This window comes from Anabrus simplex, chromosome 2 (assembly GCF_040414725.1).
Source record: "Anabrus simplex isolate iqAnaSimp1 chromosome 2, ASM4041472v1, whole genome shotgun sequence".
NCBI classification, from domain to species: domain Eukaryota; kingdom Metazoa; phylum Arthropoda; class Insecta; order Orthoptera; family Tettigoniidae; genus Anabrus; species Anabrus simplex.
The window spans coordinates 994,008,830-994,153,008 of record NC_090266.1 but is presented as its reverse complement, the minus strand read 5'-3'; positions in this window follow the sequence as shown (position 1 = coordinate 994,153,008).

The following is a 144,179-nucleotide window of genomic DNA, read 5'->3' as shown; positions in this document are numbered from 1 at the left end:
TTGTACCTTCCTCTACATTGCGTTCCATCTGAACATTCCTATTTTGCTGGTGTGACTGATTACCTACAGGTTGTTGTCTCGGTTGAAACTGAGCACGGTGATTGTGTTCTTGTCTTCGGGGTGTAGTTTGATAGTTTGTGTGCTCTCGTGTACTATTACTATTTCCTAACGCATCGAAACTTGCTAGCAATCTTTCCATTCCCTGAATAGACTCTATCTGTTGCATACAGATAGCTTCGCGGATTTTGTTGGGAAAATGTCTGAGTAATAACTTCACAATATCTCTCTCCGCTGACATCCCATCTACGTTTTTACAAATCATAACGTGGGCCAGAAAATACTCTGTCATAGAAACTCCTTCGTGTGGCCTAAATTTCCCAAAGACAATGCGTTCTCTTTCCCTGCTTTTTATAGCTTCACTCCAAAATTTTTCCGTGAAATATTTCTGGAATTCCACCATACTGGTCATGCCGCTTTCATACACCGCATACCATGATTTCGTTTCCCCAATAAAAGCTTTACCAATTATTTCTAACGCTTCTTCCCATTCAATGATTCCTTATTCGATTCGCTTTTCAAACCGTTTCTTAACAGTGTTTAAAAAATCTAAAGGGTTTGTCTGCCTCCCATCAAATTTAGGTAGTTCAGTTTCATATATGAAATTTGTACCATGGCACTGACTTCCTATATTACCTTGCTTTTCCCTGATTTCTTTACGTATTTGTGCCTCCGACCTATCCATACGTTCATTTATCCTTTTTACTTTAGTTTCTACGTCACTTACCAACCTTTCATTACATATTTTAGCATTAGTCTCTACTTTACCACACAGATCATCGTATTGTTGTTGTACTTGTTTTCTAACTTTAGTAACTTCTCCTACTTGTTCCTGAATTTTACGGTTAATTCCTGTGATCTGCTGGTATAGATAGATAGATAGATAGATAAAGCCTTTATTTTCTGTGGCGAAGTTAGGGCTCTTGGCCCTTTCTTACACTTAACCACACACATATTATTATTATTATTATTCCATACAATGACATTAACTTAAAATACTAAGAACTACAAATAACACTAATATTTAAGACAAAAATATGAATACCTATATACATGCAAAGAAGAATGAAAGAAAAAGTAACTGCCTACTTAATACAGGTTTGAGGAAAAAAGTCAATACACAACAAAAGAAATAAGAATGTAAAAATACTAGTAAGCTTAATAAAAATACTAAATGAAAATTTAACTATTTGTATCCTTGCAAGACTAGATCTAAGTTAAATACTGTACTTACTACTAAGCTATTTTTAGACTACTTCTACTTCGTAAATACAATGTGGATGTTTGCAATAATTGTGCAATAATCTCATATCATTTTCACACACAATCACTCGTTCCACTCATACAGGTACTGTACCTTGCTGGAAGCACTTAACGAGGAACTGCTGGTAGGAGGTTTTAAATATACTTTTTGATGCAGCATCCTTGATGTCTTTGGGAAGAGCATTCCACCATCCCGAAGCGGTGATAGTAAATGATCGATGGTATGTGGTTGTTCGGTGGACAGGTATTTCTAGGAGGGACACTGAGCGAGTATCATGGAGATGTAAAGAACCAAGGTGACGAAAATTGCTGGAGAGATAAGCAGGGATGTCTTCCGAAAGTACCTGGTACATAAGAGTATTTGCATGTAGTTTACGCCTGTCATCTAGTCGTAACCAAGATAATTGTTTATAGTAGGGAGAAACTCGAGCGTCATACCGTAAATCCATAGCATATCTAAGACAAGCATTTTGAGTGCGTTGTAGTTTCAAGCTTAATTCTTTTGTTATATCCGTAAGAATTACATCACAGTAGTCAAAAATGGGAAATAATAATGACCGAACAAGTTGAATTTTTAGTGATCGAGGGAATACATTTCTGAAACGTTTTAAGGGGTGCAAGCCACAATAAACCTTATTGCAGATATTCTTAACTTGCGCTGACCAGTTTAGAGTTTCCGTTATAATAACACCAAGGTTAGAAACTGATTCACAATAAGGTATAACAGTATTATTTAAAGTTACGGGAGGAATGCAATTTTGTTTTAAAATGTGAAGATTCTTTGATGTACCGATGATAATGGCTTGCGTTTTATGGGGATTTAATTTAAGGTTGTTTTTAATTGCATAGCTATTAATTTGCTCAAGGTCAGCGTTTACATTACATATTGCTTGTTGTATATTATTAGTTCTAGTGTGGTAATAAATTTGCAGATCATCAGCATAAAGATGGTACTTGCAGTGCTTAATTGATCTGGTGATATCATTTATATATAATGTGAATAGGAGAGGGCCTAGTACTGACCCTTGTGGAACACCAATATTTTTTGTTCGCCACGTTGATTTATTATTATTTGCAACCACACACTGCCGGCGGTTTGTGAGGTAAGAATAGAAAAATTCCAGCACTTTCTGGCTAAAGTTTAAGGACTGTAATTTGGAAAGAAGCAACCTAGGATCGACAGTATCAAATGCGCTACTGAAATCTAAAAGAGTAAGTATTGTCACTTGTTTGTTGTCCATTGCATGTCTAATGTCATCTGTCACTTTCAGCAGAGCTGTCATGGTACTATGTTTTTTCTTAAAGCCTGATTGGTAAGAGTCGAGTAAAGCATATTTATGTAAGTACGTAAGGATTTGCTCATGTACCAGGCGTTCCAGCACTTTGGACAGGGGTGGTAGGATAGAAACTGGTCGGTAATCTGAAGGAATACTGGGTCCATCCTTTTTTGGGATTGGGATGATGAGGGCATCCTTCCACGCCGTAGGGAAAATTCCTTGGGTTAAACAGTAGTTAATAATGTGTGTTACGATCGGCAGGATGGCACCAATGATATATTTGTAGAAGGACAGAGGTATGCCATCGTGTCCAGCAGCATCTGATCTGAGAGAATACATAACTCGTTTTACGTCATTTATACCAACCTCTTTAAACACAAATGTATCTTGAATTGGCATAAAATGAATATTATTATTATTATTATTATTACTGTTATAAAAATTATTATTATTACTTGTACAGTTATGAAAATTATTATTATTATTATTATTATTATTATTATTATTAGTATTACTATTATTATTATTATTATTATTATTATTATTATTATTATTATTATTTGCTCTTACAGTGGATTCGGCCGACGTGAAGTGTAAATTTAAGTCATCAAGGGATACATTCGGCGCCTGCTTTGATAACGTTCGACCTATACCCATCGTTCGTAATTGTTTCCATATTTCTGTCCAGTTCTTGCATTTCGATACTTGACATATGTGTTTATATTTACTGTTTCTGATTAACTGTTTAACCCTGTTGCGGAGAACGCGGTAATTTTCAAAGTCATTAGCATTACCCGTTCGTTTAAACCTTCTGTACCATGAGTCACGCTTTGCCATTTCTGATTTAATCTCACTAGTCAGCCACGGAGAAGGTGGTCGCTATTAACTTTACAATTTTCTTTCTCTACCAACTCCATGACTTCGCTTCTATGTTCAGTTAACTTTCTTTCTATCACTTTCTCATGTTGGCTACGTCTCATCTCCTGTTCCGCTAACTGATTCTCAAAACGTTTCTGCTGCTCTAGTGATTCATCTAATCTATGATTTATAGCACCCATCCTAGCATTAACTTATCTGATAAATTCGGTTTTCGTCTGTTCTACCTCCTTTCTCTTTTCTTTAATCTCTGCCTGCGTTTTCTCTACTTCCTTCCTGATTTCATCTGTTTCCTTTCTAATTTCATTCGTCTCCTTCCTAATTTCATCTATCCCTATCGATTCCTTCCTAATTTCATCCGTTTCTTTCCTAATTTCATTCGTTTGTTCTAATATCGCTTGCATCATCACAAACAGTTGTTCAATATTCATATCACTATTCGTGTTAACTTCTTTCTCGCCCTCCATCCTACCTACCTCAGATTCTCTGCTATTTTCCATGTTCCCACCACTCTCTACTGTTTTATCTACTCCAATACTTTCATCTACAACATTCCTAGAATTCAGCGTCTCACCTCCCTTTACTAAGTTTCCGCTACGTAATTTCATGTCCTTTTCACCTTGTACAGCCATGATTCCCCCAAAATCACACATTCAAATTATATGGACACTCACTTAACCCCCACAAACACAGATTCTAATTTTACTGCTTTCCTTCCACAAATACTTAATGGTTTTCGAGCTCCACGTTGGTGCGACAAATGTAACTGTTCTCTCCCTTCATCAAGACACTTGGGGAGATGAAAGTTATTACCTTGGGACATATGAATATCAAATAAACTATTTGTGGCTTGCCCGCAAATTGACACGCAAAAAGAAACACTTAACATTTCATGGTTTCCCATTTCTCTATGTGATGTTTGGGCGCCAGGGTTACAGTTTTAAACAAAACTGTAAACCAACATTTATATTTACTAGCATAGAGACTTATACTTAAATCACAGGGGTAGGATTTTAAATAATTAACCATTAAGTATCGCTTAAGAAAGAAAATTAACGCAATATAAAATACAAATAAATTTATTGTACAAAAAAAATGAGATGAATCGGAAAAGTTCCTTAAAGCGTGGAGGAATTTAGAATTTACGTTACTGAAATTACTATTGCTTGCTTTATCTAATTGAAGCTCACCAATTGCAGCTTTCGTTGAAATCATCGGGTTTCCGTGGTTACTCGTTCCCTTCTTCTCGATGTAGAATTGGCTCCATGGACATCCGTCCTTCCTTCTCTGATGTGGTACGGGCTATCTGGACTAGCACTCCGTAATTGCCTAGTCTTTAAATTAGACATTGGCCCTATACTTGTAAAAACTGATCAGCGTTGATCGTATGAGGAGAAAATTCAGAGATATGAAATTTTCCATATTAGTAGAAATCTCAATCCAACTGAGCTATACTATTTATACGGTACAGACTTGCACCAAATTCCGTAGACTTGAACTAAACATAGTTCTTCGTCCAGAAGAGTTACTGAATATAACACAAGCCGTAAGCTTGTTTCGTCTCACGTAGATCCGATAACATAACCGCAGCTAAGTACTGTATCGAAGCGATAACACACTGTACAAAAATAACTATGTCCCGGAGAGACCACACACTGTTTCAAAAATCAATAACGTCGTTCACAGTAAATGTTCACAGTAGAAGTTCTAATAGTAGTTAGGATCACAGCAGAAGTTGTAGTTAGGTTGACAGCGGAAGTTGTAGTTAGGATCCGTTCTCGGGGTGAGAAGTTCTATATATCCGGGGTCACCCCCACTCTTGGTAACAGTTCAATCTCAAAACTCATATACAAGGAAGTATCTGATTCGCAGATCGAATTATCAACTCCTTTTCTCTTCTTTCTTGACAAGTCCAGTAGGCGTGGCGATGATGTAGCTGACCAGCTTGCAAGCCTCGCGCGCGGGTCGCTGTTTACTAGCCTTGGCTCATGAGTTAAACCCAGTGAGTCATGTAATTCTCCACGCTCAAGAATAATCTTTTCCGTATACACAAATATGAGATGAAATGACAACAACTATATTGCAACATATTAACCAAATCCAATACATAATAAATTCCTACCTGTCATAATATAATAATAAATAGTAAATAATGTTATAATATATATAATATGATTGCAAAAACCTTATTTACAAATGCTTGACGTAGAATACATATGTTATTACGAATAATTGCTGATGGCGTATATCAAATGATATCGAGTAAAATGTTATTATATCAAATTAGTAGGGCTGGAGAAGCTTGGACGGTTACAAGCTTCATCTTCACCATCCTGTCTGACCTGTCACCACCACAGAACGCAACAATTTGTGGAAGCTTCATAGCGAAGCATCAGTGCTAATGGATACCATATCCCCCCTCCTGAATACTGACTGCCTTGTGAAGAATACATGGGGTGTGTTCGCTGCACTAAATCGATCGATCGATAAAAAACAGTAGGAGTGACGAAAGCAGAAAAGGGTTTCGTGGAAGAACAGGTCTGGCGGTGGAATTATGGAGTACAGCGCGCAGTGAAATCCAAGAAAATCACAAACAAGAACTGACGCCGATCTGGTCTGCTGTAGAAAATTCAAGTTGTCACCAAACGAACAAAAGCAACCACCAAGGATAAGTAATTTCGTGACCTCTATGAACAATTCGCTCAAACCGGATAATCCAGTATTACCTATAGGATCACCATATCTGGTGGTCACGCCGCTGAAGATACTCGTTATGTCATTTACATCATGGATGAATAGAGGGAACTCCTTCTAAACCCATACTTAGACAATGGAGTGAACACTTCTAACACACTTGTAATGAGGAATGTTGAATACAGTTCCATACAACATGCCTGCCAAGGTTGTAGCTGCCATTCGCGTATTGAAAAGCAGCAAAGTAAATCGATCTGAGACATTGAACTTTGAAATGAGATTGTGCAACGTGGAATTGAATTTCTAACAAAATTCTTCAATAAGTTGATTGAAGACAATGACATACCATCCACCTGGAAGACCAGTATAACAGTGCCAATCTGGAAACGCAAATGTGACGTTACAATCTGTGCCCATATAGCCAACTCCCACTAAATTCGCCTTCTCTGCTACACCATGAAAATCCTTGAGCGGGTGATTGACGCACGCCTAGAAGTATCATTACTGTCTCATCAAACCAAAGTGGCTTCAATAAGGGCTGAAGAAGAGGATACACTTTCCATGCAGTCCCGCTGTTGGCAGAAAGGCATAGAGAGAAGGGAGAAAGGTCCACACGACCCTTCTAGTTTAGGAAAAAGCATTCGACCTGGTTCCACATGAACTTCTCAGGTATTCCCTCGGTACGTATGGTGTCACAGGGAAATATGTCCATTGGGTTCAGGTCCTTTATTCGAACTCTATAAGCTCGGTCCGCTATCGAGCTGGCATCACATCAACATTTGACATTTGAGTGGGAGTTCATCAAGGATCCGCTCTTTCACTACTCCTTTTCATCCTGGGCATTTACAGAACGCAGTATCCGCGGACCTGAAAATACCACACCCATGGACCCTGCTCTATCCTGATGACGTTATGCTATGTAGGGACTCACAAAAACAGGCTTAATGTATTGGATGTCCAGAGGAGAATACGGCTAGAATAATATGGATTGTGTATAAACCTCGCAAAAACAGACTACCTGGAGTCCGGCACCCAGATAAATGGGACAATATTGGTACATGACATTCCACTACCAAAGACATCTACGTCCCGTTACCTTGGCTCCCGCTTGACAGCTGACGGTGAAACACTTGTAGACTGTAGAGCACGAGTTAACGTCACCTTAAAAGTGGCGTCAGGTAATGGGTTGCGTCCTTTGTAACTACAAGGTCCCGCTGTGCTTCAAATGAAAAATCTACCGCACAGTCGTTCACTTAGTGATACTTTATTTGATGCAGTGTTTGCCGGTGGCAAAGAGGCACGAGCAGATCCTGCACCTAACAGAGGTGCACATGCTTAGATGGGCGCTTTTAGTCACATGACTAGGCTACACTGTGAACAAAGATGTGAGAAAGACTGAAGGAGCTTTCCCTATTTCCGACGAAGTGAGCGAGCACGTATATTCATCCCAGACGGACAATGGCCTCGAGGCCGATCTGAAAATAAGTGGATGGTCTGTCTGAGGGAGAACATAAAACCTGCGGGTGTTTATCCTGCTGACGCTGAAGGTCGAGAAAACTGGAGGGCGAAAGGCAAGAAGATAGAAGCCACATAAGACGGGAAGAATACCAGGAAGAAAAAGATGAAAAAGTGAAATAGACTACCTCTGCCGGTTTTGAACTCGCGATCGTAGGATCCAGTTGCGTATACACTCTACCACACATGTAGTGAAGTACCGGTTTGATTGAGAAAGTTTCAACTAATATTGAGGAAGAGGAACGTCCCAGATGGGAAGACTTATCATACACCTCCGAGAATACACTAGAATGTGAGGGCCATAGGGAATCCGGTGATCTCGATGAAAGCCTGTCCGACCTCTGCTTCATCCAGCACAAATTTTACATGCAGTCGCCACGTTTTAATGCAGAAATAGCGTAAGATGCTGATGTCTGACCGTTTTAGACATGAAGGGGCCACCCCTATGTAATGAAAATAAATAGTGAAATTTGAGAAATTAAGTCACACCTCATAATTAAATTAACACCTTACTTAGGCGATACATACTGTAGAAGGCTTGCTTTGATCTTCTCCTGCACTATTAAGCGGAATCGTTACTGTTAGTGAGTCTTACAATTTAAACCTATAAAACAATAGCAATATATTCGAAAGTTAATAAGGAATGTCCTTGCAATATGAAAATCCACCAAAGACCGAGCAAGTGTCTTTGCGGTTTGGGTCACACAGTTATCAGATTACATTCGGGAGATAGTGGGTTCTAACCCCAATGTCGGCAGCTCGGAATGTAGCTTTCCGTGGTTTCCCATTTTCGTACCAGACAAGCGCTGAAGCTATAGCTTATTGAAAGCCACGGTCACTTCCTTTAAACTCCTAGCCCTTTCCTATCCCATCGTCGCCATAAGATCTATCTGTGTCGGTGCAACGTAAAGCATAGTAAGAAACTACCAAAATGATCCAGATTCTTTCAAAGTGTTTAAATAGTTTTGACAGCACGCTTAAAACTTTTTATTCACGAAATTGATTTTTAAGCTGTATTGTACACTAAACCTTGAGCCATATTATCCATTCAGTGCCTCGAGCATAAGAAAAAAGTTATAATGAAAAGAAATAATAGGCTAAAAGCAAGAGAGCTCGTAGTTTTACATGAATCTAAATCATGTGATCGTAAGTAACGGGAACAATATTTGTATGTGCAATCCGAACCAAAGAGACGCATTTTCTCGTTTCGAAAACCTCGCATGTTCCTGCTTTCGGGAGAAGGTGGATTCGAGGTTCTGAGTCGACACCCTCTAAAATGGTTTTCTGTGGTTTCCCATTTTCACTCCATGTACATTCATTAAGCCACAGGTTCTAACTTCCTAGTACTGGCCCTCTCTTTTCGCATCGTCGATGAAAACTGCAACTGTTAGTGTGAAGTTAAACCGGCAGCCAAAATATTCTCGTATGCACTACAATCACTATCACTTTGGTAAGAAATCAGCACGCTATGCATAAGCTATCCCTCCCTAGAAACAAGAAATACCATAAGGCCGTCACAAGAGGAGGGCGAGAAAATGGATGCTACCAGCTAGGGGGCGTCGAGCTCCTAGAATTATTTGCGGCAGCGGCCATTTTGAGCCTAATGCGCTCGACTTTCCGTCGTGTGCAAGTTTTATTGGATTTTTGTACCACTATATATTGTAAAAGTCACTCCTCTAAAGGGACTAGATTATTTATATTCCCGAAAGATAAGAATATAAGGGCAAAATGGTTGCAGAATTGTCTACATCTTCAGTGGCAGCTAACAGAAAAGTCACAGCTGTGCGAGGTTGGTATAACTTAGCTAGATAAAAATGAAGTAAAAAATCACCAGTGTTTATTATATTTGCTTCTGTAATAAACTTGTCTATCAAGCTATTTTTTACTGATCATACGTTAATTATAATATTTTCCTGTAGCATCACTTTGAGGAACCTCAATTGGAACTAAAGGGAGCAAAAGGAAGATGCTAAAATGGAATGCCACTACTACAAATTTAAAACTTGTCATACTATTGTGTTAGTCCTTAACCTGTACGTAATTATTCAATGTTAACAGTATAAACTCCTTTGTACATTACATTACTTTGGTCAAGTTTATATAACCAAGAATAGGCCTAGCCGCTAAAAAACTTTACTATGAATATTTTGTTGTATAGCGTGTTTGTAATTCCATTGCAGCACTTCACAATACATGATATACAAGTTCTTAAAGATGACAAAATGCAAGTCCTATCATTATTTCGCAATTCTCAGGTTATAGGAAAACTCACCTGGAAGTATACGACGAGAATCATATAACCCGATGTAAATAAAACTAATTTTGACAGCTTTTGCGTACCTAAATCCATCTTCAAAATCTGAAAATACACTGTACAAGTAGAAATGCTGTAAGGAACACCATCGAGTGTCAAGATGGCGGCTCCACAAGTAACATTCGTGTCCTGACCTGTATATATTGTATAGACCTTGGCTCTTACGTTGGCTATTATTTTACGAGATGGGGTGTGTTCTGAAAATCTGTTTAGTGATTAAGAGGGCCTCACAACAGATATTTTCAAAACAAATGCGTATTCGTGACCACAAAATTTAACCTGACACTGGTTTATGTACTAACTAGCAAGATACCTGTGCTTCGCTACGGTATTATAATGAAATGTATAATTGAATACTTAACGTTTTATATATAATCCTCCGAAATTCGCGATCTAAATCGTTTTCTGAGAGAATCCGCCAAAATTCGTGATCTGACTCGTTTTCTGAGAGATTACGACAAAGTTCCTCCCATTTCTCAATCTTTCTTTCCAGCAATCGATTTCGTACTTCCCTGGCTAGGTCCAAGTATTCCACCCGGCCAGTTGGGTCCCTAAATCTTTGCCATCTTTTCCTATAAGCATTTTAATACGGATCAAATCCTCGAGGAGACGCAACGTGGTGTCGTCTTGGGTGCCCTGGCGGTACTGAACCCGAGACCGGACTGCAATCATAGTCATTACCCGGCCAGGACCCGTTTCCAGCGCGATCCTCACATTTTGATGACGGTCCAGAACATTATTATTATTATTATTATTATTATTATTATTATTATTATTATTATTATTATTATTATTATTATTATTATTATTATTGTTATTATTATTGATGGTCTGGAACCCATAGAAAGATGCAAGACCGCTACATGGCGGTAAATTATATCCTCTGCCATTGTCGTTGCTGACAATGTGACCAGCACCATCGTCGCGCGTAGGGAAGTGCGCGAGATTTCTGGCGACGCGAATGATATACTTTCGTGAATTATTGATCTTATTATAGAGGAGAACAATATCATTCATATCGGTTCTTTCAAATGTGTTTAAATTTTTATTTATATGCCGGGAGAATCTACTGTAATCTACCTTTATGTACTCCAAAGGAAAAGATGGTTCTTGAAAACGAACCCAGGAAAGATTAAAAATGATCAATTTATGATCAGAATAAGTACATTATGAACAGTAAAATCAATTGGTATCAACTCCGTTATCACCCTACTGTCGTTAATTTGATTTACCCCCTACCCCCAAAAAAAGAAGGCAAGTTTCCTTATGTTTAAAGGAGATTCCAAATACCAATATTCAGGTCTGTTACCTTCAGTTCTGAGATATAAGTATCCCCATAAAAAGAATTCTCTTTTTTCACTTCCTTTCACACTCCCCCCGCCTTAATTGAATTACCCGTTACAAATACTTGTCTCTTGAATAGTAAAAGATCTTCTAAATACCAATTATCACGCCTCTAACATCTTCAGTTATTGAGATATGTGTCCACATAACAGGAATTCAACTCCTTTTCACCCCCGCCCCTTAAAATGATTTCGTCCAAAAACGCTTTTTTATTTGTTTTTAAAGGGGATCCAAATATCAATTTGTATGTCTGTAACAATTTTAGTTTTTATTAGATGTAAGTATCCTCGTACAATTGATTCAATTAATTTTCCAAATTTTCACCCCCTCCCTTTCATTGGATTTTCCGAAAATACATGTTTGTTTAATATTAAAGCAGATTCCAAGTACCAATATTCACGTCTGCTAAATCTTTCGTTTCTGAGATAATAGTATCCTCATACAAATCATTCAATTAAATTTTCAATTTCTCTCCTCCCTTTAGGTGGATTTCCGAAAACAAAAAATACGTATTCCTTTATTTTTAACGGAAATTCCAAATACCAAATTTCACGTCTGTAACATCTTCAGCTTTTGAGATATAAGTACCCTAATTAAAAGAATTCAACCCCATTTTCAGTCACTTTTATCCTTCACCCAAGTGGTTTTTCAGAAAACAAAAAATACGTGTTTCTTTATTTTCAATAGAGATAAAAAATACTATTTTTCACTTCGGTAACATGTTAAAGTTTTGAGAAATACAGTACTGTAGAAATGTTCATTTTAAAATTTCACCCCCTTTTTAGTTCCCCTTAAATGGAGTTTCCAAAAACAAATTACCTATGTGTCTTTACATTTTCAGGAGATTCCAAACACCAGTCTTTACGTCTGTAACATTTTACGTTTCTGAGATATACTGTAGATATAGTCTTACTAAAAATTCACCCCAATTTGCCACTCCTCTTTAATCCCCATTAATTAGACTTTCCAAAAACAAAAAAATGTGTTTCTTTATTTTTAAAGGAGATGCCAATACCAATTTTCAGGTCCGTAATATCTTCAGTTTCTGAGATATAAGTATCGTAATTAAAGGCATTCAACCCATTTTTCACCCTTTTCCACCTTTCCTATTGGGATTTTCCGAAAACAAAAAGTACGTGTTTCTTTATTTTTAAAGGAGATTCAAAATATCAATTTTTACACCTATAAACTTTAAAAGTTTTGAAATACGGATACACTAATTTTAAAAGTTCACCCTCTTTTCACCCCCCCATTAATGGGATTTTCCTAAAACCAAAAATACAGCTTTCTTTAAAGGAGATCCCAAACACCAATTTTCAAGTCTGTAATATCTTCAGTTTCTAAGATAGAAGTATCCTCATTAAAGACATTCAGCCGCTTCTTCATCCATTTTCACCCCTCCTATTGGGATTCTCCGAAAACAAAATAAAATACTTGTTTATTTTTAATGAAGGTTCTAAATACCAATTTTTACATTTGTAAACTTTCAAAGTTTTGAGATATAGATACACTCATTTTTAAAATTCGCCCCGCTTTCCACCCTCGTATTAATTGGATTTTCCAAAAACAAAAAAGTACATTTTCTTTATTTTCAAAGAGATTAAAAAGTACCAATTTTCAAGTCTGTAATATGTTCAATTTCTGAGATAAAAGTACCGGTATCCTGATTAAAGGCATTCAACCCCATTTTCACCCTTTTTCATCCCTCCTATTGGGATTTTCTGAAAACAATAAATACGTGTTTCCTTATTTTTAAAGAAGATTCCAAATACCAATTTTTACATCCGTAAACCTTTAAAGTTTTGAGATATAGATACACTCATTTTAAAATTTCACCCCCTTTTCACCCCTTAGCGACGGAATATCCAAAAATCCTCTCTTAGCGAGCACCTACACCTTAATATGAATGTATCCCCAAAATTTCATTTCTTTACGTCCAGTAGTTTCGGATTGGCGATGATGAATCAGTCTGTCAGTCAGGAGAAGTTCTTTTATATATATAGACTAGCAAAATACCCGTGCTTCGCTACGGTATTATAATGAAATTTATAATTGAATGCTTAACGTTTTATATATAATCCGCCGAAATTCGCGATGTGACTCGTTTTTTTAAAGAATCCGCCAAAATTCGCGATCTGACTCGTTTTCTGAGAGATTACGGCAAAGTTCCTCACATTTTTCAATCTTTATTTCCAGCAATCGATTTCGTACTTCCCGGGCTAGGTCCAGGTACTCCACGCGGTCAGTTGGGTCCCTAAATCTTTGCCATTTTTACCTTTAAGCATTTTTAGTACGGATCAAATCCTGAAGGAGATCCGGCGTGGTGTCGTCTTCGGTGCCTTGGAGGTACTGAACCCACGGCCGGACTCTATTCGTAGTCATTACCAGGCGGTCCGCACAATTTGACTACGGTGCAGAACATTATCATTATTATTATTATTATTATTATTATTATTATTATTATTATTATTATTATTATTATTATTATTATTATTTATTATTATACCGAGCTCCATAGCTGCAGTCGCTTAAGTGCGGCCAGGATCCAGTAATCGGGAGAGAGTGGGTTCGAGCCCCACTGTCGGCAGGCCTGAAGATGGATTTCCGTTGTTTCCCATTTTCACACAGGGCAAATGCCGGGGCTGTACCTTAATTTAGGCCACGGCCGTTTCCTTCCACTTCCTAGGCCTTTCCTATCCCATCGTCGCCATAAGACGTATCTGTGTCGGTGCGACGTAAAACAAATAGCAAAAGAAAATATTATTATTATTATTATTATTATTATTATTATTATTATTATTATTATTATTATTATTATTATTATTATTATTATTATTATTATTATTATTATTATTATTATTATTAATATTATTACTATTATTATTAGATGATCTGGACCCCACAGCAAGATGCAAGACCGCTACTTGGCGGTAAATTACATCTGCTGCCATTGTCATTGTTGACAATGTGACCAGCACCATTGTCGTGCGTAGGCAAGTGTGCGAGATTTCTGGCGATACGAATGACATACTTCCGTGTATTATTGACCTTATTATAGAGGTGAACAATTTGACGGTCAATCACATTCTTATCGTTTATTTCAAATGTGTTTAAATTTTTATTTATATGCCAGGAGAGTCTACTGTAATCTAAGAACGTTCTCCGAAGGAAAAGACGGCTGTTGAAATCGAACCCAGGAAAGATTAAAAATGATCGTTTTATGATCAGAATAAGTAAATCGAAAATCTACAGCCTGTTTCCTGTCATTCGACAGGGTCAGGAATGGAATGAATACAGCCCCATCTAGCGGCGACAATAGGAATTTTGCCGGCTGCCGAAGCACACGTCTGGGGCAATGATCGATGAATGATAAATGAAATGAAATATTGGACAGTGTTTCTGGAATAAATTATGGCAGGGAAATCCGGAGTATCCGGAGAAACCTGTCCCGTCTCCGTTTTGTTCAGCACGAATGTCACATGGTGTGGCCGGGATTTGAACCACGGAACCCAGCTGCGAGATGCCGGCGCGCTGCCGCCTGAGCAACGGAGGCTCCTTATAAGTACGTTGTGAACAGTAAAATCATTTTGTCCCACTTCATTTTACACCCCACCGCCGTTAAGTTTATTTACCCTCCCCCCCCCCCCACAAAAAAGAAATTAAAAGAAGGCGTGTTTCTTTATGTCTAAAGGAGATTCCAAACACGTCTATTACGTTCAGTTTTGAGATATAAGTATCCTCATAAAAATAATTCAACTTTTTCACTTCCATTTACACTCCTCCCCCCCCCCCACCTAAGTGAATTTCCCGGCAAAAAAATTACCTGTTTCTTTAATAGTAACATGTTAATTTCACCTCTTTTTATTTCCCCTTAAGGGGAGTTTCCAAAAACAAATCACCTATGTTTCTTTACATTTACGGGAAATTCCAAATCCCCACTTTTCACGTCTGTAACATTTTACGTTTCTCAGATATTCTGTAGATATAGTCCTTCGAAAAATTCACCCCAATTTGTCCCTCGTGTTTAACCGCCATTTATTGGATTTTCCAAAAACAAGAAATACGTGTTTCTTTATTTTTAAAGGAGATCCCACATACAAATTTGCAGCTCTGTAATCTCTTCAGTTTCTGAGATATATATATCCTCATTAGAGGCATTCAACCCTTTTACACCCCTCCTATTGGGATTTACAGAAAACCGAAAATACATGTTCATTTATTTTTAAAGGAGATTCTAAGTAGCAAATTTTACATCTGTAAACTTTTAAAGTTTTAAGATGTAGACACACTCATTTTCAAAATTCACCCCCCCCCCCCCTTTTCATCGCCATTATTTATATTTTACAAAAACGAAAAAATATCTGCTTCTTTATTTTTTAAGTAGATCCCAAATACCAATTTTTAAGTCTGGAATATCTTCAGGTTCTGAAATATAAGTTAGCCTCATGAAAGGCACTCAACCCATTTTTCACCCTTTCCCACCCTTCCCATTGGGACTTTCCGAAAACAAAAAAGTACGTGTTTCTTTATTTCTAAAGGAGATTCTAAATACCAATTTTTACATCTATGTACTTTATAAGTTTTGAGATACAGACACACTCATTTGAAAAATTCTACCCTTTTCACCCCCCATTAATTGAATTTTCCAAAAACAAAAAATACATGTTTCTTTATTTTTAAAGGAGATCCCAAACACCAATTTTCAGGTCTGTAATATCTTCAGGTTCTGAAATATAAGTAGCCTGATTAAAGGCATTCAACCCAATTTTCACCCTTTTCCACCCCTTCCTATTGGAATTTTCTGAAAACAAGAAAATACGGGTTTCTATATTTTTAAAGGATATTCTAAATACCAATTTTTACATCTATAAATTTTCAAAGGTTTGAGATATAGATACACTCATTTTAAAAATTCACCCTCTTTTCACCCGCCTCCCATTAATTGGATTTTCCAAAAACATAAATTAGGCGTTTCTTTATTTTTAAAGGAGATCCCAAACACCAATTTTTAGGTCTGTAATATCTTCAGTTTTTTAGATATAAGTATCCTCATGAAAGGCATTCAACCCGTTTTTTACCCTTTCCCACCCTTCCCATTGGGATTTTTCGAAAACCAAAAAGTACGTGTTTCTTTATTTCTAAAGGAGAATCTAAATACCAATTTTTACATCTATATACTTTAAAGGTATTGAGATACAGATATACTCATTTTAAAAATTCACCCCCTTTTCACCCCCCATTAATTCGATTTTCTAAAAACAAAATAATACATGTTTCTTTATTTGTAAAGGAGATCCCAAACACCAATTCTCAGGTCTGTAATATATTCAGTTTCTGAGATATAAGTATCCGCATTAAAGTCATTCAACCCATTTTCAACCCCTTTTCACTCCTCCTATTGGGATTTTCCAAAAACCAAAAAATACGTGTTTCTTTATTTTTAATGGAGATTCTAAATACCAATTTTTACATCTGTAAACTTTAAAATTTTTTAGATATAGATGCACTCATTTTAAAAATTCACCCCCCTTTTCACCCTCCCATTAATTTGACTTTCCAAAAACAAAGAAATACGCGTTTCTTTATATTTAATAGAGATCAAGGATACCAATTTTCACATCTGTAATATCTTCAGTTTCTGAGATATAAGTATCCTCATTAAAGACATTCAACCCCTTTTTCACCGTTTTTAACCACTCCAATTGGGATTTTCTGAAAACAAAAAATACGTTTTTCTTTATTTTTAATGAAGATTGTAAATACCAATTTTTACATCTGTAAACTTTAAAATTTTTAGATATAGATGCACTCATTTTAAAAATTCACCCCCTTTTCACCCTCCCATTAATTGGATTTTCCAGAAACAAAAAGAATACGTGTTACTTTATTTTTAAAGGAGATCATAAGTACCAATTTTCAGGTCTGTAATATCTTCAGTTCTGAGATATAAGTGGCGTATCCGGATTAAAGGCATTCAACCCCTTTTTCACCCTTTTTCACCCCTCCTATTGGGATTGTCTGAAAACAAAAAAATACGTGTTTCCTTATTTTTAAAGAAGATTCTAAATACCAATTTTCACATCTGTAAACTTTTAAAGTTTTGAGATATAGACACACTCATTTTAAAATTTCACCCCGCTTTTCACCCCCTTAGCGACGGAATATCCAAAAATCCTCTCTTAGCGAGCACCTACATCTTAATATGAATCTATGCCCAAAATTTCATTTCTTTATGTCCAGTAGTTTTGGCTCGGCGATGATGAATCAGTCAGTCAGTCAGTCAGTCAGGACAAGCTACTTTATATATATAGATTGACCGCCTTCTGGTGAAGTTTTTCTCGATAGAGGCTTGATGCCCCATCAGTCATAGGGCTTTCTTTGCTTCAAAACAATTTAGAAGCCTCGGCATAAAAATAATCCATTGTTGGCCATGTGTTGCAATCACCTCCAATAGATAGGTTATTCAAAAATAAGATTTTTTTCAAGTAACCTTTTAATTTATATGGTCACCTCAGTACCACAATTAGTTAACTCAACAATAGCATTATTGTAGAAAACAAGTTTCAAAATTTCCTCGAACCCTAATGCTCCGCCGCGGAAAAGTGTATGACAGAAAATCAGAAGAAATGATATGAACTTGTTTAAATAATGGTGCATTTCGCAGTATAATCAGAATATTGTCAACAATTTATTTTTTAAATTTAGTGGCCTAGCTGTTGTACTAGTCCGAAATTTGCAAAATATTAAGTTATCCACTTATGATTTTTTAAATGCAACAAACACAGTATTAAACATATATTTATGTTCCACAAAATAACAACCTGTCTTATTACTTGTAAAAATAATGCAACAATATTTCACACTTAATTCTCTAGGTCCTTTTCATTAATTGTTTTTCAAAACTGAGAAAGGAATTCACGGATTCGAATCCCACCGCCGGCAATCCTGAAAATTGTCTTCCGTGGTGTCCTATTTTCACACTAGACAAATGCTTGGGCTGTATCTTTTCGATTCTTGCATCGCCGAGAACCTTCGATGTGGTAATGCCACGTTCAACCACTAGCATTAAAGAAATCGTGAAAAAGACACTTTATTTACTCAATGCCGGGTGAGGCTTGATCCCTTTTACCTCGTCTCTTTAGCACTTGCTTAGGGGGATGTTTCCGTAAAACAACGGGTACTCTGGAGCTAGTACTGAAGTAACTGACTTCATCAGAGAAACCAGAGCACCATAATTTTCGTTTCATATAGGGTGGGCAGACGTGTACAAAGTTTTGAATTTTGCCATTGAGGGCCTGCTGATGTTTCTTTTGAAGTCTAGATCAAGACAGCCAATGGTAAGAGATGCGGAAGGTAATATGAGTCTGGGGTATTTACTCACTTAGAACACGTAAGGACCCGATGGAATCTGTGCAAATTAAAAGCGTTCTGCCTACACTTCGGGAGCTGTTCACATGTTATTTTTAAAAGTAGGAAATAAGAAATCCCACATATTTCTGCAAAACAGGTAACAGTAATTTGCGAAATGCTGTTTCAGAACACTTGTTAACGATTGTGAGCACTTGTTGAAATGCAGATTTGGCTCCGAAGGTATATTTCGTGAGATATCCTGTTGTAGTATCAGACAGAATCCTTCAAGCAGCTACGCACAGACTGCATTACTCAAAACTTGAAAAAATGGAGTTACCTAGTTGTAGTTTTAAGTTGACGAATATGTTTAAGCTTATGCTAAACCCAGGAGAAATATAAAAGATCTAATAAAGACTAGAAATCAACATTGGCTTAATATTAGTATAGACAATAATTTACACTTTATGCTTACCATTTCGTGACCAGCAATCCATCCAATCAATGACCTCGAGTGCTGACACAGCACAAAAAAATGCTGACGCAGTGATCTAGAACATATATTGCCCTACTACATTCCCCCATTTTCCACACTGTGGATCCGCCCCAGCTTCAGAATCAGTTTCATTTTTGCTAGATTTAGCTTGTGCAGTTTCAGCAGTTTGTCTTCAACATCTTAATCTCATCATAACTTTGCCCACCAGAATCATTTCTCTCCAACAGTTGTCGGAGGACGGTGTAAGAGAAATCAGTTTTATCGTATCCCTCTAGAAACGCCTGGTATATGATATTTTTAGGGTCTGTACTACGACAGCGGGATAAAAGAGCGGTTTAAATATGACTGGGAGCTCGGTTGAAAACGCCTTCTGCTAGTTTAGTTTATGTGCTATCTTGGAGATTACTATCTAGTTTAGCTATGCCGAAGATGGAGAGGCATTTAACGCTCTTATGTGGAACTTCCTTCCTATCGGGGACGCTGTTGCATGAATCAAGATGGTTGTACATCGTGAAGAATCTGAATCTGAATGCGATAAATAAGTTGTTATAATGTAACATATTTTATATATTTATGAAGCATATCACGCTTCCTATCCAGCTATAACTGTTTTTTTAAAGACTTCTCTAGCTAGCAAGTTGTTGCCACTAACTGTATGAGTTGTACGCAAGCAGTGTTTCTTGGTAGCCATAGTTGTTACAGAGTCATCGCCATGATATTATTTGTCGGTTCGAGTCCCATTAGTTGAATTTTAGTTGATTAACTGTTTACCTTCTAAATTTTAGTCGGCAATATATTAGAGGTGGTAATAAATTTTTCAAAAATATGATTGTGGGCATGGTGTTTTATCTCTCTCAGCACATCTGCACTGGTGTTAAACCATCTCACTCGGTTTATTCAAACATGGTTGTTGGCTTTTCTCTTTTTTCCTTTTCCTCTTTGTTTTTCAGGAACATGTAAACCAAGCCAGGTAGTTTAACGCACGTGTGGATGTGCCTGCTGATGCAAATGGATGAAATGGATGCAACAATGCTTCTAAACATTAAATTACCTGGATTTTTTGTCTGAGCAGCGGTGTAAGTTAGTATACCAACAATAATGTATTCCCAACTCGACCTCTGCCTGTTTTGACGTACATCGATCTTGCATGTTGGCTTTGAGGAGGACCAAAGAGCACAACAATAATATTGCCCATTAAATTTTCATCCATTCTCTCCAATAACCATATAGTTCATTGGAATCTGAACTTGTTGATTTCATCTCATGTACTATATACTCATGAGAAGGACAATAAATCACTTAAATTATTTATTACAAGTCTTTTTCTGATTCAACGGTAAATGAAACATCGATCTTAACTCCGAAATGCTGTAGGACTACATTATACTGTTCTTTTCCCCGGAACCCCTGGAGTTAATGGTGAGGTATGTGTGTTTATCAAATAGGCGTGAGTCAAGCACGAGTATTACGTGCCCGACATCAAGTCGAGCAGCACATATTTGGGTGAGATTACTATAGTCCCATTAAAAACAGAGTTGCTATCGGTTTCTCAGTAATTACTATACGTACGTGATCGAGAGGAATAGGAGAGTATTTTATGAGAACCTTAATACAATTTAGGAATTTGAAAACAGAATGTCTCTATCTTGAACGGGCAAAATGTACTGTATTTGAGGTGGACAACTTAGCTGAATCACCCTACATAATAGACTTTATGCGGACAGATTGTTGTACATACGAACGCATGCTGATTAGTGAAGCTAAAATGCCTAAATATCTAGGTTCAATGAGTGTTTGTGAAACAGGCATATGGTCATTGCATGAGGAAGAGTTCTACTGGATATAGGTATATTGAGGAGGGGCACGTTCAGCTTATCCACAAAATCAATAACTTTCAGGAGGGTTATGAGGTCATTTAAGGCAGGGTTCGCCACAAAATTTTCCCTCATCGAATCTCCCATTCACTGAGCACAATTGAAATCCCAGGCGAAGATTGTTTTTTCTTTCACATTATGTAGGCGTGGAAGTATACCTTGCTGAAAGAATGCCTTATATCTAACACGGTTTTATTACCTGATAGTGTATACATATTTTAATTGGGTAGTACCGTTAACGAGGCCAGATATTATTCCTTATTAGCGACGCTGCACACCCTCAAGTTTCAGATCATGTCGTGTTAAGAACCCTGTTCTCCAACAAGAACTGCCGAAATTTATGTACTGGTTTTGATGTGAGGATGTGGGTAATGCTATAGGGCAACTTCTTTTATAAAGATGATGTCAACATCGCTATTACTGAAAAATAATTCTAATAAGTGAATCTTGTATAGCATTAATGTTCACACTGGCTACATTTAGCAGCTGCGCCATTAAGAATGCAAGTAATTCCATTTTAAACAATAAAGTGATCTATACTGCACTCCATCTTAAATTGTAACTCAGTAATGGGGTGGGGTGACGTTAGGCGGGGCCTTCTTCTTGCTGCTGTTTATTATCGGCACGCGCTGCAGTCCGCGTGTCACGGTGGGTCATCGATTTTGTAACCCCATGTGTTCAAGGCACTGAATCAGAAGCCTTACTAGGAACTGCAGCTGAAGGTGTGCTTGTTTTAATTTTCTTATGGGCTATTACTAGCCGTGAGTCTTCCTCTCGCTATCATCATTCATTTCTCTGCTATATGCAGTCTGTGTTTCTGAAGCCATTTATTAGTGGCGTGAAGAAGCTTATGGCTCCTTTCACACTGGCCGGTAACGGCACAGAGCATGCTCGGGGCCGGTTTGCAGCCGGCCATTGCCCATATTATACCGCAACATCGAGACTTTTCACAAAGACTTACTTTTCCCAGTGGTGTACATTAGTTCTCTTCTTGTCACCTCGGAATAAATACTCATTTGTGATAGATCATGAAAATTAATTGCCGCAATGTGGTTGTACTATCGCCGCGAAATAAATAAAGAAGACGCGATCGTCTTCATTGGATTTATGCTAACAATGAAAGTAGTGAGCAAGTTGCATTGTTCTACATTTGGCTTCACGGTCTGAGAAATTATGAAAATAAATGTTTCTACTATTTCCGCATGTCCATTCCTTCATTTGATGACTACACAGAAGACTTAAAGATGTTCCTCAATGTCAAGATGCGAAGATGAGAAACTGCATCCAGCGTGTTGAAATTTCAGCTGTGGCATTAAGGTCAGTAAAAAAAATATATTAAATTTTAATACATGTTTCGTGAATACATTTTTATTTCTAAAATAGAAAATCTTTATGACATGTTATCATTATGCACACCTAATGGAATAACAGCTAAATAGGTTGTACACAGACATAACCTGCAATTGAAATGGCAACAATTAGAGAAAAAGTGAACTAAGTCGGACTTAAATTCTTTACTTGCGACACAAACGCTGAGCAGTAATTGTATGTTATTATAAATTATCGAAGTCCATGTTGTCATAAGTGGACGATTGTGGAGATTCTAAATAGTAGAGTTTGAATAACTATCACTTACTGGAGAATTGTCTGACTCTTTGGGTGTTGGTGGATTTTAGGTATATCAAGAGTTTTATCCCGTAATACAGGTCTGGCCGTCACTGAAAAAATGAAAATGTCTCTGTCAATCCCTTCTACTATTTTACAACCAAAGTACAAAACACGACGCACAAACACGAACAAGGAACTTAACTGGAGCGAGTGCGCTGAGGTACTGGACGGCCGACAAAAATCGGCCTGTGTGAAAGCGGTCCTTGGAACGGCCAGACATCAGAGCATCTGCAAGTGGCAATGGCCGGCAACAAACCGGCCTCAAGCATGCTCTGTGCCGTTACCGGCCATCGTGAAAGGAGCCGTACGCTTCTTCACACCAGTAAAGGAGTGTGGACGGCCGACTTTTTACCCGGCCATCCAAAACCGGCGTGTGTTCAAGCGCTTAAGGAGGTTCATTCATACTTTGTTTTTTTGTCAGGTTTGTTTACATCTTGCGTATTAGGTTGCAGAATTGCTTCCATACGTTCGATTCAGTCTGGTGAGGTATCCTCAGCTGAAGGATGGGTGTAGTGAACTAACTACACAAGTATTCATTCCGTATACTGAAGAGGTATGGCGGGTTTCCTAGAGGGTAACACCCTCTCTCAGGTATGGGGGGATTTGTAGCGGCTATTTGATGTGCGGAGAAGGTGAGAGGGGTGGCGGCCGTGTCCAAGCATTCGCCTTAGCGCAAGAGAATGGAAAAGCCGGGCAAAGCTAGTCTCAGCACAACCGGTGGTGGGGACCAGCCCCTGCATCTCCTGAATGTAGAGCTGCAAGGCTAGCCGTTGTTAAACAGCAGTCTACTCTACTTGGTGTAAGAGGTAAGTGTGTCACGTTCGTGGCTCACCCCAGTGTGAATACGCCACACTACTAGATGCAAGTGGAACCATTCATTTAGAAGAGTTGTTACGTAGATGGGTCACTTTATTAAGTTTGAGGCATGTGTGCATCTGCCCATTGCATAAGATATTTCCAGGGTGGCCACCGAAATTTTGTTCTCAGGGAGTCGGTTTCTTAGAAGCCATAGATACTGCACGAATGCCATCATAAACAGGGAATACATAGGAAGATGACCACTGTTCCTTTCGCACTTCATTAACGGTGCCATATTTCGTAAACACTGATCTGAATATTTCAGACTGAAATTCTTATGGAACATTATAAGCACGAGCTGTGGTCATATTCACAGTAGCTTGAGTGAGATTGACGTAACACATTTCCGCACATACATAGTAAAATTGTACAAGATCCCGAACATTTTGTAAACTTTTCTGATAAATGGAAGCACTTGTTATCAGGCTTTGGATAATTATGCATCCCTCATATTTGGAGTAGTTTTATCTTAACAGTGCATATTTTGTGCCTTCCTCTTGTTAGGGCATATTTTGAAAGTATTCTCCATCTTCAGGGTAGACATCAACTTCTGCAGGACAATATTGGAAATAATATTGGAATAATATTGAAAAAAAACCTAGGTTCTGGAAACCCGTCCATGACTCCATGCCATATTCAAGCAGTTGAGCTATGCTGGTTATCACGAGGTAGCCTGTTTGACAGGTGCGTAGCGCGTTTAAAATTAGCAATACCAGCTCTACATAATTTCGGCCATGTACTTGTCTATTTGCGACCCAATTACGCAAGTAGGCTACTGATTTCTGGAATTTGACTTACGACAGGGCTGTCTTTAGCCCACTCCGTAAATAGTTAAATACAGTGTGCTTTCCTCAACAATTAGTTCTTATCAGTCCTGCTTCGGTTGTCTTGAAATAGGTTGTGATTGATATACTGTGTTTTTGTTACTTAATTTATAACGCCTAAAGGGGCCGATGACCTTCGATGTCAGGCCCCTTAAAACAACAAGAATCATCATCATATAACGCCTAAGGAGAAGAGAAATGTTAGTGGTGTACCGGAAACATATGTACACGAGTTTGAAGACTTCAACTGACGGTAGTATTTTATTTTGTAAATATTGTTCCACAACCACAACGCAAACTAAAAAGTATCAAGTTCGAACACATCTTGAAGCGACGAAACACAATAAACTAAAATGACCGAGTGAGTTCACTTATTTATTCATTTATTTATTTATTTATTTCATCATCATCATCATCATCATCATCTGTTTACCCTCCAGGTTCGGTTTCTCCCTCGGACTCAGGGAGGGATCCCACCTCTACCGCCTCAAGGGCAGTGTCCTGGAGCTTCAGACTCTTGGTCGTGGGATACAACTGGGGAGAATGACCAGTACCTCGCCCAGGCGGCCTCACCCGCTATGCTGAACAGGGGCCTTGTGGAGGGATGGGAATATCGGACGGGATAGGCAAGGAAGAGGGAAGGAAGCGGCCGTGGCCTTAAGTGAGGTACCATTCCGGCATTCGCCTGGAGGAGAAGTGGGAAACCACGGAAAACCACTTCGAGGATGGCTGAGGTGGGAATCGAACCTACCTCTACTCAGTTGACCTCCCGAGGCTGAGTGGACCCCGTTCCAGCTCTCGTACCACTTTTCAAATTTCGTGGCAGAGCCGGGAATCGAACCCGGACCTCCGGGGGTGGAAGCTAATCACGCTAACCACTACACTACAAAGGCGGACTATTTATTTATTTATTTGTTTATTTATTTATTTATTTATTTATTTATTTATTTATTAAGTGACGAAGTTAAGGCTCTTGGCCCTCTCTTACACTGAAACCACATACATTTATTTTATTTTTCATCATCATGATCTGTTTACCCTCCAGGGTCGGCTTTTCCCTCGGACACAGAGAGGGATCCCACCTCTACCGCCTCAAGGGCAGTATCCTGGAGCCTCAGACCCTTGGTCGAGGATACAACTGGGGAGAATGACCAGTATCTCGCCCAGGCGGCCTCACCTGGTAAGCTGAACAGGGGCCTTGTGGAGGGATGGGAAAAGTGGAAGGGATAGGCAAGGAAGAGGGAAGGAAGCGGCCGTGGCCTTATGTTAGGTACCATCCCGGCATTCACCTGGAGGAGAAGTGGGAAACCACGGAAAACCACTTCCAGGATGGCTGAGGCGGGAATCGAACCCACCACTACTCAGTTGACCTCCCGAGGCTGAGTGGACCCCGTTCCAGTCCTCATACCACTTTTCAAATTTCGTGGCAGAGCCGGGAATCGAACCCGGGCCTCCGGGGGTGGCAGGTAATCACGCGAACCACTACACCACAGAGGCGGACTATTTTATTTTTACAGTATTAATTTAAAATATCATTGTAATCAATTACAGTTATTGAGATAAGTATGTCAGGTAAGGAATATCAACAGTAGTATAATTGGATGGTTCTGCCGCCTCCTCCTCCTGGCGGGAAATTTGAATTTTGGCGGGAGATTTGAATTTGTAAACAAAGCCACGTGCTTTTTGACAGCTGTCATCGACAACAAGGCATCGCTAACCTCACTGCTGCCATCTTGACGGGCCTAAACCTCACTAGTGCCAACTTAACCTAACTAGCGTGAGGTAAACAAAGCCACGTGTTTTTTGACAGCCACGTGCTTTTTGACAGACAACAACGCATCGCTAACCTCAGTACTGCCATCTTGACGGACCTAAACCTCAGTAGTACCAACTTAACCTAACTAGCGCGAGGTAAACAAAGCCACGTGTTTTTTGACAGCCACGTGCTTTTTGATAGACAACAACGCATCGCTAACCTCAGTACTGCCATCTTGACGGGCCTAAACCTTAGTGGTACCAACTTAACCTAACTAGCGTGTGGTAAACAAAGCCACGTGCAGCTGTCATCCGCCATATTTAAACCACAGAGCACTGTGCTGCCCTCTTTATCGTATTAGATGTAAATTCATCACCTGTCACCCGCAGTGCTGCCATCTTGACGGGTCTAAACCTTAGTGCTACCAACTTCACCTCACTAGCGCGAGGTAAACAAAGCCACGTGCAGCTGTCATCCGCCATCTTTAATCACCGTGCTGCCCTCTTTAGCTACTTACCTTTGAAATGTAGTACGTCACAGCTGTCATCCGCCATCTTTAATCCAGAGAGAACAGTGCTGCAATCTTTAGTTGAAATGTGGTGGCGGCAAATTCCACGTGCTCTTGTTTGGAAACAAATTCACGTGCTATTTTCTGACAGCTGTCATCCGCCATCTTGCATCACAAACCTCAGTGCTACACTCTTTAGTTGAAATGTGGTGGCGGCATTTCTACATGCTCTTGTTTGGAAACCAACCTATGCGCTTTTTTGACAGCTATCATCCGCCATCTTTAATCCAGAGAGCACCGTGCTGCCATCTTTAGCTAGATACCTTTGAAATGTGGTGGCGGCAAATTCCACGTGCTTTACAAACCCATGTGCTTTTCTGACAGCTGTCATCCACCATCTTTAATCCAGAGAGAACAGTGCTGCACTCTTTAGTTGAAATGTGGTGGTGGCAAATTCCACGTGCTCTTGTTTGGAAACAAACCCATGTGCTTTTCTGTCATCCACCATCTTTAATCCAGAGAGAACAGTGCCGCACTCTTTAGTTGAAATGTGGTGGCGATAAATTCCACGTGCTGTTGTTTGGAAACAAACCCATGTGCTTTTCTGACAGCTGTCACCCACCATCTTTAATCCAGAGAGAACAGTACCGCACTCTTTAGTTGAAATGTGGTGGCGGTAAATTCCACGTGCTCTTGTTTGGAAACAAACCCATGTGCTTTTCTGACACCTGTCATCCACCATCTTTAATCCAGAGAGAACAGTGCTGCACTCTTTAGTTGAAATGTGGTGGTGGCAAATTCCACGTGCTCTTGTTTGGAAACAAACCTATGCGCTTTTCTGTCATCCACCATCTTTAATCCAGAGAGAACAGTGCCGCACTCTATGTGGTGGTGGTGGTAAATTCTACGTGTTCTTGTTTGGAAACAAATTCTACGCGCTCTTCAGCTGTCATCCACCATCTTTAATCAAGAGAGCACCGTGCTGCCCTCTTTGTGGTGGCGGATAATTTGAAAAATTATTTTCGACAAGCAGCCATCTTTAATCCAGAGAGAACAGTGCTGCCCTCTTTAGCTACTTACCTTTGAGGCGGTTAATTTGAAAAATTCTTTTCGACAAGCAGCCATCTTTAATCCAGAGAGAACAGTGGTGCCCTCTTTAGCTAGTTACCTTTGAGGCGGCTAATTTGAAAAATTCTTTTCGACAAGCAGCCATCTTTAATCCAGAGAGAACAGTGCTGCCCTCTTTAGCTACTTACCTTCGAGGCGGTTAATTTGAAAAATTCTATTTAACAAGCTGCCATCTTTAATGAAAAGAGCATCGTGGTGCTATCTTGCGAGTAATATTTTACGTCACAGCTGTCATCCACCATCTTGCAATGCTAACCTTAGTGCTGCCCTCTTTAGCTACTTACCTTTGAAAAAAAATCTATTTGACAAGCTGTCACCCGCCATCTTGCATCGCAAACCTCAGTGCTGCACTCTATGTAGTGGCGGATAATTTGAAAAAATCTTTTTGACAGGCAGCCATCTTTAATCCAGAGAGAACAGTGCTGCCATCTTTAGCTACTGCCATCTTACATCGCTTACCTCGCTGCTGCACTCTTTAGTTGAAATGTGGTGGCGGTTAATTCGAACAAGTTTGATCACGCATCGGGCAAGCTAGAGTAAGGACGTGCTGCAGTGATGACGTCATTGTGCATGTTTAAACCCGTTCGTTGACTAAAAGCTTTAGTCTTCGAGAAACAGTGATAGAGTGTGGAGTGCAAACATGACGAATACATTAATAGTTGATGTGCAAGGCTTTAAAGTAAACGGAAACAAATTTGTGTTTAAAGAGGTGGCTGTGTTAGATTGCAGTGTGTTGTGGGCTCCAAAACTTGTTAGTTTAGTATTTAGTCCACCGTTCCCTTACTGTTTGCAAACAGATGAAGATAAAAAGCAGACTCAGTGGATTGAAAACAATTTAGGTTTGAAGTGGGAAGAAAAAGGAATACCTTATCGTTTTCTACCTTTAATGATGAATGCACATTTGTCAAGAGCAGATCTTGTTCTTTTAAAGGGTTGTGAAAAGAAAGAATGGTTGCGTGATTTTCTAACATCATCGTGTGAAGTTATCGACATGCATGAATTGGAGTCCCCATCATTTAAAACTCTTCCGAAAGAGCATAGTAGAGAAACAAGTAAACAGTCTTTACAACATGTAGGTATGCTCTTTGATTGGTTGTGTCGCAGTGCATGCCGGGAAGTGAACAACATATGTAAACTGCAGTGTCGAAATAACCTGAGTGTAAAAGAAACATTTGTAGAGTAAAGACATCATGTCATTTCTAACAGATACTAAGTGTAACGCAGTTGAAAAGGCGATCGTAAAGTTTTATGCATGCAAAAAGAAACTAAACACATTTACAGAAGAAGAGTTAAATGCATTACCAAAGGCATTTTTGGTTAATGTAGCTGCGAATGCTGTAAAGAAGATTTGGGAAAAGGTGCCTCGTGAGTGGACTCAAGATCCTGTTTTGTCAGAGCTTCAAACGTGTAGTTTACATCATGAACACGTGAGTTTAGGTAGACGAACTTCTGTGAGACAGTGCCGTACATGTCAACTAATTAAACTGTATCACGGACCTAAAACTAATGAGTTGTCTTCGCTTATAAACACTTATCATGGCTGTGGAGAGAGTAAACAAGGAAAGGGTGAAGAAACGTGCTGGGAGAGAGATGAGGAAGCATGTTGGGCGTGGACTCATCAATAGAGTGATTGATCTTCTTTTCTTCGTGCTTCATCTCCCCTGCGGCCCTAGAACACGTTCGCCTGACACGTAGTTACATGCTGCCTGCATAGAGTATGTCGTGTAGCTGTTAAAGTCTGCTTCGAAGAGTTATGCTGTGTGTGTGTGTGTTATTACCTGGTGCTTTAGCTGCTCAGAAGAATATAGCAGCACTTGTCGTTGTTGGTGTAATAAAACGAAAACTGAGTGACAAAGACCGTAAAATAAACAAAGGATAAAAATGTATATATTCTAAAATAAATATGAATTGTCAAAACATATTACAGGTGTTGTTTAATCTTACAGCATGTCCTAGTGACTTAGAAGAAAGGAAACGTAGAGGATTAAAAGAAAACACACATAAGATTTAAAGTACATCCTCTTTATTAATCCATGAATTAAAGCTGTTATTAAAACCAAGCCATTTAACATACAGTTTATTACCACGACGTCGAATAACACGTTCAACTAAATAGTGATCAGGATATTTTGTTTTCTTCAGTTCTTCGATGTAGAATCCTCCTTCAATAGGCTGTCCTCTGAGATCGCGAAGTAAATACGTAACTGGATTAGTAAGCTTAACACTTCTGATTTGAAAAATTTCAGTGCTCCAGTTAGGTGTGTATCCTTTTGCAAAGATAGACTTGTGTTTGCTGATGCGAAAAAAATCACCTTCTTTAAAGCGATAGCGACGTGGATCAGCTGTTTTAATTACAAGATGAATAGCATTTATACGAGGTGTATTCTTTGTAACAAGACGTGGCTTTGTTCCGATAGTGCGATGAGGTGTATCGTTGTAGGTAGATAAAAGTCTAGGTACCAGATCAATCCAACGATATGAACCTTGCGCTGTAAATTCTCGCCACATCATTGTTTTGCGTGTACGATTAAAGCGTTCTACAACACTTGCCTTGAGATTGCTGAACGTAGAGTAGTGTTGAATGCCAAGTAACATGAGGTAAGAAGAAAAATCCTTGTTGTAAAACTCTTTACCTTGATCAGTTTGAAGAAGCCTTGGGCAGCGTTTCGATTCTTCAACAATATGTTTAAATGCTTCTTTAACTTGAGCTGCTGTTTTAGAACGCACGGGTTGTGCAAAAGCAAACTTTGAGTACACATCGATAACAGTAAGTAGATACTTATAGCCCTTATTACTAGAAGCATATGGAATCATTTCTACTAAGTCTGCTTGCCAGAGATCATCTTTTCCTCGTGTAATAACGCGTCTGCGACAGTAGGTGCGACGTGCTGGTTTATGTAACTCATGTGCGATGTTTACCTTTACAGGTGAGATCTTCTCTTGACGAGCCATTACAAAATAATACCGGCATAACGTAGTTCTCTTTCTATTTCTAGAATTTCTGATCCGTGACCAGTGTGACCAGCCTCTTGCGATGCTCTTAAAAGTTGTAATCGTTCAACGAGTAAGTTTGGGTCATTCCAGTATCTTACATCCACATACGGCAACAAAGGCTTGTAGATAACGTCTAGACTGCGTGCAGTGGGAAACAGCTTAGAAATAAACTCACGATACTTGTAACTCTTATTCGCATTTACAGCTTCTGTTCTCTTGTAATTACGTCGTGTTGCATCAGTAGCAAAAAGTATTGCTTTATACTTTTTAAGATCATCTTGTAAAATTATATCCTTGTCAGGTATTCGTGAGAAAAGAAGTTCTAAGAGTCCTTTCGTAGGTTTATAGGTAACACCTTTTACAATGAGTTTGTTGCTATTAATCTTAACATTTGAATTTCCTATCCGGAAACAGTCATCTTCGTAGCGAATACCGTAGGTAGTGTCAGTTTGTCCTGTAAAAAGTTTTTCTATATAAGGTGCAAAGAGAGATCCATAGGTATCTTGAATAAAAGTTCTAAACTGATTGCGATACTCTGGTGTAATCATAACCTCAGACAAAGATGGTAGATTTTGCGTCGATGTAGTAGGTGTTTCAGCAATAACATCTGTAGTTAAAAACTCAACACGCTTAGATGGTGATGTATCATTAAGTTCTTCTTCTTCTTCTTCTTCTTCTTCTTCTACTTCTTCTTCTTCTTCTTCTTCCTTATCTTCCTCTTCTTGATCTACATCCTGCTTCTTCTCTTCCGTATCTTCTTCATGCTTTTCTTCATCATGCTTCTCTTTATGATATGATGTTTGCATAGAAGCAAAACTTGAAGTAGACTGCGGGAATGAAGTAGAATTAAAAATTTCTTTGAGTGGTGTACTTAGTTGTGTTTTTAAAAATAAATCCGTGTCTGCTTGAATACGTTTAAGCTCTTTAAATTTCCGTCGAATATTGTTTCGAGCTTGGATGATATGTTTTGTGATCTCCTTGCTAGATGTTAACATGATGGTGGTTTTTAATCAAGTAGTTACTGTAATTCTGTGTTAATGCATATAAAATGATCGAAACCCATGCGATATCGTCCATGCTGTACATCACTTTCTTTGTCAATAACTAAAAAGCTGTAACGGTGTAATGACCAACATTTAGCACACATACGTTTAAAGTCATCGAATGTCATATCGGTGTTAACATGATCGTTATACACATGTCGCATGTTGGGCTCATCTTGCCGAAAAAGCACAATCGTTGTCGCGTATCAACTGCTTAGGCACACGAGAATAGGTTTTGCATAAATAGATGCAATCAACATATTTATGCTGACCCATACTAAAGAATGCACGAATAACGTTTTGCTGTTCTGTTGCGACATCATCAAAGATCATAAGAGAATTAGGAAGCACATCGTCTGGTGATGGTACTTGCTTATGTGAATTAAATTTAAAATATCTTATTCCATCTTTAACTAGATCGTGCATTACAGTTTGTAGAAAAGTGTATAGCGGCTGATAGAGTGACTTTGCGAAAACGTAAATATTCTCGAAGCGTACACCATTTACGGAAGTAATAACTGTGAGTAAAAGATTTGTTTTACCGCATCCCGACGGACCTGATATAATACATCGAACAGTAAAAGGAAACAACGTTCCATGACGTTTTCTTGTAGTTGTACTAGAACTAGGTAAGAGATGTGGTACAATGTCGGTAACAGGTAGCGTGTCTTGCTGCTTTATAATCTTCATGATAACTGAATCATAAAGTACGTAATAGTAATATATATATTAAACGAAACAAGAGGCAACGGTTAGTTTATGATTTGCTCTTGACCAGTAAAGTCGTGTACAGCATGGTTAGACAACGATATCCAAACGACATGAAGATGAATAAATCAAAAACTGTTGGATGGAAAGATGTTATAAAGGCTGCGCAAAAAGCTATTCGAGGGGAATACAATCCTCGTGTAGCTATTACTAAGGCGTTACGCGCAGCAAGAGCGAGAATTTCTCCAAAGTGCAGAGCAATATTTAGTAAACGTGCGCGAATTATTCCTGTACCAAAACGAGGAGGATTTCTCCCTGCGCTGTTTGCTGGCTTAGCAGCTTTAGGGTCATTGCTAGGTGGTGCTAGTGCTGTAGCGAGAACTGTTAAAGCTGTAGAAGAAGCGAAACAACAGTTGAAAGAGAGTGAACGTTATAACAAGACGATGGAGGCAATTGCGTTACGAGGCAAAGGTGTGAACATGAAGCTAGCGCCATACAAGAAAGGGCTTGGTATCTACATTTCTCCAAAAAACGTCTACTGAATGCACTGCCATATCGAGCTCTAACGCATGATGAAGTTTTTACGTTTGCTAAAAAAACTAGGAATTCATTATTTTCGAGGAGTGTATATGCGCGATCAACTACCAGTACGCCCACGTGAACGTGAAAGTGCCGTAATTAACTTGGACGACAGTCGTGGACCAGGAACTCATTACGTTGCTTATGTAAAAAGTAAATCTAAAGTATGGTATTTTGATAGCTATGGAGATTTACCTCCTCCTTTTGAGCTCATACGTTATTTCGGAAGCAGTGCAGACATTGTTTACAATAAAAACCGTGTGCAAAACTTTAATACACGCATGTGCGGACGCTTATGTCTTATGTTCTTATATCAAACCCAGACAGTAGAGAAAGTGCATTAGTGTCTACGTGATGACGAACAGTGAAAGAACGTTTGCTGTACGTGGAGAAGGACCTGAAACAACCGTCTATTTTAATCCACCAATCGAACTTGGTTATCAACCGCATAGTCTTGGACTAGTATCGTTTGAAAGCTACAGTAAAATCTATAATGTGCGTGATGGTTTAAACAAGTTCTATTACGATGAGTATGTGCTAACACTACCCTCAGGTAGTTATACAGTAGATGATATTCACGACTATATTGAAAGTACGTTAATTGATCAGTTTGGGGAAGATAGTTTTAGTAATCATAATTACAAGTTCTCAATCACTATAAGCAACATTACACATAAATGTGTTATTGAATCATCATTTAAGATTGTTTTCAAATCACAACCTGATTCGATTGGACCACTGCTTGGATTTTCATCGAGGGAGCTCCTACCGAACGTACGTTACGAGTCTGATCAACCTATAAAACTCTTCGATGATTATAATGTGAACATTACTTGTAATATTATTACAGACTTGAATAGTAATCTACAACCTTCGCACGTCCTGCACGACTTTATTGTTACAGAGGAACGTGGATATACTATTTGTGAGAAACCAGCAGTAGTTCTTTATCATCCTGTGTCTGTAAAACACACTAGCAACATTACTCTTAGACTTGTAAATAAACATAATCAGCTTATTCACTTAGATCAGCGCGCGTACGTAGCTTACAAACTACATCTTAAACCAGTATGAAAACCATGTATAAAACACGGTGTACATTCGGAAGACATACTACATGTGTGCAGAGACTCATCGAGTTAACAGATACCCATAAGCAGATACTCCAAGATTTAGGATATACACTACTACAACAGAATGGAAGAAATGCTAGACATTACGAATACAGTAGAAAATCGTGAAGGTGTAGTACGAAGTGAGCTTCATTCCTATCAACCTTTTACGCTTGGATTAAATAACAATGATGAAATTCATTTTATTATTAATCAACAAGATGTTTACACCTTACCACACGAAAGCTACCTCTATATTGAAGGACGATTAGAAAAGTCTGATGGAAGTGGACCAAGCACTTCGCAACTAAACAACCATGCTCTAGCTTTTCTCTTTTCTGAAGCGCGATATGAAGTAAATAATGTTGAAATAGATCGAACGAAGAATGTTGGTATTACAAGTGCAATGAAACTCTACCCTTCTTTCTGTGATGAAGAAAGTAATCTTTTGCGGATGGCTGGATGGTGTCCAAAAGCTACTAACAACTGGATGATTAATGAGGATGGTACTTTTACGGGTATGTTATCACTGAAACATATTTTTGGATTCGCAGAAGACTTTACACGTATTATAATCAACGCAAAACAAGAGCTTATTCTAATCCGTGATCGAAGTGATTACAATTCTCTTAAAGCAGTAGAAACACCTGTAGAATCGAAAATAACACTGCATCGTATACTGTGGCGGATTACACATGTAACCTTATCTGATCGTGAAAAACTTCGATTGCTCAAGATTGTAGAAAATGATACACCATTACATATACGTTTTAGAAGTTGGGAGCTGCATGAATATCCTGTGTTACCACCTACAAACAAGCATAGCTGGGCTGTTAAAACATCACGTTTTACTGAGAAGCCCTTGTACATTATTTTTGGATTTCAAACTAAACGTAAATTCAATCACGAAAAAGATAGCTCACTGTTTGATCACTGCAAATTAAGACACGTTAGACTATATCTCAACGGAATTACGTATCCCTACGAAAACATCGACATTAACTTTGAGAAAAATAAGTTTGGGATGCTCTATGACATCTTTTGTAAATTTCAATCATCGTATTATCAGAAAGAAGATCGTCCGCTATTTACACCTCAAGAATTTAAAAATAAAGCACCGATTGTAGTTATAGACTGCTCTTATCATGAAGAATCTATAAAAGAATCTCCAGTTGATATTCGTTTAGAATTTGAAACATCTGAAAACATTCCTGCTAACACAGCAGCCTATTGTCTTATTATTCATATAAGTGATGTTACTTACCATCCGCTAACGAATATTGTTACGAGACTATAAATAAGAATAGATCTTTATCATTTTCATTAGTATGTGCTTCGACATCGTACGCTATGGAACAAAACTGTAAATGTGCATGCTGTTTGCATGCTCATACGCAACATCTTATTTATGTTTCACGAGTGAGTGAGGCTATTAAGGTGTTCTATAAACGTAGATCGTCGATGCCGAAACATCTTATTCAATACTTACCACCAGGATTTTTATATACGTACGCTGCCTCTTACGTACATAATTTTTGGGACATCCTTCCTCTACACAGTAAGATGTCAATCGAAGTAGCTTTATGCAGAACTTGTGAACGACATTACAAGCATCGAGGAGAAAATGGTGATGATGATTGGGATGGACCAAATCCGAGGATTGAACACTGTACACAGTGTATGAATGAACTTTCTCTAGTACCTCATGATGATGATGATGATGATTCCGAAAAGGAATAACAGCAAGGTAAGAAGTATATGATCTTCTCTGTAAAGCATAACATACTTAGTATAATATATTTCTAAATGCTTTGTTTAATTTGAATTTTGCAGGAGGCATTTCAGAAGCATACGTTGTTATGAAGCACACCAACCTTGTCAGCAGCAAAAAAAAACGAACACTGTTGTAGTACATTTGTAAATAAATATTTGATCGCATTCAAAAATGTTGTACTTATTGCATTGCTTTACTCCGACTTACTCTTAAGAAAAACGATCAGGTCTAAACATGCACAATGACGTCATCACAACAGCACGTGCTTACTCTAGCTTTCCCGATGCATGTTTAAACTTGTTCGAATTTACCACTACCACATTCCTTTACATCGACTTACTCTTAAGAAAACGGACAAGTCTAAACATGCATGATGACGTCATCACTGCAGCACGTCCTTACTCTAGCTTGCCCGATGCGTGATTAAACTTGTTCGAATTAACCGCCACCACATTTCAACTAAAGAGTGCAGCAGCGAGGTAAGCGATGTAAGATGGCAATAGCTAAAGATGGCAGCACTGTTCTCTCTGGATTAAAGATGGCTGCCTGTCAAAAAGATTTTTTCAAATTATCCGCCACTACATAGAGTGCAGCACTGAGGTTTGCGATGCAAGATGGCGGGTGACAGCTTGTCAAATAGATTTTTTTTCAAAGGTAAGTAGCTAAAGAGGGCAGCACTAAGGTTAGCATTGCAAGATGGTGGATGACAGCTGTGACGTAAAATATTACTCGCAAGATAGCACCACGATGCTCTTTTCATTAAAGATGGCAGCTTGTTAAATAGAATTTTTCAAATTAACCGCCTCGAAGGTAAGTAGCTAAAGAGGGCAGCACTGTTCTCTCTGGATTAAAGATGGCTGCTTGTCGAAAAGAATTTTTCAAATTAGCCGCCTCAAAGGTAACTAGCTAAAGAGGGCACCACTGTTCTCTCTGGATTAAAGATGGCTGCTTGTCGAAAAGAATTTTTCAAATTAACCGCCTCAAAGGTAAGTAGCTAAAGAGGGCAGCACTGTTCTCTCTGGATTAAAGATGGCTGCTTGTCGAAAATAATTTTTCAAATTATCCGCCACCACAAAGAGGGCAGCACGGTGCTCTCTTGATTAAAGATGGTGGATGACAGCTGAAGAGCGCGTAGAATTTGTTTCCAAACAAGAGCACGTAGAATTTACCACCACCACCACATAGAGTGCGGCACTGTTCTCTCTGGATTAAAGATGGTGGATGACAGAAAAGCGCATAGGTTTGTTTCCAAACAAGAGCACGTGGAATTTGCCACCACCACATTTCAACTAAAGAGTGCAGCACTGTTCTCTCTGGATTAAAGATGGTGGATGACAGGTGTCAGAAAAGCACATGGGTTTGTTTCCAAACAAGAGCACGTGGAATTTACCGCCACCACATTTCAACTAAAGAGTGCGGCACTGTTCTCTCTGGATTAAAGATGGTGGATGACAGCTGTCAGAAAAGCACATGGGTTTGCTTCCAAACAACAGCACGTGGAATTTACCGCCACCACATTTCAACTAAAGAGTGCGGCACTGTTCTCTCTGGATTAAAGATGGTGGATGACAGAAAAGCACATGGGTTTGTTTCCAAACAAGAGCACGTGGAATTTGCCACCACCACATTTCAACTAAAGAGTGCAGCACTGTTCTCTCTGGATTATAGATGGTGGATGACAGCTGTCAGAAAAGCACATGGGTTTGTAAAGCACGTGGAATTTGCCGCCACCACATTTCAAAGGTATCTAGATAAAGATGGCAGCACGGTGCTCTCTGGATTAAAGATGGCGGATGATAGCTGTCAAAAAAGCGCATAGGTTGGTTTCCAAACAAGAGCATGTAGAAATGCCGCCACCACATTTCAACTAAAGAGTGTAGCACTGAGGTTTGTGATGCAAGATGGCGGATGACAGCTGTCAGAAAATAGCACGTGAATTTGTTTCCAAACAAGAGCACGTGGAATTTGCCGCCACCACATTTCAACTAAAGATTGCAGCACTGTTCTCTCTGGATTAAAGATGGCGGATGACAGCTGTGACGTACTACATTTCAAAGGTAAGTAGCTAAAGAGGGCAGCACGGTGATTAAAGATGGCGGATGACAGCTGCACGTGGCTTTGTTTACCTCGCGCTAGTGAGGTGAAGTTGGTAGCACTAAGGTTTAGACCCGTCAAGATGGCAGCACTGCGGGTGACAGGTGATGAATTTACATCTAATACGATAAAGAGGGCGGCACAGTGCTCTGTGGTTTAAATATGGCGGATGACAGCTGCACGTGGCTTTGTTTACCACACGCTAGTTAGGTTAAGTTGGTACCACTAAGGTTTAGGCCCGTCAAGATGGCAGTACTGAGGTTAGCGATGCGTTGTTGTCTATCAAAAAGCACGTGGCTGTCAAAAAACACGTGGCTTTGTATACCTCGCGCTAGTTAGGTTAAGTTGGTACTACTGAGGTTTAGGTCCGTCAAGATGGCAGTACTGAGGTTAGCGATGCGTTGTTGTCTGTCAAAAAGCACGTGGCTGTCAAAAAACACGTGGCTTTGTTTACCTCACGCTAGTTAGGTTAAGTTGGCACTAGTGAGGTTTAGGCCCGTCAAGATGGCAGCAGTGAGGTTAGCGATGCCTTGTTGTCGATGACAGCTGTCAAAAAGCACGTGGCTTTGTTTACAAATTCAAATCTCCCGCCAAAATTCAAATCTCCCGCCAAAATTCAAATTTCCCGCCAGAATTCAAATTTCCTGTGCCGCGCGAGGAGGAGGAGGCGGCAGAACCATCCAATTATACTACTAACAACAATGCAATTAATTAAGATTACTATTGATGAAAAATTATAGGATAAATAGAGAGTGGATAATAACAAAATTATATCAACTTAATATCTAAAGTATATTTCTACTAACTAGCTTAAAGGAAAAAACCAAACCCCCAAACCCCATGGCACTTCAGCCCTTGAAGGGCCTTGGCCTGCCAAGCGACCGCTGCTCAGACTGAAGGCCAGCAGATTACGAGGTGTCGTGTGATCAGCACAACGAATCCTCTCGGCCGTTATTCTTGGCATTCTAGACCGGGGCTGCTATCTCACCGTCAGATAGCTCCTCAATTCTAATCACGTAGGCTGAGTGGACCTCGAACCAACCCTCATGTCCAGGTAAAAATCCCTGACCTGGCCGGGAATCGAAAATGGGGCCTCCTGGTAAGAGGCAGGCACGTTACACCTACACCACGGGGCCGGTAGGTTAAAGGAAAAGTATTCAAATATAAGGCTAAATTAACTGAATATTTGTATCTTACAATCTGAGTGTCCTAAAATCCATTTCTAGGAACAGTCTATAACTTTAGATGAGAGGAGTAAGAACGTAATAGGAATAGCCTAAGGTACTTAAATCTAGTACATAATTTTTTGTTTTCATTCACACGTCATTCACTCTTACATTCATTCGAGTCAAATGTATGTACTCTGCAGGAATTTACGGTAAGTTGTTTTAAATGTCCTGTCCTAGACGAGCAAGACTTTTTAATATCTAATATCTTTCGTGGAATGAAGAAAGAAGCCTAAAATTGGACGATATATAGGTGGGGCTGCGGTGCGGCTAGGGTCGTGCAGCTGTAAGCTTGAATTCGGAGGATAATTGGTTAGAACCTCACTGTTGGCAGCCCTGAAGATGGTTTTTTGTGGTTTCCCATATTCACACCAGACAAATGCTAGGTCTGTACCTTAATTAAGGCCACGGTCGCTTCTACTCCACTTCTAGGCCTTTTGTATCCCACCATCGTCGTAAGACCTATCCGTGTCGGTGCGACGTAAAGCAAATTAAAAAAAAAACATTTCATTTCATCTGTCAGTCATTATTCATTGTTCCAGAAGTGTGTGACAAGCTTCGGGAGCCGATGCAATTCCTATCCTCGCCGCTAGATGGGGGCTTTATTCCGTTCCTGACACAGTCGAACTACTGGATTTTCATTTTCAAGTGTAATAGTCTCTCACATGTTGAAACGTGTAATAACCCTGGCCGTGGTGTTAATTAAGCTACAACCCCTGAATTTGCCTGGTGTGAAAATGGAAAACAACGGAACCACGTTCAGGGTTGCCGACAGTGTGTTTCTTGCTTGTTTTTTAAAGGGGCCTAACGTCGAAGGTCATCGGCCCTCACTGTGTGTTTCGAACCCACTATCTCCCGGATGCAAGCTCATAGCTGCGTGCCCCTAACCGCACGGATGAAATGATACTGGAGGGGTTTGTTGTAATGAAAGATGACAGAGATAACCGGAGTGCCCGGAAGAAAACCTGTCCTGCCTCCGCTTTGTCCAGCACAAATCTTACATGGTGTGACCAGGATTTGTACCACGGGTCCCAGCGGTGAGAGGCCGGAGCCAGCATTACACTTGACGTAAGCTTTCGTATTCTGTAGACTGTATTGTGTGAATCGCAAGCTGACACCGAGCTTGAAGCAGACCTACGCCATTGGTTCTTTTCTCCATTTAAAAGTTCCAAATAATATACCCTATCATTCATGCCAGCACCCTGAGAGAAGTCTACTCTTCCCATTAATGTGTAAAGGTGAATTAGAGAATTGGAAAATATTCCTATAACTTAAAATCACAACTTTCGTTTTCATATGCGGTCTAATACAGATTCCATAAAATGTAACAACACTGGGGAATAGCAGTCATGTCCCATTACCTACGAATCGACACGTTATTCCATTTACTCAAAACATTACAAGCACTATGGATGTTCCTCAGTTTTTCTTTTAATCGATACAAAGTCCAAATCCTTAAGGGCGTGGTCAGCATTCTGGCCATTGCATCTAAGGGTTCGTTTTTCAGCCATGATGTGAGATTTTAATCTCGAACGGTTAATTTCTTTTAGTAGGGGACTGTGTGTTGGTGCTGTCCCGAGAGTTCCTGAAACTTCAACACCACACACAACATTACCCTCTCCTCCACCAACACCTATACACGTGCCGGCGGATCTACATTACAAGGACAAGTACAGCAATACGACATTATTTATGGATGCAATCTGACACTGATATTATCTTACATGTGTTAAGATTTATTCAGCTGTGATATTTTCTCAAATATACGATAACGCAATAAATGAACTTCACGAGCTTTAAAACGTAAACAACGCGACATTAAACGGATATATGTTTTCCTATCCAGAGTAAATCATTTTTATTTCATTACTAAAGGAAGGGTTTCTTTGTTCTCAGGAGACAACTTATGTTCTGTTGCGGTTTTAAAATCACTTCAATTGGTAGGTAAAATGCTGAAGGGCACGATTTTTTCTTGAACCAAAGGAAGTGTCCTGTATCGATCCAGATTCCGAACGGCTCAACGTTTCTTGTCTACCACGCACATTTCCGTCCCCTCGCTACCTTCCACTCCACTGTCACACAGCTGAACAAAACGTCAGGCTCGTTTCCAGCTAGCAGAGTTGGTCCACTGTTAAACAAAGGAAGGATGCACTACAACCTCAAAATAATTATGTCGGTAATTCAAAGAGCTGCAATTGCTGCTAAGCTGATTTCTCCAAACAGCGAGTCACCTATGTAATTATTGGTTTCTCAATTCAGATTCTGCCATCGCGAATTAGAATCAACAAGAGAGCAAGTTTGTCATCACGATGCACAGTACAAATTACAATTTCGAAAATTTTAATTGGTGAAATATTTTAATTCATGCATTCACTTTGCGTTCAACTTCATTCCATTCAAGTTAAAACTTTCACATTGTTATTTGAATATACACATCAGCGTCACATCAGTGATGTACGTTGTTCGCAGCGTAGAGGTACCGGTAGAATAATTAGCTCCGTGGGATTCAGCGTGAACCATTTGTTTGTTGCCACATAATTAATACATCTATTACATACTGCATACTTTTACATTTCACAAACTATCTAAATCGACTGATGGTGACGTGATTTCGGTGAAGGCCTAGCCACGAGAAAACTGCTGCCGAGTAGGTCACCCTTGGTGACCCGACAATGCGGCGATGACTCTCGTCTACATCCACGTTACAATGCTCCTTGGTATAAAATAAAAGAATGCTTTTTCGACATAATTGTTCCAGAAATGGACAGACCAGCCTAGATTACTGAAACGATCTGGTCTGATTACAAATAACATTCGAATAACTCCAGGTGATCTGTCTGGACAGCAGTCATCTTGGAAGGCCAAAACCGTCAATGAGCTGTGGAACCACCCGTATATTTATTTTGATGAGATCTTGAGATGTACTATAATAATATCGATAACGCACACTGTCTGTAACTAGGATGAATGGTACTCTATATACCATTTGCCATAAAATACAGGCGTGCGAATAATGAGGATGTTTGAAGGACTGTTATATATGTCTACCCCGTGGTTCACTATCCTGACACGGGGTCGGGGATGAGGAGATAATGAAGATGAAAGAAATGACGGTGTGGGAAAGGATGAAATCGATTGTTTGCCCATGAAGAGAAACTGTACCGCCATTTGACTAGAAGTGAAAATTGGAAGCCAAAGAAGCCCATTCCCAGGACAGGCGATGATGGGGCTCAAAATCACTCGTCTACCGAATGCATAGATTGGCTCAATCCCCTTTGCAAGTTGACAGACGCGGCCTCTCCGCTCTGTAATATTAGGGTTGTTATACGTTCACAAACTACCTGTTAATACTATACCCATTGATCAACTGTTGAATTAAGGATGCTATCTTCTCACACCGCATTTATTACACTGCTAATAGAATATCGATTCTGATCAGGCAAAATATTCGAGGCTCAAGAGGCAGAACGGCTCTGAAATCTGAATATTTGTGAGCTAATTCAGTCGTCTTATAGCACCAATGGCTGGCTGCACTCAACACCACTACACTTGTGTGGTAAATCAATGCCTCACACATGTGAATAGCTGATCAGATGAACCGAGTTCTCCTGTTACCGTTACCCGCAGGATCGTCTGTAAAGGCCATGTATATGGCGGTGGTAGTGTGCTGCCTGCATCAAACAGTACATGAAAGGAATATTATACCCATGCAATAAAGAACTCAATTTGCCTGTTAATAGTACACTGTCATATATAATGTATAACTATAGTACTGTGTACGTAGGTGAGACCAAATAGGACATATTTTTCTTTTGCATTTCATTTTGCCATTAAAGTGTGTATTGACTTGACGCTTCAATTGCGAGTTCATTATTAACTGTTTTGTGTCAGAAGTTTTTGCAATGGTCCTAAATATAAATGTACATCAGTACTTATTTCAAACTTGAACAGGAAGATCTGTAGAATCAACAACGATGAGTGTGAGCTCTTTATTGACTACGTTAGGATCATGTTACTTACACCATTATCTTTCCTTTAGCAATATATTTTCTCAGATTACCTGGCAATTTGAAATAGTACGATTAAACAACAGAAGAATAACCACCATCATTGATATATCTTGTCACAAAAGAATATTCCTCGGTTTGTTAATGTGTTGAATATCCTGTGGAATTCACTTTCTTACACTACAGGGAGTTATGTCACAAGGAAACGAAACATATATGAGGAATAAGAAAGGACAAGCACATACGCACAGAAATAAAACCAATAATGATGCTTAAATCACTGACCATTTCACTTCTCTAACATTTCTTTCCGTTTCCACTCGGATTTCTATGAATACCTCCTTAGAGAATGAAAAAATGAATTAGCCACTTGTAACACTTTACAAAATTGATTGATTGAAGTGAATACTTTCACTGCCTTCCACATTTCATAACGGGTAACTTAATAAACATTTGCGGCCTCTCTGCTCGGTAATATTAAGGTTGTTATGCGTCCAATAATACAGTTCACAAACTACCTGTTAATACTATGCCCATTGATCAATGAAAATTAAGGATGATTTCCTCTCACGCCCCATTTATTACACCGTTAATGGAATATTGATTCTGATCAGGCAAAATGTATGAAGTTAATTTTTCCTGATAAGTTCTCCTTCAGTTAAAATCTCATAGTGTTCAAAAGGCTTATTCATTTATAATGTGTAGTTTCTTTCATGTTAGGTAAGAAAGTTATTCCAAGAATTTTGTAGTTGTCCAGCTCATGTGGATTTTCTGTGTCTGGTGGTTCAGAGAAGGGCATAACACATGATTTGGAGAAGTTGTCTCTTGCACTTGAAGCCTGTGAAAATATGTCCAATGTTTGTTTGTCTTCTGCAAAGTCTTCTTTGCCGATGGTTAATACTGTTACATCATGTGCGTGTGCATGGATCGTTATCTTTACACCATTAATGCTAAGACCTCTAAGATTTGTATTAAGATCACGAATTAAGGGTTCAATGGCCAAAAGGAATAGAACCACACACAAGGGACATCCTTTTCGGATGTATTTTCGTATGGGTATCTTATGTGATAAAAAAACACTTATCAAAACTCTGGAGAAGGCAGTTTTGTACAGTCATTGAATACACTGAATCAGGGTGTTGGTAAACAGAAAGTGCTACATAACTCTCCTCAGGTACTCATGTGCGACTCCGTCAAAGGCTTTATTGAAATCTACATTTAAGAGTGCAGCCCCTGTGTTCTTTTCTTTAAGTATAAGGTCTCTTATAACAGAAACGTCGTGGATGATGTTTTTATCCGGCCCTGCACATGTTTGTCCTGGGACTATAATAATTGGAAGTATGCTTTTTAATCCTGTTTGCTAGTACTTTGGAAAGCAATTTCTATTCCGTGTTAAGGAGAGTGATTGGTCGATAGTCGGTGATACCAGTAGCAACAGTTTTCTTAGGGATAAAAATGAGTATGCCTTCAGTAAATTTAGGTGTTGCTTCATTTTCAAATACGTAATTCAAAACTAGGGTTATGTCATCTACTACTACATCCCAGAAGTGTTTGTACCACTCACAGGTAATGGCATCTGCTCCCGGGGTCTTGTTGACAGCCGTCGCTCGTAAGTTAAATTCGATTTCCTTTTCTGTTATAGCAGATTGGATATACTGTAGAGTATCAACGTCCAAGAAGCGTTCTATTGCTTGAAACTTCTCGTTCAGTGCTGACGTGAGTATGATATTTATTCGCCTGGTAGTAACTCACCGAAGTATTTTTCTTCCTCCCAAAGAAGCTGCTCAGTCCTATTTAGTGTTTAACCACTTAAAAATATGGCGTATGACTTTTAGTACCGGGAGTGTCCCAGGACAAGTTCGGCTCGCCAGATGCAGGTCTTTTGACTTGACACCTGGAGATGACCTGCGCGTCGCGATGAGGATGAAATGATGATAAAGGTGATACATTCACTCAGCCCCGTACCAGTAAAATTAACCAATTATGATTAACATTCCAGACCCTGCCGGGAATCTAACCCGGGACCCCTCTGACAAAGGCCAGCTCGCTAACCATTCACGGCTGCTACCTGTACACTGAAGGATGAATTGGTGATTCGTGACACGTCATAATTTGGCGAAGTGATACAGCAATAGAAGTTCTTGTTCAACCACAGAAGTTCTCTTGACGTACTCTTTTAGATTTTTCAAACCATTTCTTTTTCTTTAACTCGCAGAAAATTTGTTATATGTTTCTCATATTGATGGAAACATTTTTACCGCCCTGTTCACGATTGTGGAGGTCCTGTAACACAGTGTCATAAAAATCCACTTTCTTATTTAGGTTTTGATTCACACCAAAGGAGATTGTTTTGCAGTCGACAGTATGAGAGGCTTAACATTGTCGACCCACCATTTAGCTATATTATCATATCGATTCTTATATTGCTGACACTGGTTGTAAACAGTAACAAATCGCTCAGTGTATTTTTCACTGTGAAAATATCTGGTATTTATTTTCCATGTCCTTCGACCAGTGGGATATTGGTCAATATTACTAGATATTAATGTAAATAAGAAGTCATGATGGTCACTGAAGGGCAGGGGGATAATCCTTCAAATGTTTAAAGGTGTTTAATTTTGTGTAAAATGTATGCCCTATCAATTCTCGACTTTGATGTTCCTCTGCAGAAAGTATATTATACTTTATGTGGATACAACGTGCTTCATATATCCATTAAAAGGGTAGACGGTGTCAATGATTGAAGTCCTGGACAGAAATTAATAATCCCAACTTCATCCTGTGGATTTAGTGTGCAGTAGAAGTCCCCAGCTAGGAGTATTGGAAGAGATGTCGTAATATGTTGTAAGACATCGTGTCTAAAGAGGTGATTTCTTTCATTTTTATTTTTAGAACCCGAAAGCCTGTACACATTTACTATCCCGATGTCATTCGTGGTAGCATATAAATTCTCCGTGAATGATGCATAAATACGTCGGATATAGACACGCCTTTTCTATATTGCAGTGGCACTACTATCTGGTCCTAAATTGATGACGTAATCGTGATTCACGAGGGAGGATATAGTGACCTCGACTGGGCAAGTTGGCCGAGCGGTTAGGGGCGCGCAGCTGTGAGCTTGCACCCGAGAGAGAGTGGGTTCGAATTCCGCTGTCGGTAGCCCTGAAGATGGTTTTCAGTGGTTTTTCATTTGCAAAGCAGGCAAATGCTGGAGCTGTACCTCAATTAAGGCCACGGCCGCTACCTTCCAATTCCTAGGCATTTCCTATCCCATCGTCGCCATAATACCCATCTGTGTCGGTGTAAAGTAAACAACTTGTAAAAAATATGGTAATCAGCTGGTGAGAGACACTTCACCCTCTGAATATGGTCAGGATGCATTTGCTCTTTATGCAGTGTCCTGTGCACGGTCCAAGTTGGTACACCAACGGCACGTGTCATACTACGTCATCGTCTACTATTATCAGGATGTCATCTTTCTCGTCTAGGATTGCACGTAGCCGTTCAGGGCCTGGCTTTTTATAGCGTTATTTAACACAAGCAGTATCGCGAATACGTCCTGTGGAAAGTATCGTTTTCATACACTGGTATTATTAAAATACTACTGCTACCACTACGTAAATCACGTACGACAGCTGTTTTTCAGGTGGAGGTCAGGCAGGCAGCTCATAACTCTAATCCGGTTTAAATTGGGGGGGGGACACATCTTACCACATCCAGGTCGCTACGAACAGCAGAGCACGGAACTGGCACGTGACACGTCTAGTGCTGTTGCCGAACTGCTTACGTCGAGTGGTCTCCCACAGTGTGATTTCATTGTCATGGATTTTTGATAGAATTACTCGCCGCATGCAGAAACAGCCCGGAACTTAAATCTTCATTTTGTTATAATGGGAAACATAGCGCAAACACGAAGGCTATAGGACGTCCGGTTATTCTGCTAGATATCTCTGAATACCATAAGGAAAACGTTTTTCCCGATAAACCACGCAAATTTTATTATGCGATTAGCGCGTATTTCAGCTCTTAATGACTGAGGCATAGTGTGTTCGCAGCTGCCTAGTCATACCCCACCCACCCTGCATGTGGTCATCAGCCCCATGCTCTACTGAGTGTACAAATGATCTGACAATCAGTGACGTTGCGGAGTCTGTACGATTGTGTGTTATTATAATTATTCGAGCGTAAGGTTGAGATATGCGCTCTGGGACGTGAAATATGGTACGATCCCGGTTTTGCGTTGCGTTAAGTTTGCAGGAACAAGGAAAAATCGTGTGACGTGTACGTAAACAAATATTTTTATCTCAACGGAGAATGCTTGGGATGGGATGACCAAATGAGTAGTATCGGATTGAATTGTTGAAGCACATCGTACGTTTTGCTTCATACCAATCATTGGCATGTTATAAAGGTATGTAAATTAAACGTACCTTCATTTCGTGCTTCCAAACGGAAAGAAAATGTGTAATGGTGAAATAAAGCATAAAATTTTACTGCTGTTTTTGCAGTGCATTCACTGGTTTCATGCATTTTTCACTCTCGATCCTGGCTAAGTCTGGTGGTATTTGAAGGTGCTGAAATACGCCCGCTTCTGATCTGTATATATACAGGCACGTTAAAGAATACCTGCGGGAAGAATTCCGATAACCATGGGCGCCCGCAGGATCTTTTCCAGGGGGGGCACATTAACAATTTTCTTGAATATAAAAACCAATATAACGTCAGCAACATTAAATTGTTTACAGAAACTTCCAGTTATAACATATGCTAGATGACTGTCAGTAATTTCAGTTTATGAAATAATCTGGTATGATATTAAACAATTGAACATCAACATCTTTAGAATTCCAGGGGGGGGGGAAGTGCCCCCCCTTGCCCCCCCTTGCGGGCGCCCATGCCGATAACTCGCGTCTCCATTGGGACGTAAATATTATTGTAATACTACTACTACTATAATTATAATTACTACTACTATTATGAAAATAAAATTTAACCACCACACTCAAACTTCGTAGCTCCTAATCCGTCAGAAACACTATAGATAATAGTGAACTATCAACAAGCCCGAATTATTGATTTTATAATTACTGGAGTATGTACTTACAAATTTCTTTACGTCGCACTGATACAGACAGATTTGATGACGACGACGAGATAGGAAAGGGCTAGGAGTGGGAAGGAAGCGGCCGCGGTCTTTAAGTTAGGTGCAATCCCGGCATTATTTGGAGAAGAAGTAGGAAACCACGGAAGACCACTCCGAGAATTGCTGAAATGGGAATCGAATCCCCTCACCTCAGGTGACCTACCGAGGTTGAGTGGACCCCTTTCTAGCCCTCGTACCGCTTTTAAACTTTCGTGGCGGAGCCGGGAATAGAACCTGGGCTTCCGGAGGTGGATAATCACTACACTAATCACTACACTAATCACTCCACCAAAGACGCGGGAGAACATGTATTTGAACGTCCTAAGTTATTGTTCTATTCCTCCATAGGAAATGCTCGAAATGCCTTCCGTTAGCTCGACGACAAGCTTCCGGCGGTGACATCAAAAAGCTCTCACCCGCCTCCACACCTCCACATCAGCTCTCACAGTTGAGACGGCATTCCAGATTCGTTGTCGTAGAATTCCTTCATCGGCAATTTCCACTTGGCATAACACGTTTTTAGAGGTGCCCTCAGGAATAAAAGTCAAGAGAAATTAAATCGTGGAACCTCGATGGCCAGCTGAAGGGACCATACCTACCAACCCACCGATTCGGTAAACGGCTAGAAATTGACGAACGTCCATACTGACATAAGGAATATCCCCGTCGTGCATGAACTAAGTCCGCTGACGTACATGTAGTGGTATGTCGTCCAGAAGCTCTGGCAGATAAGACTGCAGAAAATGGATGGAACTGGAGCCAGTTAGTTGTGCAGGCAGCGCCAATGGTCCAAGAAGCTGACCTCCCAAAATACCGACTCAAATATTTATAGAAATCTTGTGGTGGAAATAACCTTGGTGAATGGCATTAGGGGTTTCTTCTGTACATGTATGAGCATTGTGAAAATTAAAGGTATAAGCCACGTAAAGGGTACCTCATCTGTAACCAACACGTCATGCGGAAAATCTGCATTTCGTTCACATTCTTGAAACAACCTTGTGCAGAAATCAGCTCGTGGTAGGTATTACGATTCTAGGAGATGTTAACTCTCTAGTATTAGTATGGGTACAATAGCTGTTCACACGCAATACACGGTGAACAGTCCAGTTAGATATACCTACCTGCCTTGGCAAGATCCTTGGTCTCTCTTCGGAAAGCCACACAATTTCTTCTTCCCGCCGAAGCCCCGCAGGATCATGATGCCGTCCACGACCCTTGATCCGAGGAAGAGGCGAGGCTGTGTACCGAAGCCTTTGGTGCACAGCGACGAATGGGAATACGAGGATTTTGAAATCGTTTTCTGTACAGCTCCCTCACTGTATGTGTACATTATCCAGCTGCTCCGTAAACGAGGTGAATATCAACTAATTCGGCACAAGTGAATGTTTCCAATATGTAATCAACTGGCTACAGTGATGTTATCTATACAACTGTCCCTCGGCTGAGCGCCAGTGGAGCATAAAGGCTGTAACGCATTCACTTGTTCACGCTGAGTGCAAGGTCACTTTGATTGTCGGTGTAACAGCTGCGTCATTTCGTTTCCCATCAGATTGGTATACGTAGAGTTATCATCGTGTTGAGGTTAAAAAAGTACATTTAAAGTAAACAACCAGAATATATTTTGGAATAATCACTGGAGCGAAGTATAATAATGAAAATTAAAATCCACAGCCTATTCCCAGCTATTCGACCGGGTCAGGAATGGAATGATTGAAGTCTCCATCTAGCGGCGAAAATAGGAATTGTGACGGCTGTCTAAACCTGTCGCACTCTTCTGGGGCGAGAATTAATGACTGACGGATCAAATGAAATGATACTGGAGGGTGTTGCAGGAATGAAAAATGACAGAGAACACATGAGTACCAGGATAAAACTTGTCCCGCCTCCGCTTTATCCAGCATAAAACTCACATGGAGTGACCGAGATTTGAACCACGTTACCCAGCGGTGAAAGATTGACGCGCTGCCGCCTGTGCCACTGAGGCTCATAGTAGTATTCTTGTTATTGATTACTCACCAATAATTTCTGCCCAGAAAGCACTTCTCATCGTTTATAACCATGGACTCAACAGTTGTATAATGTCCCAAATATGATGACATTTTAAAATTTGCTTTACTTCCCACCGTCACAGATAGATCATATGGCGGCGATGGGACAGAAAAGGGATAGGAGTGGAAAGGAAACGGCTGTGGTCTTAATAAAGGTACAGACCCAGCATTTTCCTGTTGTTAAATTGGTAAACAACGGAAAACCATTTTCAGGGCTGCCGACAGTGGAGTTCGAACCCACTATCTCCCGAATGCAAGCTCACAACTGTGCGCCCCAAAGAGCACAACCAATTTACCCTTTGCTCTTACGCCGACCTGAATAGCTCGGATGAAAGAGCGCTGACCATTTGATCCCAACTTGGCAGGTTCGATGGCGGCTCAGTTCGGAGGTATTTGAAGGTGCTTAATTACGCCAGTCTCATGTCTGTAGATTTACATGCATGTAGAAAGCCTCCTTTGGTACAAATGCCTGGCACCTCGGGGTCTCCGAAAACCGTAAAAATTAGTTAGTGGAACGTAAAAACATTACTATGATTATTATTAATAGTAGTAACATTTTTATTATCTGCGCTTTTATTAGACGGGCCAATTACTGTCATCATTTTTACCTATCGGCACTTACTGTCCAATAATACGCTTTCCATTACAAATACCCCGCGGCAATTCCATAGTAGGGGAGACCGGGGCTAGTTGTTACAGGGGCAGGTTGTTACAAACATCTTTTTGAAAAAACCAATAGGAGTAGCGCACCCCTCTCCATATAATGTGTTGACCTTGCCGTCCCTCACAATCCAAGGGAGTCTCAGGCTGCGTGTGGATCTGTGAAATTTTTAAAATGGAAAAGTTTATTTTCGCTGTGTGTTTAGGCAGCGTCTTGCACCTTCCCGATCTTTAACCACGTGATCAAATATACAGGTAAACAGATTTTTTCTGTTTGTGATTTAAACCCTCAGACATAAGCCTTATTTTTCTAATGTAAGATAATTCTATCTTTCCTCTGTGATTAACTGTAACACAAAATATAAGATGGCGGCTACTGGGGCTAGTTGTTACTTACCACGCGGGGCACGTTGATACATGTAACGATTCTTCGTGGAACAAGCCTGGCCCAAGTATATCCACAGTTACCATTAGCACAGATAGTCTCAAATTACCAGAAACATTAGAAGATGGAAATTCAGCATTACGGCATGTTTGAGACATAAATAATTTTAGAGGGTCATTTTTTCATATTTTTTGTCTTCACTGTAGTCTACGTGAATAAACTTCAGCTCAGACCATTATAAACTAGTAGAGTATTGGTTTAAAATGATGTTAATTAGGTCATAGAGGCAGGTGATAACCTATGATATTAATTGTGTATGTACGGTCAGTCATAAGCCATAAGCCTGGTTGGATCCTCAACAACTCCGCCATCAGCTGTCATGGATGGCCTAGGCATCACTGAAGACGCGTACAAGGGAAATGAGGAGTGAGGTAGTTTACCTTTGCTTTCCTCACCGAGCCAGGAGTCACAAACATATCAGTCTGCCAAGCCCACTGAAATGCATGCACCAACAGACCTGATGAGCAACATTTTCACACCATTCATAGCAGAGACTGGCTGCATAAGGAATGACATTACTAGCATCGCTCATACCTCAGTCACTTTCATATTGTCAAAGCCAAGGATAAGACTGAACAGATAATTATATAATATTTAATGAATGGGCTAAACATATTTTGAATATAAAATGAAAATTATAAATATTTATCATTTTTTCAGTGACATTTTACTATATGTAACAAAGTGCCCCTCGCATGTAACAACCTGCCCCGCTGTGGGGCATGTTGTTACAGAATACCTAATCTGAAAATAATGTATCTTATTGACAAATGTGTGCATGTTCTAGAATTTTTCAACTGCTATTCATATGATAAAAGTTTGTTCCTTCTATCAGCAAAATTTAAATTTCATTTACTATTCACCTTAAAATTAAAAAAAATGAAAACCAAAAATTGTAACAACATGCCCCGGTCTCCCCTAGCTCTTTATCCTTCGAGCAATGTTCACGCATAGATGCAACTACGGTTATTGATATTTTTATCATTAATAACGATTTCACTGAATACTTATAGTCTTTTCTTTTCAGTGTCCACCTTGCTTTCATTGACCTGAAAATATTATGAACATAGCATAGACAACTCACGTTGTCTATTGTAAAAAAATTCAACGTAGACTATCGCAGTAACAGCACAGAAATGTTGCACCAACTTTTCGTTAACTCATTTACTATTTCACTTCATACTTGTCAGCCTGGATCACTGAGCAATGTCATTGATATCTTATAAATCATACGTAACTGTACAACACTTGATTCGCATGCATGTGCTGGTACGGATATTCGAAGTCACGTACTGCACGTAAACGAGTACAAAATCACACCCGTGTGGCAACATGAGAAGGTACGAGAATGTATACGTCGGTTAGAATTATGTGTACTTTTCACACAGAGTACCATAGATCGGTTTTCGATTAAAGCAAGTGGTCTGACACGTGAGTCAGCCTGCCGTACCTGCGAAACGGTTAGGGGAAGAGCAACGAAAACATGAGTTCGCCTGCGATAAAAGCAGGTTCAATAACACCAGTACTCTGCCACTGTACCTCTACTACACGAGGACAGAATGCCATAAATGGCGTATCCTACAACGGCCATTCAAAACACATTAGGTCATGAAATATTTGGCTGAGTTATGGGAAACTATTAAGACAAGGTAAGAAGTACATAGAATATATTCTGAGATGTACTTTTCTTTTCCGACTAACAAAATATCTGCACGTATATCACTAACACCCTGTATAAGTCGTCCGACTCGTTGGCTGAATGGTCAACGTGCTGGCCTTCGGTTCAGAGGGTCCCGGATTCGATTCCCAGTCGGGTCGGGGATTTTAACTACCATTAGTTAATTCCAGTGGTCCGGGAGCTGGGTGTCTGTGCTGTCCCCAGCATCCCTGCAAATCACACACCACACATAACACTATCCTCCACCACAATAACACGCAGTTACCTACATATGGCAGATGCCGCCCACCCTCATCGGAGGGTCTGCCGTACAAGGGCTGCACTCGGCTAGAATTAGCCACACGAAATTAAAAATTAAACCCTGTATAAGTTGAAGTTTCGGGGTTATCTATTATATCTTTTCTTGCGTCAGCTCCAAGAAAGTCAGTATCCAGTTATGAATTTCCCACGCTGTCGGCCTGTTTCCTTTCTCAAAAAGAAATTTCAAGGTGTTTTGCGTATAATTTTTGTCGCCATAATTCACAGATTTTTTACGTGACTTGTCACACTTAAGTGAAAAACACTATGGCAAAGTGAAGAATAAGTCTACACACAACAGCACTTGACCAGATAGCCTATGTTTAGTAAACTCCTGAAGCTCAGGAGTTTACTAAAACTTGGAGTGGAATTTGCCTTATTTTGCCGGCTAGAAACGTTTCAATGATACATACGTATATCCCGTAACGTCCATTCACAACGCACAGGTAAGTTCAGCTATTCTGCTACTTTCATGCTCATTCGCTTTTCAGTAGGCTGCTTCTCTGAGGTATTCTCCGCCAGGAATTCAAGATATTTATGACCGAGACTCTCTCTTCTGGTGAGGCATAATGTCTTGGGTCTGATAAGGCTAAGTGCCAGGTTTATTTCCGGATATAAAGAAGCCGGGCATGGAGAAAACGATTCTACTCACAAGGAAACATCGGCAATGGTTAAATCGCTGACCGCGATGAAACTTGGAAAACACATTGAGGTACACGTAAAAACGATGTCGGCATCAATTTTGGGTGCCAACATTCATTAGGGCGTTAACTACGGGGCCTAAAAGTTCCGATATTGCAAATTCCGGGCGATCAGCGATGAATAACTGCTGGCCAATGCTAAGCCTGCACACTGCGTGCTTGCAGACACGCCTCTGCACCCCCTCCCCCCACGCTCCAATTGGTTCGCCACTGCACGTTTCCCTTCCCCCTCGCCAGCCCGTTTTCTTAGCTGTCGAAGAGAACCGGTGCTACAGTTTGGGTACTCTATCAGCCTTCCTCATATCTCTCCTTTGTAATTTCCACATTGTATTAGTCAGTTTACGTTTTCTGAAATGTTTATGAAAACGTTTGCACCTGGCGAGTTGGCCGTGCGGTTAGACGCGCACGACTGTGAGATTGCATCCGGGAGATTGTGGGTTCGAATCCCACTGTCGGCAGCCCTGAAGATGGTTTTGCGTGGTTTTCCATTTTCACACCAGGCAAATGCTGGGGTTGTACCTTAATTAAGGCCACGGCCGCTTCCTTCCGACTCCTAGGCCATTCCTATCCCATCGCCGCCATAAAACCTATCTGTGTCAGTGCGACGTAAAGCAATTAACAAAAAGAAATGGCGCCTGTTGTTAATTATGTTTTGTTTCGGTTTTCTTTTCACTATTTTTTAATGTTTCGAATAGACCAAAGATTGTTTTTGTTTACTATCAGTTACTGGCGGGGAGTTTGCCCGATGTAATGTAGGCCTATACGGAGTAATTTATTGTGTTGCCTTGTAATTGTTTGTTGTTGTACCACTTCGTACAATAGCCATTTAACTTTTTACGTATGTAACTGCCATTATACCCAGAAGACTGCAGTGTGATACTTTAATATCGGTACTTGTTGAATACATAGACCTTCGTCAGCTATAACGCAAAAGTACCTGTACAGTAAGACTACAGGCCTGCCTGTGATTACTGTATATCTACTGCATATATAAATGCACATCTTTGTTTATTTTTCAAGGCTTTTCTTATTACGTCAAACTTTACTACATTCCATGTCATACTCATATCGAAGTTTCCTATGCATTAAATGTATTTATATTCGACAACCATTGCTCCAATTGAAATGTGTTGTGCCTGTCACTGCAAAACATAAATTAATCGTTCAGTACAAGCACAAATAAAAACATTCTACCTATAGGCCTATTCCTTATACGCGAGTACGCAATACGGAAAATACCAGTAGTTTCAAACTCGGAGATTATAATTGTTGTTGTTGTGGTCCACGATGTCGTTTCGTTATGACACAAGTGATAGCGTACACAAAAAAGGGATGGGGGTGGGAGGGAGGGGGGAAGGGGACATAAAATGAAGATCTGGACCTATAACCAGGTTTTGATATCCCGAGGTACCTAATCTCATTACATTCAATGAGATCCTCTACCCGGGCACGTAATTTCTTTACATAGAAAGGTATTTAACGTTGTTTAAAGACGGAATTAGCAGGAATGAAAATATGACATTTGAATAAAATACGGGTATATTAGTGTAGGTTATTTATTATCATTGTGTGTGAAGTGTAACGTTATTTAAAGGATTTCAATAATTATAGTCCGAAAAGAAGCAAAGTATAGAGCCGGTCCCGTTGAACAGCTAAGCAGCCGTCAAGCGCGGGGAAAAGGGAAACGTGCGGTGGCGAACCAATCGGAGCGTGGAGGGGAGGAGGTGCAGAGGCGTGTCTCCAAGCACGCAGTGTGCAGGCTTAGCATTGGCCAGCAGGTATTCATCGCTGATCGCGCGGAATTCGAAATATCGCAACTTTTAGGCCCCGTAGTTAACGCCCTAATGAATGTTGGCACCCAAAATTGATGCCGACATCGTTTTTACGTGTACCTCAATGTGTTTTCCAAGTTTCTTTGCGATCGGCGACTTGACCATTGTCGATGTTCCCTTGTCAGTGTTCAAGCTCCAACGTTCCTGCAAAATTTGTACTGAGATATTTGGTAGTCATAAGCATGAACACAAATGAGCCTCCGTGGCTCAGACGGCAGCGCGCCGCCCTCTCATCGCTGTGTTCCGTGGTTCAAATCCCGGTCCCTCAATGTGAGATTTGTGCTGGACAACGCGGAGGTGAGACGGGTTTTTCTCCGGGTACTCCAGTTTTCCCTGTCATCTTTCATTCCAGCAACACTCTCCAATATAATTTCATTAATCACTGCCCCAGAGAGGAGTGCGACAGGCTTCGGCAGCCGGAAAAGTTCCCATCCTTGCCGCTAGAAGGGGGCTTCATTCATTACATTCCTGACCCGGTCAAATGACTCTAAACAGGCTGCGAATGTTTTCAAGCACGAACACAAATGTGTAGAAATTCTTCCTAAACTCTGTTATTATGAGTGTTTCATGGAGCGTGTTGAAGTGATTATTGAATTTGGAGTTAAGGCGAGAGGCTCAGGACTTGATAGGAAAGGGCGTATGGCTTTTAGTGCCGGGAGTGTCCGAGGACATGTTCGGCTCACCACGTGCAGGTATTTTCATTTGACACCCGTAGGCGACCTGCGCGTCATGATGATGATGATGATGATGATGATGATGATGATGATGATGATGATGATGGAATGATGATGAAGACGACACATACGCTCAGCCCTCGTGCCGGTGAAATTAACCAATGATGGTTAAAGTTCCCGACCTGCCAGGAATCGAACCCGGGACCCCTATGACCAAAGGCCAGCACACTAACCATTTAACCATGGAGCCGGATGCTCAAGACTTAATGTATATTTCTAAAACAGTATTTTAATAAACAAAGAGAAAGAAAATGTGGCTTCAAATCGTCATTTCCTTCTTCATAATCACTTGCATGCAGATCAGAATATGAATCGTTAACAAGTTCCGTAATAATATATTCACTTATCTGCGGGCTGTATGGACGGGTAGGGTTTTCTTTTCTTGTGCTAGGTCCGGAGTCCATATGTAAATTAGTGTCAACTGACTAGTTGAAAGACGGTTGCAGACTGTTGGCCCACTACAGATTCATTCAAAATCTGTGAAGTCATATTACCTGTTATAAGAACACACCCACATAAATTTGAGCTTATCTGATCGGAGTGCGCGAAGAGTAGCCTACATTCGAGGGCTCTTGTTGTTAATGTGTGGATTTGAATTGAAGAGTGTAGATTCCATTGCTCTAAAGCATGTTTTAGAAATGTGATCAGTGTTCGTGGATTAAAATCGAGGCTACCCGTGGCAAAAATGCATCAGAATGCTATAGAGGATTACGCGAAGCCTGTGGCGAGAATGTACTACCGCAAAGGACGGTTGCACTATGGGTCAAGTTGTTTCGTGCGGGTTTGAAAGAGACCGCGGGTTTGCACAGCACAGGTCAGCCGTCCGTTCCTCAAGATCAGATTGATGTCGTGATTGGTCTCTTTCCCGTAGATCATCGATGGACTGTCCGGGAATTATCTGTAGAGATTGGTCTCAGTCATCAAACGGTGTGACACATCCTGAAGAAATATCTTAACATAAGGGAAATTTCTTCACGTTGGGTTCCCCGTCATCTCACGGACGTACAGAAATGGCACCGGTATGGACCTGTTAGCATCCACCTGGACAAATAGCGCTCGCCGTAACTAAGGGGACGCATTTCTGCAGCGTATTGTCGCCATTGATGAGACGTGGGCACGAGCGTGAATTTAAGTGTCAGTCGAATGAATGGCGTCACCAACGTCCCTCACGTCCACATAAATTTCGACAGGACGGCAGTCAGGTGAAGGTTATGTTGATTGTGGCATACAACCACGGGGCCGCTATTCTTACGCATGCTTTGCATAAGGAACAAACTGGCAACATCGACTACTGTTGGTGATTTCTGGAGCGACATCCGCATCCTGCTATGCGGCGCACACGTCCACGTTTACTGCTAAACGATCGCCCTATCGGCTGCATGAAAACGCACATTGTCATGTCTCAAATAAAGTGAAGTTCTTGACATTCGGAGGTATCGAAACGCCCCCTTGTACTCACCAGACATGAGTCCTTGTGACTTCGACCTGTTTCCCAAGTTACAGGAACCCCTGCGAGGCCGCCGATTTCCTGATATGGCATTTGTACTCGGCACAGTAGAGCGCTTCGTCACTGTCATCAGCAGAAAACGCTTTTCCAATGGTCCCCTACGTTTTCCTAATATTGGACAAAAGGTAACAGATTTTCTGGGTAAGCGTTTTCTGCTGATGACAGTGACGGAGCGCTCTACTGCGCCGTCATGGATGACATTCGGCTGCAGTACTGTGATTCGAGTCACTCATACCTTTGTGTTAGTCGCTGAGCAACTTGAATGCGGTATATAAATCCACAAGCTTTATAAACATCTATCGAAGATACCTTTCGCTCAAACGAAATTCCAGCGATCTATCTGCTGTATGGCTTTTAGGGCCGGGAGTGTCCGAGGACATGTTCGGCTCTTCTGGTGCAGGTCTTTCTATTTGACGCTCATGGGCGTCCTGTGCGTCTCGATGTGGGATGATGACGACGATGATAATGAGGTAGGGAGAGGGTGAAACCCGAGGTCGGCACGTAGCCTACTCATGTCGAATTAACCAAGGGGCCTGCTCAAAGCTACGGATGAACACTACGGAGATGTTTGGAATTGAAGCCAGGCTTTAGGCACGCAATCTAGTGATTAGAAATTGTGTACCAGCGCCTCTCCTACCGTGTCGCCCGTCATTCTTATTGTGAAACTTTTTCGATCAACGGGACTCGAACCGGCTAACCACCGTGTCATTACTCGTTAATGGTCATTCATAATAAACTATTTTTGTCTAATATACCGAAACCCTACGTATGTTATGTGCGGCTTGATTATAGCTCGACAGGGCGAGTTGGCCGTGCTGTTAGGGGGAACGTAGCCGTGAGTTTGCATCCGGGAGATAGTAGGTTCGAATCCCACTGTCAGCAGCCCTGAAAATGGTTTTACGTGGTTTCCTATTTTCACACCAGGCTGTAACTTAATTAACTCCACAGCCGCTTCCTTTCAACTCCTAGGCATTTCCTGTCCCATCGTCGCCATAAGACCTATCTGTGTCGGTGCGACGTAAAGAAAAATAGGAAATATATGTAGAGCTCGAGCGATACATGCGGGAACTCCAACTCGCGATGTGTCATGCCGTCCGCGTCTTGTTCGGTGGTGAAATGTTAGTGTAAAAGATTCAAATTTCATTGCAAACTGTCCATATTCACTAAAATGACAAGGAAAATATAGGACAGCCTATCTGACGTCACATTAGCGCGCACGCCCAGAGGTGTGCGTGTTTCTCTTGTTGAAAATACCGAGCTTTCTTGGGGCGGAGAGGTGGTTAGTCAGTCTTTTCCTCGTGCTTGAGTAACTCTTACTCGTAGATATTAAATCTGCATTTCTTGCTTTTACATCGCAAGCCTTGATTAGTTCGCAACGTCTGCTTTGTACCTGCCGGGTCAGCTATTTTAACTCAGTGTGATCTGGAACTTTGAGAAATATTATAAGAGTGCAGTCACAAGTTGTGGTGAGTGAACTTGTGTTGATGGTGTTTAGCTAACACAAATATCCAGTAACCGGTAAGATTCTGAGACAGTATTTTTCACGAATGGTGAAACTGTGAGCTTTACCATGTGCGCCAGCGGTTACCTCCCGTTTTCGTGCTGTTTCATGTGAGGCAGTACCGCGTCCGACCATCGCCGTGAGTAATCCGTCCGGGACAATATTAAGTAAAATATGAGAACATTCAGCCTACGCAGTGACCCGTAAAAATATTCATCCGAATCGGTTAACGTCAGTTTTTTCGCGGGGGCGTGCCTCATATTACTTGAACGGAGAGGTGCAATTTGTATTCTACCATCTGCGTTAATTGAAAAGGTTAGCCTATACAAGTGTCTTATGAAGAAACTGTGTACATCAGATATTAAAATGTGCAGCATTAGACATGTGTTAGTGGTAAAATTAAGAGTTTCTGAACCATGTATACTTATGGAGGTCCAAGAGGCAGGATATAATGGCATTAGTAAATGTGAAATTTTGCATTCCCTTAATGTGCGACGTTAAAAACGTATCAGTGCCGAGATTAAGGGCATTTACACGTATGTATCCGTGTGGTATAACTGCAACTAATAAAATTGCGCAAACGGAGTATAAAGGTTCGAACCATAGTGGAGTAGTGAATAATCGAAAATTAAGTGATGCCAACTACTAGGATATCGAAGAACTTCTAGATGTTCGCAGAACTTCAATGTTCGAAGAGGGAGATAATTGGAACGTGGTGAACATGAAATGAATGATTGTCTCCAACGGTAGGATGGAGATCAGCAGCGGTACATTGGGCGTCACTATGGAGAGATAAAATGGAGTGGTAATCCGAGGCAAAAGCCAGGCTGAGTGGCTTAGACGGTTGAGGCGCTGGCCTTCTGACCCCAACTTGGCAGGTTCGATCCTGGCTCAGTCTGGTAGTACTTGAATTAGAAGATTTAAGACATTTCTTCATTTCGAAAATGTAAATACAATGCAAACCATGAAATGTCACTGTTGGTTCGAGTTCACTCAGCATATGTGACTACAGCTATGGAGCTATCTGACGGTGAGATGGCGAACCGTGTGGAGAAAAATATGCCCCACCTCGTAACCTGCAGGTCTTCGGCTGAGCTGCGGCACTTGGTAAGCCAAGGCTCATCAGAGCTGTAGCACCGTGGGTTTGGGTGCAGTAGTTTCAGAGGTGCAGGAGCATAAATTCGGTAATGTTAACAGTGACCACAGCGGTCATTCCAGCTTCTCTCAAACTGGGCCTTAAATTGCAGAAGTGCTGTATAGATGAAACTCTGTATACAACTAGGCAAGGGACCTCCGTGATAATGTTCTCCTTCCTTCCGGCCGTGCCGAACAATTTTAGTGTCAGGAAGTTTAGTATATTCTGAAGAATTTGGTCGGGCGTTAAAGTTAGAGCGATCAAATGACGCTAATAATCACACTGTTTTGCAGTTTAGGAAAGAACTCACCACAGAATGATTTCCTTTATGGATGTCCTTCTTCGAAAACTAGAATTTCCGTTAGAACTGTGCTACAGATGCTTGTTTGTTCGTATTACAAATTCCATTATTATGTAGTTAATGCGAAAATAGGGAAACACGGAATTTTACGTATCCGTTAATATCGTAATCCTGAGCCTCAGGACTTGGTTTCTACGTGGGATGCCTTTTGAGGGATTCGAACCGTGGCCACCTTGGAAATTATTAAACAAGCATATCACTAAGATATCACTTTACAGTTATTAAAATGAACAGTAGGCCTACGTATTCGTTAAAACATGTGAGCAAGTCCAATATTTTAAATATTGAATTCACAAGTTACAAGGCGCCCGCTTGGACGTGAGATATGAACTTATATTCTCAACCACTAGGTTAAGTTTTATGACAGTATGAGACATTTAGTAGCTCAGCTGTCCTTAAGTATACCAGTGAGTAGCACTATAGTTGGGTTACAGGCGTTCATTTGGTCCACTTAAGGTGTCATACCACATTTAAATTGTCGCTAGGTAATCAATATGCGTATGTGGGCACTGGATAAGTTTATACTGAAGGTGACATTTTCAACGCTAGTATTAATAGTCAGCCAGCTGAGTCAGTTAGTCATCTGAGAAGTGTGGAATTGGGAAGATGGGAAAAGGTAAGAAAGGGAAATGTAGAGTAGATGATAGGCAAAGACAGATGCAACAGGATCATGGGAGGGAGAAAAGGGAGGAGGATGTACCGTCTTCAGCTCTCAGGAAAGAGAGGGCTGACCAGGAGGGTAGGGGATCAAATGGTGGATTCCATTCCTAGACGTGGGGAAAGTGTGTGGAGGAAAGGGAACCAGGGTACAGTGCTATCCAGGAATTAGGTTGAGCCACATGTTAAGGAAAGTAGAAGTTAACGAGGAGGGTAAGGAGAAGGTGGTAGTGTTTCACGTTGGTACCAACAACGTAAGGCAAGCAGGTATATGTACCAACATAGTTGAGGATTTGTAGGATATGGTAAATGCAGCACTGGTGTAGTTTAAGGGAGCGGAGATTGTTAAAAGTGGAATACTTTGTCGGAGCGATACTGACTGGAGGGTGATTGGGGATTGAATGAAATTATGGAATGGGTATGTGGGAAACTGGGAGTGAAATTTCTAGATCCTAATGGGTGGGTAGGAGATACAAGATAATCAGCTATGTAGAAAACGACATGGAAAGGAATGTGATTGTAGAGGGAGATCTGAATTTACGAGATGTCAATTGGGAAGGAAATGCGAACGACAGGAAGCATGACCAACAAATGGCAAATAAGTTAATATGGGAAGGACAGCTGATTCACAAAGTGACGGAACCAACTGGAGGGAAGAATATCCGTGACGTGCTGCTTGTAAAACCATATGAGTTCTATAGGGAAACCGAAGTAATAGATGGTATTAGTGATCATGAAGCAGTTTTCGTGGCAATAAAAAATGTGATAGAAAGGAAGACCGTAAGGGTAGGACTATTAGGCAGTAACATATGGCTGATAGGCACGCATGAGGGAGTTTCTAAAAAGTAACTCTAATCGGTAGAAAACGGTAAAAAAAATATAAACAGACAGTGTAAAGCGAATGTTCAGGAATGTGAAAACATGTTTGTTCCTCTAAAGGAGTGGTAAATACCCAAGTTATTATAATAGAGAAATGAAGAGACCAAGAATGGGGTGCAGATTGGAAAGAAATATTTTTAGAAATGGCTGTGGAAGTAAGGAAAAATTGAAGGAACTTACAAGGAAATTGAATCTAGAAATTAAGTTAGCTACGGATAACATGATGGCAAGCATAATTGGCAATCATACAAGTTTTGGTGAAAAATGGAAAGGTATGGATAGGTACATCAAGGCAGAAACAGATTCCAAGAAGGACATTCCAGGAATTATTAATGAGCAAGGGGAGTGTGTATGTGAGGATCTTCAAAAGACAAAAGGAGAATTGTTATAGTAGCCCCTGTGTAAAGAGGGAAGGGTGATAGATAAAGCTAAAAATTAAAGGCCAGGAAGGTTGACATGCATTTCATGTAAGCTTTGGGAAGGCATTCTTTCTGATTATATTAGACATGATTGCGAAATTAATAACTGGTTTGGTAGAAGACAGTTCGGGATTGGGAAATGTTATTCCGCTTGAGCTCATCTTGTAGGATTCCAGAAAGTTATAGCAGATATCTTGGATTCAGGAGGTCAAATGGATTGTATAGCGACTGACCTGTCTAAAGCATTTGATAGGGTGGATCGTGGGAGACTACGAGCAAAAATGAGTGCAATTTTACTAGACAAAATAGTACTAAATGGGTCGCCATATTTCTAGACAACAGATCTCAGAGAATTAGAGTGGCCGATGCTTTTTCTGACCCTGTAATAATTAAAAGGTGTATTCCTCAAGGCAGTATTTTTGGATATTTAATTATTATTATATGTATAAATGATATGTTTGAAGAAGTGGAATCAGAGATAAGGCTTTACACAGCTAATGTTATTCTGTACTGCATAATAAATACGTTACAAATTTGAGAGCAACTGTAAATGACCTCGATAATGTTGTGAGATAGATAGCAGGCATGGTATGATGATGAAAGTGGTTTAACATCAGTTTGTGAGTTCACGATTAGGAAAAGTCCTCTCAGTTTTAATTAAGCGTTGATGGGGTGAAGGTTCCTTATGGGGATCACTGTAAGTACCTAGGTGTTATTATAAGGAAAGATCTTCATTGAGATAATCATATAAATGGGATTGTAAATGAAGGGTACAGATCTCTGCACATAGTTATGAGGGTGTTTGGGGGTTGTAGTAAGGTTGTAAACAGAGGGCATATAAGTCTCTGGTAAGACCCCAACTAGAGTATGGTTCTAGTGTATGGGACCCTCATCAAGATTACTTGATTCAAGAACTGGAAAAAAATCCAAAGAAAAGCAGCTCTATTTGTTCTGGGTGATTTCCGACAAAAGAGCAGTGTTAAAAATGTTGCAAAGTTTGGGCTGGAAAGACTTGGGAGAAAGAAGACGAGCTGCCCGACTAAGTGGTATATTCCGAGCTGTCAGTGGAGAGGTGGCGTGGAATGACATTAATAGATGAATAAGTTTGAGTGGTGTCTTTAATAGTATGAAAGATCACAATATGAAGATAAAGTTGTAATTCAAGAGTACAAATTGGGGAAATATTCGTTTTATAGGGAGTGGAGTTAGGGACGGGAATAAATTACCAAGGGAGATGTTCGATAAACTTCCAAATTCTTTAATATCATTTAACGAAAGGCTAGGAAATCAGCAGATAGGGAACCTGCCACCTGCGTGAATGCCCTAAATGCAGATCAGTATTGATTGATTGATTGCCAGTAATTATGGTAGGTGTCCTCTACTCGGCGACCTCGAGTGTTTCTGATAATATTTTATTGAATAAATCACTTAGTATGTGCTTTCCGAACTTAGAATCGGTATGTTTTGTAGCATTAATGCTAAATCGTTTAATTTAATAGGATTGAGATATTCACCTCGATGTGTCTCCCATCCCTGTAAGGTTGCGTGACCTATCTAAAATTAATATGGTTTTCATACAAAAACGTTGTTCCTTTGCGTGTCCATGGCGCACGCGATGCAAAATAGTTTGCCTCTCTAATTTTTCTGAACGAATTTTAACCACAGAAAGTTATCTTTCTGAATCTCTTTGATTAAATATGTAGATACACGATCTTGTTAATGTTGTTGCTACATGCCACATGCTGTATGTAAATAAGCTATGATAGAAAGTTGTTGATTTTTTCTATTGAAGATGTTATTCCTTACATGATTGTTAATAGAAATGTTCAAAATGTTATTCATGACTGAGGTCACAATAGCCAAGTCTTTCCAAATATTTCGGAGCATGTGGATCACTTTTCTAACGAAGCGTAATCCTTCACTTTTTGTAAGTATATTGGATTACTCTTCATGAAAATAGGTCGAGAATTCGAACAGAATCCATAATTATACCGCCAGTGACTGCCAACAATATGGCCAGAATATTATATAGTGAATAGTAAATTGACAGCACATTCTTGACAACATGAGTGTTTATTCAAACAACGTTCTGTTCTACTCATAAGTATGATTTCTATTTGTATATATTTTTTAATTTGTTTTACGTCACACCGACACAGGTTGGTTTTATTCTGACAATGGGAGAGTAAAATGGGGAAAAAGCGGCCGTGGCTTAATGAAGGTACAGCATTTGCCTGATGTTGAAATGGGGAGCCACGGTTACAGATTTCTACTAAAGTTGATGTGTTGTTATTTTTTTGAAACCCCGAAGTATAACACCATGTTTCCACCCACGAGATACTCACCTGGCTACGATGCTCCAATTATGTTCACCTGAACATGAGCGTCTTTCATCGGTAAACAGATCTTCCTTTCCTGCTTTAAGTCATGTCACAGTAGCCTTCCATTCTTGGTATAATGTCCCATCTGCGGCGTTTTAAGAGGGTGACAGACTGGTATATTACTACAATAACAATAAATGAGGCACTTGGGGCTAGATAATGGTAGCCAAGCACTCAGCAATACTGAGATTTGTAGGTTTTTCTTATCTGCTAGTGGGTGGCAGGTCACTGGCGGAGTGATGTTTCGAGAATCCAAGAGATTGCACCACACTTTCTATTGCTATCTATTGCTCCAAGCCACAACACATCATTTTGTGCTTTCGTACGGTAGATCACAGGACAGATGGCGTCTTGCAGAAAAAAACTAACGCTAGTTGTTCAAATGAAATAATGCAATGTGGAGTCGATACGAAGGCCAATTATTTTGAGGGTGAAGCATCGTGCGATTACATGGTTACGGATGTGCATTATCAGCCAAATCCATGCGATCTCTCATCATCATAGGTAACCATCAACAAAATATTATTATGATGCATGTCATTATTATACCATGTGACAATGTGACTTAACATGACAATGCAGTACATATAGTTTTCTTGAATAATACAAATATTTTATGAAACGATAGTCTATGTGCCGGCCCCGTGGTGTAGGAGTAGCGTGCCTGCCTCTCGCCCGGAGGCTCCGGGTTCGATTCCCGGCCAGGTCAGGGATTTTTCTCTCGACCTGAGGGCAGCTTCGAGGTCCACTAAGCCTACGTGATTAGAATTGAGGAGCTATCAGACGGTGAGATGGCGACCCCGGTCTCGAAAGCCCAGAATAACGGCCTAGAGGATGCGTCGTGCTGACCACACGACCCCTCGTAATCTGCAGGCCTTCGGGCTGAGCAGCGGTCGCTGGGCAGGCCAAGGCCATTTCAAGGGCGTTAAGTGCCGTGGGGTGTGGTTTTTTGGATGGTCTATGTGTCAATTTCTAAGTTATTAATGTGGAGACCATTAACCGCAAACGACTGTTATACTTGTGATGGACATCACCAGGCGCCTGCTGTAGGGTTTATTGTGGCTTTCCATTATATTTGCTGTATTATTATGTTTTGGTAGCTTAATATTATTAGTCATTTTTGCATTCTCTTTCCCATTGAAAGAAGGAAGAACTCCTGTTGGTCGAGAGGTGGATATTTCTCCTGCTAAGTATGAAAGGTATCTGTGGCAGCAGCCGTTACTGGAGTCAAGTAAAAGAGCTAATTGTAAACGCCGGCGTAATCCGGTATGTACTTAAAATAGCCACATTAACTGAAAATGAATAATATTAGAAAATTATCTAATTATTTTTATTAAACCATTATTATTAATATTCTTATTTAGGGGAGTCAGCACAGAAATATTGTAATAATATTATTAAATTAGAAATAAAGTTATTTGCATATACATGTTGTAGCATGGACATTGTTTTTACTTCAAGGGTCAAGAGAAAACGATTGATACAACCTAAAAGGAAATAGCTGCCAGATTAATGGTACCTCCATTTGTTTGCCGTTGTAAATGGATGTCTAGGATGGGAGGAGTTGCTTCCACAATATTCCACGGCTTCTAGAACATAGGGAATTTTGAAACGCAAGCCAACTACACTATCAATACACTCCTACCCGAAATAAAGTGAAAAGGAGCGGTCTTTTCGAAAGATCACTGCTACTTGTGTTCTTTTAAGGTGCAAGGAAGAGTCATTCAAGTCTGTAAAGCAGCATATCTCTCTGTACATGAAATACAAAATATCACGGGGAATAGTGAAAAACATCGTACGGCAAGTCGTTAGTGGTAAAGAGTTTGTTGAAAAAGACTAAAGAGTGTACCATAAAAATCATAGGAAATGTCCACCACAAATTATTGTAGGCTTTCACGACCAATTACGAAGCGTGCCCACTTATCAACCTCACTGTAGCAGGCACAATAAATCCCGAGATATTTCGAATGTGAGACGACGATCAGTTGGAACATTATCTACCTTACTGTAGGGAACAACGAATTTCCAGTATTACAAAGGATAAATACAGACGGAATTTCTGCACAGATTACGGTACAACATAGGCTTGAAGGTGCCCTTTTCGACACCTACAAAATATGTGACGAGCTTGCTACTCAGATTAACTCCTGCAAGCTACCATATGGGCAACAGAAAGTCGACGACCTGGGAAAGACAAAAGGACTACATCACCGGAAAGCAGAAGCAAAACAGACTACTATGAGAGGAGATATCACAAGAGCCAAGACTGATTGAAGTAGCATGGTCATCTGGGTTGACTTCCTGCAGGTTCTCCTTGTTCCAAAACTTATTGTTGGTCCAGCTTTTTACAAGCGAAATGTATGGATGTACAACGTGGGGATACATGATTGTGGAGTAGGCACTGGGAACATGTACCTGCAGACTGAAGATTATGTCACAAAAGGAAGTGGTGATGATATATGTAACTGCATATTCTCCAGACAAACAGCAATGCTTCCTAAATAATGTGCTATTTAGATAAATATGCCGCACAACAAAAGAATTGGACGGTTATGAGCGTGTGGTTGTCATGAGTTAATGATGACAAATTCAAGGAAATTTAACACAGATTTCTATTACCGGTCACACATGACTCCCATCGAATAGATATTTTGGATTCATTGAGAAATACCAGAGGCCCCTTGCGAATCAAGTCTTTTCGCCCGCTGACTGGGTTTACATTGTCAAAAAGCAAAGTAGAAAATAATTTGTCATGAGAGTTGTGAAACAATACGACTTCCTAGAGTTCAGAAAAATGAAATGTCAACACAAAACAGAAAGAAACACAGCAACAGATGTACATCCCATTAACAATTTAGAAGCAACCATGTTCAAATTTTTGTCCTGAAATCATTTTTAAAGCCAGCTGTTCATGGAGACTTCCCTGGAGCCAATGTCAAGAACAGTGGCCGTCCTACACAGATATCATGGATTACGACTAAATAATCATAGACCGATTCAGTCAATCAAACAATACTGATCTGCATTTAGGGCAGTCGCCCAGATAGCAGATTCCTCATGTGTTGTTTCTCACCATTCTCTTAAATGATTTCAAAGAAATTGGAAATTTATTGAACATCGACCTTGGTAAGTTATCCCAATCCCTAACCTCCCTACCTATAAACGAATATTTGCCCCAATTTGTCCTCTTGAATTCCAATTTTATCTTCATATTGTGATCTTTCCTACTTTTAAAGACACAACTCAAACTTATTCGTCTACTAATGTCATTAAACGCCATATTTCCACTTACAGCTCGGAACATACCACTTAGTCGAGTAGCTCGACTTCTTTATCCCCAGCCCAAAACATTGCACCGTTTGTCGGAAATCACCCAAAAATTTTGAGCTGCTTTTCCTTGGATTATTTTTCTAGTTCTTGTATCAAGTAATCCTGGCGAGGGTTCCATACACTGGAACCATGCTCTAGATGGGATCTAACCAGAGACTTATATGCCCTCTCCTTTGCATCCTTACTACAACCCCTAAACACACTCATAATCAAATGCAGAGATCTGTAACCTTTATTTACAATCCCATTCATGTGATTACCCCAATGAAGATCTTCCCTTATATTAACACCTAGGAACTTACCATGATCCTCAAAAGGAACTTTCACCCCATCAACGCAGTCACTAAAACTGAGAGGACCTTTCCCGTTTTTGAAACTCACAACCTGACTTCTAATCCCGTTTATCAACATATCATTGCTAACTTGACACCTCACAACATTCTCGAGGTCATTTTGCAGTTGATCACCATCTTGTAACTTATTTACACTGACTGACAGAGCAAATGCAACACCAAGAAGGAGTGGTCAGAACTTTATGCCAATTGCAGGGTAGACTGACGTCACTGAGGTATGCTCATGATGTGAAATGCGCCGCTGTGCTGCGCACGTAGCGAACGATAAATGGGACACGGCGTTGGCGAATGGCCCAATTCGTACCGTGATTTCTCAGCCGACAGTCATTGTAGAACGTGTTGTCGTGTGCCACAGGACACGTGTATAGCTAAGAATGCCAGGCCGCCGTCAACGGAGGCATTTCCAGCAGACAGACGACTTTACGAGGGGTATGGTGATCGAGCTGAGAAGGGCAGGTTGGTCGCTTCGTCAAATCGCAGCCGATACCCATAGGTATGTGTCCACGGTGCAGCGCCTGTGGCGAAGATGGTTGGCGCAGGGACATGTGGCACGTGCGAGGGGTCCAGGCGCAGCCCGAGTGACGTCAGCACGCGAGGATCGGCGCATCCGCCGCCAAGCGGTGAGAGCCCCGCACGCCACGTCAACCGCCATTCTTCAGCATGTGCAAGACACCCTGGCTGTTCCAATATCGACCAGAACAATTTCCCGTCGATTGGTTGAAGGAGGCCTGCACTCCCGGCGTCCGCTCAAAAGAGTACCATTGACTCCACAGCATAGACGTGCAAGCCTGACATGGTGCCGGGCTAGAGCGACTTGGATGAGGGAATGGCGGAACGTCGTGTTCTCCGATGAGTCACGCTTCTGTTCTGTCAGTGATAGTCACCGCAGACGAGTGTGGCGTCGGCGTGGAGAAAGGTCAAATCCGGCAGTAACTGTGGAGCGCCCTACCGCTAGACAACGCGGCATCATGGTTTGGGGCGCTATTGCGTATGATTCCACGTCACCTCTAGTGCGTATTCAAGGCACGTTAAATGCCCACCGCTACGTGCAGCATGTGCTGCGGCCGGTGGCACTCCCGTACCTTCAGGGGCTGCCCAATGCTCTGTTTCAGCAGGATAATGCCCGCCCACACACTGCTCGCATCTCCCAACAGGCTCTACGAGGTGTACAGATGCTTCCGTGGCCAGCGTACTCTCCGGATCTCTCACCAATCGAACACGTGTGGGATCTCACTGGACGCCGTTTGCAAACTCTGCCCCAGCCTCGTACGGACGACCAACTGTGGCAAATGGTTGACAGAGAATGGAGAACCATCCCTCAGGACACCATCCGCACTCTTATTGACTCTGTACCTCGACGTGTTTCTGCGTGCATCGCCGCTCGCGGTGGTCCTACATCTTACTGAGTCGATGCCGTGCGCATTGTGTAACCTGCATATCGGTTTGAAATAAACATCAATTATTCGTCCGTGCCGTCTCTGTTTTTTCTCCAACTTTCATCCCTTTCGAACCACTCCTTCTTGGTGTTGCATTTGCTCTGTCAGTCAGTGTATTACTTTACACAGAATAACATCATCCGCAAAAGGCGTTATCTCTTTACGCATATCATTTATATGCATAAAAAACATAAAGGTCCAATAATAATGCCTTGAGGAATTCCCATCTTAATTATTACAGGGTCGGATAAAGCCTCACCTACTCTAATTTTCTGAGATATATTTTCTAGAAATATAGGAACCCATTCAGTTACTCTTTTGTCTAGTCCAATTGCACTCATTTTTGCCAGTAGTCTCCCATGATCCACTCTATTAAATGATTTAGACAGGTCAATCGCGATACAGTCCATTTGACCTCCTTAATCCAAGATATCTGCTACACCTTATTGGAATCCTACAAGTTGAGCTTCAGTGGAATAACCTATCGTAAACCCGAACTTCCTTCTATCGAACCAGTTATTAATTTCGCAAACATGTCTAATATAATCAGAAAGAATGCCTTCCCAAAGCTTACATGCAACGCATGGCAAACTTACTGGTCTGTAATTTTAGCTTTATGTCTATCACCCTTTTCCTCTATACACAGGGTCTACTATAGCAACTCCCCATTCATTTCGTATAGATCCTTCATCCAACCAATAATCAAATAAGTACTCCAGTTATGTTACTATATCCCAACACATTGTCTAAGGACACCACGTACTCTCACACGATGAAAAAGTCTATAATTTTGGCATCACTCTACTAAGTATTTTCTGGGTTTAGGCTGAAGGTACAGCTATTATTCTTGTAATATATAAAAAGCAGTATATTCTGAGTTATTTATGACCATGTAGTACTACTTTGCTTTTATAGGATGTTTGAAATGAACAGAAATTTGGCAGATACATTTTCAAAACAAATGTTGTATAAGTTAATTCAGGTACATATTTCTCAGTTGTTTTCCTATCAAATATTCTCAAATTTTGTTCACATACTGGGAATGGATCGTGGCATATGAATAACCACTTAGTTTCATTATTATTTTGACAGGGGCCGATGACCTTCGATGTTAGGCCCCTTAAAACAACAAGCATCAAGCAAGCATCATTATTTTGACAGAACGCAAGAAAAAAATTCCGAACGCTTTCCTTTTAAATTCATTCAAAAATATGTATCAATTTTTATTTTCCCAATCCAGGCCTACTATTCCTGGAAATGAAAATAGGATAATATTCAATTACTGCATTAGGCAAGTTGATGTACAAAGAATTAGCCATGGTTTTTCTAGTTATTGGCACCTAAACGTAAAAAATGAGTATTAACGGGAAACAGCTGGCAAAGTTAAAAGTATATTTATCAGAGAGTTACTTGTACTTTAGAACATCCCAGCTGCATAATCATAACCTCTCTCCAGTTCTGATTCTTCCCTCTTCCTCTTTACATTCCTATTTCTAATCTTGGCCTCTTTTGTCATCTGTTCAGCATACTTTTCGGCATCCCGTACCTTGTCAACAGTGAAGAGACTATTTTTCATGTTAGGTCCACATTTTATTCCTATGTTCTCCATTGAAACTGATTACTGCATCTAAAACACACATATTGAGAGCATTATACCCAGCGAGATCATTTTGGTGCTCTTTCCCATATACAATGGTTCAAACTTTCATTAGGATTCTCAGTTTCACCATGTAAGCACTTGGCGATGTGTTTTGTATCACTCAGATCTCTGTAAATTGGTTTAATGGCAGCCATTACCGCTGCAGGAACAGAATGTTGATGCGTGTAGGGCTCACCAAATACCAGTGTTCTTTCATAACCACACCAAGAGTCACTACCCTTTCGACAGAGCTCGTGAATTGGGTGATCATCTGTGGAGCACTTATGAAAGAATGTGGCCCACACTACCCTTCTCATTACCTGTACATCATTCGATGATGCAGTTCGCCTGATAGCTAGACCATATTAATTTTGACGTAGATCAGTTAATCTAGGTTGTCCTGACAATGGCTTCCCATCTGAAAATTGTTTCTCTTTCATGTCCTTCCGCAGCTTCCTGAGCCTCGCGCCCATTCTCTTCTGAACATGATCACTCCAGCTTAGTGACAACAGTGTCACCATACACTTTAGCATCATTTACCTTGTTGAAGTCTTTGGAATCCCTATCACCTAGATATTTGACATATCTAACATTGCCTCGTGCCAGTGACCTTTGAAAATTTCTCAGAGCATCCTCAGTTTCCATTCCTCCACTGTACCCATCACAGTTTTTAGCACACTCATGATTACTGTTTGTTTTCTTTATTACCATGAAAAATATGGCAATACTTAGATAAACATTCCACATGTATTATTTTACCATTATCTACAGTGGTGGCAGTGACAACGCCATTGAGCGAATGATGACCTCTCCGCTGCGATATCCCATCAATGACCACAAGGAATATCTCTGGATGATTCATTCAAAATCACTGTTTCCTCAATTGCTTGTTTCATTGAGGATTTAGATACTTAAGATAAACAAGGGACCTTCTGTGTTATACCTAATGATGACCAACAGCACACTGATGACATTTAATGTGGGCGTGATGCATGGGACGGTCATTTAAAAAAACGAATTTAAAGTACTTGTAGACATCTAAACCCCAACAAACTATATATATTTGGATTCAGGAAAGAATGGAGAATTTAATGGCGCCAAGATCAGAAAATCGATTTTTTGATCATGCAAAAGTACGTGGTGTCTTGTCTTATCTTATCTTCTCAAATCCAGCCGATTTTCTAGTTTTCAAACTTTGTATCTTATTGTAAATGTCATTGTCATCATATGTATATTTTAATACTTCTTTAGTATTAGTCACCTCCTCTATCCGTACATTATCCTTGTAACCAACGATCTTTGCATACGGCTGACTGAATACTTCTGCCTTTTGAAGATACTCACATACACACTCCCCTTGTTCATTAATTATTCCTGGAATGTCCTTCCTGGAACTTGTTTCTGCCTTAAAGTACCTGCACACACCATTCCATTTTTCAACAAAATTTGTATGACTACATATTATGCTTGCCATCATATTATCCATAACTGACTTCTTTGCTAAATTCAATTTCCTAGTAAGTTCCTTCAATTTCTCCTTACTACCACAGACATTTCTAACCCTACAGTAGTTCTTTCTAAGCTGCACCTCTTTCTTAGTCTCTTTATTTCTCTATTATAATAAGGTGGATCTTTACCATTCCTTACCACCCTTAAAGGTACAAATATATCTTCACATTCCTCAACAATTGCTTTAAGCCCATCCCAGAGTCTGTTTACATTTGTATTCACCATTTTTCCGCCGATCATAGTTACTTTTTAAAAACTTCCTCATGCCTGCTTTATCAGCCATGTGGTACTTTCTAATAGCACCACCCTTACGGCCTTCCTTTCTATCATATTTATTTTTAGTTACAAAAAGAAACAGCTTCATGATCACTAATACAATCTGTTACTGCGGTTCTCTGTAGAGTTCATCTGGTTTTATCAGCACCACGTCCAGGATATTTTTCCTATACAACATAAGAAACTGCCTGACGACATAGGCCTTCTTCCCTATATTTCTGCGGTACATTATGGATATTATTTATCCCTGTCTCAAGACGAACCCACATAGCAGGTTGGAGATCCTGAATTTAAGTGATGGCAGTTCCTTAGATGACGCCGAGTGCAAAGTGGGTAGTGATCACTGAAGCCAAACATTGGTACTGAAACGTTAGTTACATACAGCGAAAATCTATACATTATGTATATTCATTGTACTTTATATTGATTTATACAATTTACTCTAGGGTAGTCAATGTCTTTAAATTTCATGTGCCAAGAATACCTTAACTTTAATACCGTATTCCACCCATCATTTGAGCCTGATTGGGATATTTAACTAATTATATTTGATATTGGATGGGAGATATTCAGTTATATCATCGAAATTATGAAATTATGGGACATTCAGGAGGCCACTGTATATGAACAAAGAATTATTAGAAGCCCAAGCTTCCTTTCTTTTCTAGAAGAAAACGCTATCTCTGTAAGGTAAACAGTGAACACCCGGTCTGTTGCATCAGAATAGAAATTGCGCAGTAGCAGCGGAAAATTCCACTGGATGAGTGAGGCAGTAAATGACGAATATTACTACCTGAAATCCCTTGATCTGAAATGGACTCGTCCATACAAGTGACAGGCGAATCAGGTTTCACCATTCAAATAATTTCAAAATTAGCGGGACGAAATATTTAATCTATCTGCAGTAAAGGCAAATAATTAAGATGGATTTTATAACAGCAGGATATTGGTATTGATCAAGTAATTTTAGGACCAAGCAAACGCATTAATGGTAATGGAAACTATTAATTGCGCACAGAACCCTCAGTTAGCAACAGAGATGGGCAGTTCCCGCGACTATAGAGTTGTTTCGGCAGCGCGGGAGGAGAATTAATCCGACTAACGCTATCAAGATTATATAAAAAAATTACGAACAATTTTTGGATCGCGTTATACCAGTATACTGGCACGCTTTTTATATAATTAATTGAGTAATGCATTTCATCTCTTGAACATTTTTTATTAGGAGACGCACTCCAACGGGAATTTTGTGTGACAAAAGTATGTACCCTTCCGCCGAGAAGTAACTCTACCACTGCAGAACCCGCAATTCGCAACAGTTAGTTCTTAATAAGGGGCGTGATGATAAGACGCGTGTTGAGTATCGCTCCGTAACTCGTAATTATTGACAGTGAACAAAGTGTATTTGACTATGTACACATATAAATTTAACTCATAGAAACAACAAGTGCCAATAACACGGTTTTTCAGCATATCAGGGAGCTAAACAATGGAAAAGCATATTCTATGAATCAATTTACATATTGCCGACACGAGATTTTGAGTGCGAAATAGTTACAAAACAGTTGTAATACGAGTTTGTTATGCTCACTAGTGACGGAACTTTAACATTTTTAACATGCAAGGAGATCACTGCAGTCCTGAGAAAACTTTCCTTGTTCTGTTGTAGTTAGTCAGCTGGCAAGCAGTTATTTGGGGTAATCTCCACTTTCACCAGCGGGTACTCTCAAGGCTAAACGCACCCTCGCATCTTAAACTTTTCTTTTGTCAAGACCGCAGAGAAGGCCGACAACACCAGGTATTTGTGTATGAAACGAAAAGACGTCTAAGACGAAGAATGTTATTAACAGTCTTTCGCGGTTGAGCACGAGATAGGATGTGTACATATTAAATGATTAGTGTTCTGATATCATATACAAGAAGTACAGTGAAAATATCGTGTGAAAGTGTAAATCATCAAATATAATATTTTCTGTCTTAAATAATAAGTAGTGATTAAGCAATATGGATACATCAAGAAAAATGAAGAATAATAATAACGGAAGTAACATGGAGTACTAACTTCTTATAGCAGGATTCTCTGACGGATGGAGTAGTTGATATATGTGAGTATTATTCTCATATTATTATGTAGAGTCTAAAACATATCTTTATTATGATTTAGATGTAGGTACGCGAGTCGTAGATTTAGACACGAGGGCACAGTCAAATTATTCAGGGATATTTTTCTCGTCGTGTTAATATGCTTAGATATAATAATAATTATTGTTATTAATATGGTACTACTTCTGGTTATTTGTGATGATTTTTATGACTGTGGGAAGCACAATTTCAGTTTAATGTGTTGTCGTAAACATATCTATTTTGAGATATTTTTAGGACCGTCATTGGAAGATATCTTTATTATTATTAATTGATTAATTAATTAATAGTGTCATTTTATTTATGTGATCCAGCATAGCGAGTTAAAATTGTGGGAACTCAATTCGATATTGACCAGAAATTATGTGAGTTACTATCATAATCTCAGTAAAGATGATAGTAATCGTTAATTTTTTTTTGTAGTGGAATCTCATTAATCAATTGGGTGATTAATGTAATTATAAAAATTTATAGCCTCGAGTAAGAACTATTTGTCATTGAAATGAAATGTTGAGTGACGATAGCAGTCAGGGATTTGTTGATGTCCATATTTAAGAGAATAGTGTGATATGTGATGTCATTCTCAAAGGGTAATTGAGAGATTGTACATTAGCTGTTGATTGAAAATGTAGAGAAATCAGCGATGCAGCTGATATCAAATGAATGCCGGCATTATGAAGCCGAAGTAACATAGTATTGAGAGGCAGATATGCCGATGAACCAATCGAAGATATTACGTAGTTAAAAGGACCTAATGATGTATTTGTAGGCTAATTGTGACGCAACATTGAATATTGATACGTAAGACTTTATTGAATATTTGGATTGCCATTGGAATATCGTGTTGATACGTGGAACACCCAATTGATTTATTAAGATTGTTAGATTATTGCTTACCTTCAGGAACTCCTTTTTGCGTGACACTACATTTTATTATTATTAATAAAATATTTTTTATTTTTATTTTCGGCATTTATTTTGCTACGGTCCTTAGTGTTGATATGAACCTCATCTCATGAGTTGATATAATGATTTTCATTGTGTATCAGACTCAGTAAGCCACGAGAGTAATTGGTTTAAGGTCGTGGTCAATGGTTATTTCAGTGAGTTAGTATTACCTGGACACTGAAATTAACCAATAATCATTTAAAATAATGCGGTAATCTGATATGATGGCTTTCTTTGAGAAAAGTTGTAGATATTGCTTATAGTGTATATTTGTAAGTAGTTAGTGATAGTTAGTTGTTTCGAATTTTTTTTATCTTGATAGGCTATTACATTTGGCTGTGTCACTTGTTGTAAATAATATAGTACTTTTAGGATCTATTTTTTAAGAGGGAGAGTTATTTCTCTTTGGTTTAATTTACACTAGATTAATTTTAGGGTAGGACTCGCGTACAATATAAGGTAATGTTTTAGATTCTAATGCAACAACAACAAACCCCAGAATTTGACATGTTACTGAACTGAATGGTCTGAACTAGCATTTATGTATTTTAAAATTATATGTTAATGGAATATGAATTACAGTTGGACGGTTCAGTAACTATTTGGCAAAGATATTACTATTATTATTATTATTATTATTATTATTATTATTATTATTATTATTATTATTAATTAAAAAGTATATATATTCTGTAGGCAGTTGATTTTTCTTTATTTTACATAGTGAGACAGTCTCTTTCTTTTGAATTGAAACATGTCATGGCAACTGTCATAAAAATCAAGAGTTTATTAAAGTATGTAAATGACAGAAAATTGTAATCACCAGAGGTGTGATCTATTGGAATGTCAATGTTCTGAATCATAAATTTCATATACACAATGTTAATGAATTATAGTGGACACCAGTGGCTTATTATTATTATTATTATTATTATTATTATTATTATTATTATTATTATTATTATTATTATTATTATTATTATTATTATTATTATTATTATTATTATTCCCATCTCAATGGCAAAATGGTTATCGGTCAAAGTGGTCTCAAATTCAATTCCCAGCCTAATCGGGGATTTGAACCTTAATTAGTTAATTCCTGTGGCTTGGGGATTGGGTATGTATGCATCTACAACATTAGTATTTATCATGGGTAGGCCCCGTCCTCACAGACACACAGGTCGCTTGTAGGGTGTCGATTCGAAAGACCTGCACTAGGCCTCTCCAATGGTCATACGCCATTATTATTATTATTATTATTATTATTATTATTATTATTATTATTATTATTATTATTATTATTATTATTATTATTGTCCATTTATTAATACATTCATACATGGGTAATATCGCAATATTACCATTCAAATGTGTACATTTACACAAATATTTAATGAGTTTAAGTAATAGATTTGGTAATTAGTTATACAAATTTTACAATTTAATTAACAAATTATTTACCACAAGAGGTAATCAGTGATGTGATAACATATTTTATTTGGTAAACAATACTCTTGGATATTGCGACAACATCATTAATTAAGGATTAATTATACTTCTTCATTTTTCTTTAATTATGGTCAATAAATTTTATAAACAAATTTCAAAATCAGTCTGTGTCATGATTTTATTTAGTTTTATCCTTAGTTGAGTTATACCTTATGCATCCCTTAATCGACGACAGGAACTGATCGCGACTGAGATGGATGTCACAGCTTCGGTAAGTATGTGCTTCTCAGGGGCAGCCGCGGCAATAGTGATCTTCAAGTGAACACCGAAGAAGCTCTAGAAGGGTGCAGTATCATTCAGTAAACATACCGGTACCTGGTATGTTCATCACCTGAACATTCAGATGCCACCCCTGTAAAATTTACTTCAGGTGGCTAGTAGGTTTGAATAGCGGGTCCTGGTGCAGGGGCTAATGCGCAAGATGGTGGCCGCGCGCAACTATCTCTGATTTCTTTAGACAATAGGATGACGTCACCCGTTTCGTTGGCCTTCACCGACGCTATATTTTCTCATAACTGTACGAGTTAGAATAAGCCTCATCCTCCTAACCGACTGCCCTTCCCACCTCAGTCCTTGGCGGAGTGGTCCAATAACTGTTTCATTTTATTTCTCTGTAACTGGGAAGGTGGTGGAATATTGCTGTAAGGGAAGACCAAAAGGGCAGTCTGCCGGGTTGAGTGGCTCAGACGGTTGAGGCGCTGGCCTTCTGACCCCAACCAAGCAGGTTCGATCCTTGTTCAGCCCGTGATATTTGAAGGTGCTCAAATACGACATCCTCGTGTCGGTAGATTTGCAGGTACGTAAAAGAACTCCTGCGGGACTAAATTCCGGCACCTCGGCGTCTCCGAAAACCGTAAAAGTATTTAGTGGGACGTAAAAATCCAACAATATTTTTATTAAAAGGGCAGTCTTAGGACCGTTCCCCTACCTGAGTATGACATTATTCTAGATGTTTAACCTTCTCTGGATGTGGATATGGGGCTTCTACTAGGTGGTAGCTTTTAACTCTTCCGACTCGAGAACAATCTTCTGCTGCAATAACAAGCAGTTTTCCATACACAGAAGATGTTGCCCACCGACGTAGAGACAGCGTATTTGAGGACTAGGCACTTCTCTTGAGTAGAGTGTGCCATGGTGAGGTATGCTGCTCTGCATGAATTTTTGGAAGTGTAACTCAACGGAAAGTTCTCATTAGTTAGTATCAGGAGAGGAGATCTAGTTAAGAGAATAATTGCAGGCTCTGCAAGGCCACTTTGAAACGAGATACCAGCTGCACACACATACACGCGCACGCACGCACGCACATACATACATACATACATACATACATACATACATATACACACACACACACACACCTGTCTTAACAAACTGCTGACGTACAGCTTCGCGAGTCTGGACGTGACAGAAGAGCGGACATACATTATTTCCGCACCGCCAGGATTCTCAATTACTAAATTTAAAGTAAGATATACACAGCTTACCTAGGACGGGACTCGGACCCCAGGCTATTTTATTTCTGCAGTGCAGTAATAATTTGATGTGGAGGTGGAGGGGGAGGTGGGGGTGGATAAGACAGGGAACTTAGCGTGGAGTCAGGGTCTCAAGCCTGATGTTACACCGGTACATAGCAGTTTGCACGCCGGGTCTTGGTCAAATATTTAAACCTTCACTGCTTACTTCCTCAGGCACAATTTTTGAGGAATAAATTTTACTTTAATCACTGTCAAGTAAAAGTCTGTTTCAATATTTGTTTCTCTTATACCTTCACCTTCATTATTATTTTTTTAAATTTTCATATATAAATTTCAACATGATCTATTTGAAATTTCCTTAATGTAGGGTTTGGTGTTCTTCAAGTTTCTGGTTCCGTTTAGCAATCTTCATAAAAGTGTGTGGACATAAATCTTAAATTAAATGATTGAAATAAACGAATCAGTATTTCTCCATTTCTGGTTTGTTCTCCAGTGAGCAGAATATTCTATAACGACTTTACGTATCGCTTTTCTTTCTCAATTTGTGCGTTAAACTCTCCTAAAAGTGTTCTCATGTTTCTTTCGGGTAGTTTGGAAATTTCATTTTTTATGTTTACCAAAGTTCTTCCACATTTTCTTATTCTTATTCTAATTCTTATTCATATTCTTATTCTTATCTTTACTATTATTATTATTATTATTATTATTATTATTATTATTATTATTATTATTATTATTATTATTATTATTATTATTATTAACGTAATACTAATGTGGTATGATCACATTATAATGCCTGCCATTATATTCGGGCTTACAATAAATGTTCTTTGAAGGTTGCAGTTGAGGTGAAGTCGAAAATATTAATTTTTTTTTCTACTAATAATCACTCGGTGCTTGTCTGATATCAATTTTACGACTGATATATTAGTTCCTTAAGGTGAGATATTTTGATTTCTAGTTTCTTAAGTGATACGATATTTAATTTTTTAGTCATAGTTCAATTACTGTGTAGGCAATGTTATGAAATAAGCAGAAAAGGGACTTATTGCGATCTAGTTCCTGATTTTTTAAATCAAAAATTCTTACTGAACGCAGATGGTCAGATGGAATCGTATGAAAACTAGCACGTGGCAGTTATGTTTTGAAGCATAAAAACATTTGTTTTTAAATTCTCACGAGATCGCTGTTTGGACAATAAATTCCGCTGTGAATTTTTGCAGTGAATGTAGTTTATTACTTATACTATAACTGACGCACAACCAAACGAGCTGACAAATACACATACACTCGCGCGCAGTTGTACAGGGAGTGACATATGAAGGTGGAATGGTGTGAATGTTCTCACTATTGCAAGTGTGATAAGCAGGATATCAGAAAGGAACGTTGATTAGTTTTCCTATTGAAAATCAATTTCCTTCTCTCAAAGAGAACTAAAGAGTTTATAGAAACCAAAGCAATGTCTGAAAATATCAGAATAATCAAACTCGGACAAGACGACGGGATTGCTCTACACTCATGCATGAGTGGATGCCATCCTCCTTATTTAATCAGATAATGCTCTAGACTGAACAGGCGCTCAGACACTACAGTACCTCGGAACTGAACGTTTACCACGCATGAGGTTCATGTCGATTATTCATCGCCTATAAAACATCTGAAATTTCCACTGTTAACAATTAGATCAATTGAAACTTTACTATCAGAAATATAATCGAATATCTGGGTATTCAGCAATTTTGACGTTGTATTAACACCAAGACTTTAGGAATGTTGTTTTTACTGGATTCATCCTACCCTAACCTAACATTGTACAGGTGATTTACAACGATGAATTTCTATAAGAACAAGAAAAAAATCACACTCCACCTGATATAGCCAACAATATGCAAAATTCATTAAAAACACCCGTAAAATTTCATGCAAAACACCTGATGGCCTTTAGAGAAAAACGTATAAAATACACTGCTGTACTATTATCAAACAATGAGGCTCCGCATATTTCTCTACCGTATACTACATTTTAGTAGATAACTGCATTGATTATTATTGTAGCTCATTTATCGCGTGGGGATAACGTGCAAACGAAATTCTACTGGCTGAAAAAGACGACCATTATGCCTCAGTGTCTATCAGAAATTTATTCTTACTGAGATCCCCGTTGCCCCGTGGTGTAGGGGTAGTGTGCCTGCCCCTTACCCGCAGGCTCCGGTTTCGATTCCCGGCCAGGTCAAGGATGTTTATCTGGACCTGAGGGCTGGTGAGAGGTCCACTCAGCCTACGTGATTAGAATTTAGGAGCTATCTGACGATGAGATGTCGGCCCCGGTCTAGAAAGCCAAGAATAACGGCCGAGAGGATTCGTCGCACTGACCACACGATACCTCGTAATCTGCATGCATTCGATCTGAGCGGCGGTTCCTTGGTAGGCCAAGGCCATACAAAGGCTGTAGTGCCATGGGATTTGGGGGGAGATGTCCATTGACAATAGCTCACTATCATTATCATGGACAGCTGATATGAAATAATAAAATCTACTGTTATTCACTAACACACATTACTCGTTACGATCCTCCAAATATAATATCTAATTGGCAAATTGCATTTCATTGCCGATTAATTAACAAACTGCCTACGATAGTTTAATACTTTACTCATGATTCACTACAAACAACATAGTACTAAAATCATATGTTTAATTCTTGCATTAATTTTCTATTTCAACGCAATTGGGTCTCATATACGGCCCATTGCTCCTTCCTCCTAAATGAGCACATATTAATTTTAGCCAAATAAATCACTTTCAAATGTGAGCGGTGTTAGAGCACGGTGTGGCAATCATCATTACTTATTCGCTTCGGTTCAAATGCAGAGCATTCTTTAATAGGACATCGACAGAACCTTTTTCAATCATGTCTACATTTTGCCCCATTAAAATCCACATAACGCTCAGAAACCTTCGTCTCTCTACTTCTTTATCTCACGGAGATACTGCACTCAACTCCGAGGCTACCACATAGAAAAAGGTCACCCTCCCAGATGGGGACACATCTCGTTACCTCGAGTGGACTATCACAACTCAATTACCTGGGGGACATATACAATTTATCTAGCGCTCCTTTCCCCATTATTTAGACCGTTCATCCACACACTAATTTTTCTAGCGCACACCGTATGCAAATTGGGTATCACACTTCCGTATTCCCTTTGGATCATGGATATTTTCTTCATTTCACTCAGATTCCAATTGTCTTACACGTATTAATAACGCACAAATTACTTTTACTTTAGTATTGTGTTCTATGTATCTTTAGCTCGGCGAAATTCATTATTATTACTTGGTCACTGCGACATTCGTCATTATTTTTATTATCAATTGATACTCCTTTTTCGTTATTACTATTTATATTATTATTACCAAACTAATCAACGCTGTATTCCGGGCATGACTAATCAACACGACGCAACTACAAACTGACCTTAAGTAATGCAAGACTTCATGCAATTTATTACTGCTCATAACTGCTGTTAAATAATCTCAAATGTCATCTAGGACTTGCAAAACAAATACAAGTTACATCAAATAAACGTGAAATCTGCTGATTTTATAGATTTTGGCAATTCTCTCTCAACAAAACATGCTTATTATTATTATTATTATTATTATTATTATTATTATTATTATTATTATTATTATTATTATTATTATTATTATTATTATTATTATTATTATTATTATCGGAGAACTCCTAGGTAGAATTTTCATTAAGTTACAGAAGGACGTAGAAACAACATTCTAAAGTATACACTTACATCACGATGATATAGGCTCCATCAGCTGCCCTCCATTTAACCGCTCGGCGCCCAAATATTATGGGTTTAATCCATATTACCGGTGGTGGGATACATGATGAAAGGATGAGTATATCCTTTGAGATGAATCTTAAATGACACTAGTACACTCGTAATGAATAATTTTGTAAATAGCACAACTATACTCTGATAAACACTTGATTAAATAACTTTTGATTATCACTACCAAAAAGAACAATTTTTACACCAGGCAAATCCTGGGGTTGCAACTTAATTAAGGCCAAGGCCTCCACCTTCCCAATGCGAACCCTTTCACATCCTTGTACAGCTGAAATCCTTCGATGTGTTAGTGCGACGTTGAACTACTAGGAAAGTATACGTTTTTAAAGGAAAACTGAATTATTGGTATTGCATCCCACTAATTCGTTTTAGGTTTTCGGAGACGCCTAGATGCAAGATATTTTTTCCTCACGAGTTCTCTTAAGTGTTTGGCATATCTGTGAAACTAGAAATACCTTTAGAGGGATTCGGGATGCAACTCAGCACCTTGCGATAAAGAGAGCGCTCCATCATCCGAGCCACCCAGTCCAACAAAAAAGAACTCAATGTACATAAATTAAGATGTATTAACCACTTGATGTGATACATACACTTAAATGATTAATTGAGAATATGTAGAATGTGTAACATTTGAGTATATCAACAAAGAAATCGAAACTTCACCTCATAGGTAGTTAAATATCGTTAGACTTATACTTCTTTCCTTCAGTTGTCTTTACGAATATTTCAGTGCTTTTAATTTTATTTAGAATTGTTTCACTGAGCTGTTAACTAACCCCAACCAACACACGTCAGAATGCAGGATGTCTCCCACTTCATTGCGGTGAGGTGACAAATGACGGCCGGACAACCACTAAGTACACTTCCAACTGACCGGATGAATGGTAGCATTGATTGATCCTATTTCAATTAACAATGATTCATTGTGAAAGAATATCGTCACGCTTTATGTAGAGTGTCCCTTTACATTAAAGTAATTCATTTTTGATTACGGTTCATATAAAAACGAAGGATTACATTTGTCCTATATCTTGGAGAATTAAAGGTCTTTCGGGGCCTCCGGGGACGATGTTTAAAGGGTAATTAGCTTATGAAAAGACATGTTTCCACCAAAGATCATGCTCAATTGGAAAGCCAGCGTTTCTAGCTAAAGCCCGACAACGTAATATCCTTTGCAGCAGACTTTTTTGTAGAGCTAGCATGTCTATATCATCCCACTCCTCCAAACAGGCTTTCCAGAGGCCATTGATGGTGCGTGGATGTCTATTTCGTAAGACCCTTTTTAGGAATCCAAAGGCAGAGAAGTCCACAAGGGTGACCCATCGGGTGCCTTCACCCGAATGTCAGTGAAAGGAATTGCACGGATTCCAGTTACATCCCCATGCTCTCCAAGAACAGACGAGTCTAACGGGAGCTGTGGATGAATGATTAAGCTTGGTGTACCCATACCAGACTTATCGCCGTCACATACAGTGCTGGGATATCCGTGTTATAAATTGGCGTTAAAACCTTTTTCTGATAATATTTAGAGTTCACCTTCACCGACACGGTGAATGGTTAACTTGTCATTGTAGCAGCATCCAGCGATGATCGTTAAACCCCTGAGAAAATGTCCTGGTATTCTTCATACAATGTTAGACACATTTCTTTGTCTCTGGGGCGGTAGTAAATCGAGCGGGGTTTGTTACAGTCACTAAGTTCGTCTAATGTGACCACATTTTTCCATCTTTCCCGTGCCAGATAGCCTTCAGCTTTCTTGCGGTAGCGGGACATTCCGAAATGTGACGAGGCAACAGCTTGTGAACTCGGCGCATATGTCGCTTTTGTAATTGATGGACCTTATTGATTATAGTGTAAACTGTTGAAAAAGACATCCCCAACTTTGGTGCGATAGTCCTTCGGAGAGCAGGGTTACCACCTGAGACAAGGGTCTTAACTTTTCTCACCACTTCGGGTGTACGGCTGGTGGCTGGTCGTGGATTTGCCTGTATTTTCCTCTCTGGAATTAAGCCCAGTCGGCCTTTGCCTCTCTTATTCAATACAGCAATAATCACGCTTCTTGCACATTCCTTGGTGTGCAGAATACCTGTATTTATCATCAGAAAGGGCGGTTATGTAGCCCTACCGTTAAGGGTCAATCCGCTTTGGCATCGCTGCAGTTAATGTCACGAAACTCTACACACACGTTATCAGTGGTGACGTGAATTGTCACTCCCCATTTTGACGTACTCAGGTTAATATCAGCGTCGCCAAACTCGTTACCAGAGATCCCGAACGATATTCTATACTTACTTCGGAGTTGGATACGAAGGATTTGTTTTGTAACATGCACGCCAAGTAGCCTCCGTGGCTCAGATGTCAGCGCTCCGGCCTCTCACCGCTGGGTTCCGTGGTTCAAATCCCGGTCATTCCATGTGAGACTTGTGCTGGACAAACCGGAGGCAGGGCAGGTTTTTCTCCTGGTACTCCGGTTTCCCTATCATCATTTCACTCCAGCAACACTCTCCAGTATAATTTCATTTCATCTGCCATTCACTAAACATTGCCCCAGAGGAGTGCGACAGGCTTCGGCAGCCGGCTCAATTCCCGTCCTCGCCGCTAGATGGGGGCTTCATTCTTTCCATCCCTGACCCGGTCGAATGACTGGAAACAAGCCATGGATTTTCAACATGCATGCCAGAAGATTTTAAGCATGAGTAATAAGTTTGGATACATTTTCGCTCAGGTAAGTAACAAGCCACAAATCAAATAATTATTATATATCTCTGACTGAACATTAGTATGTATTATTTGGTGTTTCATATAACTCTTCGATACTAAATACCTTTCGTTAAACTCATTGGGTCGATGACCTAGATGTCAGGCCCTTGTAACAGGCATCATCAAATTTGAACTAATTATACTGCGTAAATTACTGGGCAGACTACTAGTGATATCTCACTGCATACAAAACTCAGCCTCACAGCACTTTAATTCCATGCTGAGGAATTCGTTGCAAATTTCTATATTGCAATATCAACCTACCACATTTTCAGTCCCAGTTTAGTTGTGCAATCTATTTCCTATAGCTTTCTCTCTTCTGTAATCTTCGAAAGCGTTAAGTCATGTTCTGCTGGAAACCAATGGTTCTAAGTTAAGAATAAAGAAATATTTTAATAAATAATGTAATATGTTCTGGGCGTCTCTGACTACTTTTATGGTTTTCAGAGGGGCCAAGCTGCAGGAAAAGTTTGATCCACAGGAGTGCTTTTACATACTGGTATCTCTACCGAAACAAGTCTGGTTGAAGCACCTCAAATTCTACCGGACTCTCCCAGCAACATGGGCTCAGAGAGTCAGTGTTATAACACTTAAGTATTCAGTCCACCCAGGAGAGACGTATTCACCAGCCTGAAGAAACCCAGCAGCAAACGACAGAGCAGATACTTTGTATACAAGCCCGTTGCAGATCTCATAGCCACAACACAGATCCCCGCTCGAGAAGGTAGGTGTTTTGTAAAATAAACAGTCTTCACACGTAAGATTCAACGTCATCTGCTGCTTGTAATGGTCATCTCCTTAGTAACATTTGACTATGCACCAAGCGGTCTGCGGCTAACATTAAATGTAGGACCAAGTACATGGACGAACGTATTTTCTGTTCATTCACTTACTGCATGCTCCCTTACACCTTTGTATATCCTTCAGTGACAATCCGAATCCACGGCAAATCCAGCAACATCGAAGTAGCTTAAACCGCGTCACCAGGATAATCCTTAAAATGGGGATCGGTATAAGGGGAAAATTATAATCCCAAATTTTGCTTAGTTTAAAGTGAAATGAAAAATGTTACCAACGTTTGAATCACTCAGTTTTTCTTTTTTCAGTCACAATAAAACTTTTACTGGTGAGTCTTAGGGTATACAATGCATATAGAGTGAACACATGTCCTGCTTTTCGCAGGATACTCCTTTTTTAACGCCCTATCATGCGGTCCGCGAAGAGGCTCCAAAATGTTATCAATAAAAAGTATCCTGCGAAAATACTGAGAAATAGTTTTTGGTATTATAAATCGTTTTATCTCTTTTGCAGAATGTGGCATCTGCAATTATTTATGATTTAAAGGAAACGAGAAATAATGCACATTTAATTGACAGCCAAAAATATAAACACGCCCGATTTTGTTAAGAATTTCATAAGAAAGCCTCTTAGTCAGAAAGTGCTAAAATTACAATGCGCAGTACTGCAGCAGAGTACTGAAAGGTACTTGACGCTTTTTATTTATACATTATTTACTAACACGCGACTTGTGTTCCCATAAGTGTGTGTATCTATTAATTTAATTCGAATATGATAAATTATGTATTCGCTCCTAATAAAATCATACGGATGAACGGGCCTAAATAGTGCCATCTAGCCCTGCATTCTCAAACAACGCCGAGCGCTTCTTAGATTAGCTCTTTCACGTCTTTGAGTATAACGTAGGCAAGTGTACTGGTGGTTATCCAGATGATCAGGTAGTGTGGTTTAAGCTAGCAGTGGTAATCATTGTGAACGTTAAAGGTAAATGCCGAATTGCAGTTTCTCTACCGGTGTATAGTACGAGATAAATCGAAAAACGACGTTCGTTGCACCGAATATTCAGCGTTCGTTTAATAACAAACGTCGGGAAAAGAGTGATTGTACGACATTTGAAGCACAAAATCCCTCACAACTCTGCTGCATGCAGGTCATTTCTTTCTAGGAACTGAACTGGCGTTAGGTAAACTGAAATTGAAGGCAGTTTTGCATTCCGTGCTGTTAAACGTAACCAAACACTTCTCTTAACAGACCGCACATCTAATCTGATTCAGAAGGGCTCGAACCGAATTATTCGTGTGCTAAGACAAAGTGTGAAGTTGTTGTCACTAATTTGATTAGTCCATTCGCCGTATCTGAAGTGAAATATGACTTTGAAAAATGTGAACTATGTCTTGGTGTACACAGACTCCTCAAATCATAATCCACCAAACTTTTTCTCGTTTTTTATCACTATTTTATTTACAACAAGGGGGTACAGGTAAAATTTTTAGATTTTGTAGAACAGGTAGGGGAAACTACTGCCATTATTTTCTCATTTGTCCTGAAAACGCTAAAGATGTTTCACCTTAAAAGTTAAGTAATTGGAGTTTGTGCAGACAACAGTATCTTCGGTGGCTCATCTCGGAAAGGTACTAAAAATGTTTATTCCATCGTGCAGAAGTTTCTTGAGAAATCGATTGTTGATGTTGGTTGCAGTGCTCACTTCGTCAACAATGCTATACAAACTTTTGTGGACTTTCTTCTAGTTTGAGTTGAAAGTGTAGTGCAGAAACGCTACTCATATTTTCACATTTAAACTGTACGTGAGGCCTCCTTAAGTGGGTTTTTTATTGTGTCGAGACTGCGTAATCCAAAATTGTTGGTTTCAGTAGAATTAGGTGGCTTTCCATATTACCTTCCATTGGACGAGTACTAAAGTTGTATCCAGCCCTGAAATCATATTTTGAATCACAAAGTACATGACCAACTATAATCAGACAGTTCTTTGATGATCTTAGTCGGTGGTGTGGTTGAAGTTTGTGCATACTCAAGCAGCAATTTAAAAAGGATGGCTTAGTTAATGTTTCAAATTTCAAGAAAAATGTTGAAACATTTTACTCTATTTGCTTGGAATACATACACCAATGGGCTTTTCATTTTTCTAACTCAATGTGTTAATTTCGGCAGATCTTATTTCCGTGTTTGAATGGAGTGATGTACAGATTTAATAAGATTGTACACTTAAGTAGATAGGACAAACATATGTGTGACAGTGCTTTTTAATGAGATGGTCAATGTCAGGGAATTTTTCACGGTTACTAAAGTAAGGAAATGGAATTCGGCTCGTACACCAACTCATTTGAGGTGAGTAGAAATATTTACTAATTTTGAAGATAAGTATATTTACTTCAGAAATATATGTGACATGATAGAATAGGTGTTCATCTTGCTTTCTACAAATCCTCCTACAGAATGGGTATTTCGATTAATTATCAATCTTTGGACAGACAAAAAGTCCAAGCTAAAGCCTGAAAATGTAAAACACATGTTAATGACAAGGTGTAACTTGTATTATAACTGTGTAGATTTTTATAGTTGTTGAAGGAAATTCATTCAAATTAAAAGTTTGAGAGCCTATCACAGTGACGTCACATTGAAACGTGTAAATGTAACACTATATGTTGTAATATAAAGAAATATAATAATAGGTTAGTAGGTTAAACATTTGGTAATTTTTGTTATTGAAACACATTACCTCCTTTTTATAGTATCTAGAAATCAGAGTGTTTATAAGTTTTATCATGCTCTAGTGTGTAACAACCTACGATTTGCTGTAAGTTTTCGACGCTTGGTATCGGATAAAGGGAACGAGAAAAATCGGCCAGCAAGTTCGCGACTAGACAATATTTACGATCAGGTCCTGCTTTTTGTCTCTGAATATCTGGTCACCCTAAGTGCACTACGTGTTCTGGTATGGGTTGTAACAAATTTGCTTATTTCATTGGCCTGGCTCAGTCTCGTCCTTGGCTTCGACGATATGAAAGTGACTTATGCAAACAGTCCCAGTTATGAATGGTAGGTAAACCTCACTCATAGGGAAGGTTGAGCCGTAAATTTCAGTGGGCTTGGCAGACTGATGTATAATATCAACTTCCAGCTAAATGAGGAAAACAAAGGGAAACTGCCTCACACTCCATTTCCCTTGTACGCCTCTTCAATGAATTCTAGGCCATCTATGACAGCTGATGGAGGAGCTATTGAGGATTCAACCCGCCTTCGGACTGATTACTCAACATGTATTGAAACAAAATTTAATGGAAAGAACATAAGGTGGTCGGAACTTAGGATGACAATATACAGTACAATATGTTATATTTTAGAACTTGCTTTACGTCTCATCGAGAAAGATAGGTCTTATAACAACGATAGGATAGGAAAGGCCTAGGAATGGAAAGGAAGCGGCATTTGCCTGATGCGAAAATGGGGAACCACGGGAAAACATCATCAGGGATGCCGACAGTGAAATCCGAACCCGCTATTTACCGAATGCAAGCTGACAGCTACGTGGACGTGAGGTTACGGGTGCCCATCTGTGAGCATGTATTCGGAAGATAGAGGTTTCCAACCCCACTGTCAGCCCTGTAGATGGCTTTCCGTTGTTTCCCATTTTTACACCAGGAAAATGCAGGGGCTATACTTTATTTTAGTCACAGCCGCGTTATTCCAACTCCTAGCCCTTTCCTATCCCATCGTCCCCATAAGAATTTTCTGTGTCTGTGCGACGTAAAGCCAATGGTAAAGAAAAAGAATATCGCTCCAGCAGTGAGCCACAACGTTGAGAATTACTGTTGAACTTGGGCTACATTTAACTCAAAGTGTTGCAGTACCGGTATTCTGTTAAATTCATTGTCCGGCCTGCTTCCATTTATGCTAACATATTTATTTTGCACACACCTCCATATAACTTATGTATTTCTACATTATACTACACGATGTTTTAGTGCATCAACCTTTTCACATTCCTGACATCTATCCTGGGAAATGTCCATGACGCTTCAACTTTTCGGCCGTGGGAATAATCTGATTGATGTACATACAGACTCTTGTACGCCACCCATTGCAAAGCCAATTACTTTAAAAGTCCTTCCTAATTGCTGCCAGTCCATCGTACGATATTTCTGTTGCATTACATGGGATGAACCAGCGGTCTTGAAGAAAAATGTTTTAAATCTTCTGAGTGGTGTTCGAAGCAGGGAATCTTACACTGTTTTCTGTCATGCGACTTATTATTGGAATCTCCTTCTTGAAAAATACTTTAATTCCCTGACTGTATCGTGTGGGGGGGACTGTATATACGGTACACATTATCAAAGGGGTCACCAAAATCTACTTTATCATTCGTAATTTTAAACAGAAAAGCTGCACATTTGCATTCCACAGCGACTAGATTTAAACCACTTAGACATTCTGGAATGTTTAATTGATTACATCGAATTATCTAACGATAGCCTGACTACATAGTGAAACCTATTGCCTCTTCTATTGGTTAACACATCACATGTGACGCGGGAAGGACTTGTATAGCTTATCAGGAGTGTCATAGTTATAAGGGTAGTTACCGAAATGTAGCTGACTGGTTGTTAGATAGCGTTCAACCAGTTACACTTTTAGACGAAAAGTATATTTGATTTGAATTACAATGTAACCAATAAAGCGCACTTCTACAATACAGTACTATATGAGCTGCATTCTCGAGAACAAGCTGGCGAACAGGTTTTTACCGATATCAGTGCCAGAATTTTTGTCCCACAGGGGTTCCTTGACATGCAAGTAAATCTCCAGACACGAGGCTGACGTATTTGAGCACCGGAATAAGCCATGATCGAACCTGCTAAGTTGGGCTCAGAAGGCCAGCGCTCTACCGTCTGAGCCACTCATCCCGGCTTCAGGAATCCTTAGCGGGAAGACTAAACCTAATACAAAACGTCTGGTACATACACATATTTCTCTCTCACGCTAGGCTATATCGCTCAAGTGGTTTGTAGTTTTGAAATGAATTTTTCTTAATTCCACCCTTCTCTTTAGCAATGTGGTATAACGACGACTTTTCGTCTACGTGTGCGTGTCTCTACATGTATATCTTGTTCCTGCACCTGACAAATTATGAGCCTAATTTCTGTTCATTTATGCTGTACGTCATGTCCATGCTGTTGCGCACAACTGTAGTCATGTAAGGCTTGTTCGTAGAATTGCCGAGTGTGTTTTTAGTTCCAGAGATTTATGAAAAGACACATTTCGGAAGAAACGCAATGCGCCAGGTTTAGCCGCATAAATCCACCAGAGTTGAGGAGTTGTGAGCAATAATTCCGTTTCTTGTCGACTATTCGTTCCCATATCGTGCAAAATTCTTCAGTAGCATCTGGAGTCTTTACAAGTTTATTTTTCAACTTTCAATATCCTCTTCCTACCACTGGAACATGCGTGTCAACACGTAATTGAAAGAGTACTGTATGATGGTCAGAGAAAGGGACTGGGATGACGGATATTCTGTGTGTAATTGTGGACATTGAATAAGTGAGGAAAACTATGTCAAGTCTGGATGTTGAATTGTGGCGGGAAAATGTGAATTCAATGTAATTCCCGTGTTTCATTTTCCAAGCGTCTCTTAAACGGAGCTGCTGGACTAGTTCAGAGAGCGCTACTGAGTTGTTAATGTTGGATCCGGTTTGATCTTTCGGGTGGAGGACGCAGTTGAAATAACCTGCAAGTACAATATTCGTTCCTCGTGTGATGTTAATGTTGAGGTCTTCTGGAGAAAACTTCTCTCGTTCTAATCTCTTTTGGACTCCTGATTGACTGTATATATTAATGAGTCCACTGAGCGGAGAGCACTCTACCGTTTGCATGTGCAACGAAGTCGTGAATGTCAATACCAGGTCTATATAAAATAGCTGTTCCTCGAGAATCATCTCCTAAATTAACACAGTATTCGTATGGGCACGGCGGGGTCAGTCAATGCGCAGGTGATCCGGGACATTGCATATACCACAGACGTTTCCTTGTCTCTCATATGTAACTTGTCCCCTGTACCCCTTTATGACTACGAAGGATGGAAACTGCTGCCTTAACTGGATTTTTATTTGTCGAATACCATTGGGAACTGGAAGACGGTAGAACTGAGACCATGATTCATCACAGGTAGGAACACACTTCTTGGAAAAATAAAATATCAATGTCATTGTCTCTAAGATAGTTCTTGATGAGTGACCCCTTCGTTACGCTCAAAATGCCATTGATGTTTGCCGTAGCAAAAGTACGCAAAATCATCTGTGGAAAGTAGGCGTCACATGTGCTCTGTGCATGAGTGACGTCAAGATGAAATGGTAAATCAGTCGTGGTGCTGTGCTGGTACTTAAACACAATGGTCAGGAGGCTGAAAAGCGTGAACTAATGGCAGGTCCAAAACATACTGAGACCTTGATGAATTAAAAGGGAATTATTCTCAAAATTGGCCGCTATTAACTGTATCCAGTTCTTCAAGTACCGGTCCTCTCTTTACGCTGCCATCCTTGCATGTCCTTGGTCGTATGACTTTTGGTGGAACTAGTTTTATTTCGATTTGCCTTATGTAAGCGCGGGTCTTTAGGACTAACTTAGTTGTGGATGTTATAGAGCTCTCGGAATCTTCTTATAGATCTGCTGGTGTATCGACCGTGCGGGTGTTAACTTCCTCCGCCAATTTAATTTTTAATGTGCGACGTGCTCTTTACTTAACTGGGTAGTATTTTCCGTATTCAAAGGATCTTCTTGTATTATGCAATGATCAGCTTTCATTTGTGTATCTGGATGCTCTGTTACTTCCATGCGTTGGTCCGTAGTTTGTTGTGGTACGTGGCTTGAAGCGGGCTCTGTTGTGGTGAGCGTGTGTATTTAATCTGTTGGCACATTAACAGGACTAGCTATTCCGCTCTGAGGTGCGAGTTGTTCCCCAGCAAGTACGGTGTTTACTACAGGCTGCGGTTGTGATTTCAGTGTGACGAGACCATCTGTGTTAGAGTCCGATTCGTTGGCTGAACGGTCAGCGTACTGGCCTTCGATTCAGAGGGTCCCAGGTTCGATTCCCAGCCGGGTCGGGGATTTTAACCGTAATTGGCTAATTCCAATGACACGGGGGCTGGGTGTGTGTGTTGTCTTCGTCCTTATTTCATCCCCATAAAGACGCGCAGGTCGCCTACGGGAGTCAAATAGAAAGACCTGTACATGGCGAGCCGAACCCGTACTGGGATATCCCGGCACCAAAAGCCGTACGACATTTCATTTTTCATCTGTGTTAGACTTGTTTACGAATGGATTGGAGAATGGTTGCTGTTGTTGAGGGTACATAGGGGCGGAATAGTGTGACAAGTAATGTTGGCTGTCTCAAAACATCGCCTCACGGCGGGGGCAGTCAATGCGCAGGTGATCCGGGACATTGCATATACCACAGACTTTTCCTTGTCCCTCATACGTAACTTGTCCCCTGTACCGCTCCATGGCTACGAAGGATGGAATCTGCTGCTTTAACTGGATTTTTATTTGCCGAATACCATTGGGAACTGGAAGACGGTAGAACTGAGACCATGATTCATCATTTAACATGACTGCAATACGTAAAATAATTACTGTTTTTTTTTTTCATTGATAAATTCGGGGGGAATATCAAAGAGACGAACTATAGTCGCCTCAATTCCATCATCATCATCATCATCATCTGTTTACCCTCCAGGTTCGGGTTTTCCCGCGGACTTGGCGAGGGATCCCACCTCTACCGCCTCAAGGGCAGTGTCCTGGAGCTTCAGACTCTTGGTCGGGGGATACAACTGGGGAGTATGACCAGTACCTCGCCCAGGCGGCCTCACCTGCTATGCTGAACAGGGGCCTTGTGGAGGGATGGGAAGATTGGAAGGGATAGGCAAGGAAGAGGGAAGGAAGCGGCCGTGGCCTTAAGTTAGGTACCATCCCGGCATTCGCCTGGAGGAGAAGTGGGAAACCACGGAAAACCACTTCCAGGATGGCTGAGGTGGGAATCGAACCCACCTCTACTCAGTTGACCTCCCGAGGCTGAGTGGACCCCGTTCCAGCCCTCGTGCCACTTTTCAAATTTCGTGGCAGAGCCGGGAATCGAACCCGGGCCTCCGGGGGTGGCAGCTAATCACGCTAACCACTACACCACAGAGGCGGCGTCGCCTCAATTCCAGCTGCTTCAATAATTACTGGTATCGTCCCCCCACTAAAAAGTTTGAATGTGCAACCTGTTTCAAATTTATGTAACATTCTCTCCATAATAGTTGATATTTACTGCACTAGCCTGGGCTGGTAGCTGGTCGATGTTTACTTGTAGTGTTTCAAAAACCCAGGCGTGTATTTCCGATGCTGTTGGCTTTGCATAACATCGCCGGAAACTGCATTTCAATGTGTTTTTTTCCGAATGCTTTGCATGATCACTTTTAAAATTAACAGTTAACTAAATCAAAACATTAATACTTCAGAGAATACTAGCAAGACTTGGTGGTAAAGTGTCCACTGTTCACTGTTGGGTTCTTGCTTAATGTAAACAACAATGAAACGTCTAACTTGCTCCGCTCTCTCCGGACAACTGGTTGGCCGTGCGGTTAGAGGCGCGAAGCTGTGAGATTGCATCCGGGAGGGAGTGGGTTCGAACCCCACTGTTGGCAGTGCTGAAGGTCTTCCGTGGTTTCCCATTTTCACACCCGGCAAATGCTGGGGCTGTACCTTAATTAAGGCCACGGTCACTTCCTTCCCACTCCTAGGTCTTTCCTAATCCCATCTTCGCCATAAGACCGATCTGCATCAGTGCGACGCAAAGCAAGGTGTAAAAAAAAATAAAATAAAAAAATCATTTAATGCTCAACAGTAGGAGGTTTTGTGAAAGGGACGTAGTTTCTATCTTAAAAGATGGAGGAGGAATATTGTTTTTGTGTGTTCGTAAGTTTAAATATGCCAGTACATGTTTTGTTTTTGAGCCATTAGAGTTAATTAACACATTATTAGGTCTTTCCAATATGCGTGGCTGGATATTGACGTTTTTCGAATTGAAATTGTCCATTGCAATGTATAGTCCAGATAATGTAAAGAACCAAAGCATAGTACAGTATGTTCCTGGCATTTAATAATGTATCAGACTTAATTTCAACACTTACAAAAATGTTAAATTTCCGTCTCCGTGGTCCAGTGGTTAGTGTGATGAACTGCCATTCCCGGCTCTGGCACGAAATTTGAAAAGTTTTACGAGGGCTGGAACAGGGCACACTCAGCCTCGGGATGTCAACCAAGTAGAGAATGGTTCTATTCCCACCTCAGCCATCTTCGAAGTGGTTTTTCCGTGGTTTCTCACCTCTCCTCCAGGCAAATGCCGGGATGGTACCCAACTCAAGGCCACGGCCGCTTCCTTCCCTCATCCTCGTCTTTCGCTTTCAATCTTCCCATTCCCCCACAAGTCCCTTGTTCAGCATAGCAGGTGAGGCCACCTGGGCGAGGTACTGGTCCTCCTCACCAGTTGTATACCCCACCCAATATCTCATGCTTCAGGATACTGCTCTTGTAGTGTAGAGATTAGATCCCTTGCTGAGTCCCAGGGAAAAACCAACCCTGCACGTTAAACGGATTAGAACTAAGAAAGAAATACAGAACTATATAAAATATAATCCGCCACCAATGTAGATACAAAGCTTGCGGATGCACACAACACATATTATATATATATAGGTTTAATTGTTTGTCAGAAACTCTACTTGCTCATTCTCTTCTTGGGCGACCTGATGCAGTTTTCTATATATGTATCTACTGATTCATCTCCTTTTATGATTTTTGAAAGGGCTTGTATGCATCCACTCACTTGAGTGGTTCAGGTTCTGACAACATATTGCCATATATCGGGACTTCGGCAAAGTAATTTAACAAATAAATAACAGCTTACTAGAATGGCTGAAAATGCACGTATTGCAGTCTCATCGATACCTTCGTAAGTAAACGTTATTTTGTTAAAGAATAAGGAACCGTTATCTTGGACATAGTTTACATATTGTGTGGCACAGAAAAATGATAAAAACAGTTAGCAGTGCAACCTTTAATTGTACATTTTCTGTGACCATGGAATGTTTTGCTTTCTGAATAGTTATATGTGTAATTTCAATGAGTCATGACTTTCGAAATGTGGAGAAAGAAAAAAGGTCCGAAAGGGTGTTAATGAATAGGATGACTTGGAGAGAAGAGATAAATACACTCTTACTTTAGAGGCAAAGAACAAAGATGCGAATTTCAGTAAAGGTAACTCAACTCTATCGATCTATATACACTGACTGACAGAGCAAATGCAACACCAAGAAGGAGTGGTCAGAACTTTATGCCAATTGCAGGGTAGACTGACGTCACTGAGGTATGCTCATGATGTGAAATGCGCCGCTGTGCTGCGCACGTAGCGAACGATAAATGGGACACGGCGTTGGCGAATGGCCCACTTCGTACCGTGATTTCTCAGCCGACAGTCATTGTAGAACGTGTTGTCGTGTGCCACAGGACACGTGTATAGCTAAGAATGCCAGGCCGCCGTCAACGGAGGCATTTCCAGCAGACAGACGACTTTACGAGGGATATGGTGATCGGGCTGAGAAGGCCAGGTTGGTCGCTTCGTCAAATCGCAGCCGATACCCATAGGTATGTGTCCACGGTGCAGCGCCTGTGGCGAAGATGGTTGGCGCAGGGACATGTGGCACGTGCGAGGGGTCCAGGCGCAGCCCGAGTGACGTCAGCACGCGAGGATCGGCGCATCCGCCGCCATGCGGTGGCAGCCCCGCACGCCACGTCAACCGCCATTCTTCAGCATGTGCAAGACACCCTGGCTGTTCCAATATCGACCAGAACAATTTCCCGTCGATTGGTTGAAGGAGGCCTGCACTCCCGGAGTCCGCTCAGAAGACTACCATTGACTCCACAGCATAGACGTGCACGCCTGGCATGGTGCCGGGCTAGAGCGACTTGGATGAGGGAATGGCGGAACGTCGTGTTCTCCGATGAGTCACGCTTCTGTTCTGTCAGTGATAGTCACCGCAGACGAGTGTGGCGTCGGCGTGGAGAAAGGTCAAATCCGGCAGTAACTGTGGAGCGCCCTACCGCTAGACTACGCGGCATCATGGTTTGGGGCGCTATTGCGTATGATTCCACGTCACCTCTAGTGCGTATTCAAGGCACGTTAAATGCCCACCGCTACGTGCAGCATGTGCTGCGGCCTGTGGCACTCCCGTACCTTCAGGGGCTGCCCAATGCTCTGTTTCAGCAGAATAATGCCCGCCCACACACTGCTCGCATCTCCCAACAGGCTCTACGAGGTGTACAGATGCTTCCGTGGCCAGCGTACTCTCCGGATCTCTCACCAATCGAACACGTGTGGGATCTCATTTGACGCCGTTTGCAAACTCTGCCCCAGCCTCGTACGGATGACCAACTGTGGCAAATGGTTGACAGAGAATGGAGAACCATCCCTCAGGACACCATCCGCACTCTTATTGACTCTGTACCTCGACGTGTTTCTGCGTGCATCGCCGCTCGCGGTGGTCCTACATCCTACTGAGTCGATGCCGTGCGCATTGTGTAACCTGCATATCGGTTTGAAATAAACATCAATTATTCGTCCGTGCCGACTCTGTTTTTTCCCCAACTTTCATCCCTTTCGAACCACTCCTCCTTGGTGTTGCATTTGCTCTGTCAGTCAGTGTACATATTTTTGCCGGTCTTATTCATTACATCAGGACCAGACTCATTTCTGTACCTAGAGCTAACATAAACACACGAGCCTCGATGGATCTTCCATAACATATGGCGGATTCTTTGACCTGCGTATCAATAGTAATACTCATTTCAGAGGACTGCATTAAATGGTCGTGAACCCACCGTCAATATAGAACATGATGTTTAAGAAATATCACCACAACCAGTATAAATTATAAATCCAGTTATCGAAAAGATGCGGTTACAATTACCGTACTATTTGATTCTCTTCAAGAAAATACTCTATCCAGAACTCTACTCTTTGAGATATTACAAAAGTAATTAAACGCCACCTTCCCCGAACTCGTGTGACAACCGTCTCCAAAACTCATTAAGAGTTCGAGGCCGAAATTCCTGTCTGCGGAGATATTTCGAACATGTCAAAACCGTTCCCAGTTCCTTGCATGGCACTCTGTATATCGTCAGGTGGTTTCACAGTAATCCAGTATTTCGGAAGAGATATCCCCAAATCCAGCCAAATCTACGTCAGGATCTAAACGAGTCTCTCGTGAACTGAGCACACCACTCTAAAGAGCGAACGATTCTGGTTCCAGCCAGAAGGTCGCTCATGCTAACATCACATTTCTTCTTCTTTCTGGGCTTTTACCCAATTTATTGAAGCCGGCACTTGGCGGAGATTTGGCCCATCTTTACGGCCGGATTCTCTAGATGACGCCAACCACACGTAGAGGTTGTATTCACTACTGTGTGAAGTGTTACGTATGCAGATTAGCCTTAGAATAAATACTAACGTCGCCATAAGACCTATATCTGTCGGTGCGACGTAAAGCAACTTGCAAAAAAAAAAAAAGGAATAACTACTATTTCAAGGAAATACTACGTTAAACCTTGTTTCATACGTCATTCAGAATGGAAGTTTCCTTCCTGAATGAAAGTTATCACCAAAGTAGTAGAGTAACAATATGGATTTATTTTTCTAGCATCAGGGGACAGTCATCAGTCTTTCTGTCCTCTCGAATGCGGAGCCACTGTGAGACGAAACATAAGTGAATTGAGGAAAACCGGCTTTCACCCAGTAGGAAATGTTGTTCAGGACAGGAACCCGTGTGGTGGAGTTGTGGAGTTAAGAGGAGGTGTATGTCACTATTACAAAATTATAATGGGCTACACACCTAATGAAATCTACCAGAGACTTGTTGTGTTTGATGATAGCGTAATGTCTCTGCAAATGATGCGAAGGTGGTGCAAAATGTTCGGTGGAGGAAATGTATACATTATTGACGGATCTCGAAGACAGTGTTGACGATCAGCATTTTCACACTGATACTGAGGTCCGGGCCACCGTAAGGACATCACATTCATTCGCGAATAATGGGACACAAATCAAAATGCAGTAACTTTGTAAGAAAACGGAAAGAAAATTTAGAAAATTTAGAAAAAATGCAATGTTCTCATAACTTTTATACCAAACATAGCAGAATTTTCGAACTTTTCAGACAAGTTAAAATCGTATCAGACATGAAATCCATGTTATAAATTTATTTTGGTATGCCTTTGACACTTTTATACAGAAAAATGGAAGTTATTGTTTTGACTTAAGTCGTTTTCCCTAAAAATTCCGTCATTGACCAATGAAGGAAAATTTCGATTAACAACTGGATTTAAAGATATATTTTATTTAAATTTACTAGGACGATACGATATGGTGACACTGAAGTTGCAATATGTCCACGTCCCTTCACAAAATAATAAACTGTTCATTATCATAGCTATGCAGAATAGAAAAACCTATCAAAATTGCTAACACTTAAAGAACAATGACTTAGTGCTCAAAGTAGACAAGCGCGCGTACATTATTATTATTATTATTATTATTATTATTATTATTATTATTATTATTATTATTATTATTATTATTATTATTATTCGGAGCAAAAACAACGCTTACTTTACCTTATTAAGAAATTAGCACATACTGGACGAACATTTGAATTTAGATGTCTGTAGAATAAAGATTCGACGTTATACCGTTAAATGTGAAAAGGCATTAAATGTATTGTAATTAATGATAAAGAAGTAAAGTTACAAAATAAACTGCTCCACTATTACACGCATTCTCTCACGTCAATCGGAAAGTAATTATGAAAATATGTAGTTAACGCACGGGAAGATGCAATTCAGTCTTGGCAAAACTCCTTGTTGAACCACGATTAGTTCATGGAAAAACAATAACACAGAATATTTTTAGCGATTAGTCAAATTTAGAATAACATTTCAGATTTTATCTTTCTCTGCAAGTGCAGTGAATCTGCTTTTATCCCTTCAGCTATGGGAATTCATTGTGTGTATAGTTGCTTGGGGTTGATGTTGAGCACCGGTTTACGAATGCCTATGTTTTTCCTTCATTATTCCTTGTTCTTGTTTTCTTTTCTCGAGTTTGCCTTCTACAACACGTCTTGAACTCTCAGGTATACTAGGACATCTGTCTACGTCTAAATAGATTTTTCTGTTCTTTTTTAAGGTTGGCATGAAGTGCGGTCTACATTTGAACCAACAGACTCTTCGCTAATAGAGTACGATTCACCGTAACAACTCAAAATGTGTCATTTTTTCTTGAAAGGCCTGATTTTGTAAACAGCCATAAACTAAAATGTGTCGCTGTTGACAATAATCCAAAGCACTTCCCTCCCCAGCTGCAGATACAATCATGAGAAGTGTCATTTTACGTTGTTGATCGCATGCAAAGACAGCATAATGGTAAAACGACACAAATGCTGCCTAGCGGCAACCATACAACTATGAACTGTGTCATTTTCAGTGATAACGGACCATATCATTCCCGTGCACTAGGGGCAACGAAACGTATTTATCAACATTTTGAGTTGTGTCCATTTTCTTGAGAAGGAGCGAGGCATTTAGGAGACCTAAGTCCAAAATGTTTTCCAGACAAGGTCGGTATGTTAGTGCAGCATTGAGACAAACGTCTGATTTGTGTAACTTCCGTGGAGAATTTGAGAAGAATCGACCTATTTAGGTATACAGAAGTCTCATGTGTATATTGAAAAACAAACATGTAACAGCATAGGGAAACGTTTATTGATTGAAGCTGGTAAATATTTCATTCCTTATGAAGTAAGTTTAACGTTCAATAAATAAAACACATAACAGGAATGTAAGTAGTTTAGAAACAAAAATAATTAAAATTATTGTTGCTCAAACAAGTGAGTCCCAATTCACTGAAGTAACATACTATCAGTCACTGTTTAAAAAGTTGCTAGTGAGCTGATATCTCGACAGTGCATTAAGTTGTTAACAGAACAGCCAGCTAAATAGTCTTGTGTGTTGTCTACCTGTAGGATACGGGAACATACAATGAGAAGCCCGTTATAAGTCGCGTCACTGGGAATGCCATCATTTGCGTTGTAAAAGGAGGGCTTTATGATGGTCATTAGAGCCAATGACTTCCAGTTTGAAAGCTGACACATTTATCAACCCTGCTGGGTTCCTCTAGCAATTCCTTACGGCAAGGCCGCAATGGTAGTGTCTCGAGAAAAATATTGCTGCAGTTAATCTAGCTCAGGCGGCGATATACCCCATCGCTTAAGTACAGCTGAACACGAGAAAGCCGTAGTTGAGATATACTGTATGTCACTTTCATTACGACACAGTGTCGTGAGCTGCCTTCCCCCACTTCCCTTCATTGCAAGCTCCTATACAAGCCAATCTAACAAATTTACACGATTTCAGTTGTTTATCTTCACCTGAAAAGATTTCGATATCCCTGTACTCTAAATTTGACATTAATGATGGAACAGGGAGAGAATTGTGGCTAGTTTAGTGACTTTCATTTCAGAAGAAGAAATTTGTTATTGCTTTGGGTATTCAGAAATAACCACGGTCATATCGGTTGAAAAAAATGCATTGCGTAATTGTGTGCATTAATTTGCTTTATTGTTATAATTAAACATCTACATTTCTAGAAACTGAAAGGAAATGACCGACAATATAAGTGCAACTAGGATACACAAAATAGAAACAGAAGAACGCCGGTGAGCATGCATCTAATAATAAAGTAAACTAATACTAGTAAATATCCAAATGTATCATGTATAAAATGAACGTCATTCAGGACTGAAAGACGAGACCAGACTACGGCTACACAGGTGCTCTGTGTCGAACATTGTTGCCCTTTCAGTACCTTTAATCCCATGAATAAACAGGAATTGCACCCTTGCCACATGATTGGTAGCCTAATAATGTTACAATTAAACCAGGTGGGCTACGTAGGGAGATAACAAAGAAACTGATCATCTCACTCTATTTCGTTCTATTTCACACAGCCGTGCTGTAATTATCCTCGAACCACACAGAACTTCGTATTATACGCATATTAAGAAACAATCGAGCCATTTGGCAAATCCCATCGAGGAAGTTACTAGAAATGAAAACCTACAACCTGTTTTCCAGTCATTGACCGGGTCAGGGATGTAATGAATGAAACATATATAGGCTGTTGTTACAATGGGGTCGCCACTCCCAAGTTGATTTATTAATGAGTGATAAATGCTAGGAAATGATAATGGAGAATGTTGCTGGAATGAAAGATGACAGGGAAAACCGGAGCACCCGGAGAAAAACCTGTCCCGCCTCCGCTTTGTCCAGCACAAATCTCACATGGAGTGACCGGGATTTGAACCACGGTATCCAGCGGTGAGAGGCCGACGCGCTGCCGTCTGAGCCACGGAGGCTCCCAGGAAGGAAGTTACTAGCACAGTAGTAATTTTCTTCGAGTCTGCTAGTATTACAGTAGCGCTCAAAAGTATTTTGTGGGTCGCACTTGTTTAACTCACAAAATATCAGTTTCCAACGTAAACACATGTGTATTTATGATGGATTTGGTACAAACACAACTATTATTTAAACATAACTATGAACCATAAAAAATATATTTATTACTTCGTGTATGAAAAGTAGTTTACCGATAGAACAGTACTTCGATATACTAAAACTGTGTCCGTTGCTGAATCACAAATCTAGCACTTAGTTGCGTATCCGTGAGCATTAATAACAGTAGCACATTTTCTGTGGCGTAGAGCCCACAATCTTCTGCAAAAGTACGGTTGAAACGTTGGTCTATTCCACTTGTAAAGCAAGAAAGAACTGATCCTTATTTGAGTAATTTCTGCAACGTACACATCGGTCCAATTTCTCCTAGATGTGTTCAATGGGGTTCTGATCTGGCTTTGTCTTCTTCGATCCAAAATGTTTGACTTCTTGCTCGGAAAACAGATTCCTCACATAACTAGAGGTATGTGGATCATTTTCTTGTTGAAATATTCAATTTTGAGGCTTGTTACCAAGTGGTATCATATGACATTTTATTATGTGAAAGTAACTTATATAGAACGATCCATTATCTCTTCAATTCGTATGAGAGGACCAACTCCATGTCAAGAAAAGCAAACCCTCGCCATGTTTAATGGTTGGTACTTGTTGCCGTATATCATTTCTCTTGTTTGTTGGTCGACGAATATACCAGGTGCCGTCAGACTAGATGACGTTGAACTTAATTTCGTCCCTCCATAAGATCTTTGACCAATCTTTAAACTTCCATGTGACATAAGTTACTTCTTTGTGAACTCTAACCTGACTTGTTATTATTTATTTGTTTTTGGACTGATCAGTGTTTTTCTTAAAGCAGCAGCTGCTAAACGGCGTTTTTATGTGGGAACATGAATATCCAGTCCATGGTGCTCTTGTAAATAATCCCTGATTTCTCTCGAAAATTTCTTGGAATCGTAAACTGATTACTTCCAAATTATTCTGGCAGCTCATATGGTTATTTTTCGAGGTCAACCCGAACTGGGTTCTTTGTGTACACTTCTGTCATGTTGTTGATGGTGATTCCACACAATTATCAGTTGATAGGATATCCCTAAATCCCTAGGGCACTAGATTGTGATTTCACTTCTTTTAAAGCATTTAGAGCAGTTTATCTTAGAATTATAGAATATACCTCCTCTCTTTGTATTTACAAAAAACCATAAAAAATAAGTATCTAGATGTAACGTATTACCATCACTATTCGAAATATTTGACAAAATACTCATGGGCACACAGAAAAAATGTTTCGGCGAATACAAGTTAACGTAGGAATGTAAAAACGGTAACATGCCGCTATGCACTGCTTGACTCAGCTGAGGGCTCAATCCTGCTGTGCCTACACGTGAACTGTACTGACAAGAGACGGTACCTAGCTACAACATACTTTTTGAGCGTTACTGTACCTACTGAATTAGGAAAGGAGCAAAGGAGCGGTCACAAATTACTAAGTTACTGAACATCTCCCCACCCAAAGTACCAACATATGTTCTCAAGGTGGACAAATGTGAAAACACCTTCAGCGATGGTCAGACGATATAAAAAAACACAGGTTGGCCTGTCTTCTGCAGGAGTTTGGGGTTACTGTGAACCAAGCATTCCCTTCCTCGTTCAGTGGTGGACCAGTTTTTCTGTAACAAGCATAACTCCAGTCCTTTCGCAAGTCAACAGGGGTCCCATTGTGATACGGGGCAGGTATACTTGCCTCCAGAACAAATCGGATACAATCTCAAAAAAGAGACTTTGTATCATCTGGAAATGTAAACAAGCTTGACAAGTGAGCCTTACGAGACAGTGGCAAGGCAAATAAAGCGAAGAACAGCACAACCTTTGAACAAAACATCGCTGTTGTTCATATGCTTGAGAAAAACCTTTTCCTTGCATTCAGCAACTTATATGAAGAATTCGTCAGCAGTAACACTTCGAGTCGTCGTCACCATGCTACTGATCTAGTCATATAGTGGCTAAGAAGCAAAACCTTCTTCCTATCTACAGTAGATCTGCAGTAAATTCTTACACCACGGGAGGCATGGGATGTCACTGCCCTGATTGTCAGAAAGGAATTTTCCTACGATTCAAGCAACTTACTTCACTGTTGGCTTGCTACATGTAAACGATGCCGGGCTGACTGGCTCAGACGGTTGAGGCGCTGGCCTTCTGACCCTAACTTAGCAGGTTCGATCCTGGCTGAGTCCGGTGGTATTTGAAGGTGCTCAAGTACGTCAGCCGCGTGTCGACAGATTTACTGACACGTAAAGAACCCCTGCGTGACTGAATTCTGGCACTTCGGCGTCTCGGAAAACTGTAAATGTAGTTAGTGGTGCGCAAATCCAATAACATTATCACTGTATTATTGTAAACGATATGATGAAAGTTATTTACAGCAAACTCATCAGTCGAGACGTGCTACTTGTAGTAATTCCAAACCTAATGGGTTACTGGAAATTACAAACCATGTGAATGCAACCGAGTACGTAGGGGGCGTAAGTAGTTCTTCCCGGTATCATAAAAGTGTTCTCGAGCCAGGAAGTTGCAGTTATAACGCTAATGCAAGACAACAGCTCCGCCCGTAATGCTTGTCTCATTGGTGACTTCCTTTTAAAATATACTGATATGCAGGATCTTGAATGGTCTTCCAAACCTCCCGATATAAATTTAATAGAACATGTCTTGGCTGGAATGGTATATTAGGCTGTTTTGAGGTTCCGTCTAAGTCTGGACGAGAGAGCCCAAGAGAAACCCAGCTAAGGCATTGCAGGTGGGCTTGGGAACATCTTGGACAAGAGCCTGACATCCTTCACGCCTTGATGGATTACATTTCTTAAAGTCTGATTAAAGGACCACTGGTAGACAGAGATGGTGCATGAAATGCCTTCTTAAAGCTATATTCAAAATATATTGCCTATTTAATTAGCGGGAAAGCATTCCTTATGTTTGAGAAAAGTAATGTTAGGCGTATATACAGTGCGATTCAGCCACCCTTCATATGTAGGTTTATGCGACCCACAATATTCATCAAATCCTGAAAACATCTGCCCTCTCAGTATGCTCAAACAACACAACCGGACATCTTGGTATTTACCACCTCATCATATTAGGACGCCGTAATGTTATACTCGTATTAAACACTCTAGTGGTGATCGAGACAGCGTACAGTGCAGACGTATCAGTGGAAACGAGGAGTGAGTGATGTGAATAACGACGCAGCAGTACAGAATAAGGATAGAATGTTGGCAAGGAGCAAGTTGGTGCTGGAGGAAGTGTGGATTGGAAGGAGAGAGGGATAGAAGCAACGCTATGGGTTTACTCGAAATTATGTTGTTTGCTGTGGTGATAGCAACGCTGTTGGTGCTGGGAGGAGTAGAGAAGAACCCAGGACCCAATTCGGGACCATTTGGGTGGGAGGAATTGGAAGATATAAAGAGAGTGGTAAAGGAAGCAAGTAAGGGAGAAGAGATTAAAGAATTGCTCCAGGAGACCGATGTACACAAATAAGATGAAGGACCTAAACAATTTTATAAAATAAGAAATTGGTGGTGTAAACGATAAGATATCGGACTTAGAAGAGGAAGTGGGAGGTTTGATAGAAGGTCGATGCGTTGGAAGAGGAATTGGCAGAAATGATGAAATGAACCAGGCTGGCGGTGCAGGAGTAAACAAGGAAGAATATTTTTATGTATGGAGTACCAGAGGATAAAAAATAATCTAAAGTGGAGTTGGTAGATATAATTGCAAATAAGATGAAAATGAACTTCTCTGTTCACATTGATGATTTGTATAGAGTAGGAAGGAGCAATGGGAATAGGCTGATGAAAATGAGATTGATTTCAACCCTGATGGCGGACATATTTTTAAGAAATGCAGGGAATCGGAAAGGCTCGAACATATATTTGAAGGCAGAGTTCGATAAGGGTGAGAGGAAGCAGGTGAAAATTTTAAAGTGGCATATGTGGAAGGCGAGAGCACAGGGCCTGCGAGCGAGGATAATAGGAAAGTGTCTGGTTACAGCGGACAGGAAATGGTCGCGAACTTCGACCTCAGAGAAACTGCTGAAGCTGGAAATAGGCGGAGAAGAAGGGAGTTGCAGTGACCAAGCATGGGACGTCATCAGACGAGATAATGGAGACAGAAGAGAGGGCAGTGTCAGCACATAGCTGTTGGTGAATGCAGACACCTTGATGAATCAAAGCAGCACAGGTGTAAATGAAACTAGAAGAGAGACACTAGCGGGTAAGAGTGAGGAGAGAACAGGAGGTGAAGGAGAGGGAAAAGACATAATTAGACAGGGAAGTGATCCAGACTCCCCGATGAAGGGAATGCAGATATTAGTGTGGAGCGAAGACAGGCGTTGTATAAGGGAAGATGGATAAGTCTTAAAAATTTATGGGAGGTAGAATGGGTTCTGGCTCGGAGAAGGGGAAGGACGGAAGGGACAAGAAAGACATGGAAGATGAGAGGGCTCAGTAAGGTCCACAAGCGATAATTACGAGAAACAGAGCAGGCAGTACTGAAATACATAAGACTAGAGGGGGAGGGAGAATAAAATAAACTATAGATCTCTATAGGGATGCTGAACATTGAGGGGTTAATGGGGAAGTTGAGGAACAGAGAAGTTGTGGAATTAGTAAAAAATTTGAGATAATTGCCCGAGTGGAGTGGAGTGCAAGGTGTAGAAATTGAATGGGGCGGATATATAGTAGTAAATGTGATAAGAAAAAATGGGAAGATGGGGTGTAATCCAGGGGGATTGCCAGTTCTAGTAAGAAATGAGGTAGCAGAGAGAGAGTGGAGAGACTACAGAGTGAGGTTGACGGGGTAGTATAGCTTAGAATAAAAATGTGAAGAGGGGCTCAGGAGGCAATTTGTTTGCCCTCCTATACAACCATTCCAAAATTCAGTATATGCGAATATATATCTTTTTGAGGAAATGATTGAGGAAATAAGCACCATTAAAGGGTTGTACGAAGAAGGCGGAATGATATTAATGGATGATTGGATTGCTAGATTTAGTAATAGAGTACCGGATTATGGAAGAGATGATACGGAAATTAGGGGTGCCGAAGGAGGAGTAAAGGTAAAGGTTTAACTAGTTATGGGGAAAGGTTCATGGAATTATGTCCACTAGAATATTTATATATTTTAAACTGGTGGATGAAGGGAGACTCTAACGTAGAATTGACATACATAACAACGAATGGGGAGAGCGTAGTGGATATAGGAATAAGTTCGGAAAGAGCTTTAAAGAGAGTGATAAATTTTGAAGTGTTAGAGTGTGGGGTGACAGAACACATGCCGATAAATATAAAATTAAGAAGTGAAGTAGAGGAAGAGAGATGTGAGAAAAAGAAGATGGGCTACAAGTTTGAGGGGTGGAAGTAAGTTTGGAATGATACAACGAGAGAGAAACTAAGGTTGGATCTCAGGGAGAGGGGAGAAATATTAAGGTGCGAATCGAAAAGGCGTTGAAAGGAAATGACATAGAGGGGGTGTTAGACTTAATATAATTCCAAGTGCGGAGTGCGGGAGGAACGTTAAGAGAAGGGAAGGAGGAAGAAGGAATAGAGAGACTGGCTAGTTTGATGAGGACTGTAGTAGGAAAAGAGAGGCTGTAATGAGTGCCCTAACGGGGTATAGGAAGATAGGGAAACAAGGGAAAAGAGAGGAATATTGTAATTTAAGAAGAGAACACAAGGGGTGTATAAAATGAAATAAAGAGGATGGAAGGAGGCAGAATCAGAAAGAATAAATGGATACTGCAGGGAAAATAGAATAGATAGGATCTGGGAATCTATAAATAAAATAAGGAGAGCGAGACCAATGGAGAAGGAGATAAGCATAAGGCAGGAAGATTGGGTGGAATATTTTAAGAGGCTTTTAGGAGGGGAAGACAACTTGCATAGAGATATTGGGAAAACATATATAGGTAGAGAATTAGAAGTAGGAAATCAAATATTAGATGAGGAGATAACAGGGCAGGAAGTAATTAGAGTATTAAGAAATGCAAGACCCAAGGCAGCGGGAGGTGTTAATGGCATTACTAACAGTGTCTCGAGGGATCTAGGGGCCAACGGATTGATGTTGGGAGGGATGGTAATATTCCTTAACAGACTTTTTAAAACTGCTATATATCAGAGTGAATGGTGATAGAGGGTATTATGCCCAATTTATAAGAATAGAGGGGATAGAAGCGATCCGAATAACTGTAGAGGGATAACACTCCTAGACACCTAGTCTAAGTTTTACACAGGGATCATGGCTAACAGGGTAAAGAACTGATTGCGAAATATGTGAGGATTGCAGGGCTCAAATTATACATCGCGGCGGTTGATTTAGAAAGAGCCTTTGATACAGTGAGCAGGGAGGCGCTAATAAGAGGTTAAGGGAGATAGGGTTATCGAAGGAAATGAAAAGTGCAATCGAAATAATGTATGAGAAGGTATTTGTGATGATCAAATTACAGGGAGGAGAGTTGAGTATTTGTATGGAGTCGAAGATAGGTGTGAAACAAGGATATAAGCCATCCCCGATATTCGTTATATTATTTATAAATAATATATTAGGGAGCCACGGAGGAGAGAGATGGCAATGTCCGTGGATTGGGAAGAGGGAATTACCGGATTTGCTGAACGATTTAGTGATTCTGGCATTGACGGCAAGGGTTTTCCAAAGAGGGTTAGATGAGGTAGTAGATTATACCAGAAGATGGTCTCTTAGAGTAAACGTGAGAAAGACACAGATAATGGTATATAGGAAAAGGAAAGATGGGAAGAATAAGAAAGTTTGGAAGCAGATCATGAGGAAATTGTACCAGTAGAAAGAATATAATATTTAGGAGTAATAATATGTAATGAGGGGTCGTGGAGAGAACAGTGTAGGAAGGCCAAATTCAGGGGAAGAAGAGCACATACATCAGTAAAGGTATTAGAAAATAAATTCCCCGACATAAAATACAAAATCCAGAAACTGGTGTTTCAATCACTGGTTAAGAGCAAAATGTTATTTGGGATGGAAGTATGGTGGTTGGAATAGGATAGGGTAGAATTAACCCAAGAAGTGGCGGAATTCAGTAAGATCATGATGGGTCTACCAAACTGCACGGCAAATGCTGGGATAGATTAGTTTGCAAAGAGTCTATGGAGGTTGAAATGGTGAAGATGGTGGTAAAGTATTGGATAAGATCGGAGGAAGGGAATGGAGAGAAATTAATACAGGACCCTTATTGATTTCAGAAAAATGTGGAGAATGAAGGATATTGGGTGAATAAGTGTAAGAAAAGGTTTCAAAAACTAGGTTTGGAGGAGTATGGGAGTGTTACGTGGGGGGAGAGGAAATAATGGATATGGATAAGGATAAAAGTTCTATTAGATATAGAGAGGCAGAGTTTAATAATGTAATGTAGAAATAGAGACCCTCTAACAGTGTTAAACAAACTGACTGAAGTAACTAACCGAAAAATAGATTTTGAGGGGGGAAGAGCAAAGAGAGACTTGTATTGCTGGGTGTTAGTTGTACCGAGAAATAGAGGGTAGGTAGGAAGGGAAAATAATGATAGGTGTGTATTGTATGGGGAGAAGTGTTCGGATTGACATATATTCAACCACTGCAAAGCTTTGGATGAGGTGAAAAGGAAACTGCTTAATAAGAAGGAAGAGGAGAAGTTAGATAAAGATTAAAAGATGACAACATGGGTATGTAGAGAGTGTGAGAGAGGAAAAAATATTTCGACATTTTTAAACGTGGTTACAACAAGATTTATAAAGAAATTTAGGGATTAAAAGAAGGAGATAAGAGATTTGAAAGCTGAGAGATAAAGGTAATTGATTGAGTTAGGAAGGATTATAGAACTTAGGTGGAATATAACAAGAAACGTTTGCAATATGTAGTAATAGGACAAGGCAATATTGTAAAAGGAAGTGAGAGACCCTGTAGAAAGAACTATAAAAGGAAAGAGGCAAAATTGTGTGAGATTGATTGATGGATCGTTTGTATGTGTGGAGTGTAAGTGTAGTGGAATTAGTGATGAGAAGATAAGTAATGGAGTGTAGTTACAAGAGTTAGGTAGTATATATTGTTAAGGATATGCATTAAGATGAGAGTTAAAAGAATGCATAAATGATGCGAAATGCAAGAACAAAAGTGTGTAATAAGCAGTAGTATGATAAAGGAAATGAAGAGAGAGACAGTGTGGAAAGAATGACGAAAACAAATAGTGAATGGAGTATAGATTGGAATGATGAACTGTGTACGTTTTTGTAGATTATAAGGAAAAAGTAGAAATAGGATAAAGGTATAGTGTAATAATGAAGAGTGAGGCAGTGTGGAAAGAACTATGAAAAGAAAGTGTGAACAGAGTACAGATTGAAATGATGGACTATTGCGTATTTATGTGTGGAAGTTTATGCAGATTATAGTGAATAGAGAAGCACAGAATAAATTTTGAAGGATGGACTGTGTATAGGAAAAAAGAGCACGAGTCTGGATGCGTCGTCAGTTTTTGTTAAATGTGGAGTTAACATTTTGCTATAGGGACTGGCTATCCGCCCAAGGCGAGATGACTCATGTGAGTTTATGGAGTGAATGACGTAAGAGGTTAGAGGGAGAGATATATCTTACCTATCCCAAGGAGTGACGACTAAGTACTTCTGCGCGTGGAGTGAGAGTAGGTGAGGGGAAACACGCTGTCAATGGAATAGTGTAAGAGCCGAGATGCTTGCCATCTTGGATGGAGAAGGGAGTGTGGCGGGACGGGTGCTGTGCTGGTTTCCGCTCACATACGGCCAGTTAGATACGTTTTGATGAGGAATATGCTTTGACAGCGGTAGACGTATCTGGCAGGGCTGGTTGGGGCGTCATTGGGAAGGATGGTCTGTTCCTCATCAGGGATGAAGCCGCAACCAGTCAGTTTAGAATAGAGTAGTATGTAGTTAATTCGTTAGTTTAGTTAGTTGTAGTGTCTTACACGTGGGTCTGGCTATCCACTCACGTGTGAGATGCTGCTTAGTAGATTAGTAGAAATTAGTTATAGTCTTAGTGGGTTAAGTAGTGCTCAATTTTTTCTTTATTGTTGTACACCGATGGTCCATCAGATAATCGGATTTACGGTTGGCAATAAAGTATGTGTCCGCCTCTGTGGTGTAGTGGTTAGTGTGATTAGCTGCTACTTCCGGAGGCCCGAGTTCGATTCCCGGCTCTGCCACGAAATTTCAAAAGTGCAAAGAGGGCAAAAAACGGGGTCCACTCAGCCTAGGGAGTTCATCTGAGTAGAGGTGGGTTCGATTCACACCACTGCCATCCTGGAAGTGGTTTTCCGTTGTTTCCCACTTCTCCTTCAGGCAAATGCCGAGATGGTAACTAACTTAAGGGCACGGCTGTTTCCTTCTCCCTTCCTTGCCTATCCCTTCCTATCTACCCATCCCCCCGCAAGGCCCTTGTTCAGCATAACAGGTGAGGCCATCTGGGCGAGGTCCTGGTCATCCTCCCCAGTTTTATCCTCCGACCCAAGACTCTGAAACTCCAGGACACAGCCGTTGAGGCGGTAGAGGTGGGATCCCTCGCTGAGTCCAAGGGAAAAACTGACCATGGAGGGTAGACAGGTAAAGAAGAAGAAGAAGAATAAAGTATGTGCAAGGCCCCTGTTCAGCATAGAAGGTGAGGCCGCCTGGGTGAGGTACTGATCATTCTCCCCAGTTTCATCCCCGACCCAATATCTCACGCTCCAGGACACTGCCGTTGAGGCGGTACAGGTGGGATCCCTCGCTGAGTCCGAGGGAAAAACCGACCGTGGAGGTTAAACAGTTTAAGGAGAAGAAGAATAAGAAATAATGTAATGTAATGTACACTGACTGACAGTGACAATGCAACACCAAGGAGGAGTGGTTCGAAAGGGATGAAAGTTGGGGAAAAAACAGAGACGGCACGGATGAATAATTGATGTTTATTTCAAACCGATATGCAGGTTACACAATGCGCACGGCATCGACTCAGTAGGATGTAGGACCACCGCGAGCGGCGATGCACGCAGAAACACGTCGAGGTACAGAGTCAATAAGACTGCGGTTGGTGTCCTGAGGGATGGTTATCCATTCTCTGCCAACCATTTGCCACAGTTGGTCGTCCGTACGAGGCTGGGGCAGAGTTTGCAAACGGCGTCCAATGAGATCCCACACGTGTTCGATTGGTGAGAGATCCGGAGAGTACGCTGGCCACGGAAGCATCTGTACACCTCGTAGGGCCTGTTGGGAGATGCGAGCAGTGTGTGGGCGGGCATTATCCTGCTGAAACAGAGCATTGAGCAGCCCCTGAAGGTACGGGAGTGCCACCGGCCGCAGCACATGCTGCACGTAGCGGTGGGCATTTAACGTGCCTTGAATACGCACTAGAGGTGACGTGGAATCATACGCAATAGCGCCCCAAACCATGATGCCGCGTTGTCTAGCGGTAGGGCGCTCCACAGTTACTGCCGGATTTGACCTTTCTCCACGCCGACGCCACACTCGTCTGCGGTGACTATCACTGACAGAACAGAAGCGTAACTCATCGGAGAACACGACGTTCCGCCATTCCCTCATCCAAGTCGCTCTAGCCCGGCACCATGCCAGGCGTGCACGTTTATGCTGTGGAGTCAATGGTAGTCTTCTGAGCGGACTCCGGGAGTGCAGGCCTCCTTCAACCAATCGACGGGAAATTGTTCTGGTCGATATTGGAACAGCCAGGGTGTCTTGCACATGCTGAAGAATGGCGGTTGACGTGGCGTGCGGGGCTGCCACCGCTTGGCGGCGGATGCGCCGATCCTCGCGTGCTGACGTCACTCGGGCTGCGCCTGGACCCCTCGCACGTGCCACATGTCCCTGCGCCAACCATCTTCGCCACAGGCGCTGTACCGTGGACACATCCCTATGGGTATCGGCTGCGATTTGACGAAGCGACCAACCTGCCCTTCTCAGCCCGATCACCATACCCCTCGTAAAGTCGTCTGTCTGTTGGAAATGCCTCCGTTGACGGCGGCCTGGCATTCTTAGCTATACACGTGTCCTGTGGCACACGACAACACGTTCTACAATGACTGTCGGCTGAGAAATCACGGTACGAAGTGGGCCATTCGCCAACGCCGTGTCCCATTTATCGTTCGCTACGTGCGCAGCACAGCGGCGCATTTCACATCATGAGCATACCTCAGTGACGTCAGTCTACCCTGCAATTGGCATAAAGTTCTGACCACTCCCTCTTGGTGTTGCATTTGCTCTGTCAGTCAGTGTATTAAACACTGGGAGACATGCATGTGCCTTTTAAATCGTATGAACCTGACACGCCGGCGAAGCACGAAATTGATACTGTGATCGCAGTAAAACTAATCCTTGCTATATGCCACCCGGCGTGCCGTGTGAAGCCGTGGTGTAGTCGGTAAAGGCGTGGAAGAGCGGGTTTGTTTGTCAGGTGGAGGTTCGAGTCCGGGGCGAAGATTAAACATGTTTGAAACATTTGTTTTTATACGTACCGCAAGCAATGTAAATTCAATACTCGCCTTCATGCAAATTGTGTGTGAATGAATGTGTTTGTGGCCTTAAGAAGTGCCGACTTGTTAGCAGGCCGGACACATACAGACCGGAAATAATGGGAACAAAGCTGCACTGACAATGTTTTATCGCAGCAAATGCTCGATGTGATGACCGTTTTGGTTAATGCACTTTCGGGCCCGGTGTCCAATAGATCGTATTGCGCGCTGAAGCATTCCATGTGTAATTGCTCGGCAGGCGTCCGTGATGAGTTGCCGGAGCTGGTCGGGGTTTTACGGCGCTTGAGTGTAAAGACGTTCTTCAAATATCCTCACAGGAAGAAGTCTAACATGTTTAAATCCGGTGATCTGATGGACCAAGAAACAGGGCCACCTCGTCCTATCTATTTCCCTGGCAGTTCCCTGTTCAGATGGTTACGAACGGGCAAAGTCGAATGTGGTGGAGCTCCATCCTGTTGCATCCACATCGTCAAAAATCGTGCAAGGGCACATCCTCCAGCAGGAGTGGGAGTTCCTGTCGCATGAAGTGCATGTAGCGTGAGCCCGTCCAATGGCCCTCGAAGAAATAAGGTCAAATCAGGTTATCCCCCAAGATTCCACACCAAACATTCTCTCCGCACCGTACAAGATGGGCCGATTAGTTAGCAGGCCAGTGAGGATTGCCCGGACTCCAATAGTGCATGTTGTGGCGATTGACGTTTCCATTATTGTCGAAGCGTGATTCGTCCGAAGACAAGATATGCAATACGAAGCTGCATCATTGAGCAGACAGACAGAATTCCATTCGAGCTTCGAAATCCCGCCCAAGGAGTTCTTGGTGTAGCTCAAGTTGGTATGGGCGAAATGTATGTTCATGCAGTATTCGCCGGACGGACTGCTGGCTTTGTTCACCTGTCATGACACATGGACAACTGATGTGCGGATTATTACGAGCTGCCTCCAGAACGGCCTCTTCTGTTTCACCCGACGTAACGGGCCTATCGCGAACTGGTGGCTTGTTTGAAATCACGCCTGTTGTACTTTGGCGTATTTCAACACGGCGGAATGTCGTAGCAGCCGGGTGTCGCATATTGGGATACCGTTTCTGGTACAGACATAGTGCCTCGCACGTGTTTCGTCTTGCTTCTCTATAAATAAGGAGCATGTCAACGTATTCCTCTGTGGAAAACATGCCGAATGACAGCAGAGATTAGAGTACATTCAGGCCTGACCAGCGGACTATGTGCAGGGCACAGGATGAATAACAGCGCCATTCTACTCTTTGAATGTTACAAACGTGGGCCTGTGTTTACGTATTCAAACATCATACCGTTGCAAAAACATGTGAAAGATGCAGGATGCGAAACGCACCTGGCACATTCCGTCGATTGCGAGGTGAACGCCTAACCACATCCTCTACGCTACACTGCTGGAAACATGCTGGTAGTACGACGAGAGCCGAGTACATACCCCACCCGTTTCGGTGTTTAAACATTAATTATTGGACTGTTACCTAGTTATATGCATTGATTCCCCACCTCGTTACACCCAGTCACGAGGCAGGACACATTAACATTGTCACATGGCAAAAGGAAGTTGCTACATAATTTCACGGCTTCATGTTTTGCGAATGGATATCATAACATTTCGCTAGGGTTCAGAATCGTGTGCAAAATGTGCTCACTGAACATTAGTACTATACAGTACGCCTGCACGTGAACAGGACCCCTATAACCGTGTGCACGTTAGTTAGGCTGCAGCAAACGATGTTGGAAGGAGCTGCTGAATCACACTGTATATTGTATCAGTCATAATGCATTACTTTATATTCCTTTAAGGTGATTTATATAACAGGCCTATTGTTTATTATTTGTTTTCAAGGCTGCCTCTGTGGTGTAGTGGTTAGTGTGATTAGCTGACAACCCCGGAGGCCCGAGTTCGATTCCGGCTCTGCCACGAAATGTGAAAAGTCGTGCGAGGGCTCGAATGGGGTCAACTCAGGCTCAGGAGGTCAACTGAGTAGAGAAGGGTTCGATTCCCTCCTCAGCAAAATTCGAACTGGTTTTCCGTGGTTTTCCCATTCTCCTCCAGGCAAATGCCGGGATGGTACCTAACTTAACGCCACGGCCGCTTCCTTCCCTCTTCCTTGTCTATCCCGTCCAATCTTCTCGTCTCCTAACAAGGCCCCTGTTCAACATAGCAGATGAGGAAGCCTGGGTGAGGTACTGGTCCTCCTTCTCAGTTTTGTTCAAGGACTGAATGTCTCACGCTCCATGATAGTGACCTTGAGGCTGCAGAGGTGGAATCCCTCGCCGACTCCTGGAGGGTAAACAGATTAAGAATGAAAGAAATTATTTGTGTTCATAGGTCTAATTAGAAAAAATTATAGATACTAAAAGCCATATTTAAAGTTCAATCTTCTATGTTTAATTGTGGTTCCTTAAGGAAGATTCAACCGGGCGAGTTAGGTGAGTGGTCAGGGGCGCGCAGCCGTGAGCTTTCATTCGGGGGAGAGTGAGTTCGGTCCCCACTGTCGGCAGCCCTGAAGATGGTTTTCCGTGGTTTCCCATTTTCACACCAGGTAAATGATGGGGTTGTACCTTAATTAAAGCCACGGCTGCTTACTTCCCACTCTTAGCCCTTTCGTATCACGTCGTCGCCTTAAGTCCTATCTGTGTCGGCGCGACGTAAAACAAATAGCAAATATCAGAAAAGGGAAGATTCAAATTTATTGCAAATGTGTTAAGTAGTTAAATATCTTTTCGTTCGAATGGTTGAAGTTCGTAAAACATTTTGCTTTCATACAACCTACGCACCATAAAAGTCGTCTAACCTAATAGAGTGTTAAAGGATAGGGTTTATAACTTACGTCTCATGCTTTCAAGTGAATTTTACGTACCTTTACTGGTGAAATATTCTTCAAACCTCAATATTATCTGTCTGCCGCTGTGCATATATGCCTCCTACATGCCAAAAATGCGACCCGTGTTAACTTGCGAAAGCAGTGAAGCCACGATAAACATGGGGCAACGTCTTCATCACTGAACGAGGAAGTGAGTACGCTGTTCCCAGTAACCTCGACCCCGGCAAGTGGAAAGCGAACCTATGTTAGTTGCCATCGTGCGACCAGCGCTGACAATGACTGTACAGTCCTTTACATTTTGCTCTCTGTACAGCCCTATGATGTTTCCTTCAAAGGGTCTCTAGCTACAATACCAACTGCAATGTTAATCAGGAGCTCCTTTGGTACGATTCCAGCCCTGGTCAACATTTTATACCAAACACAAAGACTTCATCAATATAAATAAACAGGGAATGGGTTAAAATCCCACTTTCACACATCCTAGAAGTGATTTTGTGAAGTTCTCCGCTCCAATCCTTAATGAATGTTGGGATGATATTCAACACATAAGAAACACCAGTTTTCATTCTAATCTAGGCCGCATACTGCCTAATTACAAATATATGCACCAGTAAGGACACCGTAATCAGATAGGAGTTCAATCGAAACTGTACACGAGCACACTAAGTACGAGGTTCAAATGATAAGGATACCCCAAACCCCTTACATAAAGTAACAACAACACTCGGTAATACCCTGGACATCACATCAGTATTACACTAATGTTCAATGAAATTTACACATACTCATGTAGCATATTTCAACACGTGTACGTGTCGTTAAACAAAGATTATGGTATATAAAAAGCCGTCTAATAACATGGTCAAAACGAGACTGACCCACCAAAACATTAAATCATCCCTGCCTTCAGAAAAGGAATGGATTCATTATTTTCTGAAATGACAGCTTAAAAAGGTGTAGCTGCTATTGGCACACAGCAGTGGACAGAAAAGTTATTGACAAGCAAACTTCAAGCATATTTAATTATCGTTGAAAATATACAGCTGCATTGAACCCCTTCTAGTGTTCTGAAAAGACGAAGTTACACGAGCAACGGAGACACTTCGTAATAATAAATACATTTGAAAATCTTAAATTTTGACATTTATTACGCAGCTATAATGAAATTACACAGGACTGGAATTACTTCAGAACTCTTTCATGCTTTCAAGTGAATTTTACGTACCTTTACTGGTGAAATATTCTTTAAACCTCAATATTATCTGTCTGCCGCTGTGCATATATGCCTCCCACATGCCAACAATGCGACCCGTGTTAACTTGCGAAAGCAGTGAAGCCACGATAAACATGGGGCAACTTCTTCATCACTGAACGAGGAAGTGAGTACGCTGTTCCCTGAAATCCAGGACAGAAACTCTTCATATCTTGTGTCAATTGACTACCTAACATTCAGAAAGGTATCCATGGATGATGTGCTCCTATAGTGGAAGTAATCAGAATTATGTCTGTTTATAGAGAATATTGGTACTTTGAGGCATAACGTGTGTGTGTGTAGTGTATTCTCCACAGCGTTTGGGGCATGTAATTTAGAGCCGATATTAAACGTTTCGAACCTTCTGCTGGTTTATGCGATTGCGTATTTTGATTTTTTTTCGGTGTTGGAATGTGTTCTGGACACTTGATTTTGAAACTTCCTCCGTTTTTCCAATATAGAATTTGGAATTCTCACTGCAGTTTTCTCATATTTGGCATACATTATGTAAATTTATTATGTATATTGCAGGATATTTTTTCAGAGTTGAATTCTGTTGAGCGTTTTGCTTCATGTTATAAATGCTAATTTGGTAGAGATTTCGGGCACTCCCATGACAGTAAACACGTTGGTGTGACATTAGTTTGTCTACCCTATGTTTTATGCATATTGTCTTAACAATATTCTTTATCTTGTGCAGACGTTTGTCAGTGATAAGTGGTTAAAACTGCCAGCTAATTACAATATGCTAAACATGTGCAATTCGCTATTATTATCATCTGTGGAGAATGGTGTTTTGTAGAGTCAGTGCAATAAGTTCGGAAGCTGAACGCTTGTGTTGTGTTGGTTAGATTGAAGTAATGTGGATCAAGATGTCAGCAAAAGTGGGCTTTCTTCATATTGTAACCGTCCAGGCTTCTCCAGCCATACTTTTACGCGATATCACTCGATATCAAGATTATCCGCCATCGGCAATTATTTATATGACATATTTATTTTAACTCTAATCATTTGTAAATAAGGCTTTTGGAATCATATTGTATATATTAGAACATCATTTTGTATTTAAATTATTATGTTACGTAGCATAGGAATTCATTATGTATTGTAAATATGGTCAATGTTGAGTCAGAGTTGTTGTCATTTCATCTCATACTAGTGTACACGGAAAAGTTACTCTTGAAGCGGGGAAGTTACATGAGTAACTGGGTTAAACTCATGAGTAATGTACTATGCAGCGACCTGGGTGCAAGGCTAGCCAGCAGACTACATCATCGCCACGCCTACTGGTTACTTGTGAAGAAAGAAGAGAGGGAGGTGATAATGCCATCTACGAATCAGATGCTTCGTTATATTGTGATTTTTGGTATTGAGCTATTACCAAGAGTGGGGAGAGCCCGGTGATATATTATCTAGCGCGGAGCAATACGCACACACATCACTATCAGAACGTCAACTACTTTATTGATGTTTGAGACAGTGAGTGGTCGCTTGGAGACAGTTATTTTAGTACAGTGTGTTGTCGCTTGGACACAGTACTTAGCTGCTGTGATGCTGTCGGATCAGGGTGAGACGAAACAAGCTTACGGCTTGTGAGATATTCAGTAATTATTCTGGACGAAGAACTACGTTTAGTTCAAGTCCATGGCATTTGGTACAAGTCTGTATAATATCAGTAGATTAGCTAAGTTGGATTGAGATTTCTGCTAACATGGAAAAATTCATATCTCTGAATTTTCTCCTCCTACGATCCACGCTGATCAATTTTCACAAGTATAGGGACAATGTCTAATTTAAAGACTAGGCAATTAGGGAGTGCTTGTCTAGAGAGTCCAAATCACATCACAGAAGGAAGGAAGGATGTCCATTGAGCCAATTCTACAAGGAGAAGAGGGGAACGAGTAACCACGGAAAATAGATGACCTCAACGGAAGCTGCAATTGGTGAGCTTCAATTAGGTACAGCAAGCAACAGCTAATTTCAGAAACGTAAATTCTTAAATCCCTCCACGCTTAAAGGAACTTTTCCGATTCATCTCATTTTTGTATAATAAATTCGTTTTGTTTTATATTGCGTTAATTTTCTTTCTCGAGTGATACTTAATGATAAATTATTTAAAATCCTACCCCTGTGATTTAAGTATAAGTCTCTATGCTAGTAAATATAAATTTTGCTCTACAGTTTTGTTTAAAACTGTAACGCTGGTGCCCAAACATTACATAGAGAAATGGGAAACCATGGAATGATACTTAATTCTATTTGCGTGGCAATTTGCGGGCAAGCCACATATAGTTATATTCATATTCATGTGTCCCCAGGTATTAACTTTTGTCTCCGCAAGTGTGAAGTTAGGAGAGCGAACAGTTACAATATTCTGGGTTTTCCATTTTGCCTGCTGTCTACTTTCCATGTTGGATGCTGGGAAGTTTATGGGTCTGTAAACTCACACCTTGCGCATTTCAATGTACCTTTTTGATATGAGTGAATAATTGCTCACATAGTTTCCTTTGTATAGGAGTCTTCTCATAGTTTGTGAACACTGGGTAAATTATGAATATTTCCCGGTCTAGAAAGCCAAGAATAACGGCCGGGAGGATTCGTCGTGTCACACGACACAGGCCTTCGGACTGAGCAGCGGTCGCTTGGCAGGCCATGGCTCTTCGGGGATGTTGCCGCATGGGGTTTGGTTTATTTTATGTATATTGCAGGATATATTTTCAGACTAGAATTCTGTTGAGGGTCTGCTTTATATAGTAAAAGCTAATTTTCTAGAGATTTTGGGCACGTTCCTGACACGCCCTCTCCTTTTTATAGGAGGATAACATCAACATCACTTGTATCTCTATGTTAAAATGTAGTCGTCACTGACATTACCTTCTTCAGACCAGTCAAACGGAAACAAACATGCCTTTACTTTCTCTACTAACCTATTGTGCTTCAAGTAACTCAGATTGGGTTTCACAGCGCCTTCGTAATGAATCTTACCGATAACTTATATGCACTCCAAGAATACTAACATTGATTTCCTTTATTTTGAAAAGGATTATTGAAATAATCATGTACTGAAATGCAGCGTTGGAGCGGGAAATTGTGAGTAAATATATTTGAAGGTCACAACAATAAAAAATGCATTAAAGGACACTGCTTCACAAAAAAATTGAGCATACCCAAGTGGCGCAGTAAACGAAATGAAAATCATGTCTTGAAAATCTGCATGATGATATTTCAGTGATTACAAATTCGAGTCAAATTTATAAACAACTTGGCAGTACGATCCCATTCATAAGTATGACGTTGAACTCCATCCGCCCGGAAACATGCACTGATTCGTTGTATCCTTTCCTGAGGTAAGGTGGCCCACAAATATTATAACTGTTCCTTGATATCCTGGACGGATATTCTGAACTAGGACGGAGTTGACGTCCGAGCTGGTCTCACACATGTTCTATAGAGGACAAATCCGGGGATATTGCTGACCAAGGGAGTACCTCAACGTCACGCAGATAGTTTATCGAAACACGTGACATGTGTGGACGAGCATCGCCCTGCACCATGATACTGTCCTATGAGAGGTAACATAAAAGGACGCAGGATGTCCGTGACGTACCGTTGTGAGAGTTCCCTCAATCACTACCAGCCGTGATCTGAAATCATACCCTATGACGTCCCACACCATGACGCCAGGAATACCACGTTGTACCATTCCAAAACATTAGAAGAATGGGACCTCTCCAGAGGTCCCCGCCATACTCGCAGATGAAGGTCATCGGGGGTAGTGCAGAACCGTGATTCATCGCTGGATACAATGCGATGCCATTCATGAGCAGTCCATGCAATCTTCTCTGTCACGTTACCACTCCAAATGCAGCCGTTTGTGTTGTGGTGTTAACGGCAGCCTACGCTTTCGAATGTAATTCCCTAGCCCGGCTGCTCCTAGTCTCCGACCAATGGTGCAGGATGACAGAGAATGACGCAGGGAGTCCATTACATGTTCTCGGATGGCAGACCGGAACTTTGATGACGAGCTGCTTGCCCTCACGTTCCCATGCAGTCCAACGGTAGGGCCACTGTCACATCCGAATGTCCCACAAATTTTTCATACTGCACGATTCGACCAGCCTGTCAAATGGAGACCCACAATAAGACACTTTTCAAACTCTGGTTCTTGCGTCCATGAACGTACTATTTGTTGGTAATTTTTACTATTTTCAGTACCTCTCTTATTTGTCTGAATTTATGTTGTATCTTGTTCTTACCTTAATTGTTTCGGTCTGGTTACTTTTCGTTGATTTATTATAAGTTTCCTTCGACGTGCAATCATGTCACAGGTTATGCGAACATTGCTTGCATATTTTATTTCCCTTCTTCGCTGCCTTACGTCATTCTTTCTTGCTTGTTGATTGGTTGCATCACCTTGATATGACTGCGTCATCGGCAACTTAATTTCTAATTGGTACAGAAAGTGTATTCTTCCGCGCTTTTCTGTTTTTCATTGGTTATTTCTGTTATTTGTTTCTAGCCTTTGTTATATTAATTAATTGGAAATTTTTAATATATTCTTTCCGGATTCCATTTTCCTCACTATTTTGTATTTTTTGTTAAGATTTGCATGTACTGGCTTGTAATTATTTCCGTTAGTCTTACAGCACTATATTGCGTCCTATCTGGAAACTTCTACAGCGATATTTACGGGATACCGCTATCCAGTTCTACAGGAATGGAGCCCTCACTCTCAACAAGACTTCACCGTAATCGCTGCTCTACGGCAGTCTGAATGGCGTCTTTTCGTCCAGGCTGAACTTCGCCGCACACACTGAAGCCGGCAGCTTGTTGACATGTGTCTCGCTTCAACTTGCTAAAGGCCGTTTACCCCAGGCCTGGCTTGCTTATTCGATCTGCGGCATGTCAAGACAAGCGCTATTTCTGCTCTACTGAATCTGGCATGACCGGCGCTTTTAATTTTCTTTGGGATTATAGTTATCATAGCCTGGACTTTATATTTTGCACGAAGCTGTGATCCAAACTCATGAATTTTATGCACGTTTTGGCCAGCTATGTCTAATTCTCGAGGACGACTATTTTATGCAGATGGTTTGCCTTTGAAGATTTCCAATAGCACTGCAATGCGGGACCCTTTAATTGCTGGTCTCATATTTGGAAACCATTTATGTTAATTGTCGCTTTCTGTTGGATAATTTGGTGCTGTGCCTTTGCTGGCGGGACCTAGTGTTTATACTGCACTAAGTCTTCTGGTATGGGCTAGAGCAATTTAGTTACTTTCATTGTTCTGTCTCTGTCTTATCCTTGGCTTTGACAATATGAAAGTGACTGAGGTATGAGCGATGCTAGTAACGCCATTCCTTACGCAGCCAGTCCCTGCTATGAATGGTGTGAAACTGTTGCTCATAGGGTCGGTTGGTGCAGGCATTTCAGTGGGCTTGGCAGACTGATATGTAATAGCAACTTCTGGCTCGGTGAAGAAAGCAACGGGAAACTACTTCACTCCTCATTTCCCTAGTACGCCTCTTCAGTGATGCCTAGGCCATCTATGACAGCTCATGGTGGAACTGTTGAGAATCCAACCAGTCTTCGGGCTGATAACTAAACATACAATTTGGTGCCATAAAATCTTGCTTAAATTTAGAATCTTTGTTAATTTATTGGTCTTGGAGACCACTTTTTTTTACAATTTTTGATAGATTTAATATCTAGTCATGTCTATTTAAGTTAATATCGGTCTAGCTTGGACTAGCCTTCAAACTTAATATATGTAATTATTTCAGATACTCTGAATTTTTGTCCGATTTCATAAGACAGCAGTCTTATTTATATTTATTATTCTTGTGCACAGCCGGTGGCCCTTTTGTTGGCTCATGGATATGTGGACACTGTTCTGATCTTAAAGCTTAGTCATTGCTAATGTTCAAAATCATTCGAATTATTTATTGTTATTTTTTTAAATTCTAATAAATGTTGTAACTGCTGATCCCTCTATTCTCATTTCCCGAAAAACTTCGAAACCCTCTCCGGCCGTTCCTTGTTTTCTCCAAACTCTGTCAGGTACTGATAACGCTGTCCCACAGGAGTACGTGGCATTTCCGGGTCATTTACAGTAATCATTCAACATCTGTCGCTGTTCAACCCCCTTACATACTCAACCAGGCCTGGTAACAATACTAAACACGAACAACACTAATACACTCTAGTGATCGTTCTACGTGTCACAGAGAATTGCAACTCAAATCGTTTACATACCCATCGATGGTATGATGATGCTTGTTGTTTAATGGGGCCTAAGATCGAAGGTCATCCGCCCCGTCGATGGTATGTACGTGTACAGAGTTACATTCACATTCGACCATTTCTTCTTTGTGATCCAGTTTTTTTATTATTTTCAGGCAGAGTAATAAACTCACCAGAAAAATATTTTGTTTGTCCACCGTATTGAATACTTAGATTGCTTAGATTACTCAGATCACTTCACTTTTCTGGTGTAAGCAGTCACTGGTGCAGATTTAATAAACTTTGGGCTTCTGAAATATGTTCTTATGATCATATTCATGTAACGTAGGCATAATTAAAAAGTAGATGTGCGAGATTATTTCTGTGTAGGATTTTCGAGAGTACCATATTTTGTATGAATGACGGTTTGGTAGTTATTCTGCGGCCATTGAACTTGCTGTAGCAGGTTAGGTAATTTGGACTTGTGGTGATGTATATAATTTTGATGATTTGTTAATATTTGTCATTTTAGAATGGTGCTCCTTTCTAGTGTGTCTTTTAGTATGAAAATGAAACATCTCATAAAATTGGGCCACAGTTGCAATCGCAGTCAGTGTGGGTAGAGTTTAGTAACTGAAATTCGCGTCTCTGTCGTTCTTATCCTCCATAAAACCGGAATCTCCTGGGTATGATCATAATATCAACAGTCACGTTAACCTTCATGTTAGTAGATTATTTTTAGAATTGAAATATTATTACTTAGTATGATGTAGAATACATTTTTAGTTTTCTTCTTCCATACATGGTAATGTCCCATTCTCAATATATGAGGATCATGGTAAGAGTTAACACACATCTCATTCTTGACCCACAATGCAGGAGTTGAATATATTTTGGCCCGCACCTAGCCTATGATTGTAGTTCAATATTTTGGCAGATGACTGAATCGATATAGAGCTGCATTTTTCTTACATCTTGGTACTATCGAGAAATGAATGTCGATCTTTGTAGTTGCAGTGCTAACCCAGAGAGTAACTCCGAAATATTTGGAAACACCTCAATTATAATTTTTGGATATCTTTTATATTTTGTGTCCTAGAATCAATTTCAAGGATATTATTATTATTATTATTATTATTATTATTATTATTATTATTATTATTATTATTATCCGACTCGTTGGCTGAATGGTCAGCGTACTGGCCTACGGTTCAGAGGGTGCCGCGTTCGATTCATGGCCAGGTCGAGGATTTTAATCGCTTCGGATTAATTCTTCTGTCTCGGGGACTGGGTATTTTTGTCCGTCCCAACACTCTCCTCTTCATATTCACACAACACCTATCAACCACCACAGAAGCACGCAATAGTGATAACATCCCTCCGTATTGGGTTGGCGTCAGAAAGGGCATCCGGTCGTAAAACAGGGCCAAATCCACATGTGCAACGCAGTTCGCACCACCGACCCCACAGGTGTGGAAAAGCGGTTGGAAGAGAATTATTATTATTATTATTATTATTATTATTATTATTATTATTATTATTATTATTATTATTATTATTATTAAAATTGCATGGTTCAATAACGGTAGAATTTTGCAGCTCCACGTAGAATATCCAAAATAAATTCAGAAAAGGGAGGTATAAGGGAAATAAATTTTATATGTTATTGTAACGATAAACTCGATTTAAAAACCATGGCTTATGATTAACTTAATGACTTCTCTACTGATAAAATATTTTGTGAGTTCCCTGCATATTTTTCATTTTATTTAGAAAGTAAATACACTGACTGACAGAGCAAATGCAACACCAAGAAGGAGTGGTCAGAACTTTATGCCAATTGCAGGGTAGACTGACGTCACTGAGGTATGCTCATGATGTGAAATGCGCCGCTGTGCTGCCCACGTAGCGAACGATAAATGGGACACGGCGTTGGCGAATGGCCCACTTCGTACCGTGATTTCTCAGCCGACAGTCATTGTAGAACGTGTTGTCGTGTGCCACAGGACACGTGTATAGCTAAGAATGCCAGGCCGCCGTCAACGGAGGCATTTCCAGCAGACAGACGACTTTACGAGGGGTATGGTGATCGGGCTGAGAAGGGCAGGTTGGTCGCTTCGTCAAATCGCAGCCGATACCCATAGGGATGTGTCCACGGTGCAGCGCCTGTGGCGAAGATGGTTGGCGCAGGGACATGTGGCACGTGCGAGGGGTCCAGGCGCAGCCCGAGTGACGTCAGCACGCGAGGATCGGCGCATCCGCCGCCAAGCGGTGGCAGCCCCGCACGCCACGTCAACCGCCATTCTTCAGCATGTGCAAGACACCCTGGCTGTTCCAATATCGACCAGAACAATTTCCCGTCGATTGGTTGAAGGAGGCCTGCACTCCCGGAGTCCGCTCAGAAGACTACCATTGACTCCACAGCATAGACGTGCACGCCTGGCATGGTGCCGGGCTAGAGCGACTTGGATGAGGGAATGGCGGAACGTCGTGTTCTCCGATGAGTCACGCTTCTGTTCTGTCAGTGATAGTCACCGCAGACGAGTGTGGCGTCGGCGTGGAGAAAGGTCAAATCCGGCAGTAACTGTGGAGCGCCCTACCGCTAGACAACGCGGCATCATGGTTTGGGGCGCTATTGCGTATGATTCCACGTCACCTCTAGTGCGTATTCAAGGCACGTTAAATACCCACCGCTACGTGCAGCATGTGCTGCGGCCGGTGGCACTCCCGTACCTTCAGGGGCTGCCCAATGCTATGTTTCAGCAGGATAATGCCCGCCCACACACTGCTCGCATCTCCCAACAGGCTCTACGAGGTGTACAGATGCTTCCGTGGCCAGCGTACTCTCCGGATCTCTCACCAATCGAACACATGTGGGATCTCATTGGACGCCGTTTGCAAACTCTGCCCCAGCCTCGTACGGACGACCAACTGTGGCAAATGGTTGACAGAGAATGGAGAACCATCCCTCAGGACACCATCCGCACTCTTATTGACTCTGTACCTCGACGTGTTTCTGCGTGCATCGCCGCTCGCGGTGGTCCTACATCCTACTGAGTCGATGCCGTGCGCATTGTGTAACCTGCATATCGGTTTGAAATAAACATCAATTATTCATCCGTGCCGTCTCTGTTTTTTCCCCAACTTTCATCCCTTTCGAACCACTCCTCCTTGGTGTTGCATTGTCACTGTCAGTCAGTGTATTTGAATGTGCTTGTAGTGAGCTAATCAGGACAAGAGTGGGTGCGATTAGACATTCATGTACATTACAAAACACTTCTAAAATAAGGCAAGCAGAATCTGATATGAAAAACAGCAATCATAGAACTTTCCATTAGGAGTAAGGTCATTTCCTTACCAAGAGAAATTGCTGCCTATTGTACCGTATGTGGGTAGTCCAGTCAGTTGACTACACTGTAATTGCCGTGAGTACGTGCTAATAAAGTTGTAAATGAATGAATTATTCGATACCTTTAATATCTCATTGTTTTCATGAAAGAATCTTAACTGTACCGTAGAGACCGACTTGCTTAAAATTCAGCTCAGCCACTGAATAATACATGAAAATATCAACTGAGAATTCTCATATTGACTTTGCAAAGGAACTCAGTGTATTCCACTCAGGTCGTTAAGTATAACAATAAATGGTCGGTAGGACTTATTCCGGACGATGTGTTACAATTACGTCCACCACATTGGTTTCAAGTGGAATTATCATAAATAATCATTAGTTTTGGTTCAATTTGTAAATTCAACACATTCTCTAGACCACTACACATCAGCGATTTAACTGCATGGGATTGGAGAAGACTAGAATGCAGTTGGGATAACAAGGAAATTTCCCATTGAGAACATACTCACTATCTAATGAATTATGTATTAATATGAGTGAGACGTATATTCCAGAACTTGTACAATGTACAACATTACTGGATCAGTACAGTATTCTATCATCGCGGAGAGCCCCGAACACGTTGAGGCTACTGATAATAGATTTACACAGTGTTGTAATACTTGATTTTATTTCCATTCTTGGATATTTTAAATTGAAAACAGCACCTTTCATATGCATTCTAGTCGTTAGAAGATGTGTTTCTCTAGCTTAATTGCCATATTCTCCCTTCTACCTACTAGTGAGACATAAACCAATTCGACACTTATCGTGAGCCAGGAGGTCGTGTTGTTATTTTTAATTTTTCAGACAATAAACTTCAATTCAAAACATTTTAAGGGATATAGTATTACAAAAGTGTTTACCACATGCTACCGTAGGCAGGAGACATCTACTAACTTTGAGAATGTTTACAGAAAACTGCTCTTTCTTCGGTCAAGATGAGTAAACTGATAACACACAAAACTACATTCAAGGCACTAAAACTCAAGACTGGAGATTTCAGTGAAAGACATACTGGACGGACAACATGCTACATGGTCCGAGTAAACGCTGCTGTTGGTGCACTCGGAACGGTCAGCTGATGATGGTGCACTCGGAACGGTCAGCTGATGATGGTGCTCTGTATTTTCGTTGGAATAAAGTAGATATTTCATTTTAAAACTGTGCAATTTTGTTCCCGAGTGATTCAGTTAGGGTAACAATTATTATGTGTGTGTAGAAGTAATCAATTTTGTTCCCGAGTGATTCAGTTAGGGTAACAAATATTATGTGTGTGTAGAAGTAATCAAGATTAGTGGTACATATGTTTTATATTTACGCTGAGTATTTCTGTTGGTGTAGGTTACGTAGTTTAGGTTTTAATTTCTTTCGAGTATGGATTATGGGAAATACACTGACTGACAGAGCAAATGCAACACCAAGGAGGAGTGGTTCGAAAGGGATGAAAGTTGGGGAAAAAACAGAGTCGGCACGGAAGAATAATTGATGTTTATTTCAAACCGATATGCAGGTTACACAATGCGCACGGCATCGACTCAGTAGGATGTAGGACCACCGCGAGCGGCGATGCACGCAGAAACACGTCGAGGTACAGAGTCAATAAGAGTGCGGATGGTGTCCTGAGGGATGGTTCTCCATTCTCTGTCAACCATTTGCCACAGTTGGTCGTCCGTACGAGGCTGGGGCAGAGTTTGCAAACGGCGTCCAATGAGATCCCACACGTGTTCGATTGGTGAGAGATCCGGAGAGTACGCTGGCCACGGAAGCATCTGTACACCTCGTAGAGCCTGTTGGGAGATGCGAGCAGTGTGTGGGCGGGCATTATCCTGCTGAAACATAGCATTGGGCAGCCCCTGAAGGTACGGGAGTGCCACCGGCCGCAGCACATGCTGCACGTAGCGGTGGGTATTTAACGTGCCTTGAATACGCACTAGAGGTGACGTGCAATCATACGCAATAGTGCCCCAAACCATGATGCCGCGTTGTCTAGCGGTAGGGCGCTCCACAGTTACTGCCGGATTTGACCTTTCTCCACGCCGACGCCACACTCGTCTGCGGTGACTGTCACTGACAGAACAGAAGCGTGACTCATCGGAGAACACGACGTTCCGCCATTCCCTCATCCAAGTCGCTCTAGCCCGGCACCATGCCAGGCGTGCACGTCTATGCTGTGGAGTCAATGGTAGTCTTCTGAGCGGACGCCGGGAGTGCAGGCCTCCTTCAACCAATCGACGGGAAATTGTTCTGGTCGATATTGGAACAGCCAGGGTGTCTTGCACATGCTGAAGAATGGCGGTTGACGTGGCGTGCGGGGCTGCCACCGCTTGGCGGCAGATGCGCCGATCCTCGCGTGCTGACGTCACTCGGGCTGCGCCTGGACCCCTCGCACGTGCCACATGTCCCTGCGCCAACCATCTTCGCCACAGGCGCTGCACCGTGGACACATCCCTATGGGTATCGGCTGCGATTTGACGAAGCGACCAACCTGCCCTTCTCAGCCCGATCACCATACCCCTCGTAAAGTCGTCTGTCTGCTGGAAATGCCTCCGTTGACGGCGGTCTGGCATTCTTAGCTATACACGTGTCCTGTGACACACGACAACACGTTCTACAATGACTGTCGGCTGAGAAATCACGGTACGAAGTGGGCCATTCGCCAACGCCGTGTCCCATTTATCGTTCGCTACGTGCGCAGCACAGCGGCGCATTTCACATCATGAGCATACCTCAGTGAAGTCAGTCTACCCTGCAATTGGCATAAAGTTCTGACCACTCCTTCTTGGTGTTGCATTTGCTCTGTCAGTCAGTGTATTATTCCCTCTTTTTGTTTAAGTATGTGAAATTTCACTGGTAGAATACTTATATAGACATTTCGTTACATGACGTCAAAACTTCCGAAGTTTTTATATTCGTATAGCCCTGGGTACTAGACACGGCATTTCTTAAACAGTATCCAGCATTTAAAGATCCGTAGTGCCTGTAACGAAGGTGACCATATCTTGATACAATGATACAAAAGCCTTGTAAATTTTGTTAATACAGAGTTCAAGAGAATATATGGTGTTTCACTGCTAAGACACGTAATGGTCTTTGTATTGTTGATGATTATTGCAGCAATTCGCATTCAAATAATAATAGTACACAACTGTTACATACGGTCGAGTAAAAGTTAATAACTCAATTCCTACATCCCGATTTATTTTGCACTTCAAGTCTCCGGCGCAGAATTGAGGAAAGTTATTTAGCAAATATTTTGGACATCCACCAATTTTTCAGCATTCAAGGGGGCTTTAACATTCCGTCTCACCTAGAAGAAAAAAATAATCTACCGGCTCTAACAATCTAGTATTTAGTTTTAACCACATTTCTATAATTGCCGTTAAGTTATCGTCATAAAGGTACTTCTTAAGTGCAGATAAGAACTGGAGTGAAGTTATTATATAACACGGTAGCTTCTTGCCTGCATTCCTTACTGTTGTGTAATTCTTGTGTATTCCGTTCAATATTCAGTAACTAACGATAGTTTTTGTACCGGGCGGTACACCTCCACGCCACGAATTCAAATATTGCGCCAGTTGAAACTTCTCTGCAGGAGAAAGCCTCAACTTTAACAAACTGTATTAACTCAACGGTTCCTCGGAAGATGTCTCTACTGTAAATTTGGTAATTTTGAAGCGTTCTGAACTGTGTCTATTTTGATTTGTGTTTGTTTGCTCCGTATCAAGAAGTTTGAACATTCTCTCACAGATGTCGCTACCCAAAACAATGGTAACACACTCTGGTGCAATGGAATGAACTTTCTTGAAGAAATATTGTATTCCTAAGTTTTATTTTTACTAAATTTTGTTCTGGGGTTTGTGGGTTGGCAATATAAATCCTTTCTTTCCGCCCGTTTTGAATGTAACCAATCATGAATTTATGTAATTAATTTTCCAACAATAAGGTGTTTCCTCCTCGTCTTGTGTATTAGTTTTTGCTGTTGACCAATAACAGTTTGTGGGCGGGTTGTTATCATTCATGAAAGGTCTCGAATGTTCCACGAGGGTATATAAACTGCTGATTTTCTTGTCTCGGGGCCACTTCAGTAACATCTCTCTTAGTGTGTGAATATGTAGCAGGGGGGGGGCGGGAAGCGCCTCTTTCTTCAAGCAGTAGTTCTTCAACAAGGTAATGGCCTGTTAACATCTTTATTTCTCGCTAGCTCAGCAGTTTAACTCTCGGGGAGGGTTCGAAGCCTTTAATATGTAACCTCTTCCTTTAAAATGTAAATTTCCTTTCTGTGTATGTAAAAACTTCAAATCTCTTTTACTATAAGGCGGGGATATAGAGTGCTTCACCCTCTCGAACTCCCCTTCATTGTGAATTTGAGGTGACTATGTTTTCGTAACCGTTTTTCTCTTCCTTCTTAAAGTCTTAAACTTATTTTGCCGACTAGTCACCTCCATAGATTGGGATTAGCCCCTGTATTATTGGCCTAGCGCCACATAGGTTTTTAGACAAAAACGTTGTGTAGGAGTGCAAGTTATCGCCTCCATTCTATTTTGCATTATGGGCCAGTAACTTAACCTGATGTTTGTTTTCCTCATGTAAAGGCCCTGTAGGTTGGGTATCTAATACCCCTGTTTCCTGGTATGCCTTGAGGGCAGTCTGAAGTGAAAGTTGTTGTGGCCTTTGAGAGGCTTGTCAAATTGAGAGCGGGTCTGCTCTTTTCCTTAACATTGTAATTAAGAGCAAGTGCTCCTTGTACTTAGGGGTTTTCTGCCCTTTAGCAATTGTGATCGTGAGCTGAGAGCTCAGAAAGTAAACTTGGGGCTCGAAGCCCAAATTTTGTAATGAGCTGTAATTTGTTAATTGTTGATCTGCTACTTGGTACCTGTTATACTCTGTTATTTGTTGATTTTGAAAAGAAAATATAACCTTTGTTAAAGTTTTAAAATAACTTTAATTTTGTAGTTGAGACCTATTCCAGCCCGCACCTTCTTTCACCTCTAACTACCACGGAGATCTCCGTAACAGTTTTCATTTCTGTCAGCCCATAGTATAAAATAAAACTAATATAATACGCCCAAGTAATGTTGTAGTCTAGTTATTTTATTAATTGTTTACTTTACTGTCGTATGATCCTTGTATAATATCCTAGATAATATTAATTTCCTTTGATTGTTTTATTCACAGAATACTTCCGTTAGTTTTGCTCATTTTGCATTCTTCCGTAAGGAAGAGTAAAACCTGGCTAAGGAATGCAGGTATGGATGTGAGCGGGTGCTAAGGAGTATAAGAGAGATAATCAGGATTTTTCACGCGGGACAGGAAGGAAGGTAGGCCTCCCTCAAAAATTGTACAGAGTACGGTGGGTGTACAAGAGTGATGGGAAGGACAGGGGGAAAGTAATAGAAGAGAGATGGGCTGATGTTTCAATGGGAAGGAAATTGAGGGCAAAGGACTCTATTCAGAGGCAGAATTCGGGAGAGATATCACTCCAGATAGAACAGCAGAAGGATGATGAGGAACAGGGAAATATTGCTGAGGAGGGGGTAAGTGGGAGGAAAGGAAAATGCAGGAAATGTAGAATAGTGGATAGGATAGGGGAGGTGAAATTGAGTAATGGTATGTAGAAAAGGGGGGAGGAAATAGGTTCTGCAGACTACAGGAAAAATACAGGAGACTGGGAGGGGAGGAAATCAAATGAGCTGGGAGGGGTTGAGTCTGTGGTCATGGAGGAATCCATTGTTATACATGTGGGAAAGGTGTGTGTGGAGTGAAGTGAAAAACGATAGATGTTGAGGAAAGTATAAAAGAGGATGGAGGGTACCAACAATGTAAGGCAAGCAGGTATAGGTACCATCATAGTTGTGAATATGTGGGATCTTGTTAATGAAGCACGGGAGAGGTTTGAGGGAGCGGAGTTTGTAATCAGTGGAATACAGTGTAGAAGGTATACTAACTGAGAGATGATCGGGTATTTAAGTGAGAATTTGTAGTGGTTATGTGGGAAAATGGAAGTCGAATTTGTAGGTATGAGCCAGGGATCAGCACTCAGATGGCCTTCGCTTAAACCGCAGTGGTAGGCCTACGTTAAGTTACGATATTTGATTGGAAGGTATATTTGGAGGTACATTCGGGGAAGCGGGGTAGTATAGGGAGAGATAAAAAGAGTACAGGAATCGGGAAGTTAAATAAGGATGACATAAAAATGTTGAACTGTAGAAGAATTGCAACAAAAGGGAATAGGACAAAGTAATCTGATGTACATACCAGATAATCTAATATGAGTTGAATCATGGCTGAGAATTTATTCTATGGATGTGGATATTTTCTCACGGAACTAGAGTGTTTATTGTAGAGACTAGATAGGAACGGTAGGGCAGGGAGTACCGGTATTCAAATAGGAGAAAGGAGAATTAGAAAGTTACGAAAAAGTTAAGGATGTAAAACATGAAATTCTTGGTGAAGCTCAGATCTCAAGAAAATAGGTAACTTGAAAGAGTGGCGCTGACGCTGATACAAAATTATTTCCCTGATAGTAAGCTATGTGGGTAATAAGACAGAAAGTGACGTGATTGTAGCGGGTAATATCAATTTACCAAATGTCAATTTGGAAGGTAATGCGAATGACCGGAAGCATGACCATTAAATGGTAAATAAGTTAATCTGGGAAGGACAGCTGAATCAGAAGGTAATGTAACCAACTAGAGAGAAGAATACTCTGGACGTTGTGCTGCTAAAACCAGATGAGCTCTACAGAGAAACTGAAGTAATAGACGGTATAAGATACCTCGAAACTGTTTTCATCGCTGTTAAAAATAAACATAAGATACTTTCTAAAATGTAATTATGATTGGTGAAAGATGGTAAATCTATCTATATATATATAAAGTAGCTTGTCCTGACTGACTGACTGATTCATCATCGCCGAGCCAAAACTACTGGACATAAAGAAATGAAAGTTTGGGGATATATTCATATTAAGATGTAAGTGCTCGCTAAGAGAGGATTTTTGGATATTCCGTCGCTAAGGGGGTGAAAAGGGGGGTGAAATTTTAAAATGAGTGTGTCTATATCTCAAAACTTTAAAAGTTTACAGATGTGAAAATTGGTATTTAGAATCTTCTTTAAAAATAAGGAAACACGTATTGTTTTGTTTTCAGACAATCCCAATAGGAGTGGTGAAAAAGGGTGAATAAGGGGTTGAATGCCTTTAATCAGGATACCGCTACTTATATCTCAGAAACTGAAGATATTACAGACCTCAAAATTGGTACTTTTGATCGCTGTAAAAAATAAAGAAACACATCTTTTTTTGTTTTTGGAAAATCCAATAATGCGAGGGTGAAAGGGGGGGGTGAATTTTTAAAATGAGTGCATCTATATCTCAAAAGTTTTAAAGTTTAGAGCTGTAAAAATTGGTATTTAGAATCTTCATTAAAAATAAAGGAACACGTATTTTTTTGTTTTCGGAAAATCCCAATAGGAGGGATGAAAAGGGGTGAAAAATGGGTTGAATGCCTTTAAAGAGAATACTTATATCTCAGAAACCGAAGATATTACAGACCTCATAATTGGTACCTTTGATCGCTTTCAAAAATAAAGAAACACATATTTTTTTGTTTTTGGAAAATCCAATTAATGCGAGGGCGAAAAGGGGGGTAAATTTTTAAAATAAGTGCATTTATATCTCAAAAGTTTTAAAGTTCAGAGATGTAAAAATTGGTATTTAGAACCTTCATTAAAAATAAAGGAAGACGTATTTTTTGTTTTCGGAAAATCCCAATAGGAGGGGTGAAAAGGGGTGAAAAATGTGTTGAAGGCCTTTAAAGAGAATACTTATATCTTAGAAACAGAATATATTACAGACCTGAAAATTGGTATTTGGGATCTACTTTAAAAATAAAGAAACAGGTATTTTTCGTTTTGGGAAAATCCAAATAATGGGGGGTGAAAAGGGGGGATGAAATTTTTAAAATGAGTGTACCTATATCTCAAAACTTTTAAAGTTTATAGATGTAAAATTTGGTATTTAGAATCTCCTTTAAAAATAAAGGAACACGTATTTTTTGTTTCCGGAAAATCCTAATAGGAAGGGTGGAAAAGTGTGAAAAAGTGGTTGAATGCCTTTAATGAGGCTACTTATATTTCAGAACCTGAAGATATTACAGACCTGAAAATTGGTATTTGGGATCTACTTTAAAAATAAATAAACATATTTTTTCGTTTTTGGAGAATCCAAATAATGGGGGGTGAAAAGGGGGTGAATTTTTAAAATGAGTGTGTCTACATCTTAAAACTTTAAACGTTTACAAATGTAAAAAGTGGTGTTTAGAATCTCCCTTAAAAATAAAGGAACACGTATTTCTTTGTTTTCTCTAAATCCCAATAGGAGGGGTGTAAAAGGGTAAATAATGGGTTGAATGCCTTTAATGAGGATACATATATCTCAGAAACTGAAGATATTACAGAACTGAAAATTTGTAAATGGGATCTCCTTTAAAAATAAAGAAACACGTATATTTTTCCTTTTGGAAAATTCAATTAATGGCGGTTAAACAGGAGTGGCAAATTGGGGTGAATTTTTTGAAAGACTATATCTACAGAATATCTGAGAAGCGTAAAATGTTACAGACCTAAAAAGTGGGTATTTGGAGTCTCCTTTAAGTGAAAAGAAACATAGGTGATTTGTCTTTGGAAACTCCACTTAAGGGGAACTAAAAAGGGGTGAAATTTTGAAATGAGAATTTCTACAGTATATCTCAAAAAACTTAACATGTTACACAAGTGAAAAATGGTAATTTTTTTATTCTATTAAAATAAAGAAACGTGTATTTTTAGTTTTCGGAAATACCACTTGGGTAGTGGGGGGGTAAAAGTGACTGAAAATGGTGTCGAATTATTTTAATTAGGCTATTGATATCTCAAAAATGAAGATGTTACACACGTGAAATTTTATTTCTGGAATCTGCTTTAAAAGTAAACAAACACGTATTCTCGGAAAATCCAATGAAGGGGGTTTGGGGGGTTAAAGGATTGAAAAAATTAATTGACTTAATTGTATGAGAATACATACATCTAATAAAAACGAAAGTTGCTACAAGCGTGAAAATTGGTATTTTGATCTCCTTTAAAAACAAAGAAAAGCGCGTTATTGGGGGGAAACAATCTTGGGGGGGGGGGCGGGAGTGAAAAGGAGATGAATTCCTTTCATGAGGACACATAAATCAAAAACTGAAGAGGTTGGAGTGGTGATAACTGGTATTTATAAGATCCTATCCTATTAAAGGAACAAGTATTTTTTGCCTTAATATCACTTTGTGAGGGGGGGGGGGTAGTGTGAAAGGAAGTTAAAAAAAGTGAATTATTTTTAAGGGGATACTTATATCTCTAAACAAGGTAATAAACGTGAACATTGGTATTTGGAATCTCCATTAAACGTAAAGAAACACGCCTTCTTTTAGTTGTCTTTTCTTTTTTTGGGGGGGGGGGTGGTAAATAAACTTAACGGCGGTGGGGTGTAAAAGAAGGTGAGACCAATTGATTTTACTGTTCATAATGTACTTATAAGGAGCCTCCGTTGCTCAGGCGGCAGCGCGCCAGCCTCTCACAGCTGGGTTCCGTGTTTCAAATCCCGGTCACTCCACGTGACATTCGTGCTGGACAAAATGGAGGCGGGACAGGTTTTTCTCCGGATACTCCGGCTTTCCCTGTCATCATTAATTCCAGCAACACTGTACAATATTTCATTTCATTTGTCACTCATCGATCATTGCCCCAGGGGAGAGCTTCGGCAGCCGGCACAATTCCTATTGTCGCCGCTAGATTCGGCTTTATTCATTCCATCTCTGATCCTGTCGAATGATAGGAAACAGGCTGTAGACTTTCGATGTACTTATTCTGATCATAAACCGATCATTTTTAATCTTTCCTGGGTTCTTTTTCAACAGCCATCTTTTCCTTCGGAGAACGTTCTTAGATTACAGTAGATTCCCCTGGCATATAAATAAAAATTTAAACACATTTGAAATAAACCGTAGGAATGAGATTGGCCGTTAAATTGTTCACCTCTATAATAAGGTCAATAATACACGGAGGTATGTCATTCGTATCGCCAGAAATCCCGCACACTTGCCTACGCGCGACAATGGTGCTGGTCACATTGTCAACAATGACAATGGCAGCAGATGTAATTTACCGCCAAGTAGCGGTCTTGCATATTGCTGTGGGGTTCAGAACATATAATAATAATAATAATAATAATAATAATAATAATAATAATAATAATAATAATAATAATAATAATAATAATAATAATATTCTGGACCATCGTCACATGTGCCGCCCACGCTGAAAACGGGTCCTGGACGGCTAATGACTAAGAATGCAGTCCGGCCGCGGGTTCAGTAGGCTACCGCCAAGGCACTCAAGACGACGCCACGACAGATCCCCTGAAGGATTTGATCCATATTAAAAATGCTTATAGGAAAAGATGGCAAAGATTTAGGGACCCAACTAACTGGGTGGAATACCTGGACCTAGCCCGGGAAGTACGAAATCGATTGCTGGAAAGAAAGATTGAAAAATGGGAGGAAACTTCCTGTAACCTATTAGAAAACGAGATAGATCGCGAATTTTGGCGGATTCTCGCAGAAAAGGAATCAGATCGCGAATTTCGGTGGATTATATATCTAAAACAATAAGCATTCAATTACAAATTTCAGTATAATACCGTAGCGAAGCACGGGTATCTTGCTAGTAAAAATATAAACGGTGTATTGGAACCGTTTAAAGAAATTGTCGAGGAATGTGAAAATAGGTATGTACCAAAAGACACGCCGTATTATAACAGGAAAGTAAGGAGACTAGAAACGGAGTGCAGGTTGGAGAAAGTCATAGTGTCAGAAATGGCTCCGGAAGTAGGAGAATTTGAAATAACTTGACAGGAAATTAAGTCTAGCAAGGAAATCAGCAAAGGAGGACATGATGTCAATATAATAGCCAATTATAAAACATGTTAGTGAAAAATTGAAGGTTATGTATAGGTCATTTCAGGCAGAAACTGGTTCCAGTAATGTACATACACACCAAACGCTCATTTAGATGATTATGGATGACGCTTGAGTTGTCGTCCAATGATGTCTAATAAGTGCTCGATTGGGGACAGATCGGGAGATCGAGCAGGCCAAGGCAACATGTCGACACTCTGTAGAGCACGCGGGTTAAAAAGTGGCATTGGGGCGTGCATTATCCTCTTGGGGAGCGCACCCGGAAATGCTGTTCATGGATGGCAACACAACAGGTCGAATCACCAGGCGGACGTAAGACAGTTTTTTTTTTTGTTTTTTTTTTTTTTGCAATTTTTCTTTACGTCGCACCGACACAGGTATGTAATATGGCGAAGTTGGGATAAGAAACGCCTAGGAATAGGAAGGAAGCGGCCGTGGCCTTAATTAAGGTACAGCCCCAGCATTTGTCTAGTATGAAAATGAGAAACCACTGCAAACCAATTTCAGGGCTGTCGACCGTGGGGTACGAACCCACTATCTCCCGGATGCAAGCTCACTACTGCGCGCCCCGAACCGCACGGCCAACTCGCCCGGTGACAGGTGGAATGTAGACGCTCACCTGGCCCCCGTCTCCATCTAACCAACACAAGACCATCACTGGCACCAAGGCAGAACCGGCTTTCATCGGAAAGCACAACGGACCTTCACACCGTCCTCCAATGAGCTCCCGCTTGACACCACTGAAGTTGCAGACGGCGGTGGTTTGAGGTAAGTGGAATGCGCGCCGCAGGGCGTCTGGCTCAGAGCTGTCCTTCAAGTAACTAATTTCGAACAGTTCTTTCCGTTACTGTGGTGCCAACTGCCGCTCGAATCGCTGCTGGGGACGCAGTCCTCTGCGCCACAGCCATACCCCGAATACGGGGTCCTCCCTCTCAGTGGTGCCACAGGGACTTCCGGAGCTCGGTCTTCTAACGAACTTACCTTCCCGTGACCACTGCTGACAGCACGCATGGAAAGTAGAGACATTCTTGCCAAGTCGTTCTGCAATAGCACGGAAGGAAAATCCACCTTTCACGTAGCCCTATTATACGGCCTCGTTCAAGCGCAGTGAGGTGTTGATACTGGCCTCTTCGTCGTCGTAAAGGCATTCTTTACCCACTCACAGTCACGCCGTCCTATCTCACGGGTAACCAACGCTCTCGCACAGTGCAGCCCGTATTTAAATCAAAAATGATATGCAAAGTCATGGGGCCGCTGCTAGCACCACGCTAATGCGATTTGCAGGAAATCTGAATCAACGTCATATTTCAGATGTTTAAACATGCCTACCAACGTCCGTTAATCTAGCACAATCCCTTCATTGTGTTTGAATATTTTTTTCCGCCAGTGTATGTCTCTAGTAAGACCATAATTACAGTATGATTCCATTGTATGGGGCTCACGACAAGATTACTTGATTCGAGAACTGATAAAATTCAAAGGAAATCAGCTCGATTTTTTGCGTGATTTCGGACAAAAGAGTAGTGTTATGAAAATCTTGCAAAGCTTAGGCCGGGAAAATTTGAGGGAAAGGAGACGAGCTTCTCGAACAAGCGGTATGTTTCGAGCTGTCAGTGTAGGGTTGGCGTGGAACAACATAAATGGCGTTTTTAAAGTAGGAAAGATCACAATTTGAAGATAAAGTTGGAATTCAAGAGGACAAATTGGAGCAAGTATTCGTTTAAAATGAACAGCTGTTTGAGATTGAATTAATTTACCAAGGGAGGTGTTCGGTAAGTTTCCAAACTTTGAGGTTATTTAAGACTAAGTAGCCAACTGACAGGGTATCGGCCATCAGGGTGGCTCCTCTAAATGTAGATCATTGCGAATGAGAGCCTGAACAGTAACACACTCAAAACCTTCTGTGATTTGTGTAGCGCAATAAATTGCTTATTTCGCGTACCGTAAGGTCTTGCATAACTTTCATAATTCGGGTACATCGTAAGAGTGATATATTGGGGAAACGTCGACAATTCTTCACATGCTGTATGATAAAAATAATATTCCTTGCAGGCTTAAACAATTCATATCATCCCCGTCAGAATTTGGTGGATTTGTGAACAATTAGTTTCTACCTAACCGTCAAAAGCCCTTAATAGAAGACTATCCTTTAAAACTGTTCCGTCCTAAATTCAAAATTAAAGTGCACATGGGATAAAAGTTGATTTCCTCGAAAATGTGTATTTTTTTTAATATTTCCCATTTCTTTACCAAGTAAATCATAATGGAAATCCCGTTCCGGGGTACGCAATTCGCGTCGTTCAGGCGTCGATTAGAAGATAACAAAACATGACTGACAATCTTCGACGATTTTCTCAGACATGTAAAGCTTGTGGCTTCTGTGAAAGACGTCATTTTTCATGAAACCCCAAAGTAGAAAAGTGTACAGTGTTAGGTCGCATGATCTAGTTGGGCACTGTGCTGTTTCACAATGGCCAGTCTAATCGTGAAATTGCTAGTCACCTCTACACAAGGAGAAACTCCATACTGTTGCCAAACACAGCTTGTAAAGTCTCATAATATCGGTCACTGGTAAACGTTCCTCCTTCAAGGGATGGTCCTTTGCAATGACGGGAAGAGCACAAGAAAAATGTATTTGGACAAAATGTAATTGGGCTGAATTACAGTTACCGGAGAAAATTTACTCAGTTACAATTAATTACTTTTCAGCGAGCAATCGGTACACTTAATATTACTTTACAGAACTCTGTTCTTAATGAAATCACCAACATATTTCCGCATGGGAATAATACAAGGTTTGCAAAAAACATATATTACTTTATTTTATGTGTTTCACATCATAGAGAAATTAAGTTGCTATCATCACTAAGAGAGACCAATGATGGGACTTTCGAAATAATATTTTCCCGTAATTTTTATTTTAGTGAGTGACTTTTAGCGTTTCAAATAATTTTCCTTTTCCTTTGCAGATGTATTAATTGGTTCTTAAGATTCTCATCGCTAACTCTTGAAGTCAGTGGGAAATTACATCTTTGCATTTACTGAAAAGACGTCCGGCAGGGGCATATAAAGGTATACCTACGTAAATTTTAAGAGCATAGTTTGTAAAAATATGATGCTTTTTGGTAGCACTGGAGAGGTAAGAATGAATCTCACCCAGAGCTGGCGAAGTTAGTGGCTTCTGCTATAGAAGAAACTATGACTCTATATCCACCATAACTTACTTTCCCCGTTTCTGCTTCTATGCAAAATATATCAATTAATGGAAATTAATGATTGCCAGAATTTAACGATTGGAGCTTATGTAAGAATTAATTTACAAGTAAATGCTCCATTTTGTAAAAAGAAACTGTTACAAGTAAAAATTGATAATAATTTAATCGTTACAAGTAATTCGATTACATGTAGGCCTACTCAGTTACATCCCAGATCTGATCCTATGACACCTAGTGTTAAATCATTTCCAAAAGTCAGGATTAGCTTCATACTGAATGAGGAACGGTGGAGTTCAGTGAATGATGGCGGTTGTACAGCCAAAACTATCTGCTCAAAATC